General features: G+C 37.3%; 5 protein-coding genes, 1 long non-coding RNA gene and 1 pseudogene across 9 annotated transcripts; 3 read left to right on the forward strand and 4 right to left on the reverse strand.

The window, feature by feature from the left end:
* Positions 1 to 3564: 3564 nt before the first annotated feature.
* Positions 3565 to 5763, forward strand: LOC121319129 (annotated as a pseudogene).
* Positions 5764 to 7292: 1529 nt separating this feature from the next.
* LOC121319898 (calumenin-like) lies at positions 7293 to 15654 on the reverse strand. Its single transcript, XM_041257842.1, has 7 exons — positions 15554 to 15654; positions 13550 to 13787; positions 9998 to 10191; positions 9723 to 9889; positions 9215 to 9275; positions 8863 to 9062; positions 7293 to 8667 (listed from the first exon to the last, which is right to left on the reverse strand). Exons 1-7 carry the CDS (start codon positions 15630 to 15632, stop codon positions 8563 to 8565), a joined length of 1044 nt encoding a protein of 347 aa, XP_041113776.1. The 5' UTR covers positions 15633 to 15654; the 3' UTR covers positions 7293 to 8562.
* A 3186-nt stretch (positions 15655 to 18840) lies between these two features.
* LOC121319899 lies at positions 18841 to 20783 on the reverse strand. The gene is made up of 2 exons (XR_005950764.1): positions 20358 to 20783; positions 18841 to 20047 (listed from the first exon to the last, which is right to left on the reverse strand). It is a non-coding gene; the product is annotated as an uncharacterized LOC121319899 (long non-coding RNA).
* Positions 20784 to 25904: 5121 nt separating this feature from the next.
* LOC121319900 (general transcription factor 3C polypeptide 6-like) lies at positions 25905 to 30181 on the reverse strand. 2 transcript variants are annotated; one of them, XM_041257844.1, is made up of 6 exons: positions 29937 to 30181; positions 29025 to 29105; positions 28480 to 28543; positions 28196 to 28240; positions 27829 to 27939; positions 25905 to 27728 (listed from the first exon to the last, which is right to left on the reverse strand). In XM_041257844.1, the coding sequence occupies exons 1-6, from the start codon at positions 29955 to 29957 to the stop codon at positions 27427 to 27429; spliced, it is 624 nt and encodes a 207-aa protein (XP_041113778.1). In that variant the 5' UTR covers positions 29958 to 30181; the 3' UTR covers positions 25905 to 27426. The 2 variants fall into 2 exon arrangements, with proteins under 2 accessions (XP_041113778.1, XP_041113777.1); XM_041257843.1 differs by lacking the exon at positions 29937 to 30181 and adding an exon at positions 29686 to 29858 and having other exon boundaries at positions 25906 to 27728.
* A 906-nt stretch (positions 30182 to 31087) lies between these two features.
* LOC121319130 (fascin-3-like) lies at positions 31088 to 34902 on the forward strand. Its single transcript, XM_041256312.1, has 6 exons — positions 31088 to 31210; positions 31661 to 32363; positions 33070 to 33188; positions 34002 to 34161; positions 34292 to 34462; positions 34697 to 34902. The coding sequence occupies exons 1-6, from the start codon at positions 31088 to 31090 to the stop codon at positions 34900 to 34902; spliced, it is 1482 nt and encodes a 493-aa protein (XP_041112246.1).
* An 11036-nt stretch (positions 34903 to 45938) lies between these two features.
* Positions 45939 to 87020, forward strand: LOC121319901 (inosine-5'-monophosphate dehydrogenase 1a). Of its 3 annotated transcripts, none has more exons than XM_041257849.1 (16): positions 45939 to 46031; positions 47203 to 47301; positions 47396 to 47473; positions 56628 to 56676; positions 71105 to 71206; positions 71496 to 71570; positions 71762 to 71968; positions 72379 to 72466; positions 73116 to 73315; positions 74905 to 74995; positions 75362 to 75457; positions 75757 to 75900; positions 76167 to 76311; positions 77377 to 77520; positions 77746 to 77829; positions 80717 to 87020. In XM_041257849.1, the coding sequence occupies exons 2-16, from the start codon at positions 47204 to 47206 to the stop codon at positions 80736 to 80738; spliced, it is 1623 nt and encodes a 540-aa protein (XP_041113783.1). In that variant the 5' UTR covers positions 45939 to 46031; position 47203; the 3' UTR covers positions 80739 to 87020. The 3 variants fall into 3 exon arrangements, with proteins under 3 accessions (XP_041113783.1, XP_041113779.1, XP_041113782.1); XM_041257845.1 differs by lacking the exon at positions 47396 to 47473 and adding an exon at positions 79950 to 79966 and having other exon boundaries at positions 80717 to 87017; XM_041257848.1 differs by lacking the exon at positions 47396 to 47473 and having other exon boundaries at positions 45940 to 46031; positions 80717 to 87014.
* Positions 87021 to 88517: 1497 nt separating this feature from the next.
* Positions 88518 to 111906, reverse strand: LOC121319902 (proline-rich transmembrane protein 4-like). The gene is made up of 4 exons (XM_041257850.1): positions 111736 to 111906; positions 105081 to 106199; positions 95335 to 95466; positions 88518 to 91565 (listed from the first exon to the last, which is right to left on the reverse strand). Exons 2-4 carry the CDS (start codon positions 106129 to 106131, stop codon positions 89605 to 89607), a joined length of 3144 nt encoding a protein of 1047 aa, XP_041113784.1. The 5' UTR covers positions 106132 to 106199; positions 111736 to 111906; the 3' UTR covers positions 88518 to 89604.
* Between the last annotated feature and the right edge of the window lie 26252 nt (positions 111907 to 138158).

The following is a 138158-nucleotide window of genomic DNA, read 5'->3' on the forward strand; positions in this document are numbered from 1 at the left end:
AGACAGAGAGGGGGGGAAAAGAAAGAGAAAGAAGATGACTGAGGGAGAAAGCAGGCAGAAGCAGCAGAGGTGGTGAAATAAAAGGCTAAAGAAATGAGGGGAGAATGAGTTGGAGTTAGTGTCTAACCCTTGTTCATCTGGCCTGAGATTAGCCAGACTAACCCACTTCCAGAAATGAACTAATTAAATAGAGCAGTCAGTTTATCCTTAATCCCTCTGTTATATCCCCAGGTTTGGGGAGTTAAATTGCTGTGCTTGGTAATCTCATTTTAGGATTACAGTGATCCTATCTCTGCAGCCCCAGCTTGGCCACTGCAAGGAATTTCTCAGCTCTGCTAATGCTCTTGATAGGAGGGCACTAGGGAGTTAGTCCAATCATACCCCTTACTTATTAACAAACCAGATTAACTGCAATTCTGAGGATGCACTTCCCTGCCGTTCCTATGGCATACTTTACATATTACATATATCTAGAGCTAAGTTTTTACAGATATATAGATATATGTCTGTATGGTTTTTCTTATTCTCACATTATAGTCACTATTAATGTGTACGCAAGTCTTGAATCAATTAAGTCGTCTACAGATCCTACCTGTAGTTAATGACCAAGTGTATACTCTTCACTAATATAATGATATATATTTATATATATATATATATTATATATATATATATATATATATATATATATATATATATATATATGTGTTGTGTGTGTGTGTGTGTGTATATATATATATATATATATATATATATATATATATATATATATATATATATATATATATATATATACTGTATATTGATATACTTGATATATATATGTTGATGAGGTCTTAAACACCAAGACAAATGATATGCAGAACTAACGAGGCTTATTCAACCAAATGTATTTAAAATTCTTAAAATAGAACCTTCTCTGGGAGTATTGTAAGAGATAAATTATTGTGCTGTATAGTATTTAAATCAAAATACACCTGGACATACAAGTAGTACCACACTGTAATTGATATACTTGAATACAATATACTGTTGATGAGGTCTTAAACACCAAGACAAATGATATGCAGAACTAACGACAGCTGAGGTATGTGTCCACACCTACAGTGGAAGCTAAAACCAGCTGTAATATGGCGCTGTACTCTGCGATAAAACTGAAGTCGATACGATACGCAGTTCAGTTAACTAATCCTGCATCTTCTGCAAACTAAAGGGCTTTACCTGACTAGAAACGTTCGTCACAGATTACTACTGAATAACAATGTTTCGCCAGCAGGTGTCACACGCTGAAGCGTAAACGTCCTTTTTATACTGTGCTGTACGATTGCGGTAACATCTCAAATATGCCAAAGCGTACAGTATGTCAAAAAAGCTAACCAATGCTTTTGCTGAAAAGATGGGAAAATTGTAACCGTGCTATTACATAAGTGAACCATACAATAGACCCTGAGTCAGTACGGTGCCCTGGTGCTAGATCATACACGGGGAAAAATAGGGATGAGACGCATGTGGGTAAGAATTTAAACAAAGTTGAAAAACAGTCGATTTGGTTAAAACATTGCCTAAAAGTAGAAAACACACGTGTTCTTAAAATGTTCGCAGTAATCAGAGCAAATAAATAAATACCCATTTTTCTCCTCTGATGTTACATTTTTTATGTGTATTTATGCAATCTGCAGTAGTTGTACACACACGTTCATAATTTATTTTCACTTTCTGTGCAGCTGTGTGAACCTAAGACCGAGAAGTAATGGATGGGTTTCTTGTCAACAATGTATTTCCCAAGGGTAACAAAAGTGGACAATGTACACTGCATTGCAGTGCAAACATCCCGTCCTCTAATCTTATAAAAACTAACCAAGTTTATTTTAGTAAATTGCAATGTGAACGCAAATGACCTGTCTGAAAAAACACAAATATTAACTAAAATACTACTACTACTACGACTACTAAACTGGCCATTTGCAAGACCAGGAAATGTAAGATGAGCGGGGAAGGCCTCTTTGACTGCGGAGCCATGTTCAGGGCCCTCGTCAGTTCGTGGGTTAATTTAGAGCGCGCCCACGCAGAGTCTGCTGGCGACATGGCATCGTTTGTCGACCAGTGGACACTAGGGGGCGTGCTCTGTACCACCTCCCCTTTTGTTTTGAATATTTAATTTGCAGTCTTTTTGACTGGTTTTCGTTTAATTAGTTTAAGGCCCATCCTTTTTAGCACCCCTAAGGGTGCTAATTTGAATTTCTTTCCAGCTGTCTTTGGACAGCTGGTGTAGTCCCATTAAAATGGGCCTTAAAATAGGACTACTAATAATAATAATAATACAAACTCCACTTCACACCCAAACTAACTCAGTGCATTTGCTTCCAGGTAAGTGTGAACAGGTTCATTGCTTTAAACCAAAGGAACTGAGTTCAGAATGTTTGTAACAAAGCCCAATGTGAACACAGCCTTAATATAAGCATACAGTGGATTTACATTTATATGTTACTGACAGCTCTGATTTTGTAATACACTGATATGCTTATTCATATAAAAGCTGCTTTTCTATTTACTAAATAATAACACAGCACATGCCCTGAATTTGCAATTGCTTTACTACAATTCAGAAACTGATTATCCATATCCATTCAATTTTAAAGCATGGTGGTGATTTACTGATGTATGTATATAGGTAACTGTAACGAGGTGCCCTCCCCTGTGTGCATTTTCTGTTATATGTTGCGTGTGGTGTGTTAAATGTTGGTGTATAGTCATTGGTACACGGGATATAAAAGGGTCTGTGTAACACGAGTGTTTAAAATGTATATTTGTATTAGACACGAGGATTGCACAGCACTTCACGTGTAAGTCAAATTTAATATGTGAGCACGGGGAATTGCACTTTATTAATTCAAGTGCAATTGTACCGCGACTCCAATTGAATGATTGATTAGAGTTTGAGTCACGGTACAGCTGCATAAAAGCAACATGTTTTCACATACTCGGGGATGGGTGTTCGGCGAGTGGAGAACGGGATAGGAGACGGAGGTAATAGTTAAAATATCTGCTCACCCGTTTTTGTTTGTCTATTTATTTTGGCGAATGTGCCGTGGCCTGTTTGTGTTTGTTACAACCGTTTATTTTCTGTTCTATTTATTTATTAAATGCTGAGCGAAAGCATTCGCTCAGCTCCACCAGACTCCACCTCTCGTTGTTTTTATTTTCTGGCTCTGGTCTGACGCCACCCACCCCGGCCCTCTTTGTGATAGTAACTAAATCAGTGTGATACAAGTTCTGGAAACACAAGTTATGAAGCGCACAAGCTCTGAAAGTAATTTGCTCTGTCAATGACATCAAATAAGCTCTTCCACCAAAAACCTCATCAACCATTTACACAAATGGCTCAAACTGGATTCTTAAACAAGATTTAGCATCCTCAAAGACTTTAAATGACAGAAGGTAAGGTTCTAATCAACCCTTAAGCCCAACCTTTGTTCATAAGAAGATCAGAAATTGAAACTGATCTTCAAATTACTTCTAAGTGACTTAGAAATTTATAACAGGGTCCCTCCAAACTTCTCGCTCATGCACAAGACTAGAAAGAGTGGGCTGAGGGTGGCAGGGACTGAAGAATTTTACCTCTTTGAAAACATATCCTCAGTGGGTCTGTGGGATGGGCCCCAGTACCGCATTCTACTTAGACAATATTTATGGGTTTTGTGTTTTTTGCAGGGACCCCTTTAAATGCCATTGTGCTCATAGTAGCTGTGAAGTACCAAAAGCTACGACAGCCACTCATATATACTGGTCAATATATCCCTTACAGGTTTTATATTGGTTACCTTTTCAGTATTCACGGTATTCATCTCAAGTTCTCAAGGTTACTTTGTTTTTGGGAAGACAATATGTGCAATAGTCATTCCTGGGATCAGTGGCAGGTAAGAATACACAAGTTCATTCCTCTTTACATTCCACATTTCTCCTTTTTTTCTCTTCACCTTTTCTTTTCCAGCTAAGTGGTGGTTGTGTTTTCTATTATTAATAAAGCTGGATTAGTCTACAATCGAGCCTTAAATTAGGAGACTCCTGGACTCATGCCAAAACAAAGCCTAAAATGAAACTTTGCCAAGCATAACGCTGAAGGAATATTGAAGCGGTTTCACACTTACATTGTCGAACTCGTCAGTCTCCAAGGTTATCAGAGTCAATATGTTGTGTTTTGCAGGGTTGGTGAAAGGATGGTCTCTTGCCTTCCTAGCCTTTGAACGTTACATGGTCATCTACAAACCCTTTGGACATTCTCGCTTTGGCTCGCAGCATGCCCTGATGATTGTAGCATCTACCTGGGTAATTGGGTTAAGTGTTGCACTGCCACCTTTTTTCGGCCGGAGCAGGTAACTTTTATGTTCCTTATCAATTTTATAATCGTAACTTATCATTTAATATAAATAAGGCTCAAAATCTACAATAACACAAATTTGCCTAATTATGTACCTAATACAGTAAATTGTTCATTTAAAGAAAAAAATATAGTATCTGATACAGGGGGCAGTCCTACTTGATTGTTAAGCAGGCGAAAGATCAGTGTAATGCTCATACTGTATAGGCACGTCTTTTAAATGGTTTGAGGGGGTATGCTTTAAACTGTTTTTAAGGTGTTAGCTGTAAGTGTCAATTTCAGATGATGTTCATTAACTGGGGAGCAAACCACTGCTTCAAGAACCTCCAACAATCATCCTTTGAGGCAGCTGAGACAACTGCTTATTCATTTTCTTCAGCACTCCCTGATAATTGTAGTATTTGTTGGCAAATTAAAAAAAAAAGACTGTTGACTGCTAAGGAATATATAGTAGAGACGAAGTACAATTTGCATTATGCATTTCTTTATCTGTAGTTCAACTATATATAATACCAAGCTTCATCCCTTTATGAATGAGACTTAAGTGTAGCTGATATCAAAGGACTGCAGTCATCTCCCACAGATTGCAGTTGTTGTAATTGAGTTTTTCTTTCACCTTGATTCTAAGTAGCTGCCCAACAGGCAGAGTCAGCAACGACGCAGAAGGCTGAGCGTGAAGTCTCCAGGATGGTCATTTTCATGGTGGGCTCATTTGTTTTCTGTTATGGGCCCTACGCAGCACTTGCCATGTATATGGTAAATAATAGAGGGAGTGATTTGGATCTGCGTTTGGTCACCATACCGGCTCTGTTCTCAAAGAGCTCCTGTGTCTACAACCCACTCATCTATGCGTTCATGAACAAGCAGGTAGGATTCACAACAGAATTCCTTTTTTGCCGAAACTAACTCTACTCTTCCATTCTGATCTTTTATGACTTATACTCCTAAGCTATTTAGTAGTATGTTTGCTTCATTGAGAAGTCTTTAGTATAAAAGGTTTGTTTTATAACAAAGTTTCTGTTTAGTATTACCATACACCTTCATTTTGCCAAAGAGCAACATTGAATACACTTCATATTGAACTAAAAAATGCCCAATTTACTTTAAAACCTGCAAATTATGCGAAGACATTTTGCTATGACTGTTTATCCCTAATAGCCACAACTTTTTATTTAAATGTTTGTACTGCTTTGAAGACTAACCATACTATACTTGAAATGAAAAAAGATGACACATAGCATCTTTTCACTTGTCTCTGGACACAGTTCAACACCTGCATCTTGGAGACTGTGTTTGGAAAGACCATGAAGGATGACTCTGAGGCGTCCAGCACAAACAAAACTGAAATGTCATCCGTCTCCTCCAGCCAGGTCAGCCCCAGCTAAGAGGGAAAGCACCTTCCATCACCAAGACCACCACTGCTGTTTCATCCTCACTGAGAAATAGACAGGAAAAGTCAATAGCACAAAAACCTGCTAAATACTGAGCCACTTCTCAGATGGTTCCTGTACTGTAGTCACAAAAAGGAATTGCTGGCGCTGCTTGAGTTTCAAATGTAAAACTTGTAAAGACTTGTGATTAAATTCTGCATCAGTGCCAATATTTAAAAAAACTAAATACAAAACAGCAGTATTAGATACTGCAGTGTACACTCTTGTCTAACCACAGATATCTGACTTGTGCAGAGCAAACCTTTGTGAGGACACTAAAACAAATACCTTTGTATAAAAGCCTTTAGTGCGTAATTGCTTTTCAATTAAATATTGACAGTAAAGCAATGTGTATAGTGTGACAGTTTGCAAACAAATGTAGGCATTAACGAATATAATGTGAGGCACACTTTAGTCTTGAAATTACATTTTATATTGCAATTGATTTTGGGATCAATAATATCTGTCCACTTGACATATACATATATATATATATATATATATATATATATATATATATATATATATATATATATATATATATATATATATATATATCTTAATTGGTTGTTTTGACAAAATAGCCTACATGTTCAGTTCATATTCCAAAAGACAAAAAAAAAAAATATATATAAAAACTTGGTAAGTTTGTAACCAATAGAGTTGTTGATAAAAATGTTAAAAAAAAAAGTCTTAATTCATGACTCTTTAAAATTGGTTTTGCCACTGTAATTAACTCAGCAAATCAGTCATTCCTGTACTAATCTAACACACTTGCAGTAGTGAGATAAAGTACGATTTCTAAAAAGAGATAACCAGACATTGTTCCTCTACCATGATGATGCATAGCAAACTTGTTAATAAGGTTTTCCCTATTTGAAAGAGCATTTTAAAATTACCTTGTGTCTTAAGCCTGTACATTATTGTAATAAACTTTACTCCCAATTGTTTTCAATGCTATCCTTACTGTAGCTTGTACTATTCATGAATAAATGTTTACCTGAATTATATGATACAACCAGTTTTACTCAACTAGTATTTTGAATGCGATATACTGTCTCCTGAATAACCGATGTGAATAAGCAGGGTCCAGAAACATAATAAACGAAAGGTGTTTGCAGGTTGATATTACTTTAGCTTGTTTTGGCATTCAGAGATCAGGGTTTTTTCTGCATACATGTAGATTTAAAAGCTAAAAAGACTAAGCACACCTGAAATGATGGAGATTAATTCTGCAGTCATCAATTTTGACATGGAAGCACGTGCCCATAGATCAGGACTATAATACAAACTTAGATGACCAAATTCTCAAAAAAAAAAAAGAAAGTTGAGATTAAGTAGGTATTTTCAGCCTGAAAAAACACAAAAAGGTCTCTGTCCAGGTAGAATGTGAACATACATAAAGAAGAAAGTCGCAGCTATGTGTCTCTCCAGTAGTAAGGACTTTACAATTAACAATTTCTGTTAATGTGTTAAACAAACTCCCATGGAGTTAATAAAATGGACCATGGTTTTATTAAAAAAAAAAAAGTTTACTATTGAGAAACAGGTCTGTCCATTTAGCATTACATACAATTCAAATAGCTTAAAAGCATAAAAAGTGTTCATGCAATATTTTTCAAAGTGTGTGGTACAATTTCATAGATGTCCTTTGTACCACAGTTACTAAGAAATAGCAGTAGTAAGTCATTTAAAAAATCTGCATCAATTAGACTGTTTCAAACTTTGATTAACAGCAACAGTTCATTACAATTCAATGGCTCTATACTGTATCCACCTTCCATACAACGTATAATTGATTAATTATAATTTTTATATGGTAGAGTAAAATACCAATTTTACAAAATGTTCCAAGTAATACAGTGGTTGAGTTATTATCACTTCACCTGATCTGTAGTATATCCCAATAGAATGTTCTTGAGAAACATGATCAATTACTTTACAATGCACATATTACAGGGTTTATACACATTTTAAATTGATTTTTAAAAAAGGCAACACTGAAAAGGTAAATCCAAGGTTGATTAAGAGTACAAAGTAAATGCAGCAAACTGCCTTTCACCAGATAAACCCTTGCACATGTACAACCTGTAGCAGCATTACAGGTAAAAGATAACCAAGGCATACTTTTTATTCCATTTTCTTTCCACTATTCCTATCTCCGTAACAAAATATGAAAACGTTTCTGGACAAAATGTAGTGTATTGAAAATGACCAGCTATTTAACAAGCTAAAAAACACAGGACCTGCCAACTGTTCATTTGGCCTTTTGTTTTCAAAAATGATCAATAAATCTGGGCTGGTTATCTCACATGGGCTTGGTTATGAATTTCATTACAGGTTCAGACTATCTAAGGAAATAACTGCAATGGCTGAAAGCTTATGGTCTGTTGAAGAGTACATTACCGGTGTGTGTGTGTGTGTGTGCGCAAAGAGACAAATGGTAAAATATTCTCTCCTCCAAACAGGAGGACATTAAGTATTCCTTGAAATTACACTTACCTAAACACTCATAGTAAAGAAATAAGTATTCTTCAATTCACAATCAAAATACAAAAATAAAAAAGGGCTAAAATATGGAGGCGAGTGAAAAAGGTAAGTGTCATAATGATGCCCTGCAGTGGTGATGTGGGCCAGGACCCCATTTCTCTCTCAACAAAAACAAACAAACAGTCTTGGGAAAGTGTTAAATGGAAGCAGTATAAAATAAATTATCTAAGAAACTGGATCAAGTAATAACTAACAAAAAAAGCTTTAAAACTCATCATGCCGTACTAAGGCTTCTCCAAAATCAGTTGCTTGACTTCCAACAAACAAGTCATATTTATTTACTACTTCTTCTTTGGTGAGTTTGCCATCCTAATAAGAAAAACAAAAAAAAAGTTAAACATTTATAGATCAAGAAAACACTCAAATATTAAGTAATATGAACGTGTAGTTAAGATGGTAAAAACACTTAAGTTTAACATTTAAATTGTTCAGTGCCTACTAAACAAAGCAAGTGTGAGTGCAAAAACACAGGCATCCACAATGTATAACAGAACTGCTTCTCACCTTGTCCTGGTCAGATTCGTAAACAAGGTGCTTTGCTTCAGCTTCAGCATGGTCGTAGTCTGAAGGCAGAATCCAGTCCTTGGTCTCCTCTTTGTCCATCCTACCATCTTTATTTTTGTCTCTGAACTCCACAAACTGTTCCCGCTCAGTTTTTACCCACTCAGGCTCCTGAGGGTCTCCTTCATGACTATACATGTCCCCTAAAAAAAAAGTTTGAAAAGGCACAAATAAAAAAAAAAACAATAAAACTTAGATTTGTAGTGCAGAAGCAGGTCAACATATACACCCACTCCTACTTTGTAGCCATTACATTTACACACAAGAGGGGGAAAAAAAAAAAAACACATCTTACCAATATACTCTTCTAGATCAATAAAACCATCTCCATTCTTATCAATATCTTCCATTGTTTCCTGGAAATTGAATAGGGGAATAAAACTTGTTACTAGTATTACACAAATCACATCCTTGCAACTTCTACCTTGACAGGAAGTCAGTCAACTACCAACATCAAAATATGAAACTGCAGAAAAACTAGCTATAACCAAAGAGTAAAGTTCTTCAACCTAAAAGCACTTACTGAAAATGTTCAACTTCATCTTGAATCTATAAATTAGGCAAGGGATTACATTTATCTCCCGATACTATGCTGGGAGGACATAAGAACTGTGGACAGCGTTTTCCTTTAATGGTAAGCTCTAAAACACACTTGGCAGAGGAATTGAGAGTCAAGTGTTTAAGACACACTTATTTGCTCAGACTTCCTGATTTGTTTCAACTGGTCTGTATCCATACAGTACATCATTTCTTTGTTTGCTACTTCACTATTGTAGTTACTAGAAAAATGTGAACAAAATTACCAGAACTACAATATCCTTCATGTAGTCATACTCTTCTGGGTGCAGGAAAGCTGTGAATTCTTCTTTGGTGGCAATCAGGTTGCCATCCTTGTCTGCCAGTTTGAAACGCCTCTCATCCCTCTTCATCATCTGTTTGTAGTTGAAACCATCTTCAGGGTCTGGGTCATCTGAGAGGAAAATAAACGATGTAATCTAGATAATCTACTTGAGGATCATCAGACTTCAAGCCGTTGACAAGTGGCTCACTCTTGGGTTTCTCACCACAACCTTCTTACCCAGATATGTGCCATAGGTGACATTTCTGTACTCGTCCCAGGAGATGGACCCATCATTGTTCACATCGAAATCATTCCACTGCCGATCCACATTATCATAGACGTACATCTTCTGGGCCTTTTTAATCCAGGCCTTCAGCTCATCCTCAGTCACATACCCATCCTTATCCTCGTCAATCTTATCTACAATCATTCTACAAAAGAAAGAGCCGGAAAGTTGTTGCTTGACATTTTCTAAAAAGAGAAGCCTACCTAGAATGTAGCCGTAAGTGGCATTTTTGTATTCCTCCCAGGATATGAGGCCGTCCTCATTAAGGTCGTGCCCCTTCCACTGGCAGTCTAAGTCTTTGTAAATCCAGTGCTTTTGAGAAAACTGTATCCAATTTTTCAGCTCCTCTGCAGTTACAAACCCATCTTTGTCTTCATCAGAGAAGAAATCCAGGCATATATCAGATGTAAACAAAACAAAAACAAAAAAAGCTAGGGCTGGATATTTTACTTTTGTTTAAGATTAATTAATTTAAAAAATATTGTATGGAGAGACAAAATACCTTGTTCCAGCTGCAAGAAGCTTGTATATTCTACAGTCAATGGATATTTCACCTTGAACTAGTCCTAACTAAATAAAGCACAGTAACCTATATTTAAGTGCAGTTTTAGTTTTCCGGCACTCTATTTCAAATACTAGTGGACTAAAGTTTATCCAGCCTTAGGTTTCCAGATGTACAGTCCTGTGCAAAAGTTTTAGGCAGGTAAAGTAACTTTTACTGTAAAGTAAGAATGCTTTCAAAAAGACATGTTAATAGATTATTTATCAATTAACTAAATGCAAAGTGAGTGAACAGAAGACAAATCTAAATCAAATCCATATTTGGTGTGACCACCCTTTGCCTTCAAAACAGCATCAATTCTTCTAGGTACACTTGCACAAAGTCAGGGATTTTGTAGGCATATAGTCAGGTGTATGATTAAACAATTATACCAAACAGGTGCTAATGATCATCAATTCAATATGTAGGTTGAAACACAATCATTAACTGAAACAGCTGAGTAGGAGGAATAAAACTGGGTGAGGAACAGCCACACTCTGCTAACAAGGTGAGGTTGCTGAAGACAGTTTATTGTCAAAAGTCATACACCATGGCAAGACTGAGCACAGCAACAAGACACAAGGTAGTTATACTGCATCAGCAAGGTCTCTCCCAGACAGAAATTTCAAGGCAGACAGGGGTTTCCAGATGTGCTGTCCAAGCTCTTGTGAAGAAGCACAAAGAAACGGGCAACATTGAGGACCGTAGACGCAATGGTCGGCCAAGGAAACTTACTGCAGCAGATGAAAGACACATCATGCTTACTTCCCTTCGCAATTGGAAGATGTCCAGCAGTGCCATCAGCTCAGAATTGGCAAAAAACAGTGGGACCCTGGTACACCCATCTACTGTCCGGAGAAGTCTGGTCAGAAGTGGCCTCCATGGAAGACTTGCGGCCAAAAAGCCATACCTCTGACGTGGAAACAAGGCCAAGCGACTCAACTATACACGAAAACACAGGAACAGGGGTGCAGAAAAATGGCAGCAGGTGCTCTGGACTGATGAGTCAAAATTTGAAATATTTGGCTGTAGCTGAAGGCAGTTTGTTCGCAAAGGGCTGGAGAGAAGTATATGAATGAGTGTCTGCAGGCAACAGTGAAGCATGGTGGAGGTTCCTTGCAAGTTTGGGGCTGTATCTCTGCAAATGGAGTTGGGGATTTGGTCAGAATTAATGGTCTCCTCAATGCTGAGAAGTACAGGCAGATACTTATCCATCATGCAATACCATCAGGGAGGCATCTGATTGGCCCCAAATTTACTCTGCAGCATGACAACGACCCCAAATATATAGCAAAAGTCATTAAGAACTACCTTCAGTGTAAAGAAGAACAAGGAGTCCTCAAAGCGATGGTATGGCCCCCACAGAGCCCTGATCAACATCACTGAATCTGTCTGGGATTACATGAAGAGAGAAAAGCAACTGAGGCTGTCTGAATCCACAGAAGAACTGTGGTTAGTTCAAGATGTTTGGGCCAACCTACCTGCCAAGTTCCTTCAAAAACTGCGTGTAAGTGTACCTACAAGAATTGATGCTGTTTTGAAGGCAAAGGGTGGTCACACCAAATATGGATTTGATGTAGATTTTTCTTCTGTTCATTCTTTTTGCATTTTGTTAATTGATAAATATAAACTATTAACATGTCTATTTTTGAAAGCATTCTTACTTTACAGCATTTTCACACCTGCCTAAAACTTTTGCACAGTACTGTATATGCATAGAGCTAGTTCGTTTAAAAATGTATAGGGACCAGATGGCACTATTGCCACTGCCAAGAAGCTATTAAGTTTCCAACAAGACCACATGCAATCCTGTAAAGTTAGAATCCTAATACACAGGACAGGATTACCAAGATACCCAGTACTTAAACAATGAACCACACAATCAAATGGCCTTAGGTGTGGAATGTTTGTACTCCTTTAAATCTAAATTTGTACAGCCAATCAAACAGGTTTTTTTTTTTTTTTTTTTTTTTTTTTTAAAAACACAAGGTGATAAGTGATCAGGGTCATAAATTTGAGTAAAGGCACTAAAGTTGACATGTTCAGGGAGCAATGGCAACCCCTCAATTGCTGATCAAGGGATTAAAGGAAACATTGGCAATGTACAATTAGAAAATGGAACAAAGATGTTCTTTAAAATAGATACTGTCAAGGTCTCTGTGGAAGTAACCAATGAGATGTATTAGAAAAAGTTGCACTTGGCAAGATACATACAAGATGCTAACATTTAGCAACAGTCTTAAATTGTTTAAAAACCAGTCAATTGTGTAGATACATTTCTGCATGTCTCATTTGTGTGTTAAATTGGTGATTAGTAATGTATACAAAACCAAAGGTTATAAAGTTGCAATTAAGAGTAAGCCATTATTTTGTTTGACAGTAACGCAAAGAAACAAAACAAAAAAAAAACAAATATAGTAATGAATAAGGTCGCCAGCAACCAGTTTCAGAGCAGTTGTAATTGTTTATTTCTTAGCAGAAACCCTTATCCAGGGCGGCTTAAAATTGTTACAAAATATCACAATACTATTGTAACTCGAACAACACCAGCATAGTGAGAATTGAAAAAGTAATGGGATTTGTAACGTGGATTACATATGTTGACATCCCATCTAAAAACAGATCATAATACATACTCATTATCAAGTACTATAGTAATAAACCCTGAATTGTGTATTCAAACCTCCAGACTGAAGGAACAGATGGACTTTACTTTGTGCTTGACAGAACCAGGTTGTATTTCCTCATTGCACCATTTTCATGGTTTTCAAAGCGATGTTTACTGCAGTTACCCAAAACTAATAAATCTGCCCTCGACTTGAATACAGTAGCAAATGGAACAGGCTGCATATCCCAAATATTAAGTCTTATGTCAGCTACCCCTCCCCCATTTCTAGAATGGAAATTTTTGATGGGTGTAATCTTACTCCCTAGAGTAAAGACAACCCAGGCAGTTTCTTACCCAAGCCTTTCCTTGCTCTCCTCTGGGGTGAGCTGGTCAAAGGTTTTGGCATCTTCTGCTCCCAGGAAGGCATCGTGATCATACTCAAAGTTTTCGCCATCATCATGCACTTTGTCACTGAGCTGGGGGTCGTGGTGAACGCGGTCCTTCTTCTCCGTGGGTTTGCTCAGAGTACACACCACATAGAGTGCCAAGCAAAGTAGAATCTGTCGACACTCCATTTTGATATCCCAGGCTTCTAATGGAGGAAAGAGCGACCTAATTAATTCACATTTTTTAATAAGTAGAAGTGTGCCTTTTTGGACAACAGAAAATGGGTACTCTGCAGAGCTATTACCATTTGCCAAAGTGGCACACAGTGCGCCCTGAGCTCAGCTGTGTCCACAAATGATCAAATACTGTTTTTGCATCTCACTGATGAGAAAATAAGTGTGCTCTATATCCTGCAAGTAATAGGCCAATACTAAATATGCAGTTCTATTGTAAAACAGTGTGAACATAACCCTGTTTTCTCCCTTATACAAAAGGAAGGTGTTGCTAGTATACAATGGAGGTTTAAATGTTCTACTGCAATAATTAGTTTTGCGCTAATGGCTTAGTGTAGGCTCTTGATTTTTTTTTTCTCCCCAATGTGCTTAACGAAGCACCAACAGGTAAGTGAATAATAAGATTTTTATTTATACCATAACAAGTAGTCCATCCAATATATTATATTATATATATACACACACACCTATTTATAAACTTAAAGGCAAACATTTGGCATTAGGAGATACACAAGTGTACTTTGACTTTGCATACAAGCTCACCAAACTCTACATTTGACTATTGGGTATTCCTTTTTCTTGCCTTGTTAAATGTTTTGAAATACATGTTGAAAGAATGCAGGCCTAGATTGTAATCTTGATGTAAATGGTTGGCTTTGATTACATTTCATTACATTTCCCTTGCTAATTATTTGTTTATTTAGCGGGCGCCTTTATCCAAGGCAGCTTACCTATTTCTTGAAATGGTGAATTAGGGTTACATTTGATACACTGAAGATAAACAGCCAATATGAAAGCATTAGCTGAAAAAATTTCTGCATGACTTCTTCCAATATTTTACCTCAGACCTAAGGATAGGGTGTTTACAATCATGGCTGAACTAGCCATTGGGAACCACTGTACAGTCTTTCATTACTGATATGCCTTAAGCATCAATCCAAATACTTGAAGTGTACCACTTTTCACAACCAAGAAAAACCCATTTGATGGTTCTTGTGCATACTGTGCGCCAAAAAGCTAGAGGTTTAATACCATGATATTAAACTTTAGTTATAGACCTGCTGTGAATGACTGGTAACTTGAGATGGTCTGTTCTGGTCGGACACCGATGTCTGGCAAAGCACTGCATTATATTACTTGACTGTCTTTTTTGTTAGGAAAATGAATATTGAATTCCAAATCGAACCAAAACAAAATGCCTTGGGGCGATTCTCTAAATAACATTTAAATTAACTAGAAGGTATTCAAACAGCGAGACAATGGAAATTAGCTTGCGGCAGTAGTGGTATATTAGAATCTTTATATATATATATATTATATATATATATATATATATATATATATATATATATATATATATATATATAATATATATAAGTTTAATTTAATACACGTGACTTATCAAATACTACTGGGATGGTGCTGATAGTCCGTTATCGGCGTTATGTATACACTTTACTACTCTGATGATGAAGACGAGATGTTGTAAATAAAGTCTGCAGGAACAATATAGTGCTTTCTGCTACATCTAAATATAATTTAAAAAGAAGCTATATTCAGCATATACAAAGCAATAAAATAAAGCTAAAATTGTATATTACAATAACACACTTTACTTTACAACGCACTGTTTTCCTCAGAAGATATTATTTTATAAACCCACGAAATAAACAAACATGTAAAAAGTATTTCTTATTTAAATACATACACATTTATTTAATGCTAATATGCCACTCACCCTTTCGTTTCTTGATAGTCTCTCTAACTACCACTGAATCCCCTCTTAGTGCCGGATATACACCCTCCGGCCGCAGCATTTCCTGTAAAAAAAATAAAAATAAAAAAAAACTTCGGCGAGCCAATCACGTCTAAGATCTCGCTGGCCACGCCTCTTACATTTAGCCACTTCGGCGGTTCCCGATTGGTCCACACCACAACTAAATTTATAATCATATTGGCTGAGAAGCGCCACGTCTCCACGATGGACAGGGAGTGGTGAGCTATACCAGTGTGATTGCAATTTTATTCCTGGCTTCATAATCATACACTGCATACGTATCTGAAGTAAATCAAAGTACAAAGCAATGGAAACTCCAAACCAACAATATGAATATAAAGATATTCATAATATTGTTTGTTTAATTTTCTAAATAGAACCCAAATATTTTATATACGCAGTACAAATCAAACGGTCCACTTAAGAAGCTGGCAGTTTTTGTATTTAAGTACTTGTACGGTGTATAGATACAATGAATATAACAAAATTCCTTTTAAGAAATCTACATTGTTAATTTTTTTTGACGTATGACCTAATGTTATTAGTCATAATAATATAATGAATTGCACACAATGTGGGGGATACATGTATTTGTTACATTCAGCACAGTTATGGCTATAACGTCTTAAACCCCCGCTCTGTGGCAACGAGGCCACTGAGACGGGAAAGTGGCATTAGCACTGGTGCATCGTGTTCCCAGTGTCCATAATCCACCTCCTCATACGGAATATCTGAGTGATCTTTAGTGTCTTTTAAATCACTCAATCTCTTTATCAGATGCTTGTGAAGACAGTAATCACACTTGTTGCAGTAACAAAAGCTCAGTGTTTGCTCCTTTTCTGGAACACAATCAAAACACACAGTTAAGTAGTTTCCTTAACAAAATGAAATAATAGAGACTTTCCAGACCAGGTTTCACAAACTCTAATGTAAACACAGGCCACCTTCGCTATTGTGTATGTAGCAGTCATTTTCCAGCTTGCATGTCTGCAGCTCAGCTGTCTTCTAGCAGCAAATGAGGATTTAAACACTAAAGACTAAGTGCTTTTCATTCAAAATATTTATTTTCACATTTTCAACAATTACCATAAACAAACACAAAAACAGCATGTAAACAAAATGGAATTTAAAAAACTAATTAAAATTACAAAACTGAAACACTATGTGTTGATTTAAAATCATGAAAATATATATATATATATATATATATATATATATATATATATATATATATATATATATATATATATATATATATTATGATCATATATATATATATATATATATATATATATATATATATATATATATATATATATATATACACACACACACACACACACACACACACACACACACACACACACACATATTGTTCAGAAAAGTGTTTGCCTCAGTGGTTTGACAGCCTGTTTCACAAGGGATCCTAAAAACAGAACTAACATGTCAGTACATACGCATGTTGTAATTATACATTGACCATAGAGAATGTTGGGATATTATACCAGTCATACTTTAACCAGGACTGAGAAGCTGAACCTCACCTCTTGTTTTCATTGTCAGCTGTTACTTGCAGGGATGTCATTCTTTGGAATGGCATGCATTTCTGAAAGGGTGAATGGTATTGCCCTTGACTAGGTTTCTCTTGTTTTCCTTGCTCCCTTGCTTTCTGTTGTTCTCTATAAAAATACAAAAAAATTAGAGGCAATATTTCAGGTCCATCTTTACTCTCAAGTTGCAATGGGGGATGAGAGCTCATCTGTGCAGTATTAGCATCTGATTGGCTTGTTTCTGAGCACCAGCGAATCAGATGCAAGAGTTGGACAGATCTGCTCAATGAGCTTCAAAAAATGTTGACTGTATCCAGCATTATAGTTCCCCAGGAATAGTTGCTGTAAGAAAGTATAAAAGACGGGCATGTTCAAAAACATTTGATTAAGCCAAAGTTTTTTTTTCAATTATCTGTAACACAAGAATTACTTTAGTCAAAATTGTAACACACACATCATATATATTATATTATATTATATATATATATATATATATATATATATATATATATATATACTTAAAAATTATATTTTAAATAATCATATTTAGTATTCCTACAATTATTCAAGCAAAAATGTATTTTTGAAAACAGTGAGGTGGTTTGAAATATGACCAGGTGTGTGCAGCTATAATTTCTGTCCCCTGTAACTTATTGATTGTGTATAGAATATAGATTTAGAATAAAAGTAGTGGGGTGGAGATATTCACTGGCAATCCTGTCTCAATATTTCATTCATACTGGAGAGTTCCTTGTAGGGTGTTGCATTATCAGGTTCTGGACCTCCAGCCTAGCAATCAGCAGTATGTTTGGAAGAAGCAGAGATGGCACGGTAGATGTTACATCAAGTGTTAGGGTTGTTGGAATGCTGTGCAGATCCACACTGGGTGTACTATACTTGTATAAAATCACTTTCAAACACTGCTGACAGTGTAAAGAGGTTGTACTCTGTAGATCTCAGTTTAGCCAACAGTCTGTTTTCAGTTGACGGGACTGTCTCGTCCAGTTCCCACATGGAGACATCTGCATTGTTTAACATACATCCCACCATAGAAAACACAATACAGCTTCATGCCATCCCGTTGCAAGATGTATTTAGCTCACTGTTCAACTAAAACAAAGCAATTATCCTGGAAATAGACCTTCAATGAGGTAAATTTTTGTTTAAAAATTCGGAGGCGCCAGCCTCTATTTAGTTCTGTCCATTACAAGTAGTATAAAAGTATATACTCATTTAAAATGAGGAAGGAGCTGTGTCATAATAACAGAAGACATAATTTCCCTACATGGTTTACCTAAGCATATGATTGAAAATATTAAACGTTTATTTTACAGTTAACAGATCGGCAATATTAACTAATCTGTAGTAAATACACCATGCTAAATGCACTGTGACTACAGTGGCACTACTGACTAAGTAAAATATAGAGTTTATTTTCCTGTTTTGTAAACTTAGGAAATAACTTTTCTTCAAGGTAATATACTCTAATGTGCAGAGCATTTAATTTCCCACTTATTAATGCATTGCGTGTCTTACCACTAGTCTCACCTCCAAAGGATGTCTTTAAACGTAAGACTGTAACAACTACAATAACTTTGTTTTATTATTAGAATCTGTTACTACTGATATGCTTTTGACATGTTGGATGTATTTTTTATGTATTTATTATTGTTTACACCATTATTGGTTACAAGGTTAGAAAGTTAAAAATTGATTTTAATGTTACAATAATGAAATTGATAAGAGGTTTCTTCGATGTCATACAATAAAAGGGACATTAACAAAAATGTAATATTTTTGAAAAGTAACAGCACATTAAATAAACACATATTAACAGTGGCTTAAATTACTTGTATTTTTAATATAGTGCATATTAAAATCAACACAATCCTATTTCTACATAGAGCCTCCATACGTTCCAACTATTGACAGAAAGCTTAATATTGCCTTGGTATTGTGGTACTTGTACAAGGAAAGGTACTGTATGTAAGGTTATAATGTAAAAAACATTGAAAAAGTGGTCACCATGCCCTAAATCCATAAGCATGAAACAGGCAACCAAGTCTCATCTTAAAGTATATGAGCTAGCACCAATCTATTCCCAAGCTATACCCTTTCAGTTAGCTCAGACAAGCAGATGTTAGTTTCATACAGTTGACATTAAGACTAAGGAATGTCTAGTACAAGGTTTAATCAAATTGGATTCACTGGTCTCAAGAAATGACCAAATATTTATTTATGATGTACAGGCACCTCCACTGTACTATACATATGCTGTCAGGAGATATGCATCCCTCTGGATTATGAACACAGCAGCATATTGTTTTCGTTAGTGCTAGTGCATTTTTCTCTTTAGGGTTCACTGTAACAATAAAAGTACTTTTTACATCTAAAACACTTTTTATAACAAGAGTTATTCAAATAACATTTTTCAGCTTATACCAGTGTTGTTTCTTTGTTCATATACAATGGTCCAGATATGTGTACCAATAATGATTTGTTTCCTTTTCTATTAAAATGTACTTAATTCAACAAAGAAATAAAATAAAAAATGTAAACAGCACACGGTTAAGGTTACAAATATCAATGTACTTGTTTATGACCCCACAGCTTTATTGGTTCTGAGGGACCCCTGTTGCAGCAGAGTTGCTGTGCAGAGATAGTGCTGGTATCCAGTCAATGCACAGTCGGGCTCCTGGAGTTCAAGTTTCTGAAGAGGCATCAAACTGCGTAAGGAATCCAGCAGTCCCAAGAATGCAGCTGCCAGTGACACTATGGTTCCGAACAGATAGATTTTCAGGACTTCGTTCATTTTTGGAGATAATGTTTAACTGTGAGTCCAAGGGAGAGTGTTTCTTTCACGTAGCTTTTTTGTAATAAATATTCGATCAGGGACAAGTGTAGCCTGTAAAAACAAGAGAAAGAAAAATGCAGTTGCTGGTAATTTAAGAATATATGGCATCTTAACAAAACACTGCTCCATAACAAACAAAACTAAGGCACACAATGTGTACAACAGAAGAAAAAAAATAACCTAAAATAGTTTACGCTACTAAACTAAAATAAACAAGAAAAAAAAAAAAAACATTATTCATTAATATAACAAAAATGAATCTCTGTTATTACAAATAATGAATAGATTTAAAATATACCTAAGATTTAAACAATATAGTCGTTACGTGGTTACAGTTTGTGTTTAAATAACAGAAACCTACCCGGTAAGAAGTAGATAAGCACAAGTTGTTCCTTTGCTGAACTGAAGAATCACTTTGGTTTGACGGTAATATATACTTTCTTCCTGCTGGAACACTTGCTTTAGGCTTCTAATACAGCTTTTATCTGTCCTCTGTGACGTGATGCCCTAGTTCCTCCCCTGTGCTTGCCTCATTACTCCCACTATCCAAACAGTCTGGGAAGTTCCCAGTCGTTCTTTTTACTGGAACATTAACCTTGCCCAATTTGATGTAAATTTCAAGAAGTTCGTAAATTGCTATGTTTTAACAGGTGGCTATAAATTACAGATTTAAAAACACGTGTCTTTGATACTGTTTTGTTTCATATAAAACCAAATGGTATTTTAATTTAGATTACAGTGAATATCGACTAACTATATCCTGTGTGTAGAAAGCTATATGGAAGGCAATTTGGGCGCAGTCCATATTCATATATCAATATTATGTACGCAAAACTACCGTCACACATTCCATGACCAGCTATTCAATTACCACGCCCGACCATTAGCTCTTACATTGGGCGGACTGAGTTAATACCGAACGTTTTGTATGCAGTGGAATTCACAAGTGTGAATTTGGATAAATTGTGAATAGATGTGAATCTGTTCTTAAATTTAGTGTGCAGATGTCAATGGAAATGATGGTTTTCATATTTAAGGACTGATGATGCAGTTTTAAACTACCTTAAAAAAAAAAAAAATACCTCACTAATATTTGAAATTATAAACCAACCAACAACACATAACGTTAATTTCACCTCATGGCATGAATATATTACATAAATATCTTATAAATCCTGGTTATCAAGATCTGAAGTAAACAATACTAATTAAGATAATCAAAAATGTTGTATTACATCACTCTACAATTCCTACTGTCAGAAATTAAACCTCACACTACAACACAATAGCTAACAATAGCTCTGGTGTCCTGATCTTGCAGAGTCATGGAACTTTTCACCTACATTTCTTGTCATAACACTGAAATGATAACCAAGAGAAATTTGAGTTACTTACTGGCAAGTCAAATATAATCAGTCTTCATTATTATATACTATCTCTTTTATTTTGCACGGATGACTAGAAATGTTATCCCAACGACCTACATTTATTTAATCAAGGGGTGTGCAGTACACTCCAATAATGTAATGATATTATCTTCAGAATTTTAACTTCTAAATTCTCTTGGAATTGTAATTCAGTTTGAACAATCAAATATTCCTCATACATCACAAAAACATATTAGTGGTCCAAAACATTATTTAAATGAACGTGCACGTCTTCTTTTAGGATTTACCAAGTGGGAATTATTTAAAGAAAAAAGTCTGTTCTAAGTAATGTTATTTTGTTTCAAGAGAACTGTCTTTGAAAAGAAAGTTATCTATTTTCTGTCAGTCGCGTTGGTGCTTGCCAACATAAACAAGTGCAGATGCCACATGCTAAGGGATGAACTCATTTGTGTTTTTTAACTTTCACCTAGAACTCTGACGGGACACACTAGCTGCAGAACTGGAATTTCACTCAATGGAATTTAATTACTTTTTAGACTGGTGGTTTGGAGGTTTGAGGGGATCAGTTCAGATTCTACCCTCTGATGGCAGCTTTTAGCAAGGCTGTGATGTTAGGAAAGAACACCTATGCCAGGAAATACCCATGGCTCCTATTTATCATCAACAGTACTAAGTAGCCTCACAATTGAAAAATGTCTCTACGTATACTGGTAGTGTTAAAATGGCACATTTATCTTCAGTGGACATACTAGGAATTGAAACCCACACATCCTGCAGTTGCCCTTTACAAGGGAATACTACCAATTAGCTGTGTTGATTTGATATTGCTAGTGATAAATTGTTTACTATAATTCTAATTGCTTGTCTTAGTACTATTGTATCAATGTCTGCTTATCTACTAATAATTAAAACCATTACCAAAACCTAATCTCTGTTCTATTTCATTATAGTGGGAAAGTAAAGGTCTGACTACGAAATTAGGGTCAATACTCCAAGTGTCAAGTGACCCTAATTCATAAAGCAGAATGGACTCATTTTGCATTGCATATAAAAGAGTATGATTTGCACATTTATCGTAGAAGTTGATAAATGGGATTCAAGTCATACCTAAGCAATACTTTCCAGCATAAAATCATATGTAATAACTACTGGGCCTACAGCACCAACACCAACAAATGACTTCCTCAGTTCTCAAGAATCCTGCTCTCAATTGGAGTTGGTGGGGTTGGCAGTTTGCACTGAGATTTTACAGCCCAGATAACACCGTGATCAGTGAAAAACCCAGATAGACAGTGGTCTCAGATGCACAAAAAAGGATGAGAATTGTTCTTTTGGGAAATAACCTCTTCGTCAGCAACACATGCTTCCAGTACTTAGTTCACACTTTTAGCCTGTTTCTAACATTTTGGAGAGTAAAGCTATCAAGCTTATGGGAAATAATGACACTCAATCGTGGACACATGCTAGCTGTATTTTAATACTGGCAGAAGCCATGTATATCCTATTGATGGTAAAACATTTTCTTCTATTGAACAACATTTGACACCACAATTTACAAATCTGTAAATTCCCAGTACAGCCTTTCACTGCTTCAAAATTGCTTACTAATTAGCCTTGCACAGCTTTCTGCTGTTGTGAAATTGAAAGTATTTCAAATGAGTAACTTGGGTCAGAGGGTAGCATACTCAAGTGTAGACAGCCCCACATGTTCTGAGCCTGTACTTTCAATGCACTTCATGTTCTAATGTCTTGACTGACTGATCAGAAGTCTTTGGCAACTACTAGCTTGGAATAACTGGTTCTTCCCAGAATTAAATGTGCCTCTAGGGAAACCCAAGCCCTAGATGGGGAAATTAACACAGCATTTTGTAGATTGATTTGGTGGTTATTCTTGCAATAATCCCGTTGCTAACTGGCCCCAGTAGAATTAATTTACTGTTAAGAACATAAGAACATAAGAACATAAGAAAGTTTACAAACGAGAGGAGGCCATTCGGCCCATCTTGCTCATTTGGTTGTTAGTAGCTTATTGATCCCAAAATCTCATCAAGCAGCTTCTTGAAGGATCCCAGGGTGTCAGCTTCAACAACATTACTGGGGAGTTGATTCCAGACCCTCACAATTCTCTGTGTAAAAAAGTGTCTCCTATTTTCTGTTCTGAATGCCCCTTTTTCTAAACTCCATTTGTGACCCCTGGTCCTTGTTTCTTTTTTCAGGCTGAAAAAGTCCCTTGGGTCGACACTGTCAATACCTTTTAGAATTTTGAATGCTTGAATTAGGTCGCCACGTAGTCTTCTTTGTTCAAGACTGAACAGATTCAATTCTTTTAGCCTGTCTGCATATGACATGCCTTTTAAGCCCGGAATAATTCTGGTCGCTCTTCTTTGCACTCTTTCTAGAGCAGCAATATCTTTTTTATAGCGAGGTGACCAGAACTGAACACAATATTCAAGATGAGGTCTTACTAGTGCATTGTACAGTTTTAACATTACTTCCCTTGATTTAAATTCAACACTTTTCACAATGTATCCGAGCATCTTGTTAGCCTTTTTTATAGCTTCCCCACATTGTCTAGATGAAGACATTTCTGAGTCAACAAAAACTCCTAGGTCTTTTTCATAGATTCCTTCTCCAATTTCAATATCTCCCACATGATATTTATAATGTACATTTTTATTTCCTGCGTGCAGTACCTTACACTTTTCTCTATTAAATGTCATTTGCCATGTGTCTGCCCAGTTCTGAATCTTGTCTAGATCATTTTGAATGACCTTTGCTGCTGCAACAGTGTTTGCCACTCCTCCTACTTTTGTGTCGTCTGCAAATTTAACAAGTTTGCTTACTATACCAGAATCTAAATCATTAATGTAGATTAGGAATAGCAGAGGACCTAATACTGATCCCTGTGGTACACCGCTGGTTACCACACTCCATTCTGAGGTTTTTCCTCTAATCAGTACTTTCTGTTTTCTACATGTTAACCACTCCCTAATCCATGTACATGTGTTTCCTTGAATCCCAACTGCGTTCAGTTTGAGAATTAATCTTTTGTGCGGGACTTTGTCAAAAGCTTTCTGGAAATCTAAATAAACCATGTCATATGCTTTGCAATTATCCATTATCGATGTTGCATCCTCAAAAAAATCAAGCAAGTTAGTTAGGCACGATCTCCCTTTCCTAAAACCATGTTGACTATCTCCCAGTACCCTGTTACCATACAGGTAATTTTCCATTTTGGATCTTATTATAGTTTCCATAAGTTTGCATATAATAGAAGTCAGGCTTACTGGTCTGTAGTTACCTGGTTCAGTTTTGTTTCCCTTTTTGTGGATCGGTATTACGTTTGCAATTTTCCAGTCTGTCGGTACCACCCCTGTGTCAAGAGACTGCTGCATGATCTTGGTTAGCGGTTTGTAAATTACTTCTTTCATTTCTTTGAGTACTACTGGGAGGATCTCATCCGGCCCAGGGGATTTGTTTATTTTAAGAGCTCCTAGTCCCTTTAACACTTCTGCCTCAGTTATGCTAAAGTTATTTAAAACTGGATAGGAACTGGATGACATGTGGGGCATGTTGTCAGTATCTTCCTTTGTAAAAACTTGTGAAAAGTAATCCATAATTTGTTATTAGCCACAATCACGTGACAGCCTATTTTTGGGGTTTTACATTGAGTACCAAAGCTTATTTTATTGTTGTTGCTATATATATATATATATATATATATATATATATATATATATATATATATATATATATATATATATATATAGTAAAGAGAAGTAAAGAGAAATGCAATAATTATTTTGAAAAGTTTTAAATGTTACTTTATTTTAAAAATACAGGTCTAGGAAATATAACTCCACTTAAAACAGTAGACCACTCTAGTAGTATAGCATAGGAAATATAACTCCACTTAAAACAGCAGACCACTCTAGTAGTATAGCATAGGAAAGATAACTCCACTTAAAACAGCAGACCACTCTAGTAGTATAACATAGGAAAGATAACTATGCAAACTAGTTTGATGATTGTGCTCATTTGCATATGTTCCAGTCAAAGCTTGATGGTTCCTGGAATCATTTGCTATTAGTTGTTGGTGCTCTGTCTGAGCAGGTGTTGCAATCTCTACCACACCACACCCACTGAACAATCGCCTTGAGTACTGTCTGACCTTCTCCCTAGTTTCTAGAATGTGCACAATTCTGCATTCAAATGTAGCCAATTAATCATTGGTTTAAAATGAAATCAACTGTAATTTCAGGAGTGGATGTTGATAGTATACGGTGTACATACATTCAACTAATATGTCTAAAAATACATATTCTCCTAAAATATGATTCTGTAACAATCAAAGTTATATAGGCTCAATGGCACATATTTTTAAGCATAACTACAGACCATCTGATATCTTTTTACACACTAATCAGATTATCCCTTATTTACTGTATATTGCTTCTAAAACAGTAGAAGGACAAAATCAAGCTTTATTCACAAAAAAAAAAAAAAAAAATGAAATTCTTAAATGTACAGTAGGACTAGACTGGCTCTTTGAGTTCATCATATAATCACAAAAAGTGACCAAGATTTTAAAGCACTTGTCAGTAATCATTTAAAACATTAATGCAGTTGAACATTTAGAATAGATGTGGCAGTACTTGATCTTGTATTACTGCTAGAACCCACTGAACTCCCTTTGTCGTTACATTGGCCCGACGCTTCTGTTACAAACAGCTGTAAGTGAACAGCCACACGAATTGAAAACACACTTCCTTCTGCTGACTTTTCTCTTCTTTGGCAAAGTAGTCTCTAGTAGACATTTGTGCTTAAGTGTATTCTAACTGTTGTCATATATGTCATTAGATCTAAAACGTTTGTGCTTCATTTTATATTGGTTCTGCAGGGAGATGAATCATGTGTTCTGCGAGTCATCAAGGACATTATCAATGGAACTGTATCCGTCTATCAATTGCTGAACTACTTTGGAATAAAAAGTTAACTATATTTTTTTTACACATCCAAAAGGTATTACAATTAAACCCACATTCTTATTTATACAGTTATTGCTATGTAAAAGTATAGCATACCTTGTTGCAAATGACAGCAATAAACAACAGTGGTCAAAGCAGGTGGTCATGCTGATGCAAGAGGCTTCAATGCAGGCCATGAGCTTGAAATGTTGGTAATGTAAATTCCTGTGTTGTAAATGTATATCATTTTCTATGAGAATGTGCTGCTTGTAAGCATTTGCCATCCGGGTAACAATAATTGTCTGTTCCAATTCTCAACTGAACAGGGTAACAAGAGTCCAAAGCTGCAAACTTATCAAAACCCAGCTAAATTACTGAAGGTCGTTTTCATTATACTGCAGGCTGCACAAAATCAGGGACTGAAAATACTGTACACTGGAAGAAAACTACACATTAAATTTACAAACTTAACATTTATCATTAGATCCTACAGCTTGAGAAAACACACACACAAAAAAAACTTAATAGAAATAAATCACATTCACCATTTAGTGCCAGGGATACAAATTCTATAAATGCCTTTTCTGTATGTACTGTGAAACTCCTTGTGAAGCAGGGGGGGGGGGTCCTTCCTTGAAAGCCTCTCAAACTCAAAAACTGTTCTTACGCTATAATTGTAGAATATGCAACATAACTGTACTTGGTAGGAAATACATTCATTCAACAACAATTTAACAAAACAATTCCTTTATTTTTTTTTACCATGTTATTACAGTAAGCTTTTTTTTTTTTTTTTTTTTTTTTTTTTTTTAACTATAGACTACCACCACCAAGTCCATCATGGGGCAGAAACTTTACAGCAAAGTGTTCTCCAGAATAACTTTTGTATTCCCAGTGAAGCATCAGTATTCTGTGCCCTCTTGACTACAACACACATTTGGTCTAACTGCTAGAGAGATGCAGGAAAGAATGTGATAAATGGCATTTACAAAACACATTAGTCAGCTGTGTGAGTGACTGCCCATTAACACTGTTTTGATCTGTTCAAGTACTGTATGTGGCAACAGAAAGCCAGTCACTTTAGAGGATCACATGCAACAACAGGATCTGTTATGCCAGTGTCAGATTCAGGTTGCTCGCAGGCTGAAGTATCCGGGTCAGTTACAGAGCAGTTCGTTTCTTGACTGAGGTCGACAGGCTCCAAGTCACTGACCTCACCTTCAGAGCCAGAGCTGAGATGTGGCACTTCAGTGGGATCTACATCAGTCACAACACTGGATTCTCCCACCACTTCTTTGGACTTCGGAAGAAAACTGCAGATCATATTGGGGCGGCCTGAAAAATCTCCATCACTTAACTGGAGTACTTCTATGCCCCCTGTGTAAAAAATAATTGTATGTAGTTCATTGAGGACAATATTGAGAGAGGTCTGACGTGAGCTTAAAACACTGAAAACTAGATTTAAAATCTAACTAACCTGAGCCCTCCTCCCCTTCTTTCTTCTCAGACAGGAATGTCCGCTTCATCATCAGTTTTTTCACTGTATGACATTTATATTTTAACTGTGGCTTTACTTCGGACTCCAAATCTAAAACAGAAGACCTCTGTTAGGAAATAATGTACTGTTAAATATTAGGTATGTGTTTATTAGTATGGAACTGCATCTAACAGTGACATCGGCCAGGAGGAATGGAACTGAAGCAGCAGCAGATTAAAACCACAATCTTTCACAGCAGCCCATGGTTTTCACGTTAACCCTGCACTGACTTGGTAGGGATATCAGATTTGTTTGAATGCATTATTAAGCAATGATTGAACACATTAACAACAAAAGAGATTCATACCGTGATCTGCATTTTCTTCAAATATGACACATGTTCCTAGAGCATCTGTTGATACAAAATGGTAAGGCAAACTGTTACAGAGATGAAAATACAAGTCAAAATATTGTTGTAACAATATAAAGGAAAAGAAAAATGTTTTTATTTAAAAAATGTATTTATATATATTTTTTTAATTGAACCAAGTAAAGGTGCTGATGTACTGGCATCTGGTCTTAACTTCCCCAGGGAAATAAATTTGGGTCAAAATTAAGGGAGACCTATGCATGTAATACATAAAAAATCACCTTCATATTCTCCAGCAAACACATATCTGCCCACTTGCATTACAGGCTGCTCAGTGTCTATTCCCTAAAAATAAAATTAAGGAAGAAAACAATGTTTTAATTCTTCTGCCTTCACAGATTGCAAGATACATACACTGGGTATTGAACTACTCACAATATGTACCACTCTAAAGACACAAAAATACTGTTGGCTGGTTTTGTTTTTATATAAAAGAGTAGAGTACAGTATACACTCTGAATTCACTTCTTTTTTTTGATAATATTAATTTTGCAATTTCAGACAGTATTAAGTGCACCTTTAAAACTGATGTTTGCCCTGTTTCATTAACTACAAAAAAAGCAATAAACTATATATTTGTTTCGTCAATAAATTGAATATATACTGTAGTTTTAATGATTACTTTATTTTCTCAGAATTTTGCTAAATGTTGTATACTATATGTTTACAGTATTATCCAATTATACGTGTTCATAAACATAATTTACAACTGTTTCAGCACATACTAACAAATGGGAAAAAAAGAAAAAAAAAAGAAAACCCTTACCACTATCTTGCACTTGTCCACACATTGTGTTAAATAGTCCGAGTTGATGACTCCCGATAGCTCAACCACCACAAGCTGGTCCTAAACACACAATATTTGTTGGTAATAAAGGTGAGGTGGTGCTATTTCATCACCCGTTTTAATTAGTAACCATAAGTGTTCATACATTTAAACCATATTACTGAAAATGATAATTAATGCAGTGACTAAGGTTGCAAATAAACTTTGGCGTACGAAAGCGAGAAAACTGGGTCTCATTCATATAGTTATACGAATATATTAGGATGGTGATTTGACCCAAGATATTAACCAATGAGCAATTCAGATTTCGGTAACGCAGGACAGACACACAGACACACACAGACACACACACACACATATATATATATATATATATATATATATATATATATATATATATATATATATATATATATATATATATATATGTGCTTAAAAAATAAATACAGTTTTTAAAAATAACGAGCGCTGGAAAACAACTTTCTGAAACCGATCTGCAATTTTCTCTACGGGGGTGGTTTAAAAAACAAAACAAAAACAAAAACAAATAAATAAATAAAAAGGCGAACCTGCCGAACTAAACAGATATATAGATAATTGTTTTAAGCATATATTGATTGATAATAAAGTCTCCCCACACCTCTTCTTCCCATTCATCATCCATGTCTACTTAATTTCGATTAGCATTCGCCTAAACATTGCTATAACAAGGGCGCCGCCATTTGTGAGTGGCCAGTCAACAGAAACACTGACTGATTCATAGAACAGGCGTCTGTAATCAATCTCAGAGCAGTCTTCTTTTTTTTTTGTTCTGATGAAGACGACGAGTCCCACCAACAGTTTTTTTTTTTTTTTTAAAACACATTTTGATGTTATTCGTCTCAAACCTACCTGAACTCCTTTTCGAATCATTATATTTTTGCATATGAGTGCCCATTTCCTGTTGCCGGATTAATTTAGTATAGTCTCACGTTAATTATTTTTTATTCAGCTTCATAAAATGGACATATTACTAAATATTTCATATCCTCTTACAGTCTGTAATTATATGTTTTATTATTATTAGTCGTAGTAGTCGTAGTCGTTGTAGTAGTCCTATTTATTGTCCATTAAGGGGCCATTTTAGCTGTCAAGTGACAGCTGGAGAAAAAAATTCTATTTAGCACCCAGGGCTCCAACAAAGACGGGCAATTAACTAATTTTAACATATTATTATTATTATATTTATTATTATTTATTTTATTATTATTATTTTGGACATTTTTATCGACATTTAATTATAACTCTTGTTTCCCCCACCCCACATCATCACAAATCCCTTCACAGTTTAAGATTAGAACGTTCTATTGTATAGAGGAGGGTTTTGACAAACTGTGTTTTTGTATTTGTTGTTTGTTTGTTTTTGTTTTTTGCTATAAAAGAATCAGGCTATTAAACTTTTTAATATTGACATTGATAAGACTTTCCATTTCTTTTTCTCCTGAGGATATTTATGTCAAAATCTCTGTCCCTTTCCTTCCCATGAAACATGCGTGAACTGGGCTCCATGCCAATATTTTTCTTTTTCTGAATATCATGAGAGATTTGTATATATCTAAAGTAATATCTGTCCTGATGTTTAAATCTCCGTGTACTGCCTGTAGAGCACTCAGAGTCAGTGACAGACAAGTTCATAGACAGCTTTACATTAAATGGGACATATTCTCCTTACATTTACTCCTATGTTTTAAAATGAAAAACACCTGTTAATTTAGCATTTCACACTTATAGTTTGTAAACATCTAAGCGAAATGACAACTCAAATAGCTTATTTTAACTGGGTATGAAGACTAGCAAAGTAACTAACCCATCACCCAGCTGATGTCATCCCCATGGTTTATGACATCAGCCAGGTGATGGTTTAGTAAAATCACATCTGAAAAAGCTCATGACTTACACTATAGTGATGGTTGTATTTTGATTTTTCTCTGCTGGTGCTTTTAGTATTTGGATTTTAAGAATACGAGTTTGAGGACTTGACTATTGTATATTTCAACCCAAAGATGCCTGATTCAAATACCAACACTTTAAAAGTAGGGATTGTGAGCACACTGGGTAAATACCTGACTTCAGAGTATTATGCAAACTGTGTCACTGCTGCTGGATGTGAGATGAGAACAAACCAGGTGCATTATTAAAGACTAGGCTAACCTTTAAATATGTTTATTTTCATTTATTACTTTTCAGATGAAAATAGATTTCTGAAGTGTTTTGATAAAAAATAAAATAAAAGTGGAATATGCTTGGTATAATACTGTACATTTTCTTATGGAAATTAATTTATCAAACAAAGTTTTGTAACAGGCTGTTTTGCTTGGGTGGTTTAACACGGTGCCTACAAAGTCTGTCGGTTTACAACAATGTAGGGAGTTATTCTGTACTGCATATGTTACAGGACTACCAATGTGCAGTATTTATTATAGACTATGAGTACTCTGCTTTGTCAGAAACCAGACACTTACATATTTCTTATTTATTTATCATAAACAAAGTTGATTGTGATGTATTGTGGAATCTGCTTGCACCTATGTGCATATATGTGACACAGACTGTTTGTGTGTGTCTCTATCTCGCAGATATGGGATGTGGAGATTCAGTCTTTCAGAGGAAGCCAGGTAGTGGTGGCGCTCAAAGGCTCTCGTGGGTTGAGACTTGTGGTTGATTTAGATGGATCGGTAAGCTGTGGTGCTTCGTGTACAGAACCTCAAAACCTGTTTCTGTTGACATTCCAACCTAATGGGAAATGGAGCTTTAAATCCTTAGCTACTGGCACTCACTTAGAGGCTGATGGGGAAGATGTCATCTGTGTCTCTGAAAACGTTAGAGATGAGCACCTCTGGACCCCCTGCATAGCCATCCATTCCCATGTGGTTTTCTTCAATATTAGGAGCCATCTTTATTTGCAGGCTGATCCAGAAGAAGACCAAGTTTGGGCAGGCGCCACTTACCCTTTTAATGAACGCTGTGGTTTTGTCATGTTGTTTGACAAAGACAAAGGGAAGTACCATCTGAGAACAAGTGATGGTTTATATGTGTCTTCAGTAAAAAAGCTGGTTAGCAAGCCCAGTGAAAAGACAGCTTTAACTTTTCATCTAAGACCAGGGTACCTGGCTTCTTTTTTTGATGATTGTGGAAGTCGCTTGTTCCCTCATGGGAGAAGTGGAGCTTTATTACCAGGAAATATCCACATTAATAAAGATGAGTGGTTTGTGATCAAGAGAAACCCTTGTTTAATCACATTGAAGGCTCTGAATAAGAACTATGCAACAGTTACCTGTGGTAATTATAATGTTTATTTATAATTCATTTTCTAGTCTTTTTCTTTTCTAAAATGACTCAAAGTGTGTCAAAACATGTTATGGACATTCATTAGCATAAATTCATAATCATGGTCATTCATGGTGGCATATTTATTTATGATTGTAGCTTGTGACTTCTAGGTCTAATGAAGATTATATTTTAGTAACCAGTGGCCTCAGCATCACAAGATAGGTGATTCCATAGCAATGTCCTGATTTTAGAAAAACAAATCAGAAAAAAAAGCTCTAAGGAAGGTCTCTGAGTAGGTCAGCCTGCAAAGTGCAACATCAATTTGCAAATGAGCAGATTTACATTTTCACATCAGAAGGGTTCTTATGAACCTCACTAACCATGATTTTATTAATTTTTTACTTTATTGCAACGTCAGCCATACGTATCCAGACATTTGACATGTAATTGTCCATAGTGAACATCATATATTATAATTGTGGGTCATTTTCATTGTATGTCCCATATGCGTGTAATTCTTAAATACAGTAGATTTACAGCATGGATACAGTCTGATAATACTCGATTGAAATGCACATGAAGTGTCAACTGCATGCCTATTCAGTGGACAAATATCAACTCGGAAGTTCGTGACTGGAGGCCTCAGGGTTCAGACTTTCAAGATAAGTAATATCTGGTAAACAGCCTTCAAAGCAATGTTTATGTTTTTCCACAGGTGTTGAGGTGTATGCCAATAGAAATAAACCTGACAGTCACTCATTATTTGAGTTGGAGGTAAACCCCAGGACAGAGCTGGTAAAGATTCAGACTCCTAAAGGCAGATACCTTACCCTGGTAATGAACATTTCGTATTTATTTATTTTTTCTTTTGTTGGTTTTACCAGTAGAAAACCCAATGAAGCTTAATGATGGTTCCATATTAGGTACTTTTCAATAGCCCCAATGACTAAGATCAGAAAAGAGGTATTTAAAGAGTGAGTAGTGTCAAATAACATTTTTATACTGTACCCTATGCTATGTTAAGGTACTGTGGCTATGAGTACAGCAGCTGCTCTTCAGTTCTAGTTTAGTGTCAGTTGATTTATGTAATGTTGGCTAGATCAGCCACTGTGTCTATGTTTGTAAGCTCCAGCATCATCTAGTGTGCAGCAGTGTATTGATAGCAAAACAAAATGAAACCTGGAGCTAATCGCTAGATGGTGCTGCTGGCTCTTACTTCTAAAGTCGCTTCAGTTGATCTCTGTTAAATATAGCAAGCACCACCCAGAATGATAGCAAACATCCCCCCAAAAAAGGAGGTGGTAAGAGAGCAAAGAAAATTGAATGTGAAGCTCTTGTTCGTAAAGTTATGCCAGCAGCCACTTTCAATAATTCTTAATGGACTTGTGATTGGTTTAGTGATCCTTTTAAGTAGTTTCAAACCCCTGGTAATATATAGGCTGTTTACTAGAAGTAAAATCTCTTTCAGCTGATCACTGCATATGACTGACAAACATGTGTCAGAGTTAGAGACCAGCTGTAGTTGGTAAATTGCTTTCAGGGTTGTTGGAATCCCAGACTGATCAACAGGTGTCAGGTGTCAATATTATTGGTTATTGTATAAGCCACAACAAGGGCCTATGAACATGTTTTTCCGTCTTGCCTTAGAGAGGGAGTAACAGTGTGATAGCAGATGGAGATGGGGATGAGAGCAATTCCTTGTTTGAAGTGGAGTGGCGATACGGTAAAGTGTGCTTCCAAGCATCCAATGGAATGTACCTTACAGTTAAACCAATTGGACTTATCACAGCCAGTTCTCCTGAAGTCGGTAAGATTTTCATACTGGCAATGTACTTTTTATGTACAGTACTCTTAAATGTAGAATTTGGACTGAGCAATGAAACCTAAATTAGTATGCCATCACCTAACTAAACCTTTTATTTTTTGTAACTTTTTAGGGCCAAATGAACAGTTTGTGGTACAGCTGGCAAATCGGCCCTTCTTGATGATGCGTGGTAAATACGGCTATGTTGGTAAATCTATCCACCATGCTGTTTTGCAGTGCAACTTGCCAGAGCCTGAACAGATCAGTCTGATTCCCTGCAAGCATGGATTCTACCACTTTAAAGGTAAAGGTGAATCTGTAGACAAATCTGCTGCTAGATACCCAATGATAGAATTCTATCATTTTTGAATTTTATGTCCAGTATTTTGAAGAAACAGTGTATTCACTACAACAACATTAAAACAATGCTCTGTTCCACAACATAACAGTGCTGTGTTGCAAACTGTTCAGCTATTGCACTGGCATTCAACCAGTCCTTTTAATAACAATAACGTGATAAATGTTGTTTTTTATGCAGGGTCAAATGGTAATTTCTGGACAATGACAGAAAACGATACATTCAAAGCTGATGGGAATGTCGTTCTGAATTTCTGCATTGAAATCCGGGGCATCAATCTGCTAGCAATCTTGGCTCCCAATGGCTGCTATCTACGGGGGGAAAACAGTGGAGTTCTCAGTGCCACTGGACAAACAATCGATGAGGACTGTCTTTGGGAATTTTAAACAGTTACATGCGGGAAAGATGATTCAAATGATAAATACAAACCTAAATGGTGTCTGAAATAAACCTAGACATGTATTAATTAACTTAAGATGTAATTATTTATTTATAATCCCAAATATTTGTTTTGCTTTTTTGCATATGTATTTTTTTTAGATTCTGTCCTCTGTGTGTAAATATCGATACTAAAAAAGTGAGTTATTTAAGTTTAATTAGGTCAATTTTTATTAATGTTTTTGTTTTGCTGATCCAAAATTCAAACTTTTATAAACCACTAGATGGTAGCAACTCTATTGTCATTGAAACAGTATGCTCCAAAATAGCTGACATGTTGATTTGACCCTATAAAGCAAGTCTACCTTTAAGCTTTAAGTTACAAAAGGAAGTCTTTTTAACAGCTAATAAAGATAATAAATTATTGACCAGCGACACTGGTTCTTTTGCTTATCCAGTATACCGTCGGTATCAATTATGGGTCGACTGGGTCATACCGACGGAGGATCCAGTGTTCAGTTTCACTTCCCACAGTAACCTAAAACCATCATAATAGTATACATCATGTTGTATATGGATTCGGCACACTTAGTACAGTAATATATTATCTATATTATATTATATATATCTATATATATATATATTATATATTAATATATATATATATATATATATATATATATATATATATATATATATATATATATATATATATATATCATATATATATATATACACACACATGTGATGAAATGGAAATATGAATCACTAGAGATGCTACTTGATTTAGTGTGCTTGAATTGTGTTTGTGCCCATTCAATGTTATTGGTTAATTTGCCCAATAACTGATTAGTGCAGGCTACTGTTGCATTCACTGTTGTCATGTCATCCATAGATGCTCAAATTGGTGGTAGTCGCATTCCAGAAGCCAAGCACTATCCTCCCACTACCTATTTTGACGCCCTAATAATTACTTCCATTGCTATGGTAAAAGCCAGTGGAAAAATGGTGCATCTCTGGGGGTCTTCAAGTGGGCACCTTCCATCCTCTGTGTTTCGTCGACTAGCCCATGACACCTCAAGAGGGCTTGACAGTGACTCTGGTGTTCCAGCATCATCCCCTCCATCCCCCATTTAACTCAGCCCACCTTACTTGCCCGAACATCAGCGTTGCATTGTGCTTGAGATGCCCCAGCCAGAATCTTTCAGTCTCAACCACAGCCAGATGCTGCTCCTTTCTGCTGCTAAAGATAAGTTCTTCACTGTGTAATGCAACTCTTGGCCACTGAACCTGACATCTCTTTTTGACTCAGGTCATATCCATTGTACTTTCACAAATCCTCATTCTCTTACCAAGACAGAATCAACGGAGTTTAGTTTTTCATTTTAAAATGTTTCCATTTTAAGTTGTTAAGACTTTTTAAAAAAAATATTAAATGACAAGAACAATTAATTGGGCTGCATTTCTAATAATAGCCGGGTCTGTAGACCAATAAAAACAGATGTCTCTGTCACTAAGAAAGAGAATGAAAAATGTAGGTCATTTGAATAAATTTCTTTTGCACTTCAGGATCTCCAGTGTTCACTTCTATGTAACCTCTGTTTAACCTTGTGTTCCTGAAAGAGGCAGGACTCCGGGCCATTGTTAAGAGGCTTTTCTAATTAAATCTCTCAGCAACTGTCACAAGCAGTCAGTCACCTGCAGATGAAGTTGTCAAGAGGGCCCTTAGCAACGTAACAACCTTCTCTGCACCAGATTCTCCCAGAGTGCATCATCATCGTAATTAAGCTGGGGGTTTGAAAGCACCTGGCCATGAGCTATGGGCAAAAGCAAAACAGCACCACAAACACAGTAACATCAACGGCAATGTAAATCCAGTTCTGCTTGAACAGTATGTTATTAATCAAATTCACACACATTATATATACACACACACACACATATATATATATATATATATATATATATATATATATATATATATATATATATATATATATATATATATATATATATATATATACATATATACACACACACACACACACACACATAGTACATACATATACATATAATGTATATATATATATATATATATATATATATATATATATATATATATATATATATATATAGTAACACGATTCTCGCAACTCTGTCACGGTTCGTTGCCCCTTTAAGAACAGACCCAGGAAACAGGAATGGATTTTAACAGCGCTGACGCACACTTAATAAACAAAACAAACACCTAGCTCCTTCTTGGAGCACTGACTAACACAAGCCGTAATCTACCTCACACAGGACGGCTAAGCAGTTTACCTGTCAACACGAAAGTACACACAAGGTCTTCACACCTTGTACTACGATTGCGCACAACTCCCGTTCCGGCAGCCCTAGTGCCAATCTCCATCTCTTATTCTGCTCCCGTTGAGCAGCGGTCATTCTGTTGATCCTGGCGATCAATCTCTTATTCTGCTCCAGTACACACAAGGTCTCCACACTCTACCTTGTACTACGATTGCGCACACCTACAATCGGGCTCCTCACACACCAGCAGCCCCGAACAGACTGGCTGCATTCTTTAAATACCCTGCACCTGGCTCTAATTTACAATTAACACCAGGTGCAGGGGATTACTAAACAATAAAACAATTAAACCATTAACACCCAGATGTGCATTCTTACATGTTTTCTGCAGGGAAGGATTTTAACCCCCTCCCTGCCATCTTACTAAATATATATATATATATATATATATATATATATATATATATATATATATATATATATATATATATAGAATAGGATTAAAATGCGATACACAACATATGAGCTGGAGGGTTCTACCTAGGGTTGACTTTCACAATGTGAGGTACTGTAATTAATTTTGTATTTGTACAAAAACAACACACACTGGAGCTTCAAAAGCTTAAGGCAATTAGTTTAAACTATATATGGATAAACTGAATTCTTAAAATACATGCAAATAGTATTCAAAACGGGTAAATCGTGTGTTGCAACAAGCTTTATTTTCTATATGACATTTACTTTGTATACCATGTGTGTATGTGTTTGAAAAACATGTTGTTAAATGATTCATTTGTAAAACCTCTGCTGTAATTTTGGTCACGTGGTGTCCCTTCAAAGTTACATTGAGCCGACAACCCCTCATAAGTAAACTCTTGGAAAAGCGTTGATTGTGAAACAAGACCCCTTTTGTTTTTTTTTCTCTTGTAACTTAAATAAGGGTATGATTCTGTTTTATTGATAATATAAAAAAGCAGCTCCTTATTCTTAATGACTCGATCCAAAAATCAAAGTGAACTTCAGCACTTCAGCAAAATCAACACTTTTTTGAGAATTTGAAGAATTTGAGTCAGCACAAAAAAAGGGACATCACGTCAAAAATTAAAACCAAAAGCAAAGAGTCCTAGGTATGTGTAACTTGCAGAAAAACTAGAAAGGCTGAAGAAGAGCAGGCATGCCAGTCTCTGGAGGTAATCACACCAAAACAGCATTCACACTCAGCAGCATCACAGCAAGCTGAGACAGGGCCCATATAAGTCAGAAGCAGAGATTAGTTCATTGTGTTTCTTTACAACCAAAAACATCATTCTAATTTGGTAAGGGGGATTTCCAGCTGTGGTAAATATTTCTTTCATTCTGTATTAGGCTATCAATTTATAATCTAATATGTTTATAAATTGTTGCAATTTCATAATATCGGTCATACAATTTAGACTATGATTCATTGTAATTGTTGTAAAAAAAAAAAAAAAAAAAAAAAAGGATGAACCTTACACTGGTCTATTTCTTTTTGGTATTCTGATATATTGTTATTTGATCTTAATTATCTCATAATAATGTTATAACTGTAATCTGATATGTTGTAGAATATAATTTGATGAATGTACTGTTTACCATACTTTTAGTTGTACTATGTGTTACATATCAGTTTGATTAAAGACATACATATATCAAAATTGGATAATTATTACAGAGAATAAGAACTAATTATCATATCAATAAAAATCCAACACGTGCCTGTCTGGCTATGACTTTTCATAGCTTCTTGTAAAGCTGTGAGGGAATAAACACTGTTACTATTGAGACCTGAAGGGTGTTTAGGGATATGAGATTCTGGAAACAACACTTAACAGGAGAACAGTTAAATGGAAATGAAGTGTTAAATATCTCTGCAAACCTCTGTGACTTCAGCTCTTGGGGTACTAGAGTACCTGACATTATTGGTGACATCCTCCTTGCATAAGGGAGAGATAAGGAACTGAGTACCTCCGACTGTGTCTACAAATCTTCTTTTTAATTAGTAACCAGGTTTCTCCATACATATAAGACCAGGTTGTGGCAACCCAAATCTAAGATTTAACTAAAACCCATCAATATTGATGTAGTGTTACTGCGAACAAATACAAATCTACCTTGTGGAGAAGCAACATGACAGTGTTTGTGTAACTCCCTCTAAGGGACCCATTTTATGTCACTTTGGGAATTGCATTTGTTGGTCTCTCTCTCTGTGCAAATTATATCCTTCTCTCTCTCTCTCTCTCACACACACACACACACACACACACACACACACTCTGTTGTGATAAAGTGAGCGAGAGTGTTTTTTTCACATATTCCAGCCCCTTTTTTAAATACTCCAATCCTCTTTATAAAGTGACGTCTGCTTCTGTCACAAACAGGGTTAAGCTGGCAGAGAGGATCTCAGGATAACAAGAGGACAAAACAGTCTCTCTACCCTCCGCTAAATGACCTGCCCTACAGGTCTGCTACTTAATATACTTCTCTTCATTTGCAACTGCCACTTTGACTGGGACCAGTGTTCTGTTGGCAGGCCGGAGATACAAGGACTACTACATTTTGTCAAGACTTGAAGGATATCTTATACCAGCTCTCTAACTTCACAGTTTCAATTCCTAGACTTGCTATCAGCACCACATATACACAATACTATTTACTTTTCACACTGAATTCCAGACTTTACATGAGTGAACAACTGAGTAGCTCTTGTAATTTTAGGATAATAATTTAATGGCACCTTTCCAGTGATAATATTTTATTTCATATGTTTTATATATCTTCCAAAGATTTATTTGACACTTGTTAATTAACTTTTTTTTGTTGTTTTTTTGGAAGAACGTTTTGATTTTAAGATTTGTGAAGTGAGGTGTTGACGCTTCAGAGGTTCTTTCTTTCCTGAACTTTTGTTGAGGGAGGAATTTAAAAGACAGTTTGAAGATATCACCCTGGATTTATTTGTCATGGATGGTCATGGGTATGACAGCTTTGGGGAAGTGGAGAGGGATCCCTATCAGATTGATTACCGAAGGATTGTAGGGGACACAGAACCTGCCAAGTATCACTTGCCTCCCCGGGAGAATGACCACCACTTTCATGGGACACCTTTGCAAGGACACCCCCATGGGCATGGTCATGAGACAGCTGCCCAGAGGTATAGTGCCACACGCATACAGGCTGGATATGAACCTGAAAGGTGAGGCATGCTTTTAGAAGGGCATTTATTGAGCTCATTTATTTAGTCAAGCATATATACTGTACTGTACATTCATAGGAATATTTACCAGGACACGCTGCTCAGTGTCACAGATAGTTGGAAGTCATTAATTCATGCACATTTCCACTGTATAGATAGAAATCTGAAAGTAGGTGTGATTACAAAATGCAGCATTATGAATCCTTTCCATCCCCACGTCACACTTGTAAATTAAGTCACAGTCATTTTAAAAAGATTACAAAAGTGGTACATTTAGAAAAAGTCAAGCCTGATTTAAGTTATTTAAAATATCAGAACTGAGTATAAAGAACAAACATATCTGAGTTTATCAGCTATTGAGTGGCCCGTACTGTAAACGTTTTATTGGGAGGATTGTCTGGTATAAGAGCCCGATTAGTACTATTTGTGGATTACAGAACATTTCCTTAACTTGTTAATGCAACCAAGAATTTTAATTGTGTTTTTCAGTATAGCCTTTAATTTCTCTAGCAGTGGCCAAGTATTTAGATAAATGATTACAAAATGATGCGTCCTATCCATATACACTCCACTTATAAATTAGGTAACTGGTTTTTATAGTTTTTTTTTTAAAGAATTGCAAAATATTTACATTTACAAAAAATCAAGCTGAATGTAAGATTTTTTTTTTAAACTTGGAAACTGTACATATAAAATACACACTGTAGACCATATTTTTAGATATTTAATTTTTTTTTTTAAATCTCAATAATTGATATTTACTTTGTCACTCCAAAAGAAACATGCTAACATGCAAATACTCTTTTTATGCATACTTTGTATTTGATCTGATTGCCAGCTAGACATAATTTGTGTTATTGTAGAATATGCAAACATTGCTGTCCAGTTGAAGAAAGGATTGTCAGGATATCTAATACAAATAACTTTCTATGCATAGCCGGCCGGGGGTAAAGTCAATCTCATACCTGGTATATGAACAAACCGATACATGAATTGTCTTTGCTTTTCTGGGTCATATAATGTTGATATACATACATATACAAACTACACTGTCAAATTAATGCCAGAAGACTTACAGTAAATCTCCCAAATATTATTTTGTGGTTAGTTTTGACAGCACTTATCAAAAACTAAAAATTGCAGTCTAATAATATTTTAAGCTTTTAATGGCACTTTATAAGGATTGGTTTTCTATAGGTTGTGCAGAGTTGCATTTATCTCACAATTATTGAAATTATCATTAGAATGAGAAGCATTGGAATAATGCAATAAAAACACCTTTCATTATTTTAGACATACAGTAGTATGTATTTTTGTTCTATGGTATTCTATGATTTCTTCACATGATATCATCATAACTCACTGTTATATGCTTAAGTTTAATGTTTTATTAAAAATTGGATGTAAGTATGCATGCACCCAGATTTATTTTAATAAAGGTCAAAGCTAAATATGACAACTTAGTATATTAATGACTTCATGTTCATATGAGAAGCCAGCTGCATACACCTAAACACACAAGCATTAACAAAAATCACTGCACAAAATCTTGTCGTTCACAAGGAATAAATAGGAAGAAAAAATGTAACCTGTGTGACATGAGTACTTCCAGTTCAGCCAGTTTTACAATGTAACGTTTATGAGGCCTATGTACTTTTATGAAGTAATTTCACAAGAAAACAGGATGAAAAAGACAAAAACAAGGAAAGCAGACTTATCATGATGCTGTCTTTGTGGTAATACAGTACTTATGTGCTTTCCAAATATACCAAATGTATATTAGTTATATACATTCTGAACATTTAGTCAAGAGATTAAGAAACATGTTAAATATATTAAAACCCTAATCTTTTGATTGATTATGGTTCTTGTGTTATCAGAATCCATTTGCTTAAAGAGATTATTTGTGTGCCGTAATTGTTTTATCAATAGAATTTAATATAATGTATATTATGTGCTTTTATAATTAGCGTATGTAATGTACTAATATAGTATCAGCTACTTCAATAAAAAGCAATGATATGAACATGTGTTCTGGCACTTTTCTGGAAAAGAAAATGCCACATACTTCACAGGAAGACTCCGGGAGGTCTTTTTTTTAAACATTTTTTTAAAATTTTGATAACAGCTGACGGTGTTGTTTAAAAACCACTGACATTACTGCAGGTCTGCAGCAGCCTTTGCTTCCCCACACAACAGACCAAACCTTCTAACAGTCTGTCGGAAAAAAACTGTCTAATAAAGTGGGCACTTCAAGGCTGGACAGGGGAATGGACACATCCTTGACAAAATGAAAATAAACAAACATTGTGACTACCCTGTCTGGTGCACATTATACAAGAATGAAGTTAACAGAGTTAAATACTGAACTTACTTTTTTCCCTCTGGACACAGGTTGCATAAATACATAGCAGCTCTTTGTCAAAGCAGCAATGAACCATTAGACATTGGGGGATGTCCAAAGAGATTTGTTTAGTTTATGCCCAACCTCTTGATTATGGGTTGTTTCCATAAGTTATTCATAAAAAAAGATAGAGCAAATATAAACCTGCAGCATGGGGATAAATAATGGGACTCACATACCAATAGTAAAAGTGTTAAGAAATAAAATAAGATCCTAAAATATTTGAAATTCCTACCAGTCTAATGTTCTATATTCTACCACCCGATCTTATTGAACTCAGTTGTATCAATGAGACATTATCAAGCAAAAATCTAATAGCCTACCAACAGGTAAAATAGGTCCGGATCAAGCGCTTTATTGGATGTCGGATGTAGAAGCCACTAGGGCACTAAAAAGCGCTGTTGAAATAATAGTAAAAATAACTTTAATGGTAACACAGTTAGGTTTAGGGGTTGAGATTACTTTCAGGGGTAGAGATTAGGTTTAGGGGTAGAGGGTAGATTTAGGGGTTAGTAGGCTAGTAGGTACCTACTGGCCCATTATTATGAGATAATTCTTGCTTGATAACATCTCATTGAATCGACTGATCTCAGTCATCTCTGCTGAATCTACAGCATAAAAAATACACTTGTCTCTTATTTATCAGTCATCAGTTTGTATTATTAAGCAAACAATACAGGTGTCATTGAAGACAAATTCAGTATTCTGAAATGGTTAGAAAAGATTAAAAGATTAAAGCAGTGCATTTTGTGTTAGCAAAGTAAATAAAATTAATGTACTGAATTTTTATGATTATATATTATTAGTTTGTCTTATTATTATAACAATAATATGCTCTTTTTGGCATTTTAGAGTGTATACACCATTCCGGTATAAAGTATCCCAATCTGGCTCCAATATTTCTGATTGCACTTAATGGTTCAGTTTATGAGAAAAAAAAAACAAAAAAAACACATACACACAAACTCTATGACACTTCTTATTTTTATGTACAGTGAGGAATATGTGCATATCATATCATAGTCAAAATAATAAAGAAATACAATAACTCCCATCAGTATGCCAAGCTACTGTGGAAGTGACTTTTAAGAATGCTAGCATTAATTTTTTGGGAGACTTCAGAAAACAGTTTGGCCCTCCAAAGTGCTCCTGACTGCCCCATATTCTAAAAACAGAATGTCATGAACACAGTATCCTAAATGTGAAAAGGTAAAAAAGTTAGATAAAAAGTAAAATGAATGATTTAAAATGGTTTAGATTTTCACTCTGCTGTTGATTTTAAACCATCTGGCTCTTTATCTGTTTTCCCTTTGATTTATGAATGATCAACTGAGTTGTGGTGTTCTCTTTTTTCCCCTCAATCCTTGTGTGTAAAATGCCTCACCTGTTGTTTTGCCCAGTAAGATGACAATACTTTTCTGTGGATATCACACATTTGCTTTATTGTAAAAGCCGTTAGAAAAATAAAATGTCCATAAACCAGCGTGGGAATCATAACATAGAAATAACAGCCACAACTGAGACACAGCAACAACAGAAATGACCTTGCAGATGTATTAAATTATTGAAAGTCAGTCCGTTTTCTCAGTTGCTCTACATGTATAGAACAGGGTTGAAATCCAATCCAGTGACCATTATCTGTTGACATACATATGTAATTCTATATAAGTTAAACAGCACCTACATTTCAATCCTGCGTACAGAAAAAAGGAACAGGACTGAAAGGGTTATTATTATCATATTTAATGTTATAGTGCCATCAAAACATACAAGCAAAAATATTTCACTTTGCAGATTCAGACACAGCTGGAACAGTATAGCTTCAATTTTACTATAGGACTTTATTAATACAAAAGTGCTTTTCATTCTGGCTAAAAATAGCCTTTTACTGTGCATATAAGCATAAGAAACTCCCCTGGGCAATTGTAGAAACTAAAGTCTGTAAGTTATTTTACTTTAATGCTTTTGCAGGGCCAGACTAAAAAGAACAATGTAGCAAGTGTTTCTTCAGGAAGAATACATGCATCAGATGGCATGTTAAACTAACTGTGTGGAACATATCATGAACTGTTTCTGACAAAGTAGCTCTTTTCATATACGTTAAGTGCTTCTCCATTAACAGAATCCCAAGCCGATAATCACAATAGAAAGAAAAATCCTTGTCATATGTAGGTTCACGGTGACCTTTGTTATGTAATTGCTAGGGGATTCTGCTTAATTAGTTATATGTAACTGATAACACCTGGCTTTAAATATATGCTTTCTGATGTATCCTTCACCCAGGTTTACCTTGGTTAAGTTACACAGTAATTTTGCATGCTTTTCTTATGCTTCTACCAGTAAACTTTTAAAGGGCAGCATCTGTGCAGTGGCACTGGAACAGTTTTTAAAGTGGGGGTGCTGAAAGCCATTGAACAAAACTGTAACCCCTGTATATGATGGAAGCCAAGCAAAACCAAGGGGTTGATACCACACCCCCAGAACCCCTAGTTCCAGCGCCCTCGCATCTATGATAAATGGTATCACGTGTAAATTGTTTACAAGTAAAATAAAGATGTGTAAAAAGCACTGTTAAACAAGAGAACAGTCATAGCCAAGTCCCAGCTGTATTATTTACTTTAATAGAAAGGAGACCTTTAGGCTTGCTGCAGTTCAGTTTGGGTTGTTCACTTTCCCAAATGTAGAATACAGTAGACATGCTTCTGCTGTTACTTATGACTGTCTCTTAGTACACCTCAAAAAACAGTTAGTCTAATGACACAAAAGTAACAAGAAGTCAGCAAATGTATTCAAAACTCTTTGAAACCGTTTGTTGCTGTCAATAGAAATGCAGTGAAACAGATTACCCCTGCTCTGGAATAGTGGCATGTCCTGCAATGGAGATAACCAAGAAGCATACTGAAAAAAATATCAGTAACAGATAACATTTTCGTGTTATTAGTATTTAGAGCTAGTCTAATAGCTGTTGGAATCCCTTACTAAAGTGAAAATGATATCTGTTATTATAAGACTATGTTGTTGTATACAGTAACAAAGCTAAATGAAAGAGTTAATAAGCGCCCCCACCATTCGCCCTGGCCACGTGTGTTCTGCTTTGGAGTAGAGAGGATGTGACGCGTGTAGGGCTCTTCATAACGCCACAGTGTAGCAAACTAGTGCTTTAGCAACTGGACTGCCGTCTGTGTGTCACTGGAACTGGGTTTGATAGGGACTAGGTGAACTATTATATTTGTTTTTTCATTTGTAGTATTTAGACTTTCAGAACTGTTGTTTTGTTTTGTGTGTGAAAGGAGTGGTGCATTTGTAAATAGTGTATGGACGAACATCAGACAGCGATACTTAACTAGTTTATAATAAGCTTAAGAGATATTTATTTAATTCGAATCGCATTTATTTATTCTTTTTTTGTTTTGCTTTGTGTTTTGTTCAGACGCATGGATGTGGTTTACACAAGGTAAAAAATGAAGCCCACGCTGTGTTAACATGACAGCCTTGTGTGCGGAACACGTTTCTGAGGTCTCGCTGTATTTTATTTTCATTTTCATTTTCAGGGTGTCAGACGATGAATCCAGATATATCTAAACAGGATTGAGAAAATAATAAAGATTGATTTCTGATACCTTTTCCACGTTGCACCAGTAGCGCATGTGTGGCGCTGGTGATATGTACTTGGACCACTATACTATATCTATAGTATATATATATATATATATCTATATATATATATAGTATATATATATATATATATATATATATATATATATATATATATACACACACACACACACACACACACACACACACACACAATATTGTGTGTGTGTGCGTTTGACAGTACAGCTTGTGGCTCAGACTGTCTGATTTAAAACAATATAAACATAAAACATGTACGTACATACATAAGTACTGTAAATAGCGTTGGTTCACTTTTAATATGCACGGTATACATGATGATTCTGGTCGGTGACCAGCATTTTTATGAACGAAATTTTAAATTAAGGTATATCAAAAGACTACAAGACATAAATATGTGAGCATTTTCAGGGTAGTCAGACTCCTGTTCTGTTATAAAAGGGTATTTGTCGAAGTGCTCAATAATCCTTCCACTCGGTCATTCAAGTCAAGAAATTGCAATGTGCACAGTGCATAATAATATGGGTCACCAAGGAGATAGAATGTGGATTTAGGGATTAAATATTGTTTCTTTGTTAAAACATGTGTATTTCTTTTATTGTGGAACCAAGCACTTCTCCAAATCATTTGACTTGTGTGAAAACTGTTTGACTGCCACATAAACAAAGAAGTTGGTTTAAAGCCAGCGTTCTAGTTAATAAGTAATCATTCTGTTTGTCCTCTGTAATTCGTTTGTTTTCTTTTGTAATACAGCATGGCAGATTATCTGATCAGTGGAGGCACAGGGTATGTTCCTGAAGATGGTCTCACAGCACAGCAGCTCTTTGCTGTTGGGGATGGCCTCACCTACAAGTAAGTATATATAGCCTTTATATATAATCCTTGCAATGCAATTCCACTACAGCGCATTTAACAGCGCATATAATGGGAAACACGTTTTGATCAGCAGATCAGGTCATCAGTGTGATTCTGATGGACTCACAGCAGAAGAGCTATGCTCAAAGGGAGATGGATTGACTTATGAGTGAGTAAACTGTTTATATATATATATATATATATATATATATATATATATATATATATATACACACACACACACACACACATAATTTTTTTATTTTTTTTATTTTACTCCCACTTGATCATTAAACGGACGTTCATGCTGATGTCAAGCTCAGTTGTAAGTCAGTTGTAGTACCTTGTCAGTTTCTGATGGAGAGTATATGAAATTAAGTGCAGAAGCACACATAGCCCAGAAATAGAAAATGGGAATATGGGTATTTTATACAGTTCTTTTGTGTCTGCCTTTTTGGCACCATCAATAAATATACATTCTAGGGTTATCCTGTCAAAAATAATTATTTACTGTACATTGTACAACATGTATTGGTTTATTTTTTTATTTTTTATTTCTTCACTCTTGAAAATGGCACTGCAAGAAACACATCTTTATTTGAAAAAACTACAAATGGTTGCTAAGGAACTAATAACATGACTTAAAACACTGAAGGGTTGATGTACTAAAGTGTTGCGCCTGTCGCAATAAGAACATAAGAAAGTTTACAAATGAGAGGAGGCCATTCAGCCCGTCTTGCTCGTTTGGTTGTTAGTAGCTTACTGATCCCAGAATCTCATCAAGCGGCTTCTTGAAGGATCCCAGGTTGTTGGCTTCAACAACATTACTGGTCGGAAATCTAAGGTGAAATGTACTTAACGAACGAATGCTATTAGCGACTTTTTAGGGAATATTTTGTGGCAGCAGTTCTTCTTTGCGGTTCAACTTTAGAAGAATATGTAGTTATGGGCATTCCTGCATAAATTTGTAAAAATTGGGTGGAAGGTAGTGTTCTCAAATATTATAATGAGATGTACTAAAGCTTCCGGCAATTGCAACACTTACAGTTGCATCAGTTTGTTAAGCAGATTTTAAACAGTCGCAATTGTTGCTGGCATTTCCCAGTCCACTTTTTCTGGTGCTTTGCCAGTTGTGCTCAATGCATTTTTGAGGCGAACACCCAAGTGCCTAATTTTCACAAAAGTCAGGGTGTACAAGCCTTGAAAAACAAATTTCTATGATGTGTTGGGAGCAATAGACTGCACACATTACCCCTCCAGCTCATTCTGAACATCTGTATGGAACCATAATCTATTTTGTGTTAATTGTCTAGGCTACTAAGTAGGCCAAGTTGAAGATGATGATAAATAAATAAATACAATCATTTAGTTTCACCACTGTACACCAATGTGTACAATGCAGTAGCATGATTTATTTTGTGTTACCGGTAGCCTACAGGCTAAAATAAAAAGAAAGTGTGATAGGTATTCATTTGATTTTACTACTGTACTGTATAGGCCTACTGTACAGATTTTTATGTTTTTACATAATGTAATGTGTAGCCTACCCAAAACACACTGGTGTTATTTTAGCACAATGCTTTACATTTAAAATGAATTGAGCACTATACATGTATGTGTGTGCAATTTTATTGTATTGTTTTTAAATCTGACACCTCCTTATGTCGGACAAACATGTCTGATTTCTGGTTTAGTGAGGGGCTACTGTATGATTCTGAAAAGCTTTTTGGGGTTGAAGGTCGGGGCCCCACTATATAATCTGATGGGATTAAACTGCCTTTTATATATATATATATATATATATATATAATGATACTGTCTTATGTAACCTGCCTACTGCAAATGAGATGGTTTTTGTAACAATAAAACTAAGAACGTGGTACATTCACAACTGCTAGTAAAGTTTCATGTGAGGGCTTCAGTTCAATTTAGTTTGCATTCATTAAGCCCTTCATTCCTGACCTGGAATAACTATTCCCTATATCCTTACTGTGAACAAATACAGAGAAGTTCTGTAAACATGTACCAACATTACCATGTTAGAAAGTTGCACAAGGCAAACTGAAGTAATTGTTTTGATCTGCTTTGTCATGGCAAGTCTTTGCTTTGGATCTTTACCACTTTATTTTCCTACCATGATGTTTGTAACATTTTGGATAGTGATCGGTAGTAAAACTGTTTCCTTTGGGGAAGGTGCTCCAGACCCACTAATCTACACATGAAAAACCGATGCTCAACCAGAGGATTTATTATAACTCCAGCTAACTTTAGTTGTATTTGAATAAAAAGCTTTCCCCACAGTCAACCTTGTTGAGTCTTTAGAATGACTTTTAGCTGGAATAGTGATTCTAGCATGGCAGATAATAAACAAAGAATTGTGTTGAACTCACAATGGGATATTAACCACATGATGGGAACCTCCACAAATGTTTCTTGAATGCCAACATTTATTTAATCTAGCCAAACAGCCCTTAAAGAACTCCTGAGTTTGTGAATGAGGCTCATTGTTCGTAATGGGTGAGGACACATTTCTGACTGATGGATATCTGTTTAACAGGGAACAAACGCAACGTTTTAATTTGATAACAATTTCTGCAGCACCAACAAACAAAATACAACAGCAGATCCCCTTTACTAACAATGCAAAAATACAGCGTGTAATTCTGTACAAATTATTGATACATTCATTCTGAGGAAATCTAGTACATGTTTTATATTCTTTTGATGTCATCATCTGTTGCATAGCAACAGTTGAATGATATCCAATGAGGATATTCTCATTGGCTAGAATTTGTCCTCAACTACTTGTTGCAGTGCCTTTTTAAAGAGCAACTTGGTAGAGGTACTGAAATAGAGTTCTGTTTACTCGTGCATTCTGTTTCTGTTTACATCCTGGCAACCTAGCTTTTCTATGAGGGCTTGCCTTCCCATAGCTTCTATCGAAGCAACCTGGGGGCAATTTCCATGGAAAAAGAAACATATCACCTTTTTTTCACTCTATTCTGGTAGTACATTTGTGTTGTATGTGTTTTTTTTTTTTTTTTTCAAATGCAAATAACCTAATTTAATACTAAAATGTTTGTGTCGGAGTTGCAATTTGGCCTTGCACAACTGCAATAACACAGTCCTGACCTGAAGGTGCTCTGTTTGTTCAAGGTTTATTTTGTGGCAGAGACTGCACAAGTTGTCGCAATTGACAGTGGGTTAGGTTGAAACCACCAAGTTATTTTAACCTGAGACCAATTTGAATGCAGTCTCCTAGAGGTAAGGCACATTTTCTTTCAAAATGTGAATTAAATAAATCAATACAAACAACCAAGTACATAACAAAATGTGCTGAATTGTATTCACGTGTTACTTCACATCCCAGCAATATGTTCATAATCATATGAACGGATTATGAGATGCCAATGAAGTTGGCATAAATCACAAGTTATCTTCCAGCTAAATAACCAAGGAATCATTCTGCTTCTCAGAACTCACTTGCTTAATGCTCGTCTGACCTAAAACATTCCTCTTCAAGTCTATTAACCTGAATCCTCATAACCGTTCAAGGGATGACTGTCTAGAGCAGGGGTTACTGGGCCCTCCTGGTTTTTGTTCCAACTGTGCCCTAAATATCTAATTAGACCAATAATTGGTTAATAATTGGTCCAATTAAGTAATTTAGGGCACAGCTGGAAGCCACCAGGACCAGGTTTCCTCACCCCTGGTCTAGATCATACTTTTAATTCAGTTTGCAAAAAGTATTTAAGCTAAGCATAATTGTATTTGTGTGTTTCATTGGATCTTCTCTGGGTTTTTCTTTTGCCCTTTAAGTGACGTTTCCTATTATTTAAGCATCTCCCTGTGTTAGTAAATCTGTTGCCACACTTTCAACATCTATCTCTGAAACTATTTTAGTTGCACACTACGGTGCATATTTATAGGGTATCAAACACAAGAACAATACTTGCCATTGCTGTCTTATATGGCTGCCTTATTGCACACAATGTGATGGACTGCTGCACAGTTAATGATGTTTGAATGGTGCCCGTTAAATGGCTTTGCTTGTAATATGTTGAATGAAAAAAAAAAAACTCACAATTAAACCGCTCTGTCAGTACCCGTCTTTAGTAAATACAAAAAGTTGTGATTGTAAACATGATGAAGCCAATGCAAGGAGTAACTCCATACTGATTTATATTTCTAAATGATTCCCTTTAGCGTAAAAGTTAATTGAGTTGGGTCCTGTGTATCCATAATGTGAATGGAAATCATGAAGAAATCCTAAATACTTCAGTTGATCTTCATGGTGCACAACAATTCTGAAAAGGAACCAAAAAAAGGAAAAAGCAGAAAGCTTCTATATCACTGATGCGTGTTCGATTCCGCATTAGAGACATGAAATGATTCTGTCCATTTCCAGTTTTTAAGCTGCAGTTTATAATTAGTATCCCGTTTTATTTTTGGGTGGGTAAGCTCTTAATCTGTTAGTGGAGCATTTGGTGTTGGCAAATAAGCAGGGTGTTTGGATCCACATTCATAGACAGATTGTGTGGTTTTTAGGGTATGACTGAGCTCTTTTTTTTTTTTTAAAAATGCGCTTTTAATTAATGTTAGATTGTCTTTACTGTACATTGCTTTTTTGGTGTGTTTTCTTTAATTTATATATATATATATATATATATATATATATATATATATATATATATATATATATATATATATATATATATATATATATATATATAAAGTTTTAGGCAGGTGTGAAAAAATGCTGTAAAGTAAACTAATTGCCTTAAGATTTTGAAGCTCCAGTGTGTGCTGTTTTTGTACAAATACAAAATTAATTACAGTACCTCACATTTTATAAGTCAATCCTAGGTAGAACCCTCCAGCTCATATGTTGTGTATCGCATTTTTATATTAATCTCGTAAAATAGGATAAGAGAGAGAGGTTAGGAGGCGAGAGGAGAGAGGAGAGGAGAGTGAGAGAGAACGAGAGTATATATATATATATATATACATAATTGTGAGCAGTTTGTTAATATACTATATATAAAATACTAGTAATGTGCATTACGTGCAAAAGTTTTAGGCAGGTGTGAAAAAATGCTGTAAAGTAAGAATGCTTTAAACAAAAATAGACATGATAATAGATTATATTTATCAATTAACTAAATGCAAAGTGACTGAACAGAAGAAAAATCAAAATCAAATCCATATTTGGTGTGACTACCCTTTGCCTTCAAAACAGCATCAGTTCTTCTAGGTACACTTGCACAAAGTCAGGGATTTTGTAGGCATATAGTCAGGTGTATGATTAAACAATTATACCAAACAGTTGCTAATGATCATCAATTCAATATGTGGGTTGAAACACAATCATTAACTGAAACAGAAACAGCTGTGTAGGAGGAATAAAACTCGGTGAGGAACAGCCACACTCGGCTAACAAGGTGAGGTTGCTGAAGACAGTTTATTGTCAAAAGTCATAAACCATGGCAAGACTGAGCACAACAACAAGACACAAGGTAGTTATACTGCATCAGCAAGGTCTCTCCCAGGCAGAAATTTCAAGGCAGACAGGGGTTTCCAGATGTGCTGTCCAAGCTCTTTTGAAGAAGCACAAAGAAACGGGCAACGTTGAGTACCATAGACGCAGTGGTCGACCAAGGAAACTTACTGCAGCAGATGAGACACATCATGCTTACTTCCCTTCGCAATCGAAAGATGTCCAGCAATACCATCAGCTCAGAATTGGCAGAAAACAGTGGCACCCTGGTACACCCATCTACTGTCCGGAGAAGTCTGGTCAGAAGTGGCCTCCATGGAAGACTTGCGGCCAAAAAGCCATCCCTCTGACGTGGAAACAAGGCCAAGCGACTCAACTATACACGAAAACACAGGAACTGGGGTGCAGAAAAATGGCAGCAGGTGCTCTGGACTGATGAGTCAAAATTTGAAATATTTGGCTGTAGCAGAAGGCAGTTTGATCACCGAAGGGCTGGAGAGCGGTACACGAATGAGTGTCTGCAGGCAACAGTGAAGCATGGTGGAGGTTCCTTGCAAGTTTGGGGCTGCATTTCTGCAAATGGAGTTGTGGATTTGGTCAGAATTAATGGTCTCCTCAATGCTGAGAAGTACAGGCAGATACTTATCCATCATGCAATACCGTCAGGGAGGCATCTGATTGGCCCCAAATTTATTCTGCAGCATGACAACGACCCCAAACATACAGCAAAAGTAATTAAGAACTATCTTCAGCGTAAAGAAGAACAAGGAGTCCTGGAAGTGATGGTGTGGCCCCCACAGAGCCCAGATCTCAACATCGTCGAGTCTGTCTGGGATTACATGAAGAGAGAGAAGCAACTGAGGCTGCTTAAATCCACAGAAGAAATGTGGTTAGTTCTCCAAGATGTTTGGGCCAACCTACCTGCTGAGTTCCTTCAAAAACGGTGTGCAAGTGTACCTAGAAGAATTGATGCTGTTTTGAAGGCAAAGGGTGGTCACACCAAATAATGATTTGATATAGATTTTTCTTCTGTTCACTCACTTTGCATTTTGTTAATTGATAAATATAATCTATTAACATGTCTATTTTTGAAAGCATTCTTTACAGCATTTTTTCACACCTGCCTAAAACTTTTGCACAGTACTGTATATGGTGCAGATGTCGCACTAGCTTTTCTGTTACGCGTTCCTGAAACGCACATGCCCAAAATTTTGCATCCCATCCATCAAATATACAAAGGCTAAGAAACTACAGGGATGTGTATTTTGGTACATTTTTTTGAACCTTTAAACTCTATGGCATGTAGTAGTTTAAAAAAATATCTGTCTGTGTTTAGATATACATATAAACACACACACTTTTTTTTTTGTTATATATACTAAGGGTAGACCATTCTCATGAAAACGAGACAGGAGTCTAAGCACTATTTGTTGCCATTATCTACATGTGTGTTAATATTTTTCTGCATTCCAAGAAAAGCAACAACACTGTTGTGTCTTTTAAGCAAAGATTCTTGAAAAACTGTACATCCGTGTATTTTTTCTGTTTTGTTTTGTTTTTGCCCAGCACCTCTTTCACACACAGTACATCTTGCCTTCTCAATAAACAAGCCACAGATACTTAATCTCCCATTCAAATTTATAAGAACGTATTTTCCGTTTTGAGTTTTTGTGCGTTACTACTGCTTGCAGCTGCTTCGGTCAGTGTAGTACTCGTAATCAGAAATAGATGACTAAGGTGCAGATGAACAGTCATCTTCATGAGAATCCCCTGAAGCTGACTACTTAGCAAAAAAATTTCCACTTGACAACTGACTTGCTGTCAGTGTACACTCTGCACTAGGTATTCATTTTTGTGCTTAAACAAAATCTGTAAGGGCATCCCTGTTAAACTAGTGCGGAAAATAATAAAAGCACAACTTTAAATTAGGCGACTGCAAAAATGAAATGCAAGTTAAAAGTAGAATCAGGAGTGAAAAATTTGCGTAATTCGTCAGCTGTGTTTTCAAATAAAATCAAAGCTTTTTCTGAGTTTTTAATTATAAAACAGATTCAGCTGAATTTGTCAACTAATTAAAAATAAAACCCCAAAACTGCAAGCCCTCCATCTTTGTGTGTGTTTGCATTTACTTTCTTATTTATTTCTTAGCAATGTGGACCTCTGTTAATATTGTGCATAACGCGTTATTTTAAAATAAAGTACAGTGCATGGTGGGATACTATCGTATTAATTTCCAGTGTTCATTGCACTGCCAGGAACTGTAACCAAACTATTCTGATAGCATTAGTGTGTGTATGCATTACGCCTGACTAAACTTGAACACTACTTCAGTGAGAACGCTAAAGTTTAATTAAAACGTTTTTGAGGATGGTTCTCGAGATCGGTTATGTAGTGTGAACAGGGCCTAAAAGTAGATATCCTTACTATTGCTGGCAAAGCCAAATATTCAGCTTATTACTGCCACCTACAGGACTGGAATGTACCTTAATCAATGATGTTATATTTAGAAAAGGTTTTTTTTTTTTTTAAACAAGCAAGTATTTTATAGTCATTGCTGCAGTGTAATAGATTACCACGAATATGCATGCTTGTGTCCCTTTCCATTCTGTGTGTCTAGTAAACGCAAGACAAAATGTTGTGTTAACGCATCCTCTGATGGTATATGTACTGATATACATCAATATTTTTTCAACATTAAGCTAATAAAAAAAATGTAATTAAAGGTGGAACTGCAAAAGTTTAAAATTATTTAAGAGACTTTTTGCTAGGTGTAACCAAAGCTTGTGGTTTACTTTTGGGTTCTTGTTTATAGCTAAAGGACATGCTGGGAAAAAGAGGAGCAAGCTGTGGTTTAGGCTGGCATACTCCTTGCCATATAAACGGTTTACTTTAAAATATTGTAATGAGCTACAGATGCTTACATCTATATAAGTGTAGTGGTGTTTCTGATCTGTGTGTGTTTAGATACCAATGTATCTACTTACTTTGTATGTTTTTATAACGCTAATTTGGGAATATAAGTTTAAAAAAAAAAAAAAAACTAAAAAAAGAAATGATTGCACAGAGATTTTATGATTTTATAAATGTCAGCTGCTGTGCCAGTGAACCAATAAGGGCACACAAGCCCATTTAGAGTTTTAACATGTTAATGGAGGATGATAGAGAGGAATACAAAAAATGGCAACATCTTTTTAAATGTATGTGTTTCTAGATTGAATGTATTGTGGTATGCAGATGCTGAATTCAACTTGAATCTTTTTGATAATGTTGAATTAAAATAAATGTAACTGTTTTTAGCAGTTTAGTATTTTATAGAAACGTACATACTTTGTATATTATATCCTTAGTGTACTGGATTAGTGCTGATTGTGCACTGCTAACGTGATGTGATTGAATACAAGATTTCTCCTCCTGTTTGTTAATTGTTGGATCCTGACATTTACAAATTAACAAAGTCGAGCGAGTGTAGGTTTTTTGCCTTCTTAACTAAAGAGGTATTAAAAAAAGGTTAACATTACAACAACTTTTGTAAAGGAAGGAAGGTACAAAAACAATTAAAACTTTAAGGAAAAATATTGTGAAATACTAGAAAAATCAATAAATGATTTGGGGAAGGGATGGAAGTAATATAACCACTTTTTCTTTGATTTACTAAGCATCCCTGTGTTCATAAATCTTTTCAACCGAAAGCCGTAAACCCTTTAGTTGCAGTTCTTTTACAAAGCTGCTGACGCCACACCCTCAACCTCATCACGTCGGCGGAAAAGTACTGTGACGTGTGCTGATTTTGGCCCTTGAATTGAATTCCTGTTCTTTCTGTTTGCAGTGATTTCCTGATACTCCCTGGGTTCATTGACTTCACTGCTGATGAAGTGGTGAGTAATGTAATCTCAGTATTAAATGTTAATAATCTCTATTCTGTTCTGTATGTATGAAACTTTACACATTCATTTTTATTTGTATGGATTCAATCTAGTCACTGTGTAAAGGACATACAGAAGAGCAATTCTAGTTCATTTTATGTCATGTATATTGCTATAGCTTTGTAGATCATACATTTGTACATTCATACATTAAATCTGTGAACAAAGTATATTTGTCTCAGTAACTATTGTATTGTATGCTTTACACACAAGTAAATAAAAACATATTTTGTTGGTAGTATTTCAGCATCTTCGTCTAAATCACTTGCGTTTCAGATTATCTGAAATTGCGTCATCTCTGAGACTATTTGACTTTCTCACAGTACTAACAGTTAATTGGCCTGTTAAGGTTATATTTTGGTAACTACAAATGTTTCATGGATATTGGTTGTAAAAATGTGTTACTATGAATATAGGTATGTGCTAACTGCTTCTCAGAATTTGAAACCAGATATTCTTCAATTTTAATATGACACAGTTTAAATTATTTTTACAAATTACAAATTGAATTCAGCACCATTTAAATTTGCAGAATTGTTAATCTTGATATTAATGAATTCATTATTGATTTGGCTTAAGTAACGCAGTATATGTTTTTGTTTTGTTACTGTTGGTATCAGGGGTAAACTAATTGCTGTTGTTTTACCACTGGAAAGAAGGAAGCAGCTGCAGTGCTGGAACTGTGGGGAAGTGTCAGCAGGTTGCTCTGTGAGCATTGTCTCTGTGGGACCAAGTAATGATGTTTACATAGAACAGCAGGCTTGGGTTTCCTTAGAGACCCTGCAGGATAGTGCATGTGGCATCAGACTGCTGTGAATTATAATTTTAAAAAAAATTCAGGCGCATCCAGTAAAGGCACTCCGCGTGTAGTGCAGGATGCGCCCTATAGCCTGAAGTTCGCAGGTTCGAATCCAGGCTATGTCCTTGCTGACAGTTACTGGGGGTTCCTAGGGGGTGGTGCACAATTGGCCGAGTGCCGCCCGGGTAGGGAGGGCTTAGGTCGGCAGGGCAATCCACGGTTCACTGCACACCAGTGACCCCTGTGGCGCCTGCGGGTCTGCAGTGGAGCCATCCAGATCTGTGTTAGGTCTGGTTGCTTCACTATGGATCTGCAGTTTGAAAAATGACGGCTAGGCATAATAATAAAAAATAATAATAAATAATAATAATAATAAATAATAATAATAATAATAATAATAATAATAATAATAATTGGGCATTCCAATTTGGGGAGAAAACCGGGATAAACATTGGCAATGACTACATTTAAAAAAAAAAAAAAGCGATCGGGGCTCTCCAAAACGTTCCTATTGAGGGTCCAGGACTCGCAACGAAAAAAAGGAGTCTTTTTGGGAGTCATCCCAATAAAGTACAAAGTGTAAGTGTTATATTACACATCTTTTTTTTTTTGTCTAAAAGAATGAAGAACAAAAAGGCATGGCAATAGAAGCAACATTTATAAAGATCAAAGGACAACCAACCATTCTGCTCAACCAGGCACCCCCCCACTGCTGTCAGTATTAAACGAGACCAAATGCTCCAGAACCTTAAAGCATTTCAATATTTAGGAACATTTGTTATATAATAACTAAAGAAAATGATCAGTTTTGAATGTAACAATACAATTTGTTCTACTTTAATAAACGTTCATGAAATACCTATTTTTAGACTGAAATAAGCTTTTTTTTTATTTTTACTATTTAAAAAAAAAAGACAAAATCTGCAGTAGGGATGGATGCCCACGCCAGCCGACAGATTCGCACCCGTGGAACGCAGAAAACTGCAAACCCGAGAGTCCAGACAACCCGTGGAACGCAGAAAACTGCAAACCCGAGAGTCCAGACAACCCGTGCATGCGTACAGGACAGGAGTTCCCGCGTCCCTGAGAGCCTTGAGCGCTCCTGTAAAATTTAGCAGTACTTTTCCATAATATCCACTTTTAAATATTTGCCTAATTTTTAGTGGTACCACTTTCATTTAGCACTCGTTTGTGGAATTATGTTTGGAATAGACAGTTAGTGTATGTTTGTTAATTATTTTGATGATGTGTTTAATTGTCTTGGGCACTTGGTAAGGTCAGCACTGCTTATTGCAACTTAAATGAGATAAGAGGATGTTAGCTGGATGGTTAATGGAAAATTAGAGGCAAATAAGAATGGAATTATTGTTTTTCCACATATATCCATTTTATACAAGATGGCTTTTAAATCCTAATGGTTAGTAATTATACCAAAGCAAGTACTCACTCCTTTTTGGAGATTAGTTACATTTTTGTGTACAGTATTAGTGCTCAAAGTAGATTTAGTTTTTCCTGTCATTAAAATGTGATAAAAATGATTCCTTCTGAAGTTTTACAGTTACATAAATGCATTTAGCTGCCAGCTATTCCATATTTGGGATAAGAAGCTTTGTAGAGAGTGTAAGTCTAGCAAGTTACATGAGAAGAATTTTATGTGAAATATATCATAGGTATTAACTTCAGCATGTATTACGACCAAAGACCGAAAATTGGTTAATGCTGTCATTGGCTGTTGCTCTTGGGCTCTGACAACAGTGCCCGGTCATTAGCTGCTCATTTTGGGCGATGTTGTTTTCTTAACATAAATGTAGAGTACTTTGGGCATTAACCGGCCATTGTCAGCAATTCCTAGTGAATCTCGGGCAATGTGTATAGCTATGCCAATCCATAGCAAATACGTGGGGACAATAAGCGTTCCATGTGCTAACTTGGCCAGACAACGCAGACAGAAAAAAATTAGCCCATTGTTTGATGTTTTATTAGGAATGTATCCCTTTAAAGAAGACATTCGGTCATGCAGACATTTTGAAATGTTTAAATAGTACTACACAACAATGAACTACAATTGTCCTTACAATGAGTAAAGGAAGCATAAAAAATGAGTTGTACTTAGAATCAATTCTAAAATAGAAACTGTCCAACATTGGTCCACCAGAAATACACAGTTGTGAAGTAAATTTATTTTATGAAATAAATCATGCAAGTGCGCTCTGTAGCACTGGCAACTAGTAATAAAGTTGTCAATAAGCGGTGTGCAGTTGCTAATATCAGAATTCCATTAACATTAAAGTCTATGGGGCGGGATTGGTTCCTGGTTAAATGTTGTTAATAAGTGAAAGTTGTCTTTGTCAGTGTTGCTAATAACCGACATCTACTCTGTGTGTGTCTAATACTTGAATCACTAAAGCACAACCTTCCAGAGAATACAGTTTTATTTTGCATGGATGTAAAATCCTTGTACCCAAGTGTCCCTCGTAAAGAAACTTTAGAAGCTTGTCAAAAAGCACTAGATGATAGACTAGATATATCATGATCAATGTAGTTTTAGAAAACAGTTATTTTACATTTGTTGATAAAAATTACAAACAAAATGATGGTACAGCAATAGAATCTAAATTAGGAATTCATTTTGCCAGTACATACATGGGGAAATGGGAAGAACAATTACTTAGAAAATCAGAAAGAGAGCCTATAGAATACATTCGGTTTGTAGATGATATTTTTGGGGTTTGGACACATGGAGAAGAATCTATTTTCCAGTTTCATAAAATGGCAAATGAAATACACAGTAATATTAAGGTGGACCTTCGATGGACAAGAAAAGAAATAGAATTTTTAGATACCGTAGTAAAACTTGAAGGTTCAATTGGGACTGACCTCTTCTATAAACCTACTGACATGCACCAGTATTTACACATGTCCTCTACACATCCAATACACACTAAAAGGGCAATCCCAAAGGGGCTAGGAATAAGAATACGAAGAATATGCTCTAAAGAAAGTGACTGTAAAACAAAGACATGTATTAAAAACAAATCTTAAAAAAAGAGGATACAAAGAAAGAATTATAGAGACAGAGTTAAGAAAAGTGGATAAACTAAAAAGAGATAAAAAGGTCAAGAGTCCCATTAGTAATGACGTACACTAAACTTTTGGCCAATATTTCTAAGATAGTTTGGAAACACTTGCGTATTCTACATAATTCAGAAAAAATGAAAAAATGTTTCAATTGTTTCTTAAGGCCCCAGTTGTAGAGTTCAAAAGAGAAGCAAATTTAGGTGATATTCTAGTTCACAGTAAACATAAAAGAATAATTAGAACATAAGAACATAAGAAAGTTTACAAACGAGAGGAGGCCATTTGGCCCATCTTGCTCGTTTGGTTGTTAGTAGCTTATTGATCCCAGAATTTCATCAAGCAGCTTCTTGAAGGATCCCAGGGTGTCAGCTTCAACAACATTACTGGGGAGTTGATTCCAGACCCTCACAATTCTCTGTGTAAAAAGTGCCTCCTATTTTCTGTTCTGAATGCCCCTTTGTCTAATCTCCATTTGTGACCCCTGGTTCTTGTTTCTTTTTTCGGGCTGAAAAAGTCCCTTGGGTCGACACTGTCAATACCTTTTAGAATTTTGAATGCTTGAATTAGGTCGCCACGTAGTGTTCTTTGTTCAAGACTGAACAGATTTAATTCTTTTAGCCTGTCTGCATATGACATGCCTTTTAAGCCCGGAATAATTCTGGTCGCTCTTCTTTGCACTCTTTCTAGAGCAGCAATATCTTTTTTATAGCGAGGTGACCAGAACTGCACACAATATTCAAGATGAGGTCTTACTAGTGCATTGTACAGTTTTAACATTACTTCCCTTGATTTAAATTCAACACTTATCACAATGTGTCCGAGCATCTTGTTAGCCTTTTTTATAGCTTCCCCACATTGTCTAGATGAGGACATTTCTGAGTCAACAAAAACTCCTAGGTCTTTTTCATAGATTCCTTCTCCAATTTCAGTATCTCCCATATGATATTTATAATGTACATTTTTATTTCCTGCGTGCAGTACCTTACACTTTTCTCTATTAAATGTCATTTGCCATGTGTCTGCCCAGTTCTGAATCTTGTCTAGATCATTTTGAATGACCTTTGCTGCTGCAACAGTGTTTGCCACTCCTCCTACTTTTGTGTCGTCTGCAAATTTAACAAGTTTGCTTACTATACCAGAATCTAAATCATTAATGTAGATTAGGAATAGCAGAGGACCTAATACTGATCCCTGTGGTACACCACTGGTTACCACACTCCATTCTGAGGTTTTTCATCTAATCAGTACTTTCTGTTTTCTACATGTTAACCACTCCCTAATCCATGTACATGTGTTTCCTTGAATCCCTACTGCGTTCAGTTTGAGAATTAATCTTTTGTGCAGGACTTTGTCAAAAGCTTTCTGGAAATCTAAATAAACCATGTCATATGCTTTGCAATTATCCATTATCGATGTTGCATCCTCAAAAAAATCAAGCCAGTTAGTTAGACACGATCTCCCTTTCCTAAAACCATGTTGACTGTCTCCCAGGACCCTGTCACCATATAGGTAATTTTCCATTTTGGATCTTATTGTAGTTTCCATAAGTTTGCATATAATAGAAGTCAGGCTTACTGGTCTGTAGTTACCTGGTTCAGTTTTGTTTCCCTTTTTGTGGATCGGTATTACGTTTGCAATTTTCCAGTCTGTCGGTACCACCCCTGTGTCAAGAGACTGCTGCATGATCTTGGTTAGCGGTTTGTAAATTACTTCTTTCATTTCTTTGAGTACTACTGGGAGGATCTCATCCGGCCCAGGGGATTTGTTTATTTTAAGAGCTCCTAGTCCCTTTAACACTTCTGCCTCAGTTATGCTAAAGTTATTTAAAACTGGATAGGAACTGGATGACGTGTGGAGCATGTTGTTCGTATCCTCCTTTGTAAAAACTTGTGAAAAGTAATCATTTAATATATTTGCTATTTTTTTTCTTCATCTACGATTTTGCCATTTGTAGCACTTAAACATTTAATCTCCTCTTTGAATGTTCTCTTGCTGTTGTAATATTGGAAAAACATTTTGGAATTGGTTTTAGCTCCCTTAGCAATGTTCATTTCTATTTCTCTCTTGGCCTTTCTAACTTCCTTTTTGACTTGCGTTTGCAGTTCTGTGTACTCTTTCTGTGTACTTTCTTTTTGGTCCTTTTTTAATGCTCTGTAAAGTGCCTTTTTTCGCTGAATATTTTTTTTAATTGATCTATTAAACCATTTTGGCAATTTAGTTTTACATTTAGATTTGTCTACTTTAGGGATGTAATTGTTTTGCGCCTCTAGTACTACATTTTTGAAGAACAACCATCCTTCTTCTGTGGGTGTTTTCTCTATTTTACTCCAATCTACTTCTGTTAGTCTCTGTTTCATACCTTCATAGTTTGCTTTTCTAAAATTGTAAACCTTAGCTTTAGTCATTACTTTTGGGGTTTTAAAAAACACTTCAAATGAGACCATGTTGTGGTCTGAGTTTGCCAGTGGTTCTCTGACCTCTGTTTTAGTTATTCTGTCTTCGTTATTTGAAAAGACTAAATCAAGGCATGCCTCCCCTCTAGTCGGTGCCTTGAGAAATTGTGTTAGGAAGCAGTCAATTGCCATTTCCACCATTTCTATTTCATCCTTCGTGCTACCCACCGGATTTTCCCATTTTATTTGGGGGAAGTTGAAATCCCCCATTAGTATGGCTTCTCCTTTGCTACACGCATTTCTAATGTCATTGTATAACAGATTATTTTGCTCACCGTCTGAATCTGGCAGTCTATAGCATGCTCCTATTATTATGCCCTTTGAATTTTTGTCCATTATTCTGACCCATATTGATTCGGCTTTATTTTCTTTATCCAGGTTTAACACCTGGGCTTCAAGTCTGTTTCTTATGTATAGCGCTACCCCTCCTCCTCTTCTGTCCTGCCTGTCCTATATGTCCTATACTGTCCTATACAGTGTATACCCACAAATATTATATTCGTCCCCATCACTCTCAGACAACCAAGTTTCTGTAACACCTATCACATCATAGTTACTTGTTAGTGCAGTAGCTTCAAGTTCTAGAATTTTGTTTCTGATACTTCTAGCATTTAGATAAATACATTTAAAGGTTGTCTTACCTGAGTTGTTGTTCTTGTTTTGATGCGGTCTCCCTTCTGTTTTTTTGTTGATTTCTCCCTCCTTCCTTTCTAGTTTAAATGCTTCTGAACCTGCTCGAGGATATTTTATCCAAGTAGACTGGTTCCCTTGTTATTTAAGTGCAGTCTGTCCCGTCTATACAGATAGTCCTCATTGTAGAATGTGGTCCAATGATCAAGATAGGTGAAGCCTTCCCGTGTGCACCACGTCTTCAGCCATGCATTTTGATTAATTATTTCCAGCTATCCATATGGTCCTTTGCAAGGTGCCGGTAGTATACCAGAAAATACCACAGTTTTGGTTTTCTCTTTTAATTTCCTTCCTAGCTCTCTGAATTTGTTTTGCAGGGATTTTGGTCTGTCTCTTCCAATGTTGTTTGTACCGATGTGGACGACTACTACCGGGTCATCTCCTGTTCGTTCTAGGAGCCTGTCAACGTTCTCAGTGATGTACTTGACCGAGGCTCCCGGAAGGCAGCACACTGTTGTAGTAAGGGGGTCCAAACTGCGAATTGAACTTCCTGTGTTTCTCAATATGGAGTCCCCAACAATCATGACCTCCCTTCTTTTTGCTGTCTGGTCACCACTGTCAATAGGGTCCTGGATGTTGTTCCTTTCATTCTCTTGTTGTTGGTTCTGCTCATCAAAATTCTGAAGTGACTCAAATCTGTTGGTTGTTTTGATTTCTGGTGGTTGTGTTTGACGAAGTTTCTTTTTTTCCCTGCTTCTGCCTACCTGAACCCAGCTGTTCTGACCTTCTATCTCCCTGGTGGCTTTCAGTCTGTTAGGGGTGATGCAGACTTCCATGAATTGTGGGTGTGCCAGTTCTTCAAGATCCTGTTGCTGTCACACTTCTTCCAGCTCCATTTCTAGCATACTTACTAGTTTATGCAAATTCTGGATCGCGCGGCACTTTACGCACACTTGGTTTAGCTCCGCTGGGTTTTCTCGGATTTCCCACATCAAGCAGGTGTCACAGATTACTGGCTTGAAGACCATGTTGAGGGTTTTTTTTTTTTTTTTTTTTTTTTTTTTTTTTTTTTGAAGTTTAGTTTCTTCTGCAGCCGTCAGCCTGCTTTCAAACTGCTTCTAAACTGCTCTGTACTTTTCCACGCCTGTACTTCTCCCACTCGCTGTCGCTTCCACACGCTGTCGCTGGAAAGACTGCCTCATTTAACTGCGTTGTTCTGCTGTGCTGTTGGCTCCTCCCCTTGCCCGTGTCTCAGAACGGCGCTGAATTTGAATCAGCTGCTCCGAGTCTCAGCTTGTTTGTTATCAGAAAAACACACGCGACTGTTTGACTTTGAGCTGCTGCTGTGTTTCCCCAATGTCCTGTGTTTTCTGATTAAAGCAATTAAAGGTGAAATTGACAGAATAGGTTCTACAAACACTTGCACTAGTACATGTAAAGTTTGTAAATACATGGTCAAAAGTGGAAATATAATTAAACATAAGAACACCACATATCCACTAAAAACTAATACCTACTGTAAAAATAGCAATGTTGTTTATGGAATAGCCTGTGAAAAATGTGATGAAATAAAATATGTTGGAGAGTCTGGAACAACTTTATATAAAATAATTCAGAACCACCTTTCATTAATTAGAAATAAAAAAAATGAATGATCCAATAGTACAGCACTTCAGCAGTCAAGGACATGAGGTAAATTATGTAAAGTTTGTAGTATTAGAACAGCTAAAATTAGACAATGCGACTGTGGAAGGGGTGTGGGTAATTCACTGACAAGGAGACAGACAGGTGTATTTGGGAAACACCACACAGGTGCCCAGTTTTATTTTAGGCCGGCTCTTTTTCTTTCCTTGTATTTTTTTTTTCTCCGGTAGAGGGCACTGTTGACCGTGGGCTGCCTATCAACGATGATAGACAGCACCACGGAAATACCACAGCTGGTACACGACCTGCAAATGCACTCGCAGGTGCTCAAAGAAATAATAATGAAAACAGAAGGCGAAAAGAACAAGGGAAAATAAAACAGTAATAAAACTACAAATAAAAGGTGCTGCACTCGGCAGCGTTATCCCGGTCGCCGCTACCCGCACGACCCGGATCACCGTCCTACTCTCTCGGCTATCTCGCCTGCTCTTTCACAATACGCCGGGGTCTGCCCAAGGGTTCCCCGCTCTCTCTCTCTGTCTCGCTGATTCCCGGTCCTGAATCAAAGTGTCCGCACCCTTAGCGCGTCTAAGTGGGCAGACCTGAGGAAACAACAGAGCGTTAACTTATAGGACCGACAATCACCCAAGACCCGCCTCTCGGCCATTCAGAGAGGGGGAAAGTCCACACTCACACTTTCCCACCTCCCCGTGTCACTGCCATGACTCACAGGCGGTTGTTGGACGACTGCCGCCCTCTTCCTGCAGCCCGTGAACACGCCAGCAGAGTCAGCACAGATCTCTCCCTGTTACAGCGCGACATATAGAAGAATAAAAGAAAGTAAATGGATAAATAGACTGAACACAATTATGCCAGCGGGACTCAACAGAAAAGAATGAACTAATTAATTCCAATAAATATATAAAAGTTAAAAATAATTAAATAAACAAAATTAATTCAAAAGTTGTGCATGCTGATGCGCTGGGGAGACCATATCAAGGCTGATCCTCAGAGCCAGCATTGCATGATAATATAAATATAGGTTTATATAAAATAATGTTAATTAGAATTAATATAGATTTAAAGATATAAGTAAAAGTGACCATTACATCATGTAAGAATAAATCATGGATTTGAATATAAACAATAACAAGTAGTTGTCATGCCGTCAAACACCTATAAATATCTCCAATGTTTTGATATATATATTTATTAAAAAAAATATTTATTTAAAAAAAATTAAAGTAACACATTAGGTCACTTCTATATTTATGATTGGCAGACAAAGTAAAGTCATCTTACATTAGTATATAATTGTACAAAGTAACTTAGTACAAAGTTAGCTTTGTAGAGGTACTTAAGCTGTTGCAAAAGGTATTGAAACAGAAGTCTTAATTTTAATAAGTCAGGCTAAACGCACGCATCGTGAGAGTACCAATTACTGAGAGCAGTTGACATATTAGGGGTGTATGTTCGAATGACACTGCTTTGAGAACTTGCCCAAGCAAATTGAATGAACACCTGGTATTGATTTCAAGGTAATTGTCCATCTCAAATTGCAAAAATAATAAAAAGTAGTATAATGCTGATAGGCAGTAGCCATGTCTAAAAAACATGGCATTCTGGGGTCCCCAGAGTGGCTCACCTGATAAAAACTCAGCCGCGTGTTGAGCAGGGTTACTCGTGGGAGCACAGGTTCACGCCCTGGCTGTGTGAAGTCACCAGCCCTCTCTTTAAAAGTCCGGCAGGCATGTGGAGAGCTGGTTTTGTCATGGGTTGCTACTGTATATTGTACTATTGAAAAGGTAAAAAAAAAAAAAAAAAAAAAAAAGCTGTTATAACCAGCGCTCTAGATATCTTTTTGGGTAATTGAATAATTTAATCTCAAAATTAAACACTGTGAGTAAACTGTAAAATTACCCTGAAGTCACAAGTGCTTCCAATAAATACAGTAAATACTTTTACTTTCACTGCTGACTTTTGGGGTATGCGTGAGCTGCAGCCTTATATTCTAACTGTAATGTTAATTTGAACCACTGTACAAAAACATGGTCTTATTTAGACCTCCTTTACCTCTGCCTTAATAAAAACAATAATAATATTATATTCTGAAAAGTTGCTACACTCGATTTTTTTAGTATTTGTATGACCCATTCTCTAGTTAGCACTTGCAGTATATTCACAATTGGCCATTGAGACACTGGGAACTAATGAAATACAAGAAGCTTGATAACATCATTGGAGAGAACTGGTTGTGCTTTACCTTATGTTCACATCATTTTGTTTGTTTGTTTATTTCTATACTACTTTGTGAACAAAATCTACAAAATAATTGTGATGCATTAAAATGCTAGATTGTAGTTAAATTGAGAACTGTACTGTAGCAGTGAAGTGAAGCAGTCAAGTGGTTAAACTCAGAAATTAAGAATGTGCACAGAGAGTATGATGCTTTGAAATACCCTGAATATGAACTGCTTTTTCTGTTGGCTCATGTGGACAATGTTGATAGTTTTGTTTTGAGAATGCTTCTTGTGAGAAGCATACTGTGTAGTTTTTATTTACCCTTCAATTATTTTTATTAAAATGTTAAATCCTTTGTGGTCAGTTTATTCAGCACCTGTCAGGCGCGTCAGGTCCAATTTATTTTCACACATGCTGTTTATTTTACACACTGTTTTAAAAGTAATTTTATTCACAGTAAAACAGATATAAAAGGCACTGCATGTCAACAGGACACTCCGTACTGCATCTCTAGCCCGGTCCCACCCCTTGTTTGCTGTACTTATCACATACCTCTTCATTGTAGTGCATACTGGTAAATCATCTCTTGATCACTTGTTTTATCACCAAACTCCTCAATAATGCTGTCCAGGTCATTATTTTATTACTGTAACATCTCTAAAAGCTTGGCGAATGTCTGATATCCTTTGAGCGCTGGATCTGGAAGCAGCTGTCTTGTTTGTTTATGAATGTGTTATGTCTGAGATGAAGGGACTGTGTATTGCTCAGATCCGCTCCCTTTTTTTTTTCAACTTCTAGTGTTCTCACTGTGGCATTGAAAGGTTGTTTTGGCTTTTTTCTTAGAAAAAGTGACCTGTGCTTGATGTCTTTTTGATGTCGGACAGGGTTTAACGGAAAGAGTTAAATTTGTGAGGTGCTTGTGAACTTGCACGTTCATAGAAAACTTTTACCAGTTTCATGTGTATGACTATGAGTACAGGAGTAGAGCAGGAAATTGCTTCTCCAGCTCTCTCCTGTCAAGTTCAAGTTCTTTCCTGTCAGCGTAAATGTTGTCATGTGACTCCACCTTGGTCAGCGATTGGTTACTGGTCCAGGGCGATCGCATCTGATTGCATGAAAAGAGAGCCCGGCTCACTAGCTTGTGATGGGATGCAATCCGATCGAGCTCGATTGCATGGCGCAGTAATGATGCGATAGCCATGCAATCACGGGCTGCAATCCAATCACATGAGATCGGATTGCACCAAAATTGCATAGTGGCCTTAAGCGGATATGGAAAAAGGCAGATAAATTAATCCTGTTTTAAATACAGTTATACACAGCTGTAACAATTAATGTACTATATTACTGAGACTCATCTTTTATTGGGCGCTGCCCTAAATCCTTTGTTCAGAAAGATACAGGGTGTTAATGCTTGTGACAGACTAGCCGTGAGCCGTGTGGATGCATGTATTCTCTGATCAGTCCATAACACTGTGTAACAATTTTTTTTTTTTTTTTTGTTGTTCCTGGGTAGTAAGTGTTATTTCCTAATTGCTTATGCCTCAAAAGTATAGAAAATGGCTATTATTCCCCACAAACTTTGCTTTTATGACCAGGACAGTGATATTTAAAAATATCACTATTTCCAATGGGAAAACGGGCAAATTTGTGTCTTTTTCGTTCACATAAAGTCAGAAGAAAACAACATATGAATCCAAATTAACATGTATTTATACTAAAGTAATACAAAAATGACTACAAAAGATTTAGAAGTGAGTAGTTTTCCGAGATTTACGATTATACTGTAAACATATTTTGTTTTTTTCTGACTTTATGTGAACGAAAAGACAAAAACAAAAATTGTGTTACATAGTGTCAGGTCCATTCCCACATTGTCCCCAGCTTTTTGAAGCAACGTGGCATTGTTTGTTGATTGACAGAGTTCCAAGCATGCTTTAGCAAGCGCACAGCATCTATCAAACATTTTATTTGCACTGAATTTTCGTGGTGATGCTCATCGCTTTTCTCTTTCCAGCCATGCTTGCTTGCTGTTGCAGTCTGTGCTGTTTTTTCAGACTGTAACTAAGCCTGACAGTGCATACAGGGATTAAATTGCCAAGGTACAGTACAGGAGTAATCGCTCAGTAACGATGTGCAAGCAGCTGACTGATAGATCTGTCAAGCTTTTTTACTACAGTAAAGTGCTGCCGTTTTTATTGAAATCTATGTGAATGGCAAGGTAATGAGGTGAAAACAGCTGATTTGTGGATTAGTAAGAGCTTCCTACAGTACTAAGCAGTGTGTTTGTTATTTAAATCTGTGTGAATAGCACATAATGAGATCCAAAGAGCTGAGTTTGCCCAAAATATACGGCGTGCTTAACAAGGTATAAATGATGCCTCTGCTATGGAAATTAATGGGAATGGCAAACAGCAAACGCTATTTGTCCGATATAAACAGCTGCCCAAAATAACCCAGAACGGTGTAAGTAGTGGATACTGTATCTGGAAAACCACTTATCCAGTTGTATGCGATTCTTAAAAAAAAAAAAAAGCACATATTTGAAATTGTGTCTCGGAGTTAGATTCTGGGAGTCATGATTTGATATTTTATTTATTTTTTTTGTAATTGCCAGTATTTATTTGTAGTATAATTGTAATTGTTGTAATCTTCCTTTTTTGTATGTAACCAATACGATGCTTCATATCATAATGGTTACACTATGTAACACAATTTTTGTTCCTGGGTAGTAAGTGTTATTTCCTAATTGCTTATGCCTCAAAAGTATAGAAAATGGCTATTCCCCACAAACTTTGCTTTTGTGACCAGGACAGTGATATTTCAAAATATCACTATTTCCAATGGGAAAACGGGCAAATGTGTCTTTTCATTCACATAGTCAGAAAAAAACAACATATGAATCCAAGTTAACATGTATTTATACTAAAGTAATACAAAAATGACTACAAAAGATATACAGGTATAAGATATAAAGTAAATAAAGTATAATCGTAAATCTCGAAAAACTACACACTTCTAAATCTTTTGTAGTCATTTTTGTATTACTTTAATATAAATACATGTTAATTTGGATTCATATGTTGTTTTTTTCTGACTTTATGTGAACGAAAAGACACACATTTTCCCATTTTCCCATTGGAAACAGTGATATTTTGAAATATCACTGTCCTGGTCACAAAAGCAAAGTTTGTGGGGAATAATAGCCATTTTCTGTACTTTTGAGGCACAAGCAATTGGGAAATAACACTTACTACCCAGGAACAAAAAAAAAAAAAAAAATTGTTACACGGTGTTATTAATGCCTTGATATGCCGCCTTAATTTAGCAAAGTTTTTATTTATGTATTTATTTATTTGACATGTTCTGGGCAAGGGGTAATTTCCATATGTCATAACTGTACTATGGAGTTGACAGTTTCCCAATATTGGGGAACAGAGGACCTTGTGTTTTTGTGAAAGTGAGTCACCATATGTACATTAAATAATGTGAAACAAGTCCTGCATTTGAATTGAATAATTATTCTTCCACTTAGGATTTGACCTCTGCTCTTACCAGGAAAATCACCCTGAAAACACCCCTGATCTCCTCTCCAATGGACACTGTCACAGAGTCCAGCATGGCTATTGCAATGGCAGTAAGTGAATCACTTCAGTGTGAATAGAGATTTAAAAGGACACAGTTTCTTACACATTGTTGGAATGTTATGATATTTGTTTAGAAATCGTGTTTTTACCAGGTGTGTGTAGCAAATACTATGTTGTCGTTGTGAACTGATTCAGCAGAAATATATTGAAGCAGCATCTTTCATAAATGCTGTTAAGGCAATGTATGTATTTAACAGACATATTCATGATATTGTGTATGCTGAATAATTTAATACTATGGATTTGTTCCATGCTTTTGGTTGTTTTTATGTTTCTCAGCTTATGGGAGGTATTGGGATCATCCATCACAATTGCACACCAGAGTTCCAGGCCAATGAAGTTCGTAAAGTTAAGGCAAGTATCCGCTGATCATAAATTTCAATTTTGACTGGGCATTTGTAATATGTTTTCTTGCTCCAAGTACATTTCAGAGCTGTGGGATGGTTAGACCTGTAATGTAGATATTTATATGTAACGCATTTATTATTATTATTATTATTATTATTATTATTATTATTATTATTAATTCTTTATTTATTTTTTAGAAATTTGAACAAGGGTTCATTACTGACCCCGTGGTGATGAGTCCTCGCCACACTGTGGGGGATGTCTTCGAAGCTAAAAACCGCCATGGATTCTCTGGAATTCCTATCACTGAGACTGGGAAAATGGGGAGCAATTTGGTGGGGATTGTCACATCCAGGGATATTGACTTTCAGACTGAGAAGGAGTATGATACACCCCTAAGTAAGGTACAGACAAATATGTTGCAGTGAGAAAAAAATAAAAACTGCATAGAGTTAAATAGTGTAAATAAAGAGTCCACCAACACTTGAATAAATATCACGTTATAACAATAAATTGATCCGAAAACCAGGTTTATGATCAGTTAATTGCTTGCTATAAAGGCATGTATTTTTATATGAAAATAAGAAATTGAGTACATGTTCATCCAGAGTTTCACCAAGTCTTTTGGTTACACAGATCAAGTTTAAAGCTTAAATCTGTATTTGCAACAAATACATTTGCCCCAAAGCAAAATTTACAATAGAGACACATTCTAAAGCATTAAACTTTAAAAGTTTTAAACAACTAGACCATTTGTTGATGTAACCACATTTTTTAAACGGCACAAACATTATGAGATCTCTGCCTTTTTCAGGTGATGACAAAGCGGGAAGATTTGGTTGTTGCTCCTGCGGGTGTCACTCTGAAAGAAGCAAATGACATTTTACAGCGCAGCAAGAAAGGTAAGAAGTCTGTGTGTGAAATTCCTACAGCACCTAGACTGAACTCGGCGTGTCTGAAAACCCCCCTTGACGTTTTCTAAGAAAATTTGAAGCAGACGGGCAACGGCACTGGTTGAATTGGCATGGAGTGACCCTGTAATATGTCAAAGTTGTACTGAATTGTATTCTTTGATTTTTAAAGTTTGGTATGTGGTATGTTTAATTACCGTATTTCATTACCTCAGCTGTAGGTGTTAAAGTTTTACTGAATTGCATTAATTTAATGATTTGTAAAGCTTTGTAATTGTGTATGCTTCATGTGATAGAATTGATTTACTAGCTATGTATCATCATTATTAGTAGTTACTTGTGTAATAAGTACTTGTGTATGTTAACTTTATTCTATACATTATTAAAGGTACAGAAATTGTTATTAATACCTTTTCGATTATCCATACAATGAGTTAGGAAAATTGACTCTGTACTGTGTGTGGGTGTAAAAATGATCTATCTATCTATATCTATATTTCGAGAGAGATTGATTAGGGCTGCTCTGATTAACAGATTAATTGGAGGGGTTATAGCAGTTGTAGAAACTGTTTTTAAAAAGGGATGTTTTGTTGCATCTTGCTGAAAGTTCTACCCATTTTTTTTTTCTGGTTCCATCTAGGAAAGCTGCCCATTGTGAATGACAGTGACCAATTGGTTGCAATCATTGCTCGGACAGACCTGAAGAAGAACCGGGACTACCCTCTGGCATCCAAGGACTCCCGTAAACAACTGTTGTGTGGGGCAGCCATAGGGACCAGGGAAGATGACAAATACAGGCTGGACCTGCTACTGCAGGCGGGCGTGGATGTGGTGGTTCTGGTGGGTACTGACAAAAAAAACTAGTCCTTTACTAATTGATGCATATGGCAAATTAACAGTTTGTTTAAGGTGGTGGATTACCTGCACTGGGTGTGCATGCAGGCATGTATGCATGTGCAAATAATTGGTACGTTATAAGCTGCTGAACTGTAATTTTTTTCCACTGGTAATCTTCATACTTACCCCTGAAGAACCATCTTCTCTGGGATTTTCCTGTGTGCCCACCATAGTTTTAGTTAATCTGGATATATACACAGCTGTCTGGTAGAAGTGATTAGTGAGTATTGGTGTCTGATCTGTAATGACAAGTTTTCGAAATAACCAGTCTCTGTTGTCTGACATTTGCATGATTAGAGCCGTGTTCTCTCTGCCCAGAATTATTAGTGAACATTGGACGCCTGCCAGTATAACTTTCTTTCAAGCCATACATGATTCATATACATTCCACTAGATATACTCTAGTCCAGATGTCTGTTCTTCCAATACTGGATTATGGTGATGTTGTCTACACAATGGCCTCAAAAGCTGCTATGGGGAAGCTTGATGCTTTATACCATTCTGCTATAAGATATATAACTGGTGCTTCTTACCTTACTCATCACTACGATCTTTATATTATGGTTGAATGGCCTTCATTGCACACTAGGTGATTGGATCATTGGCTTAGGTTAGTTTATAGAACCCGGACTGGGAAAACCCCACTATATCTGTGCAACCTATTACACTTTTCTGCATCAGTTTACAATTTAAGCCTTTGTAGTCCATTTTATTCAGCGCTTGTCAGGCGCGTCGGGTCCAATTTATTTTTACACACGCTGTTTTAAATTTTTTTTTTTCGACATCGGACTGGAAAGGGAAAATTGTAATGTCAGACCTGGTCTGACATAGGACCGCAAAGGGTTAAGATCAAATTCATTTATTAGATTGGTTCTTCCCAGAGTGTTCTTTTTTTTTCTGTGTAATCCATTTGTTTGCAGCTGCTTATGATGGAATGAATTTTGAATCGGAGATTTGTTTCTGAGGATGTTTTTAATCGGAATTCTGAATCTGAATTCACTATTGTCTGATGCATGTGTATGCTGTGATGTTTACCTTTTGACCAGATCTTTGTTGTAAATGAGAATTTGTTCTTAATTTTCTTATCTGTTAAAATAAAGGTAAAATTAATTTTAAAAAATGAAAATGAAATATTTGAAGGCGATGGCTACAAGAGCCAAGAACATATGGTCTGTGAATTTTTCCTTTTGAATGTTGAGCTTTCTTTTGATAGCACATAAACTAGATCACACCTCCTATATTATTCAGAAAAACCCTAATGGCTAATTTTGTTAAAAGCAGTCTTCTCAACAGGAACCTTTTGCAGAGAGCTTATTGACCAAATGTCCCTTCATTGCTCCCTTTTTGGCTTTCCATTGTGTTCATTTTAAAATAGCGAGACATGTGAACCGATGCTGATGTGAATCTGAAGCAGCTCTGGTTAAAGCATACATTCCTGCTGAGAGATAGTGCATGTCTACTCCTTTGGATTCAAAGTAACTTATGAAATACTTTGATTCACCCCCATAATTTTATGTTCTTATTTTTTCCAGGACTCATCGCAGGGCAATTCGGTTTATCAGATTAACATGATACATTACATCAGACAAAAATACCCTGAACTGCAGGTTGTCGGTGGGAATGGTGAGTTACTGGCAATATTTTTCAAAGCATATGCAAAAGTCTTTCCCTTTCCACACTGCTTTCCATATCATTGTGGTGCTTTTTATATTCAAATGTATTAACTTGTCAACATTCCTACTCGCATGATTTTGTATTTATTTTATGAACTGCAGTAATTAAATATTAAAATAATAACAGTAGACCTGGTCCTCTGTCATGCTCACTCAATAATTTTTTAATAAATGTTTGAGTTTATAAGTAAATAACATGTGCTTGTCCATTAGGTGGTGTTTTGAAAGGAATAATTAATGTGTTGTTCCCCAGAAAGAAAGAACACAAACAAAGAAGGTTGCCTTAAAATTCAGTTTGTATCTTCTCTGCTTACAGTGGTAACTGCAGCACAGGCTAAAAATCTAATAGATGCAGGTGTGGATGCTCTCAGAGTTGGAATGGGGTGTGGCTCCATTTGCATCACGCAGGAAGGTGAGTGTCTTTTGAAGGTGGAACTTGTAATGTTGTTAGACTGGGAGTATGGCTCTGAAAATATATGGTTGGTCAAACAACACCCCATAAAGCTTTTTAAAATGCATGGAAGAAAAGGCTTCTGCAATGACTGTTGTCCTGAGTCCATGCAAAACATCCTTTAAAAGTGTACCCTTGTCTTTTCTAAAATGCCGTTTTCATTTTGTCTAGTTTTGGTTATGAAATAACATTAAATGTCTGAATTAATTATGTTTTGCATTCCAGTTCTCTTGATTTCAATATTGTTTGTTCAATTCTAGTTATGGCTTGTGGCCGACCCCAAGGTACAGCAGTATATAAAGTAGCCGAGTATGCCCGTCGTTTTGGGGTTCCTGTTGTTGCAGATGGTGGAATTCAGACAGTGGGACATGTAGTGAAGGCTCTTGCACTTGGAGCTTCTACAGGTATTTTATGATTTTCACAGAAGCTGGATCTGTGTGCTTCATTGTGTTTCACCATACTAAATTACAAAAAATAATGAATGTTTATTTGTCCGTAATTGTAATGTGTTTCTTCGTCAACAATTTATTTTAACCAAGTGCTGTAATAATTAATCCCCATAGTTGCAAAAAGGAAAAAAACAATGAAGGTACAGGTGCTGTCCTGGTTCCAGTGTCTTCTGTTGCCCCTGGCTGTGCCCTGGTAATAATTGGCTCTTCCTTTTTCCTAGTGATGATGGGATCACTTCTGGCAGCTACCACAGAGGCACCAGGAGAGTACTTCTTCTCCGATGGTGTGAGACTAAAGAAATATCGTGGGATGGGTTCCCTCGATGCAATGGAGAAAAACAGTAGCAGCCAGAAACGATATTTCAGGTAAGCCAGCAATGTTTGTTTATATATGTATGTATGTATGTTTATGTGTGTGTGTGTGTGTATGTATATGTATATGTGTATATATATATGTGTGTGTGTGTGTGTGTGTGTGTGTGTGTGTGTATATATATATATATATATATATATATATATATATATATATATATATATATATATATATATAGTAAGATAGCAGGGAGGGGGTTAAAATTCCTCCCTGCTAAACATGTGAAACTGCACTGTGGGTGAATGGGCTAAGGTTTTTTGAATTGTGCTAATTGTTTTTATTGTTTAGTTAATCCCCTGCACCTGATGCTAATTGTAAATTGGAGCCAGGTGCAGGGTATTTAAGAGAGGCAGCCAGTCTGTTCTAGGCTGCTGAGTGGAGAGCCCGACTGTGTGTGTGTGTGAGAGCAGTCGTTGCAAAGTAAGTCATTGTGTTTAGCCTGTGTGTTATGGTGTTTGTTTTGCAGGTAAACGGCTTAGCCGTGAAAGTAGAGTGAAAGCGCTTTCACGCTATTTTTAATAAACACCAATGAATATAACAAAACCAACAAAACAGAAACAAACACCTAGCTCTCTCCTGGATCTCTAACTAAACATTAATATGTCCCTGACTAATACGCAGGACGGCTAAGCCATTTACCTGCAAAACAAAGACCATAACACACGGGCTAAACACAATGACTGCTCTCACACACATACAGTCAGGCTCTCCACTCAGCAGCCTAGAACAGACTGGCTGCCTCTCTTAAATACCCTGCACCTGGCTCCAATTTACAATTAGCACCAGGTGCAGGGGATTAACTAAACAATAAAAACAATTAAAACAATTCAAAAACCCTTAGCCCATTCACCCACAGTGCAGTTTCACATGTTTAGCAGGGAGGAATTTTAACCCCCTCCCTGCTGTCTTACTATATATATATATATATATATATATATATATATATATATATATATATATATATATATATATATATATATATGAGATTTTTATTATTTTTATTATTATTTTTTAAACACCAATTGTTTATCCAGAATGACTTCTTTCTCATTGTGCAGTGAGGGGGACAAAGTGAAAGTTGCTCAGGGAGTGTCTGGATCCGTCCAGGACAAGGGGTCCATTCACAAGTTTGTCCCATACCTGATTGCTGGAATCCAGCATGGCTGTCAGGACATTGGGGCTAAAAGCCTGTCTATTCTACGGTATGGTTAAAAGTCTATACTTTTATTTCCTTTTTGCACATTGAGTCCTGTATGTTTCTTACAAAATGGCTGTGTACTTAAAAGTTCAATTTAACCTTCATTAAAAAAATAAATAAATAAATAAAAACCCAAGCAGGATGAGCAAACCGGTTGTACATATTTGTTCTGAAATAGGATGACCAACTGATTCCCCAAATCATTGCTAAACGCCTGCGTTTGTTACAGTTCCATGATGTATTCAGGAGAGCTGAAATTTGAGAAGAGAACCATGTCTGCTCAAGTAGAGGGAGGAATCCACGGGCTTCATTCGTAAGTGTTTGACAGCTTGTGGCAGGCAGTACATCTATGAAAACCTATTCATTAGTTCATCGTACTATAATCTCTGATGCATAGTTACAAGCATGAACTTGAGGCTAAATTTTTTAAATGTTCTGAATTTGCATAATCAATCTCTGTATGTCATCTGATTTGTCAAACTAGTCTGTTTCAACCAATTCCCATGCGAGTTTCTTCAAAACTGACCATGTAGAAGTAATTACCATTTTGGGTTCAGTGAAAATGTGATATCCCTGAGGTGCTTCAGTTAGCTTGGTCTTGCTGATTTCTGTTTGCATTTGGGCTGGGGAGGTTCTTTGCTTATTGTGGATTTGTTTCATTAATGGCCTTTTCTTTCAATGGGTAACCAACTGCTCTTTATAACGTGGTGTGTTATAAAAAGGGAATACTTGCTCCCTTAACATGCAGGACATATTTATTAGGGGTGTGGAAGGGGTGTGGGTAATTCACTGACAAGGAGACAGACAGGTGTATTTGGAAACACCACACAGGTGCCCAGTTTTATTTTAGGCCGGCTCTTTTCCTTTCCCTGTAATTTTTCCCTCCGGTAGAGGGCACTGTTGACCGTGGGCTGCCTATCAACGATGATAGACAGCACCACGGAAATACCACAGCTGGTACACGAACAGCAAATGCACTCGCAGGTGCTCAAAGAAATAATAATGAAAACAGAAGGCGAAAAGAACAAGGGAAAATAAAACAGTAATAAAACTACAAATAAAAGGTGCTGCACTCGGCAGCGTTATCCCGGTCGCCGCTACCCGCACGACCCGGATCACCGTCCTACTCTGTCGGCTATCTAGCCTGCTCTTTTACAATACGCCGGGGTCTGCCCAAGGGTTCCCCGCTCTCTCTCTCTGTCTCGCTGATTCCCGGTCCTGAATCAAAGTGTCCGCACCCTTAGTGCGTCTAAGTGGGCAGACCTGAGGAAACAACAGAGCGTTATTTTATAGGACCGACAATCACCCAAGACCCGCCTCTCGGCCATTCAGAGAGGGGGAAAGTCCACACTCACACTTTCCCACCTCCCCGTGTCACTGCCATGACTCACAGGCGGTTGTTGGGCGACTGCCGCCCTCTTCCTGCAGCCCGTGAACACGCCAGCAGAGTCAGCACAGATCTCTCCCTGTTACAGGGGTATACGCTGTTATTTTGTCAAAACACTGTTTCATAAAGTATCTATAAGGCCAGCAGTACTCGTTAAAAAAAAAGACAAGTAATTTTTTATTTATCTATTTATTTATTTATTTATTTGTGTTGCTAAAACTTCAAGAGCAGACCTAATAATGTGTGTGCTATTTCATCCAGAATACAACATTTAATTACACTGTAATTAACAGACTCATGAATGAGATATAAGGCTTATTAATGGGAACAAACAGTTACAAGCCTTGCTTTTAAAAACACAAACTACAGTGAGAGGTGACGTACAGTGTTTTTGTGTGTCTGAAGACTAATATTTGATTTATTTTATTTTGTTTATTTGAGTTTTCAAGTACTGTAATCTGTTCTGTAGCCCCTAAACAGGTGCTGCAATTCTGTCCACAATATTTTTAAGTTTGGTCTGTTTTAAGTAATTTCATAAACAATTATTTGAATATTCTATATACATTTTAAAGCTCTTGCTTAGCACTATTTGGTACAGTGCCAGGATGCATACTATTTCAAACATGGTTTGCATTTTGGTTTGAAATTGCAGGATTCCCATTTTTGGATATTTTGCCCATTAAAAATTGATTTTGTTTGCAAGGAGGCTCATCGTTTTTTATTGTATGATTATTTAGAAGACATGCACAAGCTTATATAAAGCTGATATGTAAATGGTCAACCAGATCATTAACCATCTGACTTGTATTTTTGATTTTAGAGTTCAAAAATTACATTACAATGCATACCTCCATCTCCTGATACTAATGGCATACAGCCCCAATAAAACATGTATTTATTAATGTATGTAATAAAATAAGAAAAACACTTGTGATATTTTGCTTTTTGCCATGATCACTAATGTTGGTGGAGGGATGTCAAAAAATGCTAATGATTAGACATCAAATGTCTTCTTTTTCTTTTTTTTACTCATGCATTCATCATAGATATTCTTTTGTGCCATGTAAGTAAACCAGTCAATTTGTTAATTCTGTAGAGCAACCATTCTCAGTAATAGTACATTAGCCACCTTCTAGGCACTGTACTGTGCCTTCCTCTTATTGTGGGTCGTGTCTGTATTTTAAAATGTCCCTGAAACTGGTTGTCAAAAAATTGTATTCACTGAAAAGCCATATGATCTGCAAACATACAATTCCACAGCCATGACAGTTTAAAAGAACTGGAATATATAATGCTAAATAACGCACCAAGAAGTAGCCTCTCTATGGAAATAATTTTGCATTTAAAGCTCCCCACAAGGGCTTTATGCATAGTCTGAAATCAAGGAGGGGGTTACGGATCACAAAACTGATCTTCAAACAAACTGTCTTTCCTTGCACTGCTTTAATTTTGTAAGAAGCAGATCATCTTCACTAAAAGCAATTTTACAATCTTTTTAAATCTTTAGTCATTTAGAGTGACATGAAAAAGCATTAAGAAAAAAAAAAAAGTCAGAAATTGGTAACGGCTGTGGAGCATTTTGCAGTGGTTAAAGCAGTTGGGAAACAATCCTTGACCATAAATACAACATTGACTAGAAAATCAATCAGTATAGGCCATGATAAATGTTTCTCCATGTGAAAGTGATTTTGAGTCATTTGTGTGTGTGTGTGTGTGTGTGTGTGTGTAATATGTAAAAAATGAAGCATGCAACAAAGAGAAGCTTTTTTTAAGCTTATTTCTTAGTTCCATCCTCTGTACTCTGTCTCCACAGTTACGAGAAACGGCTATACTGATGGAGGGGGCAGAACTCAACTACGAATGGCTTCTGACGTCCCATCTGCTTTGGCAACCAAGCAAAATGGTCACATCTGAAATTGCACATGCTGCAATCTTGGGTGCGGAGCTGATAGTACACTAATTTATGATGATAACAATTTTGCACTATCAATGAAGTATCTGGGTTTAAATGCCATGATTACATTGTCCTAACCTTAAACAAAAATAAATAAATAAAATAAACAGAATAGCTATGGAAGGGACCATGCTTACAAAGCTAGCAGTTTAAAAGCATGCTTAAGAAGCTGAGAAATCTTTGTATATAGAGCAGAGATGATCCCTTTCCAGTGCTTTTTTCAGGAGAAATGTCACAGACCATTAGGTTAGGGTAATGTGTGAAAAAAACAATGTTGTCTTGCTACTTTGTTTTGTGGCAAACATGGTTTTGTCAATGAGTTCATTTAAGTTATTACATGTAATTGTTTATAAATCGAGCACTTTTTTTTTTTTTTTTTTTTTTTTAACAATAACAAATCAGAGAAACAGATGCCCAGGATAATTTCGTGTCCCAAAGCTCACAAAGGTCGCCATGCAGTTCTGGTCAATATTGTTACAGCTTCAGGGTTGTGTGCAGTAAGGCTCCTACCATAGAGCAAGCACTAATTACTATGGTCTGAAACCTGTAAAGTAAACATAATTAATAACTATATTCTTGGGAACAGAAAACTTCATGAGACATTCCAAATACTTGGGCAGAGGTAGTCTTATAAGAATGTCTAAGATACTCCATAGCTCAATTTTGGTCACAGCAAAGTTTAGTTTTCAAAAATAAGATGATGGTCAGTGAGTGCACCCGTCACAGAAACCTTGGCTTGATGTTCAGAGGTATGAGAATTTAGTAAAGCTTAATGTCGCCTGGAGTTCACCTGCAGAGTCTTTATTGGGTTGCACCATTAGTAATTCCAGTTTCTCTCCATGTGAATCTGGAGTCGCAGATTACGAAACGGCAGTTCCCTTAGCAATCTCTCTGACCTGTCTTTTTTTTTTTATTTGACCTGTAGGAAGTTAGCCAGCCTGCCAGACGTGTAGAATGAGGGAACTACAAACTACTATTTAAAACCTCCCGATCATAAGGCGTCTTGGATTATCCTGTATGCCGATTAGTTTGTAGTTTTGTAAAGTAGCCTTATGTCAGGGATATGTTAAACCAGAGAGCCTTATGAAGGTGTAGTGTGTTTTTAAACAGAAAAGACTGTCGTCTAGACTAAATGTTATTGAAGGTAGCAATAGATTATCCGAAACTAACGGTGGTACTTTTATAAATGTACACCATCTTATATTACAAACATGGTTAACACAGCTTTATTATTTATTTTAACCAGAAAAATACCAAGAGCATGCCTTGAAGAACCTTTCTGATATCGCTCGTTGTTTTTTTTTTTTTTTTTTTTCTCTCTGTGGCAAGTCTTATTAATTATTGTTTAATTTTAACCAGGAATGACCAACCTCTGGTATTTTTAACAACTATACAAACAACACCACCACAATCTAAATGTGGTATTGTGTTATGTTGAATAAAAGTACACATTTAAAATATGGGTGGCACAGCCCCTTCTTGTCTTGCATAGTAGATTTTTCAATGAATACTCCTAGGTAAAAATCACAAATGTAAGAAACAGTGATGCAAAGCACTGTCGGGGTAGATTATTGGTGTATCGGTACATTTAATTGTCAAAAGATTTGGCACATTAGCTTCTCCTAGTCAAACATATTAAGTATCTTGAAAAAAAAAATGCTTGTGCTTACAAAACTCCAGCTTTGTGTCTTACGAGAAGCATGGGATTTGTTTGTTTTTCACTGTGAATATGAATAGGTATTTATGTAGGTGTTCATCAAAAAGGCATCATTAACAGCGTGTTCCCTAGTTTGTGGATATTAACAGATCCGAAATAACCCTATACTCCTTGCCTCCCTTACTGTTAGCCTTACCTGATCTTGTGTATTAATATTCTTGAACCTTGGAAAGCAAGTTGCAATTTCTGCTTTTTTTAGTTCTCTTTCCAAGTGCACCATTTTGCATCTGAAGGTATATGAAACATGTTACAGAAAACATGGATGTCCCTGATCTGTGTTCAGATGGTAGTATAATTCTGTCCTGGAGAACCATTCCTGCAAGTGTATAGATGGAATAACCCCCCTCCCCCAAGTTCCTATGGAAGCAATATTTATACGAAGTAGCTTATTTTTTTACTATGCTTCTACATTTTGCCCTTTTTGTAAACGGATATGGCTGTTTTTCAGTTCATTTTGTTTTTCAGCATGTTTTATCAAATTATTCAAATTGTATCTTTAAATTATCATCCACATGTTACACTGTTTGACAGCAGTTTGGATATGTTTTGGTTCAAAGCAATTTAAAAAGCGTGCCTCCTTTTAGACCTGTTAATGTACGTTTCCAGAATGGCTTTGTCAGATGAGCAATGTGAATGTTAATAGTTGATCTAGAGTGGGAGTTTACCCAATTCAAATTCTTACTGTTTACATGCATGACGTTGTTGTTAGTAGGGGTGTACTTATTTGTCTTCACTGTTAATTTTAATTAGCTAAAAAAGTGGTGAATGAATAACGCAGGCACTGAAATATGAATTAAAATAGGGCCCTCTGGAATTTCACATACTTAATATTTCGGACAATAATGCAAATGTACACCTCGGTTGGAACATGTGTTTACATGATGTTACACAAAGGGCTCTATTCTAATAAGTTGAATGGTAGCTCTGTTTAAATTCACTGCTGCTTATATGATTAAAATAGGGCCGGGTAATGTTACACCATAGGTGTCCTCGAAGTAATCTGCTTTTGCTGCTTTACCAAATGTGACCTGTAGAGGTCACTGTCAGCCCAAACCTTATATCCATCTTCAACTAAAATGCATCACTGCCCCGGGTTGCACTTTGGATAATTGAAAAACTGCCCTTGCTATTTCTCTTTTCAAACTTGTTGCACATTGTTGTTGGCATTGTTTTTAAATGATAGATTTTTATTATTGTTCATTTAAATAGGGCAGTTGTGATGTAAACCAGTCTGAACTCTTGGGTGGTTTTACAGACCTTGATTAGCGCTGTAGTCCAAGATTAGTGCTAATCAGGGTCCCTGAAACCATAGGATAATGGAATGTAAAACGGAATCATTTTATCGTAACTAGAACTGGAGCTTATGGTCATTTGTAAAAGTAGATGCTGTACAAAGAAAGTGATTAAAAAAAAAAAAAATGCTGTTTTATCGTCTTGTTTAAAAATAGGTTCCCTTTCAAGTAGGGAATATTAACCATTATAAATGGGTGTTTCCCTTTAAGACACCCAAACTGAAAACTCTATGCCAAAGATTCTTGGTAGAGGAGGGTGGCGCTGCTGAGGCTGCACCCGGCAACCACAAAATAGCAACATGACCTTCCAGCCATTTTCTTTTTTCAGCCGTGCTGATTACTCCGGAGACAGTATAGTCTCGATATACCTATTGTTAGCGCTTTTAAGTGATTTATTTATATTTCAAGCTGTATTTCTGTTTCATCTGTGCTGGGTTAGTCCCACCGTGGCCATTCCAAGGTAGTCAGCCTCCTGTGGGAGAGATTTGAGATGGCAGAGGTGGACTTCTTTGTTTTCAGGAGTCGGCACATTGTCATCTATGGTTCTACATAAACGGAGAAGGGGGACCCCTGGGGATAGATGCAATGGCACAACTGTGGCCAGCACGTCTGCTGGATGCGTTTCCACCGCTTGCGCTGCTTCCACTGTGTTTGGAGAAGATCCTACAAGACTGGGCCAGGGTGCTCCTAATAGCCCTGCTCTGGCCCACGAGAGTCTAGTTCTCCTTTCTGATGCAGCTCCTGAGCGGTCAGCCATGGGAACTGCCGATGCGTCACGACCTGCACAGGCACGGGGCACTCTGTGGCACCCCAACCCATCAAGTCTGCAGCACTGGACTTGGCCCCTGAACGGCTGCAAATGAGCCATCTGGGGTTATCAAACAGCATGACTGACTCCTTACAAAATGCTAGGGCAGCCTCTACTCATTCCCAATATGGGTACAAATGGGGTGTGTTCTAGACATGGTGTTTGGCTTGTGGGTTTGAACCCACAACATGCCCAATGACAGTTAAATTGCAATTTTTTACAGGACCTTTTTGATGAGGGGAAATTTCCCACTATTCTAAAGGTCTATTTGGCATCCATTGCGGTGTGCTATGTGAAAACTGATTAATTACCTGGAAGGGCAATTTTTAAAAGGCACCCGATGGCTTAGGCCACTGGTGAAGGATTTTGTTCTTCACTGGAGGTTAAATGTCACGCTTAATGCATTGACAAAACCTCCATTTGAGCCCATGCATTCGGCTGAGCTTACATTTTTGTTTTCCAAGACTGCCTTCTTGCTTGCAGTCACCTCCACTAAGCTGGTGAGTGAAATGCAAGCATTTTCAATTTCAAAAGCTTGTCTATAACATAACAAAGGATACCCTTTATAGTAACCCAGCTTTCCTGCCGAAGACCGTCTCGGCTTTCCTCGTTAATTAGTTGGCGGAGTTGGAGGCTTTCCTTTCCCCTCCTTTCCAATCTGACAAGGATCGCCAGCTCCATATGCTTTGCCCAGTGTGGGCATTAGCATATTATGTGGAGAGGACTAAAAGCTGGAGGCAGTCGGAACAACTGATTGTTTGTTACGGGGCTAAGTCCCAGGTACAAGCTCTGTCTAAACAGCGTCTGTCCAAATGGTTAGCAGGCATGGTACAGACTGCGTACGAACTAGCCAATCTGCCCCTGACTGAGAAGCTCACCAGCCATTCCACCAGGGGTCGGGCGACTTCATGGGCATTGTTCCACGGTGCACCTATCCAGAACATATGCAGTGCAGCAGCGTGGGCTTCCTCCCATATGTTTGCTAGGTTCTGTCGGCTGAAGGTCATGGACCTGCAGAATCCTGGATTCTACCCTCACGATCGAACATTAGAGGTGAGTCCATCTTCTGTTTTTCAGTGTGGAACATTACTGTGGCACAAGCGGTCCTAGCTTGCAATTGGGTTGTATGCCATATCCTTGTGACAGCTTTGGTATACTTATTTGTTATGGTTAATATTGCCTACTTGAAAGGAAACGTTAGGTATCAATCCTGTTTCCCTGAAATAGGAATATTAACTATAAACTTCCGGCTTGTGGCGTTCGTGGTCATAGTCTTTGAAAGAAAATGGCATTGCAGGAAGGGTGTGCTGCTATTTTGTGGTTGCAGGGTGGAGCCACAGCAATGCCACTGTTCTCTAGCGAGAATCTTTGGTATAGAGTTTTCAGTTTGGGTGTCTTAAAAGGACACACCCACTTGTAATGGTTAATATTCCTATTTCATGGAACCTGGGTTATGATAACAACCTAACGTAATCTGGTGAATATTGAAAATGAATTTGTTGTGTAGCTTTTGTTTATTTTTTGCTTTTATATCCTTAGTTTAGTGTCATATTTTCTATTGAAACGGTTTCATAGCACAAAAGAGTCGAGCATTGTATAATCTCAAAGATATGTCTGCTGGGTGAACCGCGGCATATTCACTTTTAAAGCTTTACATTTGTTAATTCTGTTACTATATTGTAAAAATAAATAAAAGAAATGCAGCAAAGTAGAAAATGTGACCTCTGTCATCATTTTGTTGTGTTTATACTACGAGAGTTGAAGTGTTGTTTAACATCCTGTCTGCTGTTTTGAACACTCAATTGGTTTGCATTTGCAATAATCTTGTTTAGAGGGTATCAACACAAGACTGACTCATACTTCTGATTTCTGCTCCCTGTTAATTAATAAATGTATTTATTGACCTGCATTTTAAATTGCACGTTGCTGTGATAGTCTAGATTTATTGTTTGTTTTCCTTTTACAAAACTGAGCTTTGAAAGCTGTTTCTCAACCTTTTCCATTTAATGAAAAATGGACTAACTCCACTGACATGACAGTCTTGACCACATCAAGGCACCCGTGTCACTATACAAATAAACGTCTCATATAGCATTTAAAAGACTTTAGAACAACCTAATTTAAAAAAAAAAAAAAAAAAAGCTAGGAAAGTAATAAGGTAACATTGGTGCTATTTTGTAGTCCTAACTTTAGAGCCATAACATTGGAGTTTAAATTGTGTAACTTAAATGAACAGGTAATATTTAATGTTTAATATTGGTTGTCTTTGTTTCTTACAGTTGTAAATGGACAAATCAAATCCTTCTGATGTATGTGCATGTAGTCAATGTGGTGTGCCTGTCTGACTTTAACAGAAGACATATTAATCATAATTCCTGTTATAATATTTCACTTCTATATTGCTCATTTTGCAAAACTGATTGTTAATTATGTTCTTGCTTTCAGACAGAAAAATAACTTATTAAAGGTAATACATACACCAGTGTATCACTGACATTAAAGTCATGTTTTCAGAAGGAAAACTTCTGTAATAGAGCAGTCTTATCCCTTCAGAATCCATACTAAATTACCCTTTTTTCTGATTCCATACAATATGTTTAATAGCCTTTGCAGAGTATAATGTCCTCTTTAAACTTAACTGCTTCAAGACTGTCAGAAGGTATAACAGCAATAGCATTTTGTTAAATAAGTGGCACACAAATTTAACCAAGAGGATTCAGTCAAGATTATTTAATAGTCTGTTTGGAAAGTAGTTTAAACATTTAACAGTGTCTCTAATAACAAATGAGCCAGCTTTTCTTCTACATTCTTACAATAAGCATTGGGTCGTATTTATGCAGACATCTTTTTAACATGCATGTAAATCAACAGTAAACATTTATAAATGTAAAAAATATTGAATTTTTTTTACAATATTTAGTTTTATGAAAAGGAAGCAAATAACATGGTACACCATACTGAAATATTAAATTAGCAGAAACAGTGAAAAACTTCTAAATGGCACAATCATTGCAAAATGCTGACAATAATTCATGGCAAGTTTCATTATTGATCTCATGTTAAGACTCCCAACTAAATCATGTATAAATGTAAAAAAATTAAAAAATTATTACCACCCAGCTGGAGGTGGGAGATTTAGTAGTTGCAATATATTTACATATTGTATATAAACTAGGGCTGTCGAGTGATAAAACTAATTGCACGATTTAATTGAGAGAAAAACTAATAATCTTGGTTTTAATCGCATATTTAATTGACACAGTTACTGCATCCATCTAATTTGTTTGTTTTATTACTGATGCTATTATTATTATTATTATTATTATTATTATTATTATTATTATTATTATTATCCAAAAACAGCATAAAAACTTTGTTTTCCTATTTCTGGATTCTCTTCATAGTTTTATATTTATTTACAATCCAGCATTGTTGTTAAATCATCTGAACCAACACAATGGAGGCAGTTTATTACTCACCTTGCTGCATTTACAATGATCAGTTTCCTTTACTCATAAACTGATGTTTTAAATAATGAGAATAATAACGATTTTAATGTATTGTATTAATAACTTGAAATTGCCTTAGTAAAACAAAACATTCACTGAGTAACAGTTATATCCACCATAATTGTAAACAACAGCAATTTAAAAATAAATGTGGTTATTGAAATAAAACAAAGCCACACTGCTGATGGGTCTGAGTCGGTAGCTATCCAACAACACTGGCTATGCTTCTAGTATCATACTTGGCTTGATTCATGGGTTTGCAGCAATCCTGTTTTTCTAAAAGAGTACTCTGTCCAAACTATCAGGTTTCATTTTTTGTTGTATTGTTGTCTGTAGCAGAAAAATACTAGTGCATTTTGAGAAATGAAAACATATTTAGCACACAGGTGGTACAGCAGACTAGATGCACGTCTGTGATACTGCAACTCACTTCGACAGTAGCTACAATTAACCCTCTTTCTATCCATCAGAATTTAAAAAAACAAACATCCCATTCACAAGACCTTCAGTTTGAGTGCTTTGCTACATAATGTGTTTCTATGACAAATTTTATATTCAAATGATGACTACACATCCAATCCTGGCATGCATTAAAATGGTGCCGCAGGACATGAATTACGGCATGTTAAGAGGGGCATGTTAAGAGGGGCATGTTAAGAGGGGCAAGACAGGATTGCGATTAAGGTGTTAAAGTATCTCCCACAAAATGTACACGTTAATTGCGGAGGTTAATTGCGATTTAACTGACAGCCCTAATATAAACCAAATTTAAAATCCTATTAGATGTTCGTATGCATCCTATCTGCAACTGAATTATTTTATTTTCATTATCGCACCATGAAGATTGCGTGGCAACAGCTTATGTTGTATGCTAATTTATTTAAGCAAATATGCTATTGTAAACAAATGTTAAGGGAACCAACTGTAGCACCTACATCGTTCTGAAGACCACAGATGTATTAAAATATTTTCACATTTAACCTCATTGCATCGCCTCAATCTGTTGATAAAAATCTCTTTAGGCCTGTCAAGTCTATGACACTTGGCAACGTTCACAGACATTGTGCCTGGAAAGTATCATTGTATATTATATCACAACTAGAGAATCCAAGCAAGTCCTTCACATCTGGAACCAAGACTTAAACTGAAGTAGCTGATCTCAAAGGCATGTATCTCTAGCGGTGAATTGTTTTGGGTGATCTTGAAGGGCGCCTTTTTAGATAAATGGATTAAAAAATAAAACACATTTTACTCCAGTGATTCCTCATTTTATACAAATCATTTGTTAGTTAATCAAAAACAAATTGATAGAATCATATTTTAGGGTTGCACATTATTCTTTGTGGTATTAAAACTTTTTTTTTAAATGAAAACCTCTTTTAGATTTACAATGCTGGGTCAGGAGGATTTATATCACTGTCCTACAAGTCTATTGTGTCACTGCTAACACTCAGCTCATCAATTTGTCTGCAAACATTTATAAATTCAGATTGAAGAGCTAAACCGGATTCTCTGGGCTTGTCTGATGACTCCTGGAAAGCAGAACCCAAGGCCTGGTAAAGTCTTTGAATTTGAGGTTCCTGGTCTAAGCTTGAGTGGGACAGGTTTCTTGATGGGATTTGGTTACTGCCAAGGGATGAGTAGCCAAGCCTGTCTGGACTTGAGCAGAGCACCAGTGATGATCCGTCGTGGGACAGTTTGTAAAGACAGCTTGTGCTGCTGCCTCGCCATTGCTCGGTAGATAATGTTGCGTTTAATGTATTGGAACTGGATATAGAACCTTTCAATGGCGGCACCAAGTCCATCTCTATACAAGAGGAAGTCCTGTAGAGGCCTCGGTCAGCAGGGCTCTCTTTGAAGGCTCCGTTGTCCGCTGTGTTTTTAACACCCAGAGACAAGTTGCTGGAGCTGTAGAGCTTAGAGTTCTGGAAGAGGCTTTGGGGGAAAAGGGCTTCACTGAAAAGAGCTTCATCGATGCTGCGTCCTAGATTTATAGGGGAAGGGGGCCTGAGGTCTACTGTGGAGTCACTGTCCATCTGGATGCTGAAAGAAGAGGTTCTTGAGCTATTTATGGGCTTTATATTTAACTCCATGTCTTTTGATAATAACCCCCTGTTACTATGGTATAGAAGATCAAGGCCCTCTATGCTGCTGAGGTGGTTCTCCACTAACGTATACAGAGGAAGGCATTCGTTTTCACCCCGGGTGATGGTGTCACAGATCACCAGCTTCTCCTGCTGGGAGGAAGACCACTGGTAGTTGTTTGGGAGAATGGGTGGTTTCATTGTCACATGGCCATGGGACATGCAGAATATCTTTGACCAACAGCTACGATGGGGTGCATTATTAGAACAAAATAGAGGATACATTACAATGAGGGCCAAGGTAAGGCACATGCCAACCTCGCATATCCTGCAGCTCAAATGGAAGGCCCACCAGGGCCAAGGGTGGAATACCTCCATTCCACCAAATCCCAAGGCATGCAGCATGGCATACAACTGAAGAGCTGCACATAATAGTGCAAACAATGCAGAGAATGCTGCCGTCATTGCTGCTTTATCCCAATCCTTTAAGTCTGCAAAAGGGCATCTGTTGTGCCTTTCTATTGGTGGAGAAGTATTGTTTAAATGGTAAATGTGCTTGGCATCTGCTCTCACATAACAGTAGAAAATGAAGTATAAAATAGACATAAAGGCCGTCAAGGCCACAAATACTCCTTGTGACACAAAAAACAGCCAAGGAAGCTGAGTGAAGAGTTGCACTACCAGAATTGAGCCTAAAGAGGATGAAAAGTGCAGGAACACTACTATGGCTAAGAAGCATGGATGTTGAACTATAGAGTAGGACAACTGCATCCTGGACCTCATTGAAAGGAGCAGGAACACAATTCCAAAAGCAGAGGTGAGGCAAGGAAATGGCACTTCATACAGGAGTAAGGTTGCAGTTGCAGCTAACTTGTCCTGGTGGTTATAGGCATCGTAAAACATGGAGAATGTTCTGCTGGAACCAGTTATCAAAAGAAACACATCAATGGTCACAAAGTAACTGTAGCCTGATGGGCATCTAAAAGGTAGACACAGCAGGCTTAGAGCTGAAAGGAAGACCACTAGAGAAAACAATGACCCTACTCCATAGATGTGGGCTTCCCAGGCAATACCCCATGTTGCCATTGCACTGTTCCAATCTGCATGGAGAGGAACAAACATTGGGGGAAGTAGAAACAGGTTGTAGGATTCATTTTCTGGATCCTCATCATCTGGCACAGTAGAACTCCAGGTATCTGAGGAATCACAACCCCCAGTTCTATCTTGGTTGCAGTCAGACAAAGCTGGTGGATCAACGTTCACTGTCTCTGAAGACCAATCCTGATGAGAATATGTACCTACAGGTAGTAAGAGAAAGGGATTTAATATGTTATAGAAACGCCAGTTAAAAAAAAAAAAAAAAAAAAACTGTTCCATTGAGATGTTTAAAAGAAAACCTGACAACTTCCTGTCTGCTGTTTTCCAGTTCAGCTTAACCTTTTATGAAGTCCACACTTAGGGGTTGAATTGATCAGTCTGTAGACCACAGTTGGATTTTTTACAGCACCAGGGGAACCTGGATTGTAACAATTATTGTTGCCTGGATTTTCTCCCCAATTTAGAATGTCCAATTATGATCACTCACCGCAGCTTAAGAGACCTGCAGATAACAGGGCGTCCTAATATCCCACGACCAGCCTCTTACACCCAGGAACTCTCAGGAGGTGTAGGCTGATTTTAAGAGAAACAGTCTCTGCATCCCCAGCAAAGACCAGCGACTTCCCACATCTAATCTCCCATGAATGAAGGACTTACCCACCCTACAAATCATGTGGCCATACTAATCTTTTTTCTCTGCCCTAATCTTTTTGCAGTCAATATTAATGGTTCTTATTGTAATTGCAGCCTGCCATACAGTAGATGATAGTACAGTATGTAACTGTCTTTATAGAAGTAAGATCCAAGTGATCAGATTTCCTTGTGGTTTTCTGGTTGAGGACTAGAAGGTGCTGGACCTTACAAATAGAAAGACACTCTGGCTCAGCTGGTCTACATTTATATCTGTGGCAGGCAACTAAAACGGAAGAGCAGTTCAACACAGACTTGTCAACAGAATTAAAAAAAAAAAACTAAAAAAAAACTAAACAATGTTTCAGCAATTTACAAGAAGAACCATTTAGAATGATTTCAAAACTCAGAAAACAGAAAATGTAATTTGAAGGTGCTGTACTTACTCTTTTGACTATGTGGAAGAGATGCTCAATTATTACTGTTTTTCTCATTGTTTCAATAAGTAATAATTAGGAGATACTTAGCGTGTAATGACTATGAAATTATAAATTGAAATGTTATCACTTTCATACTCAAGTACTGGGATCGCTGTTCCATTCCAGGTTATGTTAAATTGATTCGGTATCATTTTTAGGAAGCTTAATTTTTTATAACCAGGCCCAAACCTACTTATTTTGTGTCTTTCTACCTTTTCTATGCTGTAGTACTGTATGTATCTCTTCTTTGTCATTTCATCCATTTCCTGTGGTGATCAAATGATGATTGTCATAAAAATGGTTTCCTTTTAGAGAATATTCGTTCAAAAAACGCTACACGGAAAGCATGAAATATTGTGAATAACTGCTCTGCCTTACTGAAAATGTTCAAACCACACTATAATACTTTAATATATGTCTTCACAGGAGCAATTATGCTACAAGTCATCCATGAATGTTATTTAATCTAGGAATAGAGTAAAAAATTAAATTCTTTGCACTATTGACAAAATTAATTGATGTTAATAGGTTACTGGTGACTCAATACAATAGGTAGCACAATTGTCAAGGTGTTGACAGGCATGTAAAATGTAACATTTAAGTAAAAAAAATGTATAGTATAATTGTAATGTAGTTACATTTACAGTTTTATTGATATTATTATTATATTATTATTATTTATTATTAATTATTATTATTATTATTATAAAAATTTGTAGTCCTCCCTGAAAACTTTGCCTTTGCATTAATTTCAAAATAAGGGTGTTACCCATGGTTTCTTTCATTATTTCTGGAGGATGGACCAGGCTAGTCAGCAGTGAAAATCCATAGTCTGTAGATTATTGTACTGCTAGAAATGTATTTGAAAGAAATGCACTTTTTAGGCTTTTCTTTCGAACTGGCACCTACTCTGTAACATCAAAAACTGTTGGTACTAAAAGCCTTTTTGCCTGTAGTCAATATTTTTTATGTTGATTCCCTCTTTCATGGATATAGAAACCATTCATTATTTTTTTTTCACTCATGAGAGCTGTGCTGATCAATAGCTGCCCTGACTGACTTTGCCTCTGTTGCCTCGAGTTCTGTAACAGTGCTTTAATAATGACCTTTTATGTGTTTACTTATATGGGTACAGTTTTTATTATTATTATTATTATTATTATTATTATTATTATTATTATTATTATTATTATTATTATGTGAAAGACCCTACTGCTCAACAATTGCAGCAGGCCCTTTTAAATGCTACAAAACAGCAAAAGGCCTATTTTTGAGACTTGTGGTGGTTTTACAAAGCAAATGTATTTAAAAAAAAAAAAAAACTGAAGCAAAAACTTGATAACACAACCAGTTAAAATGGTGTCTTCTTTCTCTCCTTGTTTAATACTGCACTTCCCATTACAATATGTGGGGAAGAAGACTTCTCCAGTTCCAATAGTATGTAGTTATACAATAGAATGGTATAATAGTGGTAACATTTTCATTATTGGACATAAACCGATTTGTTCCCGATCCTTTGTGTTGCCATTTCAGGCAACATGGGGGTCTGCTAATGGTTCTGCTATGGTTTCTTTATAGTAGTTGTTATATTTGAAAAAATGTGCACAAACAGCTGCTTCTAAACCGTAAAACTCGACAACAACTACAGTTGTAGCACCTTGTATCCTAGCAACGGTAAGTTAGCAACCATAGAAATAGTGATCGCTGTTAAAGGTGCAAACAATTTTAGTACTAAATCCACAATGACTATGCATACAACATAACAGTAATGCACTGGATTTATTGTATCTTAATGGTATTTGTAAAACTTCCCGGTAACGGCAGGTGAGATTTGACCTTGATACCTTATGAGTCACTAACCAATAGGGAAAAGAATTTCGCAAAATGCAAGTTTCTTCCATTGCCCAGTTTACTTAGCACCAGTAAAGGTTAGCATTGTCTTAACAATACTCTTAACATTACCGTTAAACATTTAACCAAAGTCTGCTTTGTAAACAAGACAACCACTTGAGGATCCTCAGATACACACAAACCACTTTGAAAACGGATGATGTTTTTCACAAGTCTGACCATATGGCACTGTAACCTCTTGACCCACAATGCTTGATTGTATGGGAAGGTTATTTAGCAATAATACCATTTAAATAAGAAAAATGACTTACTGCTGCATTTTTTAAAAAGGTCTATTTTTTAAGCAAAGATACTAGAAGACAGATCCCAGAGGAAGAAAAGTGGCTGAATTGACCAATATGAATGGTCTGCACCATCCATTTCTGTGCTTTAATCTGTTGAGAACAGTTGGTGTCTCTGTTAAGCAATGCTGTCACAGCTTGCCTCATGACTCCATTAGTAGTGCTGTGGATAAGACCAACAATGATTTCTACCTCTTCTCTCAATTGTAGGCCAACATCTCTATTTTGTAATATTAGATTGCTACATTAAAATTCTACTTTTGTAATTGTGGTGTACAATGAAGGTTTAGACTATTAAACAAAATAAAACCAACATAACTTATTTTTTAAAATGTTCCTGGATCTGTAAAATAAATAATAGTGACTGTGTTTATTATACAGATATTACAAAAGAAAAGAAACTTAACAGTAACACCACATTTGAAAATCAGATGTTGAAACGCAGGTCTTGGTGCACAATGCTTTACTATGAAATAATCTTTTTTTCTATTCAAATAATTGTTTTTATCATAATTAATCCTACAGAAGAAGTAACACATGACATGTTTAGAGCACAGTTATGTGAATACAAGAGAGTAAAGCTCTAAGCAGGACCACCTATGGGTGTGAGGGGCTGCCCACACGTTTGTTTTCATCTTCATATAATATCTTTATATAATTGAATTTACCTGCTGTCTCTGGATCGGAGATTTTTGAAGGGGAATGGGTGGCAGCTATCAGGCGGTCCTGTGCACTCTCTGTAGGGTTGATGGCTGCTAGGTCCTCGCTGTCAAACCCACTGTCTAAGTAAGATAAGGTTGCTGCAAAAGATTTGTTTCAGAGGCGATCATTTCAAAACACACACAGGGCATACAAGCTATATACTCCAATTTATCATTAACAGGGTTTTTTTCCTGAAAAAATACACTAATTCTAAAATAATAAATAAATAAATCAGCTTCTGACTTCCTACAAGCCCCTAAATTAAATGTATGAGTGGTTTATTTCTGGTTTAGTGACATCTTTGAATGTTTATCCTGTCTGTAAAAAATTACACTGATGGTGATTTTGAGCAAATTGCTAGCCATAGAAGTGATTTGTTGCATCCAATCTATAGTATTTCTATACATTAAAAAAAAAAAAAAAAACCTTTGTTTATCAGAGTTCCATGCTGGGCTATTCTTTTTATTTTACAAAATGACTTGGAGATTATACAAGACATTCAGTAGAGAATATATTGCCACTGATACACATACAAGACTCACATCATAGTTGGTAAATCGTCTATTTCCAATGGCCATTTTACTACGACATGGACAGTGAATTATAATTTCTGCTGGTCAAATATTCACTTTTTGTCACAAAAAGTGAGACACATCATACATCATAAATACAGCCCCAAATGTAAATTAAATTAATTGAATGCTAGAACGTTTGAATATGCCTAAACCCTCAAACATTGATGCTAAAGTTATTCACAGGGTTTCATTTATGCCGTGTAACCAGCTATACTTTAATTTATGTAAGTTTTGTCTTCAGTTTAAGTTTTTGCCACACAGCGGTGGCCATTCCTTTATGCTTTCCCATTGTTCTCAACACAGTTTTTTATTTTTTTCCTGAAACTGTTTGCATGGTTTAATATCTAAATAAATGGTACTGTCTGTCTTCATGTGAATATGGTTGCAGACCAAGATTAAGGCCATGCATTTGGAACATTTATGGACATTAATGGTTTGCCTTAATTTTACAGTTTTATGGGTTTACTAACCTACACAATATTAAATTAAATTGTTATTTTTTATTCAATACATACAATAAGTTATCACAGCAAACAAGTCTCTGTTTTCAAAAACTGGTTAAAACACATTTAAAATAAACTCAAAAGAGGGTGTTGAATGTAAAAACAGATAACAGATTAACTAAGCCCAACATGACACATAATTACATTAAACTTAATTTCTCCATGGATCTGATATATCAACTGAAACCCAGTGCATTGGAATCTAAAGTCCCTTTCAGGCTGGCGTGCCTACCTGGGTCCCGATCCGGGTTCTTGCTACCCGGGTCACAATCCCGTGTAGTGTGAAACCACATACCCAGGTCGACCCTAGCTCTACCCAGATTGGCAGTGACCCACCTCGGAATGTGGGTTGACACGCCTAGGGACGACGTAACAAATAGCCACGCCTGCATGAAGGTTTCACTTCTGAAAGGAACTTGTTGATTGAGACCCACTGTGAGCCAGATTGCAGCGATGAAGAAACATTTGCTCTAATCAACATTTGGGCTAATGAATCAATCCAGAGAAGGTTGGATCGAAGCATCTTTAACAAGCACACCATTGTTGAAAGCCTGACTAGATGGTGGTCATGTGAACATTGCTGCTTCCAGGGCATTGTGTACTTCCTTTTGTCACCCGGGCCGACCCTGCTTCTTCAAAAAGCACTGTGAAATCGGGTAGTCGACCCGCATGACACCAGGTTACAATTTGAGTAGACCATGCCAGTGTGAAAGGAGCTTAAAAGTTCCATTCAAAGTGGTTCCCGAGTGGTGCATCCGGTAAAAGTGCTCTGTGTGGAGTACAAGATGCGCCCTATAGCCTGGAGGTCGCCGGTTCTAGTCCAAGCTATTCCACTGCTGACCATGGATGGGAGTTCCCAGGGGGCAGCGTACAATTGGCTGAGCACCATCCTGGGGTGATGGCTTAGGTGGGCCAGGATGTCCTTGGCTCACCTCACACCAGCGACCCCTGTAGACAGGCCAGGCATCTGCGGGCTTGCCTGTAAGCTGCCCAGAGCTGCATTGTCCTTCGACGCTGTAGCTCTGGGTTGGCTGCATGGCAGGCCTGCAGAGTGAAAAGAAGTGGTCAGCTGACAGCACAGGTTTCAGAGGACAGCATGTGTTTGTGGTAGCGGTGAGTTGAGCCTAAAATACAATTGGCTATTTCAAATTGGGGGGAAAAAGCGGGATAAAATCAATTGGCGAATACTAAATATTTTAAAATTACAAAACAAAAAAAAAGTTCCATTCAGCCCTTGATTGGGTACAAATCAAAAGGAGCTTCCAGGCTCCGACAATATATTAGCTCGCCAACCTACACCAATACTATTAGGACTAACCTTAAACAACATTAGCAGACTGCATACAAAGATCAATTTTATGAAAAAAAAAATTGAATCTAAGTTAGACACTATGGCATTGCTGCCAACAGCCTACAGAAAGAGAGCTGTTTGATAAAGGCTTTGAGACCCAGCATGATTAACCTGTCTAGACCGTGACACTATTGTCATCTCCCCTGGGTTCAATAAGCTAGTACGCCCATGAAGTTTAAATACTCTAGTAGTACTGTAAGCCACTTTAGTTGCAACTTTGGTGTAAACTTGCAATGGTGGTGTCAATTGAAACAGTTTTGTTTTTCATATTTTGATGGTAAATTTGTTATCACCAGATTATAAAATATTGTATGGATTAATTTTTTGCTGAAAGACAAAGTACTAATTTGCAATCATTCATTTCTGTTTGATTCCTGATATAGATAGTAAATTTAACCTTGAATCCAAAATTCTGATTTGCAATGGTTAAACCAGAAAATCTTAACATTAGGCAAGGCTAGTAATGAGAAGAGTACAATTGAACATTTTTAATCTAGTTATCTATGTATTATTTACAAAAAGCTTGAAATTGTACGTACCCAGATAAAAAAAAAAAGTAAATGAAATTATTAGGACTGTTGCTGTTGCATCCATTAGGGTTTCCTAGGATACGCCAGTATATCCGCCAATTAATTTTAATATCTCCACTGGGTTCTATTTGAAGATAGCAGCAGAGCCAATTTAAAGAGGCAATGAAATCTTCCTAGGAGATTCACGTGCTGGGTTAAATATAATTGCTGTAAGTCTAGATATGTAGAAACTGAAACACTGTGCAAGTGCAGCAACATATTCTTTTTTAATAGAAACATCAGCCCCATATTCTTATTATTGTGACAGTAGAGAATATGGACTTGCATACTCATTTATTGATAGGTAGAGTAAGAGGATTATACATTGATATCATTAGGTTACTTACCGTAATCCTGGTTCCCTGAAAGAGAAGATGACCACCAAAACATTTTGTATGGGATATGCCTGCCTATTGGTAGCTATTCACTGAGCTCTCTATACCACAGCTGCCGATAAGCCCTTTCCTGGATGACATCCTCAGTCCCGCCTACTGAGGGGTTAAAACCGTCATTCCATGGAAGCCATTTCTCTTTTTGCATCGAACCCATGAAGGCGACTGATGCGACCTTGCGGTTGATGGTCATCTTTATTTCAGGGAACCAGGGTTAAGGTAAGTAACCTAACGTTCCCTTTCAAGTCGAAGACGACCACCAAAACATTACGTATGGGAAATGTATACCAGAGCCATCAGGAGGGAGAAGGAACGGCAGCATATGAGGGACACGTTAGAACCGCTTAACCCTAGGCTAGCGGTACGAGAGTGCCACCTCAAGGACCCTCGCGCCTATTGAAAGCAAAGAAGGATCTGCCACATTCGAGCGGTAGAACCTGGAGAATGTATGCAGTGTAGCCCACTTAGCCGCCACACATATATCGGACAGTGTAACCCCTCTGAAGAGGGCCCAAGATGTAGCCAACCCTCTAGTAGAGTGCACAGCCAGGTGGGGGGAAGCCAGCACTGTCATACACCACAAGGACTGTGTCTGCAATCCAATATGACACTTGCAGCCTCAAGAGTGGCTCTCCTAGGGTCCGTATACTGTGACAGGCAAAGAGCTGATCAGTATGAGCTCTTGTCCTATCCACGTAGCATCTCAGTGCCCGCACCAGGCAGAGGAAATTCAATCTCCTCCGAAGGAAACGGAGGTGGATGGAAAGACTCCAATTCCACAGACTGATTCATGTGGAAGGCTGTCATCACCTTATGGAGAGGGCTGGGTTTGTACGCAGTGAAACCCTGCTGCCATCTTCCCAAATACGCATACAGGAGCTGTGCACTGACAGCGCCTGCAGCTCACTGACCCACTTTGCGGGGGTGTTAGCCAAGAGGAAGGCTGTCTTCATAAACAGATGATTAAACTTTATTGAGTGTATAGGCTCAAATGGGGCCTTTGTGAGAGCGAGAATGAGAGAGCGGGGAGAATGGCCCTCCTGGGAGGGCATAACTGCCAAGTGCCTTTGAGAAATCGGGTAGCCAAAAAATGCGCACCCGGAGATATCGAATATACGGGGGCATGGCATGCAGAGATAGCCGCTAAATGCACCTCCAATGTGGAAGGTGACCCACCAGCATCAAGCAGTTCTTGCAGAAACTGCAAGAAAACTGGCATGGGGAAAGAAAATGGGTCATGACTTCTAGTCAGACACCAATTCTGAAAATACTTCCACTTATAGGCATACAGCGACCTAGTGGGGTCTGCCCTAGCACTCTGCAAAGTTCCCACAACTGCATTTGATAGCCCTAGGGCTTTCCAATGGTCTTGTGCAGGGGCTAGAGAGTGCCTCTCGCCTGACTGAGGAGATCAGGCGAAGCGGGATCCCCCAGGGCTGGCCTTGTATGAGTTGGCATAGGGTCGAGAACCAGATTCTCCTTGGCCACCGATGGGCCACTAGGAGAACTGTCACTTTCTCTAACTGGACTTTCTTCAAGAAGGCTAGGAGCAACAGTATTGGTGGGAACACATAAAGGAGCATCCTGGGCCACTCGTGGGCTAGGGCTCCGACAGCGAGTGGACCGCCTATGCGGTGAAGGGAATATCACAGGGTGCAATGTGTCGTCTTCACTGAGGTGAAGAGATCGACCTGCGCCTTCTCAAATCGTTCCCAAATACACTCCACCACCTGTGGATGGAGTGGCCACTCTGAAGGATGTGCATCCTCCCTTGACAAGAGGTCCGCTGCCCAGTTCACCACTCCGGGAAGATGCGTCGCCCATAGGGACAGAAGTTTCCATTGTGCCCAAGTCAGGAGCCAGAAGGCGATGCCATGCAACCCCGGGGACGGGAGGCCGCCCTGGTGGTTGACATATGCCACCACTGATGTGTTGTCTGTTCTGACCAGGACATGTTTTCAGAGAGCCAGGAAAACAGCCTACAGCTCCAGCATATTTATGTGCAGGGCTATCCAATGGCCCGACCAGGTGCCACAGACTTTTCTGCACTTCCTAGACTGCCCCCCAACCCAAGTCGTCACCACTTGGCGAGATAACACCACTCCCATCCTCACGCCCTCTCCACCATCGCAGGGCCGCGGAGCACGTGTGAGACAGCCAGTGGTGTCTGTTACACTTGGGGTGCAAATGGAATACATTGAGCCATGCTGTATGGAGTGGGAGCATGCGTAATAGACCCAGCTCGATGGCTAATATGGCTGAGGCCATCAGATCCAACAGTCTTTGGAACCGCACCAAGGGGACCTTCATACTGGAGTCCAGCCAGAGCCCCAAGTACGTTGTGCGCAACACGTGTACAAGCCGCCTCTTCATATTATTGATGGTGAGGCGCAGCCTTGCCAGATGATGCGTCACAATCGGCGTGTGGGCCACTGCTCCCTCTCGTGACTGATCGCAAATCAGCCAGTCATTGAGATAGTTGAGTTCTCTGATCCCCTACAACCGCAAGTGGGCCAGAATAGCGCCCACGCACTTTGAAAACGTACGAGGAGCTACGGAGAGGCTGAATGGCAGTACAGAGAATTCTTAAACGCTTCCCTGAAAAATGAAGTGGGGATACTTCCTGTGCTCTGGATGAACAGGAACGTGAAAATACTCGTAAGTCCACGGTGGTAAGTAAACCAGTCACCCGGCCGGACTGACTGAAGAATGTGACGGTGAGTCAACATTTGGAACCTCTTCTCCTTCAAGAACTTGTTGAGGAATCTCAGGTCTAGGATGGGGCGAAAGTCGCTGTCCCTCTTGGGTACTAGAAAATATCAACCCCTAGAAAGTACAACCCCTCTCCACAGGAAGTGGGGTCTAAGAGACAAATGGCTCATTTGCACAGCAAGGCGGCCACTTCCTTCTGAAGTACTGAGACCTGAAAAGGGTCTGACAAAGTTGTGTGTGTGACTCCTTGGAAGAGGGGAGGTCCCAAATGCAACTGCAGCGCATAACTGTTGAGTAAAGTAGTGAGCACCCTGGTGTCCGAGGCGCAACTGCGCCAGTAACTGCCTGCGTCCGAAACACGGACTGGCGGGGCTCTGTCGGAGTCCAACCCGGGGGATCTGCAAAAAGTTTGTGGCACACCACCAATGCCGACATGGAGCTGGACAACAGTGGGAAACTAATCTTTGAGGTAACCTTGGAGCTAGGTTCCACCACGGTCGATGACGCTGCTTCCTCTCCTTCCTCTATCTCTGTCAGGAAGGAGTCCTTACCCCATCAAAGGCTGCAGCTTTGGCTTGGCCTGGGCTCCCATGGGAGACCCAGGGACCGGAGCTGGTGCGGATGGTAGTGGGGCCGGGACCTCTACCGGTGACGCAGGAGCTTGCTGTCTCGACAGTAGCGAGCACGCACAGGTTGCTGAGGAAAGGGATCACTGTCACTGATTCCGTGAAAGCAGCAAGCCAGCTTTCAGCCTGAAAGGCAAGGGGACTGCAGTAGACTCGAAGCTCTTTTTTAAAAAAAGTTCAGATACCAACACAGAGGGTCTTCCCAGAAAGGGGCCTATCGGCAGCTCTGGTATAGAGAGCTCAGTGAATATCTACCAATAGGCAGGCATATCCCATGTTTTGGTGGTCATCTTCAAATTTAAAGGGAACATGATATCCCATCTACACAATTCTATTTGCTAAAGTACAGTAAGTGCTTATTGTAAATATCTGTGAATTACTTTTGTCAGTGGTGAAAATTGGCACTGTTAAATTGATTTTTTAAGTCCTGGCATTGACCTTTAAAATGAAATCTCATAAGAGCTGATTTATTATTTGTATTTATTTATATTTAAACAGTTTATAGATATGAAATAGAGCTGTGTATGTAAGTTCAATAATATTAGACTTATTTTCTTCTCAGATACTCAACTAAGACAGGCAAGATATTTTCTTTTCTTTATATTAATTAGATTTTTACATTTTTGTACACCCTGTTGCATTTTTATTGACAGTTTTAACAGTAATTATACTTCAATAAATGGAAAACTGCATATCAATAAAATACCGGTTCATGACACACACAAAAATAAAACATTCTTCAAAATGATTGTTAGCAAGGAAAAGCCAGCCACATTTATACAGCACATTAGATTTACATTCACAATTTTTAAACCAAATCAGTTGAGCTTGAAAAGAATTCAGAGTAATGTTTTGATTGGAATCGTTGTTTCTAACCATTGATGTTATGCCTTAGAAATGAAAATGGGAAAGTGTCTATAATAAAGTGGCACAAACACATATTCACATAGTCTGTTCTTAGCTATTTTCTGGTAGGTCAGGCGTTTGTTAAATGTGTCCAGGCGCACTAAACTGCACTACGCTATCAACTGAGTAGATAAAAAGTGACGAATATAATAGATACAGTAATAGATCAAACGCACAAACACACACACAGATATATATTGCATCCTGAGAGCTAACTGCCACTACACACATTTACTGGTACTGAAAGAGATATTGTAGCTATGGCAAAAATTCCGATCTCTTCAAAATAATCTTTTCCTATACGGTGCACCCTAAAAGGATAGTATGCTTTCTCAATAGTGCCTAAAAAATGTAATTTATTTTTGCATCAAAACATTATCTCATCTTGAAATGAATTCTAATATTTGACCAAAGAGAGAAAAGCGGGGTAGGGGGAGGGGAGAGGGGAGACTGTAGATGCTGTGTAACATGCTCAGCATCTATGAAGAGGTAAAGATACTCCCTATGGATCTGGCATATAAAGGATTCCGAGTGCATACGGAATGCTGATACACACTGCAGCATGTGTGCCAGGAATTTTGATCATGTTACACCACAAAGATACGACAATACCAATTAGAGCTGTCACTCCCAAAAACAGAGCTGCATTTTATTTTGAAGGCATTTGAAGGCTGTATAGTGTTGCAGTTGCAAGAAAACTACAGGGCTTAACAATCTATCACAAGGTCATTGTATTTTCAAACACATGGAGCAAAAAAAAAAAAAAAAACAAAAACCTAAATGCAGTACATGGTGTATTTGCATCATTTTTTTAATATCGTTAGCTAGCACAGCACATTAAAACATGTCTTTTTTTTAAAAATGTGATTATAATGTTCATATATTTCCATCTGTTACAGGAAAATTGAAAAAAGTATAGATTATTCAGAAATAGATATAAAGAAAACAAATGCATTACTATTAAAAATACAAATTGACATTACCATGGGTTGTTTATTTATACCTACAGTGTATTCCAAAAGATTGTGCGGGAAAGAAATTCTGGTTCATTGCTCTTTTAACATCCTCAAAATAAACAAGTCAAATGATGATGACTGGAGTATGAATTCATCTTCAATACAAATGCAGCCTTTTGGAGTTTCAAAGGTTACAGTCCATGTGCCCATTGCTATGGCAACACTGTGTAGGTAACCAGGTCAGGTAGAATTAGAAAATGGGAGCCCTTCCCGCAGGAGTGGTGTTGAAGGAAAGCAGTCAGCTAATTACTTTCTATCCTGATTGGTTTATAAGAAAATTATCTCTAATATTTGATATGTGTAAAGATATAAATAATACTGTACAGGAATATATTATGTTCACCTCTATTTCTTTGTATTGCCTGAATCTTTTTTCAATTATAGTGGGATAACATACTGGCATTGTGTGTTTAGAATTAACTTTAGTCCCAGGGAAACTTTAAATTACAGTTCAAACATACCAACATACCAAGGGGTACACAAAGATGAGCTCTGTTTAGTCAAGTGTTAAGAGCATTCCAGTCATTTAACTTTAGAAATACTAAAATACACTTCATAAATTCAATGACAAAGTATTTTTATTTATAAATCTAGCACTATGTGTATTTAAGTTATGGATCTTCTTTTTCCCATTATATGCCAATTATGTAAGTTAAATTAAATTACAATAATTTCAATGGATTTCATTTTTTTTTAACCAGGTTATGCACAGCACAATCACTTGTTATATACACTCCAAGTCAATGTGGTATTTCACCATGGCCTGTCAGAAACCCATTTATGTGAAACTGGTTCTCTGAAAAACAAAGAAAGCTCATTTTATCTTGGATGATGTTGGATACTTGAAAGTAATCTATGTGGAAAAAAAGAAGGCTCTAATGCATGCCTGGTAAATATTTTATTTCACTGGAAATACTTGAGTAAAAGGCAGGTTTAAACAGTGTTAAATAAGTATTGCAGTGCCAAGAATAGAGTTGCCCCATAACAAAATAAAATATTAAGTCACAATTTAACAAATATTTAATTGAACACTTGCTTAGAGAAATAAATAACAACACTTACTGTGTAAAGTTTCGGTTCCCAGTGTCTCAGAAAACGTTGGTTTTTGGGAAACATCTTGATGTTGTATTTTACTTTCATTAACAACTTCATTGGCAACTGTAGGGAGCACTCCCATGTCCTCTTTGTCAGTACTTTTGTCCAATTTACCCTCTATTAACTTCAATTCAGTATTTGGTTTATTCACAGTAGTTGGTTCCTGATCCTGGCTAATGGGTAATCCAGTTGATTCCAACCTCACATTTTCAACTGTGACTGACCCTGGTGTTGGCAATTCAAGGTTGAATGATTTGGGGGATTGTGATAGAGTAAAAAGCTCAGTTGTCTCCAAGATCAAGATATCAGAGGTAGGTAGAGGAGTATTACTATTTTTGGTTGTCGTAAAAGGCCTTTTATTCAGTGTTTGTTCCTTAGTTGTATATGTTTTTTCTTGGTTGCTTGTGAAACTGTAAATAGGCAAAGTAGTTTGGTCAGGAGGAAGTTCCTTTGGGTAAGTTAGAAGGCTGCTTCCTGTTCCAGTCTTGACAGAAGTAAACATCGACGGTATCACAGTTTCGGAGGGCAGCGACACAGTGCTAGGTCTTGCAAAATCAATTGCATTATTTCTTGGTGTATTCCCTGTTTCCATGGGTCTTTCGGTTTGAATGTTTCTGACTTGTTTTCTTTTGAATAATGGTTGGATTGGTGGAGGCCGAAGATTTGTACTCATGGCCTCTGTACTTGGTCGGGAAGATTGAAAATTCCTGTTTTTATGCTGAAGATCAACTGACAGACTGAAGGGTAATAAAAGGAATGAGGGTGTTTTAGATGCTACTGTAAGGTCTGTAGGCACCCAAGATGGTCTAGAGAAGGTGCCAAGCTTCAAGGTGGAAGACTGTTGAGGAGGAACTGGGTCTGGGGGTGGTGGTGAAGTGTGTGCCACCACATTTTGCACCTCAGGTTCAGGAACAGAGGTCCCCAATAGTGAACACCATAGAACAATCATCAACATATAGCATTGATCAAGCATTGTGTCCTTGCTATAAATAAATAAACTAAAATAAACTGTAGTCATAAGCAGTCTTCCATCATTTGTAAATTCACCAGGGGGATTTTGACAGTAATAATTGGTCTTTGGTTCACCTGGAAAATAGATATATATGTATACAAGTCAAAAAATATTCTTAATGTAGCACACTAAAATCATAAACCGCACATTTCATTTTTACCATTGATCCTTTCTTTTGTAATTCATGAGTTAAACTGATAATATGTTAAACATTTTAGGCAGTATTATAGGTTCATTGGACATTGAGCTTTGTATGTAATAATGGCTCCAGTAAAAGTGAGCCACTGTAGCTTAAAATCAACAGTATCACATAACCCATACACTGAAAATTGGGTTGTAATAGTAACCACTACTAACAATAAGTCCAATTATCTGCAACAGTCATTGATTTCACTTGTTTTAGAACCAGTTGTTCACTCTTAGAAATCTCAGTTATTCAAATATTCTTGAATTTGTCCAAAAGTTCTATTTGTTTCTGAAGAATCAAAATCAAATGGTAGCATATAATAAAAAGTGATTTCCCAAATGGTTTCTTGGAGCACCAACAAAAAGTGGAAAGTTAGACATTTGTCATCAGTATTGTAATGTGCACTCAGCAGACTGGGTTTTATCTCTAAAGGGTAGAGGGTAAAAAATTATGTTTTTTTATTTGAATGATGTTTGAAATCATTCAGATTGTTTCTTATTCCATTTACTCAGATTATCTGTGTTAAGGTGACCTGAGTTTAGGGTCTGCTTTTCTGTTCTAGTTGCCTGTCATATACGTCTGTAACCCAGGCTAGATCAACCAAGGGGTCCCAATAGAAGTAGCCAGCACAATCTATTTTAACTGTCTTTAATACATGTTCACTAGACATCTCTAACTCTCACCTCTATAAAGACAACTTGAACAGAACAATGTGCAGCTATTTACACTTTTAAAAAAAGGCTTATTGATTGGTTTGTTATTGTGCTTGCCTCTTTCATCTGATATTTATCACTCAGAAACAACAACCGATCTGCAAACAAACAAGCCTCCTGGATATTCTCAGTCCCTGAAGTAGCAACTGGGCTCTGAGAATAGTTCACAAAGAACAATCGTTAATCGCTTGTCTTTAAAGTCCAAAGCTATTAAAACAAACATTTACATTTCAGTTAACCTATGTTATTTTTTTAGTAAAGAACACTGGGCTTCTTTTTTTTAATCCTAACCCCAGGAAAATGTACAAATCAGTTTTTTAAATTGACTGCTGAAAGCTGTAATCAAGCCTATCTAATGTTATATTACTACTGATGAGTTTTTGTGACTGGGTACACCCTGCCCCTGTGCATGTTGTTTTGCATTTTGTATAAGTTGTATTATTATTTTAAAATCCATTGTTTAAATTTGTATAAACTACAATGTTTTGGTATTGTTGTTTTTGCAGCATGAATGGGGTTAAACTTCTCCATCCATGCTAACCCCGTGCAGAATGTGACCATCTCCAGATTGATTAATTTATTATTGATTTGGAGATGGTCACATGTATATAAACCAGCACTTTTGGCTGATCCTGGAAGAGTGTGTTCAGAGTGGAGAACGGGAGAGATGTCAGTGAAACAGAAACTTGCTACTTGTGCTGAATTTAGACCAGCATGATACTTTTTTGTTCAGTGTTTGTTTGCTGCATTGTCTGTTTGTTTTGGCCATCATGCCTTTTTGTTTTTTCAATCTTTTTATTTTACATATCCAGGCACTGTTGTCTGTGTCCACTGTCTTCCGGGTCTGACGTCAACACACCAGCCATCCTGGTCACAGTAACATGCCTAATTTGAGCAGGAAATCACTATGCTTGGTCATGTTGGTGCTTCAATGCTCATACCATGACTTTCTGTTGAATGTGGAGGCCTAGGTTACTATAACAGTTAAGGTATTTCTCATGTAATATGGATGAGGCCAAATGTAATTATAATTGATAAATGATTTGTAGAGACCTTTCTAAAGTATTATTGAAAATAGATATATATTTTTTTTTATTATAGAATAGAGAGCTTAGTCTAAAAGGGTCTTAATGGTGAAACTGCCCATGGTGCAATTAGACTATTGGGGCTTAGAAGCACTAATTGCTATGTTTCAAATCCATGAACATTTAAGGGGTGATGTAAGTATAGGCACAGTACAAATAATTGCGGATGCAAAATTCAAATTGTATTGTGGCCAGGCAACTATTTTACACTGCGCCCGATGTAAGAGCAGTATAAATTACTGAACATGTACAAATAATGATCTACAGTTATGCTATTGAGGGTCTCAATGGGCGTCTCTTTAGCGGCTGCACTTGCAGTGTTAGGAGTACAGAGAGCAGTAGTCACTGTATGACATTTCTGGAGCACAAAAATACAAACCAAAAAAAAATGTCAGAGGAAGGGCAGCAAAGTCCGAAAAGAAAAGAAAAGTTTTCTGAGCAGGAGCTGAGAGTTCTTACTGCTGAGGTCACTCAGCATGAAACAGAGTTTTTTGGAAAAGCCTCAGCCGACATCAGTTATGCTAGTACCCTTAGGCAATATTATATATTTGCCTGCCCTTTTTAGCATAGCATCCAGAAATCTGCCTAGCACTGGAAAAGGTGGATTGGGTATCCCTCCAGAGATTTCAACTGTGCTCTGAAAGGAACCAGAGGGATAGCGGTCCCTAGTTTGATGCTGGAGTCTAGCTCATCCCTTAATTCAGCTATGAGGTCAAGGATGACCTACATAGTGATTTGAAAACACTTTAGGACCACATTCCAAACAAAGTGACCCTGGGATTGAATATGTCGGGTCTTCTTCATCTTGCCCTTGCCCTTATCCTCCAAATGTTTTCTTGTCTCTCTTCGTCACATCAGGAAGTGCACCACAGCAGCCATCCTGAAGCCAATGACAGGTGTGTGCTTTTATACAGCTCTTAGTTACTCGCTTCTACGATGGTTTGCACCTTGTAAGAAGAGGTGGGTCAGCAATTGCCTAAGTGAGGGAAAATCCATACATCACATTATAATGTTTGTGCCTGCTTAGTTTCCAGATCCCGCCTAATTCCATGCTCTTTTCTTTATTTGGATGCATTCCAATATAATTTTAATGTATTAATGATAGCAAAGTGCAAATTTGATAGAGGGTGCAGAACATCAGGTAAACACCATTCTTTACATACGCAGCATTTTTAGCGACTGGTAAAATCAGACTTTATAGCTGCTGAACACGATTTTCGGCAGCATTATGGGGGTTTCGCGCATATCCTTACATCACCCCCTTAGACCAATGACAAAAAAATCACAATAAAGACAGAACACTGTTTATGGGGGAGGCTTTTGTGTAGAAGAAATTCACTCCCTTAAAGAGTGTGTATAACAATATAATTGGCAGCATTGCCCCTCCATAGATTAGTGCTAATCTATTTAATAAAATTTCACAGTTATTTCACAACAATTATGCCATAGCTCTTCCTTTTCAAAGACATCGGAACCCCGTCAGATCATGCTTGAAGAATTTATGATTTTATGTTTTGTCATTCTTGAACACCACCCAGTTGCACCAGTGACCTTCTGCCATCAGATACCCCCTCTCTCAGAGTCAGGGGTTTCAGGATGAGTGTAACTCATTCTCCTTCTCTTAATTTGTCCTGTTCTTCTGTGATTCCCAAGCCTGTCAGTGTTAACATCACATACTTACTATGCTTTATCAAGGTTAACCATGGTGTTTACAATGTTTACCATACTTATGTATGATTTACCATGGTTACCTTAATGTCACCATGCATTTACTGTGCCTAACTACACTTTGCTATGCTTTTACCATGGTATACCACAGTACAAGTGTGTAAAGGAGAGTACAAGACAGACCAACATGCAGACAATGAAGAAGGTAGACAATTAAACAGTCTACCTTTAACTAATATGTTTTTCTGTCAGACTCTGTCTGTCTCATACACTCTCTCTCTCTCTGACTTTGTGCTCATGAACCTGTCACTGTCCTTCTTCTGTTCATAATCTTCACACAGATTTGGATTATTTTTTGTGAAAGCATTGTTTTTATCTCTTACACTGAATATATCGTGAGATTATAGTGTTGGTTTTGTTTTGTGTATAGGTGTCATCGAGATTTGTAAATCGTTTAATAACAGCGATCATCATAGTAAATATATTATGACTTGAATACTGGGTTGCATACAATGCATGCAAATTTTGGTAATGCATTATTAGTAAATGTGAACAGGTGATGGATCTTTGGCATCTCCACCCCTAGGCAGAAAGGATAGAAATATTCACATTCAGACTGTTACTAAAGACTGTGTATTTTTCACCTTATGTGTTACAAAAAAAAATGCTACCTAATTTGTATATATATTGCACATGACAGATGCATTTTATGCTTGACGAGACAGTGTTTGCACTAGTTGTGGTAAATGCTCCATCTATCTTTTTACCTCTTGTTTATTTACAGAACCCAATTACCTATTTTTATATACAAATACCCAGGGTATTTTCATAAAATAAACTTCATATATAAATTAACATCTGTTTTAATTTTCCATTTATGAATAGTATTAAAATAGTGTTATGTTGATATTGGTCTTTCATAATAACAATTCCTGCATATAACCATTGCCTATTTTGATTCAACTGTATGTATAGTACCGGTATATAACATACACCACCCATTTTGTTGTGAGAATGAAGGGAGCCAGGCAGTAACCTATTGATTTAAATGGGAATTAATCAGTCAATTTGTCTAGATGGTTTCAAACATTCAATGAGAGATGTTTATAAAAAAAAAAAAAACTATCTCACCAGCATTTTCCATTTATTATATGCCACTTTAGTCATTTATTTAACCTTATATATCCTTAGCCTTAAATACAGCCCTTTTGGTATGTATGCATTTCCTGTAGGTTTTAGAGAGATTTTGTGATATAGTCTATGTAATTAGAGTATGGGTTTATATTAAAAAAAAAAAAAAGTCTGTGCAGTTTTGTCTTACCTAGTTCTGTATTTGTACGTAGAATTAAATAAAATTTATTTAAGGTGTCATTGTTGATTTCTTTTTAAAAGGCTGATAAAAACATGGTCCTTTTATTCATAACCTTGCCTCGTTGCCAATACATGTTCCTCTGTTTTGATAAAAAGAAACAGATGACTTCCCTTCCCTCAGGTTTACACATTTAAAAGCAACAAAAATAAATGCACCCACACAGACACATGCACAGACATACACATTGAGATTCATGACAGTTTTCCTTCGGCATCTCTGCTAAACTTGTTTGTAAGCTTCCACATTTACTACATTCTAATCATCTTTACAAATATCAACGTATGTATGTATGTATGTATGTATATATATATATATATATATATATATATATATATATATATATATATATATATATTTTTTTTTTTTTTTTTTCATTGTTATGCTCTTTAAATATTGTTGTGAAGACATGTACAAACAACCATGTACAAATAACCAACAACAACAATCAGACATGTTTAAAAACATGAATATTTCTAATTTCTGCCTTACTTGTGCTGCAGGAATTAAGTTTTCTTTTTTTTAAATCATTTTAAACTGGTTATTATGTACCCCCCCCAAGGCCATTAGGAAAAAAAAAATACTTACTCCGCTAGTAATGATATTTGAAATGAAATTCCCCTTGCCCTCTGCTGCAATGCTGTGGGTATCCTCTTTCTTGTGTGAGAAATAGAGTTTCTGCCTCCTCTCTCTCTCTCCCCGCTTCAATCCGCCAGTGTGAAATTCAAATACACAATGCCTGTGGTCACACCTCACTGAGCAAATTATTCATTAGTGGGACTGCCAATGCTGTGGACGCTGGGAAAGCTCGAGTCTCAGGAAAGGGGTGGGCTCCACCACCATTCTCTCCACTCTCTCCTAATCCTGTCAGCAGAAGCAGCAGCAGCAGCAGCCGATGCATCACCACAGCTGCCTGGAGCTTACAGGAATAGGTCAAGTTGTGCCAGTTACCTAAACCTACTCCCAAGCTGGTTCAAGAAGGATAACTCAATGACAGGGTTTAAGGTTACTGACAGATAAAAAACATGATATTGGTTATTATTCAGTGAATAAATTAGATTACGTGGTTGAACCCAAATAGTATACCGATGCTACTGTACTCCAATTACATATCTCAAAGACAAATTACATCTATTATTTATTTGAATATGATGTACAAGTATTAAAACAAATCTGGGAATCCTATAGTTATAATATTTCAATGTACTTAAGGAAGACTAAACATATTTGATTTACCTCCTACACCTGTGACATAGCTTCAGAAAGGGCAGAAACATAATTTTCTTTGGGTATCAAAGCATGTTTGCATCATTCTGGAAAGGCTCATAGGACTATAATAAATGCTATAATGTGTTGTTTATGAGCTGTCTCTTGTAGCCTAACGCCTGTAAGCAATAAATAAGTATCACAAGTTCCCTCTTTACAGACAGAATGAATTAATTTAATAGCACTGAAATCAATATTTGATGTTCAATATGAAAACAAGACATCATTGAGAAAGTGTGAAACAATATCTTGTTCTTAAAAGAAATTGATGTATGACGTTAACCATGTTAGAAAGACTGGGGATGGGGCTGTTTTGCAGATCCTATTACTCTGGTGGGCAATTGATCGTCCTAAATAACATCAGTAAACCCATAATCATTTATTTCAGCTATTAAGCTGCAAGTCAGTGAACCAAGAATTTTCCAAATTTAGATGTGATCCAATAACCTCAATTCTCTGAAGCAGCACATATTTCTAAATGAAGTATAATTTCCTGAATAAGAAAACATTTCTTGGAATGGCATCCCTGTAGCATTGCTTAGTATCCAGTCATACAGCAAACATGATTTCATATTAATAGACACATTTATTAAGGTTGGTTTTTGTTTTAAGTAAATAAAACAGTTAATCTTACAAAACAAGTAGCTCATCATTTGAGAGGTTAATTTAAGGACTCAAAATCATGCCTGCTTTGTTTGTTTCTAGTTGTTTAAGATTAATAGTTACATTTTTCTTAAACCAAGACATTTGCAAATTGAATCTGGGTATAAGTACTTTTAGAAATCTTGCCCTAATTTTTTAAAAATAATAATATTTTTCCTTAGCTATAATAATGTGCATATCGTATATATATATATATATTATATATATATATATATATATATATATATATATATAAATCTATATATAATATATATAAAATATATATATGTATATGGTTGGTTCTAGCCTCATTGCCCCACCTTGCCATAATACACATGGATTATAGTGACCATCCTCTTGGTTGGTTCTAGCCTCATTGCCCCACCTTGCCATAATACACATGGATTATAGTGACTGGATGTACAACGTGGCCTCTTCAAGCCTCTTGGATAAAGTAGACACTGTTCAAAACAAGCCCAGCTAAACGTGCTCTAAATAGCAATATGAGAACTCATCATTATCACTCAAAGATGATTTTCTTAACAGGGTATTAATGAAACAGGGTATTAATGAGCTGCCAGTCTCATTTGCAGTACACACACACACACACATTAATGAATTACAAACCAACATCCTTTTTACATTACATATACAGAGCTCCTGTCTTCTGGAATTCTCTGCCCACGAAGTTCTGATCCTCCACTGGAATTGTTAAACAAAATTTAAGAGCTCAAACCTGTCTTCTTTTTTTAAAGCATCTTCATTTGTATGATTTTGTTTTCTTCCTTTGTGGCTAGAAAAGTGCACTTATTGTATGGTGCATAATAAGACACAGCAAACGTTTCAGGTTTAACAGTATTGTTCGTCTTTGTTCTACATATTGATTCACAAGGTTCTCTTTGGTCCTGGTCTTCCCATGTGCACATTACAAGATTACACTGCCTGCAAGGATCCCACTGGTCTGGAGGAACAGTGGCAACATGATGAAGCTGTCTGATCCATCAAACTGCTTGCATAAGGGTTTGATCAGAACAGAAAGCACAAAGTCTGCATTGCAATCTGTAGAGGTTACCTATCACAGTCATTTATTGGTGTTCGCTCTTTTTGTTTACGTACTGTAAAGTAAATGGTAGAATGGAGCCTAAACCTTTGCCATAAGTAATTTTTCTGGTTCATCACAATTCTTTAAGTTCTGGGATGCCAAATTGAATCTGATTTTTAGTTTTTCTTTTACTCAGCCAAATTAAGTTATAGGTCTCTTTTGTCTCCACTGGCTTTTACCATGGCAATGGAAGTAATTATTAGGGCATCAAAATGGGTATTGGGAGGAGAGCACTTGGCTTCTGGAATGCGGCTACCACCAATTCGAGCATAAATGGAAGACATGACAACAATGAATACAACAGCAGCCTGCACTAATCGGTTATTGGGCAAATTAACCAATAACATTGAATGGGCACAAATGCAATTCAAGCCCACTAAATCAAGGAGCATCTCTATAATTAAAGGTAAAGTAGTAGATAAAAGGTTCTACATTAACAGTGAGGCAATACCAACAGTGTCCGAGAAGCCAGTGAAAAGTCTAGGGAGATGGTACGACGGGGATCTAAAGGACACAGTTCATGTGGGAGAAGTTAGACAACAAGCAGTGGAAGGGTTGAAGAGCATAGACAGCAGCGCTTTACCGGGCAAACTGAAACTGCCAAGACTGCTGTGGCCACTGATTGTGTATGAGGTTTCCTTGACAACAGTTGAGAAGCTGGAAGCTTTAATCAGTTCATACGTCAGGAAATGGTTGGGAGTTCCACGCTGCATCAGCAGAATGGGACTTTATGGTAAAGGAATACTGCAGCTACCAATCTCTGCTCTAACCGAGGCGTTTAAGTGCGCCAAAGTCCAACAGGAAATGACAGTAGTAGATTCACATGACAAATGCATAAGGGAGGCAGTACCTGTGTTGAAAACTGGAAGAAAATGGGTGGCAAAGAAAGCTGAGGAAGATGCTAAGGCTGCCCTTCAAATCGGAGAGATTATGGGGCAAGTTCAACATGGAAAAGGAGGTCTTGGTCTCAGTTTAGCTCCTCCTACATGGCACAAGGCAACCCCAGCTCAACATAGGAAGCTGGTAGTCAACGAGGTGCAAAAGCAGGAGTAGAGGATCAGGTGTGTAAAGGCCATTTTCCAGGCCAAGCAGGGAGAATTGATGAGATTGGAAAGTGTGGAACAACGCAAGATCGGCTGGCAAGACCTCTGGACAATGGAACAGAGCAGGATCAGTTTCCTCATCAGGTCAACATATGATGTTCTCTCATCACCACAGAACCTAAACCTCAGGGTGGGTGAGGATCCCTCATGTCCTTTGTGTTCATCACCTGCAACATTAAGGCATATTTTGACAGGATGTAAGGTAGGTCTTAGCCAAGGACGGTTTACTTGATGCCATGACCAGGTGCTGTGATGTTTGGCCTTAGCATTGGAAGACAAGCATAACCTGACCAATAAGTTATATAAGAATATAAGACAATATTCCTCCATCCAGGAGAGCAACCACCAAGAACAGGTGTTAAAACCAAGCCTCGCCCAGGACAACTGGAAGCTATTAGAAACTGGAAGATGCTGGCAGATGTTGGTCAACGGCTTATTTTTCCACCTGAAATTTCCACCACTAACCTTCGACCAGACATTGTCTTGTGGTCCTGATCAGCATGCTTTGTTCATCTGATGGAGTTAACAGTGCCACGGGAGGATACTGTGAATGAGGCGTATGAGAGGAAGAAACTTTGGTATGCTCAACTAGCTGCTGAAGCGGAACAGCGAGGATGGAAAGTCCGAGTTTACCCAGTGGAGGTGGCTTGTCGAGGATTTGTGGCACACTCTACAACCTGGTTTCTCAGAGATGTTGGGTTCAGTGGCCAAGAGTTGCGTCACACAGTGAAGAACTTATCTGAAGCAGCAGAAAGAAGCAGCAACTGGCTGTGGTTGAGACGGAAAGATTCTGGATGGGGATTTCAAGCACAATAGAAAGAAAGCAACACTGATGTACAGGTAAGTAAGCTGGGCTGAGCTGAGTGGGGGATGGAGGGGGATGATGCTGGGACGCCAGAATCACCGTCAAGCCCTCTTGAGGTGTTGTAGGCTAGTCGACGAAACATAGAGGATGGAAGGTGCCCAATTGAAGACCCCAGAGATGTGCCCCACTTAGCTCAATCCAGACGGTTGTCATGCTGATGCACTGGGGAGACCGCACTGGGTTGATCCCCAGAGCCAGCATCGCAGCCGTTGTGTTTGCTGATGCGCTGAGGAGGCAAAATAAGCTGATCCCTGGAGCCAGCATTACACTTCAGCAGACAGAAGGATATCTACATCATCAGATGGAAAGCAACGCAAATGGATGGAGATGCAGATGGATCACATTAGTTTACCGTAAAGCTACGTCTTAGTTGGTGCTTATCTTGGCAGGAGCCAAGTTCAAATCAGCATGAAGTTAACATCTACTCTCATGTAATGGAAATCATGTCTGTATAAACATTTGTATTTCCCAGCCAATGTCATGCATTCTGATTCTTTTTGCACTGTAAAAACATAAATAGTTATGTGTAGAATACTCTCGTAAATCCTAATGCAGAAAATAAATTCACTCAACAAGCATTTTTAAGAGCTGTTAATTCAGGGATGCACCAAGAGGATGGATCCAGTTTGTAAGGTGTTTCCTTGCTACTGCTAATATAATATGTATTCATAATTCTTCCAATGTACCTCCTTGGGAATTTGAAGAAGAAAAAAAACCCAATGTATTCTGTCTTTATAACAAATTGAAAAATATTAGACGGTTGGCTGATTAACTATACTGACTGGAGACTAGACAGTTCTGCCCAGGCAAAAAATCAGAACCTAGACATACACTACCAATGAACTGAGACAAGATCTCATTGTTATTTCAAGGTTCTCTAAAAAGCACCATAGACAATTGTTAGCGATTCTGTACATGTTTACTCCTATTTAATACATTTTTTTTTTAATCCTTCATTCTCAATATGGGAATGCCGACTCCATTCACCTTCAAATCTATCTGTTAAAATATACGTTGGAGGCATACCCGTAACTACCTATGAGGACACAGAGGTCGTGTCCTCGGTTGTTTTTTTGCATTATAAATGCTGATGCTCATGTAAAAATTCTGGTAAAGTACAAAAGACTCCTTAATTTTCTCTGTTGGTTTGCTGTATAACATAGATTTGGAGGTTGAATAGTAAATACCAAGCAGAAATATAAATACTGTCAAACCTAAGTTTGACCTTGGTAGAATGTCAGCTTTAGTTAAGGCCCTGATAGGAGGGTATTCATGAAAACACCCACTGTGGAAGAAGGATTCACAGTATCTTCCAAAGCAATTGTTTGTTTGTATTTTTACATTCAATGGACTTGTGACCCCAGAATCCACATGACTGTTTATTGAACAGCACTACAGGGTCTGTAGAGGAACGCTTTCAGAACCCAGGCTTGAAGACTAGCACGAGGACGCTGTGCATGAAGTGGAAGTGTGTCATTCTTTTGAACCTCATTCTACTATTGACAAAACAGCATAATATTCTATTTTAACAGTACTAAGATTGCTTTGTTTCAAAACAATAAAGCTTTGTTTAAACCTCAACAAAAACAAATGATTGTTTCCTCTCTGACAGAGGGTGACTATGACAACATTTTTTTTTATTTTTTTATTTTTTTAAATCACAGTGTAGTATTGTACAGCATGTTCATCCTGGCTGGTCTGTGAGAAAAACAATCATATATATATTTGCGATTTATTGTATAAAATAAACAAAGTTCATGTTTTTTTTCTGTTAAAAGGTGTGTGTCGTGTTTTTCTGTCTTTAAAAGCAGCTGTATAAGATCTTCCAATATTTCCAGCAGAAATAGTTGATAAGAAGGCATGTTGACAGCATATTCCACTGAGGAATGCAGAGGCTGGGACACCATGAAGAATGAAATGTGGGAGGTAATCGATTAACTATGAAAAACACTGTAGAAAAGGAGATGCTTACCAGTGTGGAGAGAGTCCTATGCAGTTGGTTAGGAATATTGGTACTCTTTCAATCAGTTACAATTCCTGATAGGATGAATAAAAAACAAATGCAATTTTGTATTAGCATTCTACTCTGTGCTAATGACATTGGCTAAATAGCAAATAGTTGTGTGTGAATATAATATTATTGTTATGAAATACTATACAATGTAATCTAAGCATTCATCCTAAACAACTACTCACAAAAACAAAAACACCTGCCCTTTATGGTGCATGCAATATCATTTATCTTCGATTCATTACTTAGTGTCTTTAATAACATTATATGTTAAAAAGCAAAGGAAAATATACACTTTGCACAGATCTACCCAGTGAAGCATGTGTGTGTGTGTGTGTGTGTGTATATATATATATATATAACATCTCATGCCAGCAACTATCAATTACAAAAAACTAAGCAATTGTGGACTCCAGGAGAGCATCAGTGCCGGCGTCTGAGAAGAAACAGAAACAGAAAGAGAGATAGAGAGAGAGAGAGAGAGAGAGAGAGAGAGAGAGAGAGAGAGAGAGATGATGATGATGATGATGATGAGAAAGAAGAGAAACTGCAAATTCTGGCATTGCTTTTTAGTTAAAAGGATAGCTCTTAAGAAGCCTGATATTTATTCAAAATGGCACCAGCATGTAGACAGTAATAAGCCATCACTAATCTTTAATGTTTAATGTTTTTTAAAAAAAAAAAACACTACCAGCTAGACTCTCATTCTGAACTTATAATATGGGGGGAAATCAATACCAGTCAGTCTAGAGCTGCATATACCACACTGGCAGCCTGCAGGCAATGACAAAGGTCCTGCTAAATTCATTTGGATTCAGTGAACAGAACAACTACGTCACTGAGAGAGACTGCAGAGCAGTCGTTTATCAAACCAATAATTCAGAATGCAGATATTTCTTCTGGTTTGTGTTCAGTTGCGTGTCACTGATAACAAAATCCGTCTCCCAGTTCACGAAAGAGCACTTTTTGTGAGGGTAAATTAGATCTTAGTATTATACTCTAAAAATAAAATAAAATTCTGTGAAACAGAACAAAAAAATATCTCAAAAATACACGGTAACAAGAAACATTATCAATATGCTATGGACTATATTCATACAACACTATTGCACAGGCAGATACACAGTTACTATTACAGGTATTCTTCTTTGAGTGTTTTTAAAGTTAATTTAAAGACTTACTTTTTGAGAAAGACGTTTTTATGATTTTTATGATTGTTTTATCTCCTTGTGTTTCTTTTAGGCCTAATCTGTTTATTTATTGCAGTACTATTAACTGTGAAGCGCTCTGAGATGATTGCTTTTAAGGGCGCTATACAAAATAAAGTTTAATATTATTATTATTGTATAAATCTGGCTCTATATATTGACATGATTAAATGGCTACTGAAAACACTGGTGGCAAGTGTGACGAGCTGTTTTTGTGTGATGGATCCTTGTGATGTTAAAAGCTTTGTGATCACTGGTTACATTTACTAAATGTGGAAAGAGAAATATATAAAAGAAATATATTTGAACACTAGACTAGTCATTAACTGTAACAGCACATGCATGTTACCTTGATTTTTCTTTATATAGAGTGATATATAAAATGCTTATAGTTCCTAAATACAACAACATTTAAATAAATCTATCGATACAGTTTGAAAGTTCAAAATAAGACATCATCTGCTTGAATGTCTGTATTGAGGAGTGGTTAAAGCCCACCCCACCGCCCCTAAGAAAATCATTAAGGAGAGCCCTCTAGCGATACGGAACAAGGGGCCGAAGGGAGCTGAAACAATATTATATGATAATGGAGGAACTCCAATGAGAAGCATACGATTATACACAAAAACTGCACAGTTAAATTGTCATTGTGTTGGATAATCTTACAACTATTTAAATAACAGAGACCGCAAGTAACCTAAAAATCTTCCCAAACAATTTTCATCTCCCAACTTTGTAAATAAAATATTGAAGGATGCATTCCTAGATTACTCTGCAAATATAAAAACTTTCAGAAAGACTACAAACATTCCTGTTTATTCCCTGGTGAAAAACCGTCTACATGAGGAGAGACATACTAAATAATATAGTAAGAGCAAGACTTCGACAAGATTATCCTAATGTATTACAACATGAGATATAACATTTTTGCGCTTGTTATAATAAAATATAGACTCTTGAGCTATACCTCGATTTGAAGCCATTCATACAATTCAAGGAATTGATATTTCAACTGGCTCTTAAGCAGATCAAAGAGATAATCTTCCTCTCTTTTTTATGAAAGAAACCCTATACTTGCTCCCATCTCTGCTCTATATGCTAATTTTCTCAAAATTAAAAATGAACTACAATTCCATGTGATGATTTAGATGGTGAAAAAATCATCAAGAACAAATACCAGCTCATTCCATCATTTAGAGAAAAAATAAAAAACGAATACCGGTTAGGCACTGTCCCCCTCCCCCCAGCTCCAGCATTCCAATTTAACCACTGGTATTGAGTTTATTAAAGTTTATTTAAAAAAACAGCTATTTAAACTACTCGGATATGCCATTACAAATAATAATATATGAGCTCTGGAAAAACAAATATGAACTTTAAAGTCTAGAGATTTGGAGACAGAAGGCCTTCGTTCTGAATCCTTGTATGTTTGTCCAAAGACTTAAAAGGGAAACCTTGAACTAAACACTGCCCTTGATTGTTTGCCTGTCCCCTCCAGCTTGAAAACTGTTAAAGACAAGACATCACTTTGAATAAGAAATAGAACCTCAGTGGACCTAGCTAACTAAATAAATACATGAATTGCTGTAAAGAATGCAATCTTCCATTCTGTGACAATTATATAATGTACATTAGATTGTGCTATTAAAATGTAATAGTTATCTAGACAAACTGTTTGGTAAAATCAGTGCAGTGTGTTCTTCATTTAAAAGGGTTTACCAAGGGATGTATGGGCAGTTTTAATATATCGATTGGCCCAAAGGCAATAACTAAAGGCTTATATCTGTAAAAGTTAATAAAATCCCAACATGTAGCAGAAATATTACAGCATACATTACAGCATTGATTTGAATTTCTAAGATCCAATCTTCAGAATGCAGAGAGCGTGGTGACATAGTTTGGAGAGATGTAAGCAAAGCCATACAAAAGATTGTAACAGTCTGTCTGTGTGTGTGAAAACGGTCACATTAAATCTAATCTCTGAATGGCATGGAACAAAGTGGTCACAAACAATGGCAATAGACCCGAACAATGGGCTGGACCGGGGCGGTTCAACATATGACATCAACAGAGGAGCCTGGTAAATCTCTCAGAGTCAGATGTTTTTTTTCCACTCAGAAATTTATCTGCTTGGTTGCCTTTGAAAGTGATCCTGCTGAGCAAGGCCTGCAAGGGTTTAGTTCATTTACACACTAGATCAGCTCCAGGAGAAAACACTGCATTGATAACAACAACGACGGGAATGGTGACCTAATATTATATCACAATACAGCGGATGGGAGAAAAGGAAAGATAAAAGTAAAAAAGAATACTACAGAAATAACTGCATGAGTAAATGCATCTCAAAAATACACCTTCATTACCATGCTTTCTGTTTTGATTTTCTGCATGATATCTCGTCGGTTTTGAAGGTTAACACAAGTAACACATCCAATAACTGTGGAAACAAGCATGAATTATGCATGGAATTCCTTAGCATATTGTTAATGCATCCTTAGAGAATATAAAACATACCACTGGTTACCTCCCCTTACCTTTCAATCAGTGGGAAAGCCACCAGTCAAAGCAAAGTGAATCTGGGAAAATAAAACCTCTCCATGAAGTTGTAGCTATGCTTTGAGTTTGACCTTTTCTCTGCCTCTTTCTCACTCAGCTTTACGGGGTGGTGGAGTTGATGTGGGTCACTCAGCTTTCCTGACTATTCATCAGCTATGCTTTTCAAAAAAAAATTATATATATATATATATGTACACACTACCAGTCATAAGTTTTAGAACACCCCCATTTTTCCAGTTTTTATTGAAATTTAAGCAGTTCAAGTCCAGTGAATAACCTGAAATGGTACAAAGGTAAGCGGTAAACTGCCAGAGGTTAAAAAAAAGTTTAGGTTACCAAAAACTGAAAAATAATTTACATTTCAGAGTTAACAACTTACAGCTGTTCTGCAGCATTGGAAGTAAATTAAGCCTTTAAAGTTGATGCTATCAATTCCTACAGGTGTCCCAACTTTTGTTGATTACTTACAAACACACCATCAAAAGGCACTTGGAAACTGGAGGATACTCTGACAGGAAGAGGTCTGGCAGACCCAAAGCCACAACAGAATCAGAAGACAAGTTTCTGAGAGTCAACAGCTTGCATGATAGGTGGCTCACAGGACTACAGCTTCAAGCACAGCTTAACACTGGTCAAAGTAAGCAAGTCTCAGTTTCAACTGTGAAGAGAAGACTTCGAGCTGCAGGTTTGACAGGTCGAGTGGCCGTAAGAAAGCCATTGCTAAGATGGCAAAATAAGAAAAAGAGGCTTGCCTGGGCCATGAAGCACCACCAGTGGACTACTGAAGACTGGAAGAAGGTCTTATGGACTGATGAATCAAAATTTGAAATCTTCGGTTCATCACGCAGGGTTTTTGTACACCGTCGAGTAGGCAAAAGGATGGTTCCTTGGTGTGTGACACCAACTGTCAAACATGGAGGAGGAAGCGTGATGGTCTGGAGCTCTTTTGCTGGATTCAGAGTCAACAACTTGCACAGAGTGAGTGGCACCCTGAACCAAAATGGCTACCACAGCATTTTGCAGCGCCATGCAATACCCTCTGGTATACATCTAGTTGGTCAGGGGTTCATCCTACAGCAAGATAATGACCCAAAACATACCTCCAGGCTATGTCAGAACTACCTTAGAAGAAAAGAACAAGACGGTAGGCTTCAAATCATGGAATGGCCAGCACAGTCTCCAGACTTAAACCCCATCGAGCTGGTTTGGGATGAACTGGACAGAAGGGTGAAAGCAAAGCAACCTACAAGTGCAACACATTTGTGGGAACTTCTGCACCAGTGTTGGGAAGAACTTTCCGAACAATATTTGATTTCCATTGTAGAAAGAATGCCACGAGTGTGTTCGGCTGTTATATCTGCAAAAGGTGGCTACTTCCATGAGTCAAAAATTTTGATTACATTTTGTTAAACAAAACGATTCCATGATTTCTTTTTTTTTTTATCTCCAATTGTTTGTTTGTTCTATGCTTCAGAGTAGATTGAGACATTAAACTGCGTAAATTTCAATAAAAATTGGAAAAATGGAGGTGTTCTAAAACTTTTGACCGATAGTGTGTGTGTGTGTGTGTGTGTGTGTGTGTGTGTGTGTGTGTGTGTGTGTGTATATATATATATATATATATATATATATATATATATATATATATATATATATATTTCTTTAAGTAGGTTTGTAAGAGACAGTACCGGGGCACTGTGAAAGGGAGAGGCTAAGTGCCAAATCATTACACAGTTTTAACTTTTCACATTTCTGCTGTCTAATACTTTACATTCTGAATTTCTATTGGTGTTTAACTCCCAATTTCTTAATTGAAGAAATAATAATTATTGCAAGTCTCTCAAAATTTAGTAATCAGGTGTCTTTTAAAAAGCAAGTTCGTTTGTCATACATACAAAATGTTTGACAATGTGACCTCATTCACTGGTCTGCAAGGCCACACATTTCCAAGAGCTCAGTGCAGGGATTATCTTACTGCACAGCGTCAGATAATGTGTGTCTAAGCTAAGCACACAGTGAAATCATTTAACTGCTTGCCAATCAAACAGCAGCTGTGTGTACTTGTAGGAAATCATTAGATGATTTGGCCACAGGATTTTATAAACGTTGGCATTAAGTTGACATTATGACTGTTGCCCGTGTGGTGGTAACCAGATTGATGCGTCTTATAAAAGATTACCATGGCACAGTCATTTTGTTGTTCCCCATGGTTTTCTTATGACAAAAGTTTGATAAAGTAGTGGAACTAAATATTGGTAATTTATCACATACAAGTTTCTATTTATTGTTTAGGTAAAACGTAAAAAAGAAAATGGTCACAAGCAACCTAGTTCTTACCAGCTTCTACTGTAATCATTACTGTCAGTGCCCATGTCCCCACACCTCCCCAGCTATTCAATTTAAGAACTTTGTCAGCATTAAACATATTAAATATTACACATTTTGATTGTCATATGATTCAGTGACAACAAATATTCTTAGTGTTTCTTAGCCCTATTATTAATTACACTTTTCAGACTACAATCTATATTTTATCCATATTAGTGGTTTCTGCCAGCTGCCGAGGTGCAAAGCATCTCTTGGAGCCCGGTAAGTGTTTGTTAGAGAATGACATCCTGATCTCTGCTAACAGAGAACGGTGATTCTAGAATCGCTTGGGTAGACAATAACAGTTTCAATGGAGAGTCTTTTATCTCTGGGTAATTCAATTAATTGTAAAAAATCTCCATATACTTTCCATGCCATGCACACTCATTTCATTTTAAGACATTCTCCTGCATGACCTAAAGTTAAACAAATCTGTTTGCAGGCTGTGTTTTCAGATAGTCATTCACCTCGAGAGTGAAATTGTCCTTACTCCTTTAGGGCCATCTTTCTTGTTAGTAACCAACCAGCTGCCTCCCTTAATTAGCGACAAGATGCAGACACTGCTGAGGGGACTTTTGCCTAAGAAAAGGCAAGCAAACTGAGAACTGTTTTTACCTAGTGTAGTACCCTGTTTTAAAATGGAAATACATGTTTATGATATTATGTTTCTTTCCAAACTGCAGATATGAGACCAATATAGTGAATGGAAGTGCACCACTGGTAAGATGTATGGAAGTATTTTGTTAGCTGCAACCATTGTATTTCTGTTGGGATATTGGTAATGTGTACAGATACACACACAGGTTTTTACTGTATCTGATTAACCTGCTGGCATAACAAACATCATTTCTGGTATTTGTCTCTAAGTTCTAAGTTATCTAGACCTGACCATCCTTTTAATTATAAGAACATAAGAAAGTTTACAAACGAGAGGAGGCCAAGGAAAGGTCCATTGGCATGTAGATTGTCTTTAGTGAAACCAATAGAAAACGGAATGTTCTTTACAAAAACTAAAAAAAGAAAACTAGACAGCTTGAGACTGAGTGTCATGCTTCACAGATCAATACAATGCGCTAGAAAGAATATCATGAACAGTGGATAACCAGGAATATGGGGATGTTTTGGGGCAACCTTAACATACTTATAATTAACTGTAAATTGTACAGCGGTATCGGCGTTATGCTTCAGTGCGAGAGGTTCGGGTTCGCGCCCGCCCTCCGCCTTTGTGTGGATTGCCTCACCCTGTGTAATGCGCCTGCCTGCGGGAACCGAGATCGCTACAATATATGCAAAATGAAATGTGGACAATACGTTAAGTAACACACAAATGCGATACAAATAAATAAAATGGATCAAAATTCAAGAGACAAAAATAGTGACAAGCGCCTCGTTTTCACTTCTAGATAAAAAGAAAACCGCCAATGCCCAAATCACCGAAACAAAAAGGAAAACACAGTACAGCTCATCAACACGTCTCTAGCAACAAATTCGTATATACGCTCTAAAAAAAAAGCTATACCACCAATCTAATTACATTATCAGCCCGCGACTCTTTAATATTTCCCGCGGCTGTTTTTAAAGTAGCCCAATTCTGCGGGAAAACCGCGGACATGGCAACCCTGCTTGAGGTCCCAGTCAAGGCGGAGAACTACAGGGAGAGGCGGACACGGGCAGAGCTTTTCAACAAAGAAAGGGGGCGGGTATTTTCGAGGAAGTGTGTAAGGTTTTATAATAATAATAATAAACGGTTTACTGTTCCAGCTTTGGTGTTGATTTCAAACAATGGCTAAATATCTATTCGCAGTTTCGAGTTACTGGGGTAACTGTGTAAAAGGTGATGCTAGTCATAATTTCTGGGATTTATGGAACAGAACAGATGGTAAGCATTTTGGAAAAGTACTTCAGTCGGAACCTGTTAATGTAGGCATCAAACCTTGTATTACTCTGCTGATAATTTAGTTATAACAAGCAGCTAAGATTTAAATAGTTGAAGTGTTGTGCGAGATATTACTAGCGTTGAAAACATTTTTCATATGTGATGCTGTTACGTCAATATAAATCTAATCAATATATTAAAGATTTGGGGGCTCGGTAAGTAAGTTGATCTTATGAGACTGTATTAATGTGAATGTGTATGTATATAATGCAGTTCAAGTTATGCCACTAGAGGTCAGTAGCGCCCTACATACTTACCCTCTACCTAGGATACCCTGGGGTCAAGGAAGTCCTTAGAGAACGCTAATGTGTAGGTTTCAACAGAGATGGCTCTAGTAAAGACACTGTTATTTAAGTTATACTCTTGCATCTTGGATCTCGGGTTATTACATACGGCGACGAGGAAATCGGACAACTTGTCTTAGGTCGTTGAAAACGGAGACAACGAAGGAGAAAAGACAAGTGTAGCTGCATAGCTTCGGCCCAACCTGCTAACGTTAGCGGGAGCGCTCACAGACAACGGAACATGGCTGCCACTGTAGGAACAACCGTGCGGTTTGATAGTCAACAACAGACATGGGAGGAATATTGAGAAGTGCTGTCGCAATTTTTTTGAGGCAAATGAGATTGACAACGTCAATAAAAAGAGGGCGATTCTCTTAATTTCGGTAGGAAGCCAAACATATAGTCTGATGAGAAATTTGTCAAGCCCAGATAAGCCAGGGAACAAATCGTTTGACACTTTAGTTGAACTGTTGAAATAGCACTACAACCCAAAGCCCAGCGAAATAGTTCAACGCTTTAAATTTAACTCGAGAAACAAACAGGCGAATGAGAGTGTGACTGAATATGTAGCAGTGCTACGAGAACTGGCTCAACATTGCAACTATGGAGACAGGCTAAAGGAAATGTTACGGGACAGGCTAGTCTGTGGTGTAGACGATGATCGTACTCAGTTCAGGCTGGTAGCAGAAACCGAGTTAACATTTTAAAAAGCACTGAAACTTGCTCAGGCATTGGAGACAGCGAACAAAGACGTTCAGGATTTACAATGGCAAAGCAAAGGAAGCAATGGTGCTAACTGGAAACATGCTGGCCAGGCTACAGTGCAAAAGCTAAAAACGTGGAGGGAACCACGAACTGGTGGAACTATGAGGGCATGTTATAGATGCGGTGGTGAGCACATGGCGAATGACTGTCGTTTTCTTAAGGAAATGTGTCACAGATGCGGAAAAAAGGGGCACATCAGGAAAGCGTGCAGGGCGAACTCACCTGTGGAGAAAACCAAACCTAGAGGGGGAAGAAAACAAAAGCAGGGAAAAGTGGAAAAAAAACATGGGGCTCATCACATTAGCGAAAATCCTGAAACAGGTGCAAGTGACGGTGAAGACGTGTTCATTATGAATAACGTAACAGAGACAAGCATTCCCAAGGTAGCGCCTATCACATTACAGTTAAAAGTGAACAAGTCGGATGTGCAATTTGAGGTTGACACGGGGTCCAGTGTTACAATTATGAATGAAACAGAGTACTCCAAACTAAGGAATGGGGCAAAAGTACCTGAGCTAAAGACATGCATCTCAGAACCTATACAGGCGAAAGAGTGAAAACATTGGGTACTGCAAACTTAACTGTACAGTACAGAGAGACTGTTAAACAGCTGCCAGTAGTAGTAATGTCTGGCAAAGGACCAAACCTACTGGGCCACGGTTGGATTAAGGAGTTGGAATTAAACTGGGGCACTGTAAACCAGATAGGTAGAGACAAAACAACACTCCAGGATGTGTTGAAGAAACATGAGAATGTATTCAAAGAGGAATTGGGGACATTGCGAGGCCCACCGGCTAAAATATATGTTGACAAAGGGGCAACACCAAGGTTCTTTAAGCCAAGACCTGTGCCTTATGCTATTAAACCGTAGGTGGAGGCTGAGCTGGACCGCCTCTTGAGAGACAAAATAATTGAACCAGTGAAATTCTCTGAGTGGGCAGCTCCCATAGTCCCAGTGCTAAAGCCTGATAACTCTGTGAGGATTTGCGGAGATTACAAACTTACTGTAAATCGGGTGTCCAAACTGGAACAGTATCCCATTCCCAGAATTGAAGATCTTTTTGCAAAGCTCTCAGGAGGGGCAAAATTCAGCAAATTGGACATGAGTGATGCCTATCAGCAGGTAATATTGGATGAGGAATCAAAAAAGTACGTAACTATAAACACACACAAAGGGTTATTTACTGTAAACCGTCTTCCATTCGGGGTTTTATCCAGTCCAGCTATCTTTCAGAGAATTATGGAAGGTTTGCTGCAGGGAATTCCCCATGTAGCCATTTACCTGGATGACATCATGGTGACGGGCAAGAATGATCAGGAGCACCTGCAGATGCTAAGCGAGGTACTTCAGAGAGTGGAGGAGGCAGGCCTACGGCTAAAGAGAAGTAAGTGTACCTTTCTGGGAAGTGAGGCTGAGTTTCTGGGTCACAAAGTGGATGCCACAGGACTACACCCACTTAAGAACAAGGTACAAGCTATCCAAAATGCACCTGCACCTACCAACATAGCAGAGCTTAAGGCTTATTTAGGACTATTGAACTATTATAACAGGTTTTTACCTAACCTGTCAACACTGTTGACTCCACTGCACAAATTGTTGAGAAAAGACACAAAATGGCAATGGAAAAAAGAGCAGGAGGCTGCTTTTGAGAAATCTAAAAAGCTAATGCAATCCAGAGATATACTTGTGCATTACGACAGTGAGAAAGAGCTGATTCTGTCCTGTGACGCCTCCCCCTACGGGATAGGTGCAGTACTTTCACACCTCATGCCGGATGGGTGGGAGAGACCCATAGGTTTTATGTCAAGAACACTCACGTCAGCGGAACGAAACTACTCTCAGCTTGATAAAGAGGGACTGGCTGTGATTTTCGGGGTGCAACGGTTTCACAAGTATCTCTATGGTAGAAAGTTCACCATATGCACAGATCATAAACCGCTTCTTTCACTCTTCAACGAAATGAAGGCTGTTCCACAGATGGTGTCACCGAGGATCCAGAGGTGGGCTGTGACACTGCGGGCGTATGAGTACGTGATAGTCTACAAGGCGGGTAAGGACCACGGCAACGCAGACGCCTTGAGTCGTGTGCCACTGCCGGACACTTCCCAATCCACAGGTCTGGAAGACAGGGTGCTGATGATGGAAGACATAGCGATGGTGACCGCAGAGGAGGTGAGAGTGTGGACAGGTAAAGATTCCATACTCTCTAGGGTGAGAGAGTACATTTTAAGGGGGTGGCCACAGCAGGGGGAAGGAACAGATTTTACACCTTATTCTGCTAGGAAGACAGAATTGAGTGTGCAAGATGGTTATGTCTTAAGGGGGACACGTGTCATCATCCCACAGCGAGGACAACAGGCTGTGTTGGAACAGCTGCATCAGTGCCATCCAGGGGTTTCGTGCATGAAGGCTCTGGCCAGAAGTTATTTCTGGTGGCCCAAACTAGATGAGGAGATAGAGACACAGGTAAAGGCATGTAGCAAGTGTCAGGAACACCGGAAAGCACCAGCCACAGCCCCGCTACATCCCTGGGAGTGGCCAGACAGACCCTGGAAGCGATTACACATAGATTATGCAGGACCATTTATGGGGCAGATGTTTTTGATACTCATAGATGCTCATTCCAAATGGATGGATGTTTACCCGGTAACTTCAGCAACATCAGCTGTTACAATTGACTGTTTGCAAAAAAGTTTTGGCAATCAGGGATTACCAGAAATGGTAGTTTCTGATAACGGCACCTGTTTTGTCAGCTCAGAGTTCAAGGAATTCATGAACAAAAATGGCATTGTCCATGTTACATCAGCCCCATTTCATGCGTCTTCCAACGGTCTCGCAGAACGAGCTGTTCAAATATTCAAGACGATGATGAAGAAAGCGGGAGCTATAGGTTAACACCTCAAACTACCACAGGACTCTCCCCAGCAGAGATGTTACTAGGGAGGAAACTTCGGTCTACGCTTGATTTAGTGCATCCCGATTTAAAGAGAAAAGTGGAACTTAAGCAGAATAAACAAAAGGAACACCACGACAAGCACACAAAGGGGAGGAGTTTTGGAGACGGAGACTCTGTGATGACGAGAAACTTCAGTTACGGTCCCAAGTGGATACCAGGAGTCATTGCAACAGTGACTGGTCCTGTATCTTTCAAGGTAATGCTGGGAGATGGCAGGATAGTAAGCAGACACATAGATCAGATCCTGTCTAGACAACAGGACAACACCACTGGGTAGGAGGATATTGTGCAGGACACACCTGCAGAGGTTCTACAACCACCAGCTAGAGTAACCATGCCAGATGAACTTGTTCCAAACAATGCGGACACTGTCTCAGAGCAGCTTGCTTTGAAACCAGAGGAACAAACTGGGAGTTCCCCAAAGGTGGGCAGGGACAATCAAAGCATGGCACAAGCTGTGCGTCGTTCCCAAAGAACTGTCAAAAAGCCTGGTTACCTGAAGGACTCTGACTTGTAAATAAAAAAAATTAAAAAAGTTTGAAATTCAATGTTTATGTACAGTTAAGGATGGACTATTGTGTGTAGTTGTTGTTACAGCAATAGTTCAGAGGCATCTAGTGTATTAGTGTTACATTTTGTTTATAACTGTGTTTAAACTATTTCCAAATTTTAGAGAAGCTGAAATCTTAAGGGGAGGAGAATGTAGTAATGTGAATGTGTATGTATATAATGCAGTTCAAGTTATGCCACTAGAGGTCAGTAGCGCCCTACATACTTACCCTCTACCTAGGATACCGTGGGGTCGAGGAAGTCCTTAGAGAACACTAATGTGTAGGTTTCAACAGAGATGGTTCTAGTAAAGACACTGTTATTTAAGTTATACTCTTGCATCTTGGATCTCGGGTTATTACAGAGACCATATGGATATATTGTGAATCAATAACTAACGTCCAACTTCCAAGGTATGGGATAGCTCTAAGGTTTTTATTGTCACTTTGGCAGTGTTTAGTCTAATGTCATTTTGAAAGTGAACGCAGACTCGTGATATTCAGAGTGGAGTCTTTTACTTTCAAAACACAATTTCGTTTCTACACAAGTATATTTATTAGACAGTAGCAATTCAATGTCAAATTCCAAGATTCATAAAAAATAAACAAAAAAAACAAAACAATTTTATTGTTGATTACTGTGGAAATCTAGTGCCTTTTCTGCCTAAGAAACTGCATCTTCTCTCTTTGATTTCCACTTTCCACCTTTCTCTATGTGTAAATGACCTTTTCCACCAACTTACTTTTAAGCTTGGTAAAACATATGCTAATAAGAACATATATGCGACAAACGCTATGGAATATGGTTTAAGTCGACTTTTAATAAGTTTGTACTCGCATGACGAGCTCGCACGCTAGAAGTGGCTTTATTTTTTACTCGCAGGGACATTTTATTCGACACTTGCATGAAAAACTGTAATGAGTGTATTCAGAGAGATACTGGGGGCGTTCAGGGAGATCATTTTGCGCAGATTCTGTGCAGAATCTGACCAATTTAGCCAATGGTCTTCTAAGAATGATCTCTCTGAACACACCCATTATAAGAACGAGATGGTAAACTTGGAATGGAACAGCATAACAGTCTCGCGTTTTGATTGGTCCATGTCTGTCACATGAATATGTCGTCTCACGAGTGGGAAAACTTGCAGGCATGTTTAACATTGTGATCAGAGAGAGTTAAGCTTTAGAAAGGAAAACCACAGCTTTAATGAATTTTCATGATTCTGTTTCAGTGCAGTGTAGTTTCTTCTTTGTAATAAAAATATATGTTTTTTTTAAACATTTACATTTTATTTTTGTTTCTTCATATATATAAAAAAAAGTTTTCTGGGGAGAGTAAAAAAATAATTAACTTTGATTCATGTACTAAGGGTTACTTTTAAATTAATTCACAACCCAGTCCTCCAGCACTTTTTAATGGTAAACTGAGCATGCATGACTTAGAAACTCGGCTGTCAGCTGAGCAGTATCCCAAAAACTGGGCTGAATTCAGAAAAGCAAAGCGGCATTATTTGAAAACTAGAGCGGCCCAGAGAATGAGAATGAGGTGAGAATGTTGTGTTTCCGGCAATGTCATGCACGTCTAATCGAATCAGATCCTCCACGTGGGGAGCGAGAGAGGAGCAGTACAAGTCAGTTAAACCCTGTGAGACCCAAGTATTGATCCAAATGAGAAAAAATATAACACCTATTAAAACTAATAGTAATAGACCTCTGATGTTGAAAATTGTGAGTTTTTGGAATTCTGAATATTTTGGCCAAAAGTTGAATTAAAAAAAAAAAAAAAAAAAAAAAAAAACTAATTTCTTTTCATACAGCATCCCTGAAACTAATAACACCTTATAACTTCTAACATTATGTCTAGAAGAGTACCTGAATCCTTTTTTGAGGTTTGAAGTTTAGGAGTGATACTGCAGGAAACAATTCTTTTGTTCTGTGAAGCACAGACCTTACATGCGACATGCAGTCATATTTGTTATGTGCACTAGTCGGGCCAGTGTCCAATGTTGTCCCAGCGGACACCCAAGGGAGGACCTGTGCGGGGCTTCTTTGTTGGTTATAGAGATGCTGGTGGGCTCACCTCACTCAGTGATGGCCTATCTCTCTTCACAGTGTTCACCATGATGAAGGCGAATGCGACTTAAGCATGAAGCATCCCCTGTTCACTGTTTCCTTCTTAGGGATCTGATGAGCTCTGCATCAGCCATGCATTCATAACCGACAGGATGATGGTGTGCCAGAAGATGTACATGTACCAACATTTGGATTTCATGTGGTATTTCTATTGGGCAGTGTATGAATCCAGCAAATCATTGCCACCCATGAATGTATTGCAGCTGCTTACAACTGAGGGCCTGTCAATGTTGCCTTCATCATCATCATCATCATCATCATCATCATCATCATCATCATCATCCTCATCCTCATCCTCATCATCATCATCATCCGGATTTGGTAGATAGTCCTTATCGCTATCGTTGCTGTCATTCTTACCATCTGACTCAAAGTCACTGTCATCACCATTATGGATAGCTTCTAGTATATCTATCACTGAGTACAACTGTTTCTTCTAAGTGTTGGACATCCTGAAATAATAACTGTCTGCACTTGGAATTACTCACAACATATCTACAGTGTTCACCTTTCAGCATGACAACGACCCAAACCACACAGCTAGAGCTACACTGGAGTGACTAAGGAACAAAAAGGTAGATGTCCTTGAGTGGCCCAGTCAGAGCCCCGACCTAAATCCAATCAAAAATTTGTGGCATCGCTTGAAGATTGCTGTCCATCAACGTTCCCCAAGGAACTTGACAGAGCTTGAACAGTTTTTTAAAGAAGAATGGTCAAATATTGCCAAATCTAGGTGTGCAAAGTTGGTAGAGACCTATCCCAACAGACTCACAGCTGTAATTGCTGCCAGAGGTGCTTCCACCAAGTATCACCTTGGGGTGGAGATTTATCCAATTATGATCTTTCAGTCTTGTATTTTTAATATGTAATTTTTTTCTCAATAAAAACTTTATTCCCCTTAACGGTGTGGAGTATGGTGTGTAAATAAGTGGGGAAATAAAATCCTCATTTAAATGTATGAAACTCTGAGGCACTGAGTTATAATTGAACATTTAGTTTGTTTAACTTCATTTTAAAGCTGAAGGAACCCAGAGGCACTTTGTCGCTTGCAATTTGGTTTCAAGAGACTGGGTTTCAAGCCACTTCATGAAGCACCAATGGAAACTTGAGAAGACTAGTGGTGCCAAATCAGCCAATCAAAGGCCCACTTTTAAAATGGATGAAAACAATTACTGAATTAAAAGATGAACAAATTCCGACATCTCAGTTTGTGTTATTATTACATACATGTGAAATGATACAAAATAATGCTGACAGTTCTCTCATTTACTGATTGCAGGGGGGGTTGTTTACTGATTCATTTATTTTCAATTAATATCTTTAGCAAAAAGTGACGCATTCAATAAAATTTGTGTGATTGTTAGGCAAATCAGTGCATTTTTGGCAGTGACACGATAAAAAAAAAAAAAATACAAACACGTGATTGGTTTATATTTGGGTATTTGGGGAAATATTGCTTTATATTGGTTTCTGCTTGGATTAGTATGCCGTGATTAATATATACTAGGACAGGACATTTTTTTCAGCCACTTTCTACTATTTAACTGAACTATTAAAGGTGATAAAATGTGTTAAATATGTTGTATTTTGGCAGTGTGCAATAAATGAAGCCCACTGCTTCACCCACAAGCTTTCTCACATTTTCACCGATAATCAACCTTTCTGAGTTTTGTTTAGAAGCTGTCCTGATTACAGAAACAGGAATTTCCTTCTGAAGTAGTTATTAAGTCTGGTAAATAGTAATCCAGGTAGACAAACCCTTTAAGTTTCTCCAAGTAGCTGTACAGTATTTCTAAATTCCCCCTTTAACATGCTGTAAGCTGACGGGTATGACTTAAATGGAAAAGGACCTGTTAAAAAACGTGTTAATTGCTCGATGAAATTTCCTGCTTGTTTCATTATTTTCAAATCTACGCAGTTTTTCGGTACCATTCAATGATTATCAAACAGCATCTTCTGACAATCTGAATTAGATTGTATTTCATTATTACTAAAAACAACATAAAATGCGTACTTAAAGAAATAATAAATGTTCTGAAAATATTTTTACAACATGAGTTTCACAAATTGTTGTATTATTCACTAACATTCGTTTCTTAGAGGGTACCTGTGGTGAACTGAAAATGAATATAGACTTATTTCAATTGTAAATCTCGAAAAACTACTCACTTCTAAATCTTTTGTAGTCATTTTTGTATTACTTTAGTATAAATACATGTTAATTTGGATTCATATGTTGTTTTTTTCTGACTTTATGTGAACAAAAGCTCCCATTTTCTCATTGGAAATAGTGATATTTCAAAATATCACTGTCCTGGTCACAAAGGCAAAGTCTGTGGGGAATAATAGCCATGTTCTATACTTTTGAGGCATAAGCAATTAGGAAATAACACTTACTACCCAGGAACAAAAATTGTGTTACATAGTGTTATGAGCCATATCTGTTCACCGGACTGCTTTAAAAGGAAAAACTAAATAAAAGTCTTGGGTCTTGCCATGGCACACAACCTTGTTCTGTGATAATTATACATAAGTAAATTAAGTCAGAGATGGCTCAAATACTCACCCATGATCAGATGCGTCACAGTCTCTTATGTCCGATAGGAATGCATAGACAGAGTCATGTATTTATTTCCAGTCTTTTGGATAGTTTCCGAGTCGTGTCTGGTGTGGATTGACATTCGGTGACTTCGCTCCCGTCCAGTGTGGATGCAACTTTAGCTGTACTTGGCAGAAGACCCACCCTCATGACATTAGCCACTGCTAAACGTTTATAAGGGATCCTCAGGAAAATTCATATGTCATTGCTTGATAAAGTTTTAAAAATTGTAAACAAAATTTTTTTTTAAAAAGTCACAAAACAAAAACAAGAATCGTTGGTCATCTTCCTATTCTTTTATTTAATACTACTGACCTCTTTCCTACCAAAAACAGGTCACCTTACCAAGGCTACAACCAAAAATGGTTCTGTTCACCCTATAATCATTAAACCCATGTGACCAATGGGAGTGGATTTGTAAAGAACAAAACTTTCTTCGCAAAAGACTTCACATGAAAACTGGTGCATAAAAGGTGCAAGATTCTGTGTAAATGGTCAGATTAATTTATTATACAAATTGAATTGCTGTAATAAAATATAATCAGTACCAGTCTGTTGTAAGTTATTAAGGATTCTAAAAGATACATATTAGTTACGTTAACTGGGTATATAACCAACTAGGACCATAGCACTGTCCTAATATAAATTTATATTCTGTTTTTACAATCAAATGACATTTCTATGCAGCCTTTCATGCCAGGCCACCCAAGGTCCTGTACATAAAATAAAGAAAAGCGATACAATGGTATTTGCTGGTATATTCCTGATGTTACAAGGGGTGGTGTTCATTCTAAAACTCTTAACTTTAACATTGAATGTTACACTGTCCTGGATCCTGTTTTTACCTGTTTGGACAGTTGCTGTATCTTAAAAAGGAAGCATTCTAATGTAATTCTTACTTTTGTGGCTTCAGTAATTCTTAAAGTAACTCTTACTTTTGCGGCTTCGGTAAAATAGGCAGTCACATATAAGAGGAGGTGTCCCGCTTTGGCTGGCTTTTTTACATCAGCACGTGTTGTACTGTTTTTAGCCATGTTTCTGCATTATTAAAGGCAGGAAATGTCTTCACAACAGAAGCAGATAATTTACTGCTTGTGAAACAGTACTAAGTAGCTGATTTGTAGAGCAATATAAGTCCCTTTATTGTCCAAATTTGATGTAAGCCTGTGCTTGGTTTTAAACAGTTGAGTACAACAAAAGATATTTTGGATTTTTTTCCATGTTAATGTTTTGTGCATAATACAGTGTTTCCCCTTTGTAAGGCTGTAGTCAGAAGCCACATAGTTAACAGGCTCTGTTATTTGTTTTCCTCCTTTTATTGAGACTATAAGAGCTATGTAGGCTGTTGTTGCCCATCATTTGGTTCTAAAGTTTCATTTCTGTGTGCTGAACCTGTACTCTATACATAACATTTCAAAATACTAAAATAAACTTAATATACTCTTAATATATACATCACAACCTCATGCTACTGCCCTATCTGATAACCTGGCCTTGCATGATATGCATTGGTGTAATATTTGCACCCTATAGCAACAATTCAGATGATGATTGCCAGAAGTATCAGCTGACCTAAAGCTGTAGTGTCTCAGAAATATTGTTCAGTTTTACAAAAGAAAAAAAAAAACTACAGTTGCTTTGTTTAATTCTTGTTTCCCAACTAAATGTTATGTGCACTGTATTTTATCAGAATGCAGGCCTGTTTGTCTTAGTTGCAGGGACACATCATCCGCACGGAAACTTACAACTTTGTTACTCAAAATACAGCATGCCTCTGCTACAACTTTCCCTGCAGCACTGGGAGGTTGTAATGTTTTACCATATCAATGCTATTTTCTGACTACACTGGACATTGTCTAACAATATGAGGATGGCTTGTCTATCACATTGCACAGTGGTCTTATTAAGTTTTTGAAAGCCCTATTCCCTTCACTACAATTGTAAAGTATTCAAATCTATATGCTTTATTTTGCAGAACCCTATTTTAGTACAATTATGCAGAAAGCCATCATTACTAGTGGAATCAGAACCCAGAGGATTTCTAAAAATCATTACAAGAATGAATCTAAAGCAGCCTCCATGCTTCAACAGAACGGCCCCAAGCCTTTTCTGCTGCTACTTCCCTGGCTGCGCTCTCAGCCAAATGCTATGGTATCGTGAGATCTATTTCAGGCACGGGTTTAACGTTCTTACCTTGGAGAGTGAGACTAGTCACTTCCTGTGGCACACGTGGGGGTTGGACTATGGCGCCCAGGTGCTGGAGTTGCTGCAGAGTGACAGCTTTGTGTCCCACTCACTCCTCCATTAGAGGATACACCTTCGCCCAGTTAATGGTGCAGCAATGACTAGTTTAATGAAAATGTTATAGTAAATGTTATAGAAAAGTGACATACAGACACCTCCATATATCGCCAGAATCCTAAATTATCAAGTAAGTATGACATACAGATGGACAGAATCTGATATTCTCAATAACTTATGATAAATAATGTTAATATCAAGTTTCATGACAATTAGTTGAGCAGATCCAGATATATGGAAAATTGTGACATGCAGTTGGACAGGTTTCTAGACAGGGAGATAAATCAACCTTCAAATCGGTTTATGAGACTCTAAATTCCTTGCTTGAACACAATGTACCTATTTGTTGCTGTTGAGACTTAGCGGTG

This window comes from Polyodon spathula, chromosome 8 (assembly GCF_017654505.1).
Source record: "Polyodon spathula isolate WHYD16114869_AA chromosome 8, ASM1765450v1, whole genome shotgun sequence".
Classification (NCBI taxonomy): Eukaryota; Metazoa; Chordata; class Actinopteri; order Acipenseriformes; family Polyodontidae; genus Polyodon; species Polyodon spathula.

Bases quoted from the DNA above. Each gene is read 5' to 3' on its own strand.
- LOC121319130 (XM_041256312.1), top strand. From the start codon at position 31,088: ATGCCTGATTCAAATACCAACACTTTAAAAGTAGGGATTGTGAGCACA. The intron at 31,211-31,660 runs GTGCATTATTAA...TCTATCTCGCAG, and splicing joins GTGAGATGAGAACAAACCAG to ATATGGGATGTGGAGATTCA. The intron at 34,162-34,291 runs GTAAGATTTTCA...GTAACTTTTTAG, and splicing joins AGCCAGTTCTCCTGAAGTCG to GGCCAAATGAACAGTTTGTG.
- LOC121319901 (XM_041257845.1), top strand. From the start codon at position 47,204: ATGGCAGATTATCTGATCAGTGGAGGCACAGGGTATGTTCCTGAAGAT. The intron at 71,969-72,378 runs GTACAGACAAAT...TGCCTTTTTCAG, and splicing joins ATGATACACCCCTAAGTAAG to GTGATGACAAAGCGGGAAGA. The intron at 76,312-77,376 runs GTAAGCCAGCAA...CTCATTGTGCAG, and splicing joins AGCCAGAAACGATATTTCAG to TGAGGGGGACAAAGTGAAAG.
- LOC121319902 (XM_041257850.1), bottom strand. From the start codon at position 106,131: ATGACTACAGTTTATTTTAGTTTATTTATTTATAGCAAGGACACAATG. The intron at 95,467-105,080 runs GTAAGTGTTGTT...AATCTTTTGCAG, and splicing joins GGGAACCGAAACTTTACACA to CAACCTTATCTTACTTAGAC. The intron at 91,566-95,334 runs GTAAATTCAATT...TACTACCTGTAG, and splicing joins CTCCGATCCAGAGACAGCAG to GTACATATTCTCATCAGGAT.
- LOC121319898 (XM_041257842.1), bottom strand. From the start codon at position 15,632: ATGCTGCGGCCGGAGGGTGTATATCCGGCACTAAGAGGGGATTCAGTG. The intron at 10,192-13,549 runs GTAAGAAACTGC...TTTCTTTTGTAG, and splicing joins GAGAGCAAGGAAAGGCTTGG to AATGATTGTAGATAAGATTG. The intron at 9,063-9,214 runs GTAAGATGTGTT...CTTTTTTTTTAG, and splicing joins TGATCTAGAAGAGTATATTG to GGGACATGTATAGTCATGAA.
- LOC121319900 (XM_041257843.1), bottom strand. From the start codon at position 29,709: ATGGATGATGAATGGGAAGAAGAG. The intron at 28,241-28,479 runs GTGATTTTTTAT...TTGTATCAACAG, and splicing joins GTTTGCTGGAGAATATGAAG to ATGCTCTAGGAACATGTGTC. The intron at 27,729-27,828 runs GTTAGTTAGATT...TTTTTTACACAG, and splicing joins AGAAGGGGAGGAGGGCTCAG to GGGGCATAGAAGTACTCCAG.